Source organism: Clarias gariepinus, chromosome 21 (genome assembly GCF_024256425.1).
Source record: "Clarias gariepinus isolate MV-2021 ecotype Netherlands chromosome 21, CGAR_prim_01v2, whole genome shotgun sequence".
Taxonomy (NCBI): Eukaryota; Metazoa; Chordata; class Actinopteri; order Siluriformes; family Clariidae; genus Clarias; species Clarias gariepinus.
Window position 1 is genome coordinate 21642184 of NC_071120.1, and position 116607 is coordinate 21758790.

General features: G+C 38.0%; 7 protein-coding genes across 9 annotated transcripts; 2 read left to right on the top strand and 5 right to left on the bottom strand.

The window, feature by feature from the left end:
- Window positions 1–3684: 3684 nt before the first annotated feature.
- Window positions 3685–19780, bottom strand: dnajb5 (DnaJ heat shock protein family (Hsp40) member B5). The gene is made up of 4 exons (XM_053480488.1): window positions 19733–19780; window positions 15965–16216; window positions 11589–12226; window positions 3685–5909 (listed from the first exon to the last, which is right to left on the bottom strand). Exons 2-4 carry the CDS (start codon window positions 16173–16175, stop codon window positions 5676–5678), a joined length of 1083 nt encoding a protein of 360 aa, XP_053336463.1. The 5' UTR covers window positions 16176–16216; window positions 19733–19780; the 3' UTR covers window positions 3685–5675.
- Window positions 19781–30256: 10476 nt separating this feature from the next.
- epg5 (ectopic P-granules autophagy protein 5 homolog (C. elegans)) lies at window positions 30257–59542 on the bottom strand. Of its 2 annotated transcripts, XM_053480680.1 has the most exons (45): window positions 59437–59542; window positions 59034–59167; window positions 58065–58928; window positions 56346–56589; window positions 56132–56262; window positions 55619–55726; window positions 55406–55479; window positions 54845–54956; window positions 53326–53440; window positions 52963–53113; window positions 52657–52818; window positions 52187–52344; window positions 51798–51952; window positions 51134–51274; window positions 50550–50711; window positions 49323–49445; window positions 48962–49227; window positions 48691–48831; window positions 48347–48491; window positions 48057–48254; window positions 47860–47970; window positions 47662–47784; window positions 46332–46498; window positions 45970–46203; window positions 45765–45888; window positions 44838–44985; window positions 44467–44638; window positions 43735–43897; window positions 43496–43638; window positions 43180–43336; window positions 42483–42677; window positions 42060–42273; window positions 41843–41973; window positions 40833–41040; window positions 40046–40121; window positions 39836–39939; window positions 38187–38362; window positions 37866–38051; window positions 37128–37337; window positions 36892–37036; window positions 36521–36763; window positions 36184–36403; window positions 35844–36059; window positions 34825–34939; window positions 30257–34479 (listed from the first exon to the last, which is right to left on the bottom strand). In XM_053480680.1, the coding sequence occupies exons 2-45, from the start codon at window positions 59088–59090 to the stop codon at window positions 34297–34299; spliced, it is 7671 nt and encodes a 2556-aa protein (XP_053336655.1). In that variant the 5' UTR covers window positions 59091–59167; window positions 59437–59542; the 3' UTR covers window positions 30257–34296. The 2 variants fall into 2 exon arrangements, with proteins under 2 accessions (XP_053336655.1, XP_053336653.1); XM_053480678.1 differs by having other exon boundaries at window positions 59034–59518.
- Window positions 59543–62024: 2482 nt separating this feature from the next.
- On the bottom strand, window positions 62025–68963 carry riok2 (RIO kinase 2 (yeast)). Its single transcript, XM_053480522.1, has 10 exons — window positions 68771–68963; window positions 68292–68430; window positions 68048–68164; window positions 67378–67553; window positions 66704–66792; window positions 65800–65991; window positions 65039–65131; window positions 64546–64953; window positions 64330–64426; window positions 62025–62472 (listed from the first exon to the last, which is right to left on the bottom strand). Exons 1-10 carry the CDS (start codon window positions 68834–68836, stop codon window positions 62311–62313), a joined length of 1539 nt encoding a protein of 512 aa, XP_053336497.1. The 5' UTR covers window positions 68837–68963; the 3' UTR covers window positions 62025–62310.
- A 1269-nt stretch (window positions 68964–70232) lies between these two features.
- On the bottom strand, window positions 70233–78723 carry LOC128509017 (ras-related protein Rab-14-like). The gene is made up of 8 exons (XM_053480526.1): window positions 78611–78723; window positions 77866–77921; window positions 77711–77764; window positions 74607–74784; window positions 74421–74487; window positions 72680–72767; window positions 72548–72578; window positions 70233–72231 (listed from the first exon to the last, which is right to left on the bottom strand). Exons 2-8 carry the CDS (start codon window positions 77915–77917, stop codon window positions 72054–72056), a joined length of 648 nt encoding a protein of 215 aa, XP_053336501.1. The 5' UTR covers window positions 77918–77921; window positions 78611–78723; the 3' UTR covers window positions 70233–72053.
- Window positions 78724–80596: 1873 nt separating this feature from the next.
- LOC128509015 (gelsolin-like) lies at window positions 80597–86017 on the top strand. The gene is made up of 15 exons (XM_053480523.1): window positions 80597–80789; window positions 80877–81031; window positions 81123–81284; window positions 81387–81536; window positions 82094–82183; window positions 82283–82415; window positions 82599–82903; window positions 83323–83456; window positions 83655–83745; window positions 84380–84550; window positions 84721–84895; window positions 84988–85109; window positions 85203–85280; window positions 85363–85423; window positions 85782–86017. Exons 1-15 carry the CDS (start codon window positions 80597–80599, stop codon window positions 85949–85951), a joined length of 2190 nt encoding a protein of 729 aa, XP_053336498.1. The 3' UTR covers window positions 85952–86017.
- LOC128509016 (transcription termination factor 1-like) lies at window positions 85785–93697 on the bottom strand. Its single transcript, XM_053480524.1, has 10 exons — window positions 93616–93697; window positions 91508–92345; window positions 91229–91414; window positions 89624–89702; window positions 88946–89070; window positions 88652–88856; window positions 88214–88300; window positions 87810–87875; window positions 86942–87027; window positions 85785–86736 (listed from the first exon to the last, which is right to left on the bottom strand). The coding sequence occupies exons 2-10, from the start codon at window positions 92274–92276 to the stop codon at window positions 86561–86563; spliced, it is 1779 nt and encodes a 592-aa protein (XP_053336499.1). The 5' UTR covers window positions 92277–92345; window positions 93616–93697; the 3' UTR covers window positions 85785–86560.
- A 3319-nt stretch (window positions 93698–97016) lies between these two features.
- Window positions 97017–112506, top strand: si:dkey-13n15.2 (protein transport protein Sec24C). Of its 2 annotated transcripts, none has more exons than XM_053480486.1 (21): window positions 97017–97271; window positions 97449–97968; window positions 98440–98510; window positions 99314–99382; window positions 99474–99585; window positions 99746–99873; window positions 100638–100773; window positions 102137–102240; window positions 102677–102789; window positions 102872–103063; window positions 103209–103302; window positions 103668–103772; window positions 103862–104029; window positions 104272–104368; window positions 104532–104680; window positions 107002–107140; window positions 107310–107431; window positions 107633–107812; window positions 109490–109687; window positions 109775–109864; window positions 111927–112506. In XM_053480486.1, the coding sequence occupies exons 2-21, from the start codon at window positions 97485–97487 to the stop codon at window positions 112068–112070; spliced, it is 2895 nt and encodes a 964-aa protein (XP_053336461.1). In that variant the 5' UTR covers window positions 97017–97271; window positions 97449–97484; the 3' UTR covers window positions 112071–112506. The 2 variants fall into 2 exon arrangements, with proteins under 2 accessions (XP_053336461.1, XP_053336462.1); XM_053480487.1 differs by having other exon boundaries at window positions 97453–97968.
- Window positions 112507–116607: the final 4101 nt, after the last annotated feature.

Here is a 116607-nt window from a genome sequence, read left to right on the forward strand (position 1 = left end):
TGTATTAGATCTGAAGTGTAACCGGCATTAACAGTAAAAGATAAAAATCTCCCACAACCTCTTAATGCTGTGCATGAACTTCACACAGGTCCAGTTGAAAGACATTATGGAGACACCGGACTATAACACCCATTTTTTGATGTTTTAGTATAGATTATGCCCAAGACGAGTAGAGCAGAGCAGATTTTAACAGCTAGACGGTATATATTTTAATTAAAAAATGACATGAGCTTTTTTTTTTTTTTAAGGAGACATGATAAATAATTCTGTGAAATAACAGTCCCAAATCTCATATCGTACTGCAATGGCATGGCAATACCATGCCCTCAGCGACATAATGGTGTGATACTGTGAACTGTCCTCAGGTTTTAAATAAGCTGTCTGTTCAGCAGTGGATACCCGCACTGCTCCTTCACCGCATGGTGCGACTTTTCCCAAATGTTAACAGCCATAGAGTGAATAACCTTGAATAATTGGATTATACCCAGAACAGTGCTAGAGAACTCATCATCAGAGGGACATCCAAGGGTCTTGGTCACTACTGAGTTGGTCAAGGTTATTGGCAGTGGTCCTGGTTCAGATTCACCTTCAGTTTTTTTTTTTCAGATGTGGTTACTTATGGAAATGTATTCTTGGAGATTCACATCGGTTTATATTGAAGTTTTACATTAAGTCTGTTATAAGGACTTTAGGTTTCCAAATATGCATTGTTACGAAAAATTACAGGATGCCATAATTCTTTTTTTGTAGTTTAACATTTAATGAGTTATATGTAAATTATACATAACATTAACATTAAAACCACCTGCCTAATATTGTCTACGTCCACTTTGTGCTGCCAAAACCAGATGATGATTCCAGACTTCGACAAGACTTCTAAAGGTGCGCTGTTGTAATCTGGCATCAAGACATTAGCAGAAGATCCTTTAAACTGTGAGGTTGGCCTCCATGGATTGAACTAATTAGACTAAGGTCTGGAGAATTGGGCCAAGTCAGACGAAGAGCTCCTTATCATGTCCTTCAACTCATTCCTGAACAATTTTTGCATTGATACAGGGCTCATTATCATGCCGAAAGAGGCCATTAGTGCCAACAGAGAATACTGTTGCCATAAAGGGTTGTACTTGGGGTCCAACAATGTTTAGGAAGGTGGTACATGTCTAAGTAACACCCACAACAATGGCAGACCCAAGGTTTCCTTTAGAATATTGCCCAAAGCAAGAGATGCACATGCACCTCATCCACATGATGTAAAAGTAAATGTGATTCATCAGACCAGCCCATCTTCTTCTAGTGCTTTAAAAAAATTAGAGATTGAAGGGATGGTGATGAATAGTGATGCTCCAAATGTTAGACTTTATCCTGTATTCAGGAGGGCCTACAGCCTATCCCAGGACACTTAGGGCACATGGCAGAGTATACCATGAATAGGGTGCACACTGTACCCATCCACAAATTTACATTGCTCATTCATACACTTCCCAATTAGCCTAATCTTTGTGTCTTTGGACTGTGGGAGGAAACCAGAGTACCTGGAGAAAACACTCCATGCACACAGACCCGAGGCAGAAATCGAACCCAGACCCTAAATCAGTATATATACCTATTTTGCTCATAAAAACTGAAGTTGTAGTCTTTCATTGTGGTCTGTGGCACATTGTTAAAGATGTTCAGTATGCTTTTGTGCAGTGTCAAATATAGAAGAGCTAATTAGTGTAATGACACTGCTAATTTCTTAGTTATCCTATTAAGCCTAATGAGGGAAATGAAGCATTTACTTGAATTTGTCATGCTCTTCTCTCACTGTGACTGAGATCTAACTGGATTTGTCGAAAGATGCTGTAGGCTTCACCTCCTGTGAAATTTCTGCATGTGTTCTATTATACTCTTCTCCTCCTTCTCCATGAAAGCTCAATATTTTCTGTTATATTATGTGCTGATAGTTTTCTCAATCCAATTCCAACAGTGCTGCAGAGGTTTCTGGGGATGTACCATCGATGTGTTTCTACAAGGAGAACCGGGGGAATGACAAGCAATTGGTCTAATAGGAGGCCATTAACCTCGGAGCTTTAGGATCTCGGCTCCTGAATCATTAATTTCAGCTGAGGCATGACATGCTAGTTAATTTTCTTAGAATGTGAGTCAGATTGTGCTCTGGGTGTACAGTAGGCGTTTGCAAATCGTGAGCTGTTTAGGCTTTTGAGTATAAATGCACCAGTCAGGCATGTATGCGTATGAGGCGAAATGTAAGAAAGAGAGAGTTGGCTGTTTAAGAGTTATAGCAAATGGTATATCTTGCAACTGTGATTTTCGTAAAAAAAAGAAATAAAAAAAAAAGGTATCCAGGTTATTCCTACTGCCCCTGGTGGATAGGAGGGTTTAAGCTGTTTTTGAATTTAGGTAAAATTTTGTTTTTACAAATAAAAATGTAGTTCTAATATTTAAATAATGGATTATATGTTGGATGTTGCAGATGTAAGTATGTGTTAAAATATTTTAAAGAGCTGAAAAGATTCAGCGCTCCTCAATTGTGCTCCATACCTGTATTTATTTATTTATTTATTTATTTATTTATGTTTAATGTCTTATTTAATTTACCCTTCAGGTACAATTTAAATGAGTATTTAATGTTTCATACATTATTAATTGCTTATTTTGTTGATTTAATTATGAAGTTGAGTCAAATGATAACCTTTTCGGTAATGTTTATTAAAAAGAGATGCCCCAAAAATGTTAACAGGGTAGAGGGGGCTGTTGAGAACAATGGGCCATTAGTACATTTGTACTTTTGCAGCCTTTGATTTAACGTGTCTCTTATAATTTATTTCACATTTTCTTAGCTTTTGCTTTCACCCACTATTAGTACTAAAATTTCCCCTCACATTGCACGAAAAATATTCTTAACCAAATCAAACCTGTTAATTATTGAATTCAGATGTTTCAATCAGGCCTCCTATATAGTATACAGTGAAGGGTAACCTTAATGCTTCAGCACACCAAGACATCTTGGACGATGCTATGCGTCCAACTTTGTGGCAACAGTTTGGGGAAGGCCCTTCTTTTTCAACATGACTGACTGAACTCTAAAGACATGACTTGATGAGTTCGGTGTGGAAGAAATTGACTGGCCCCATCGAGCCCTGACCTCAACCCCATTGGACAGCTTTGGAATGAACTAGAACGGAGATTGTGAGCCGGGCCTTCTCGTCCAACATCAGTGCCTGACCTAATAAATGCTCTACAGAATGAATGGGCAGGAATTCCCACAGAAACAATTTTCTTGTGAACAGCCTTCCAAGAAGAGTGGAAGCTGTTATAGCTACAAATGGAGAACCAACTCCATATTGGAGTGTATGTATTTAAAAGCAATGTCATTGCAGATTTGGCCAAATACTTATTTATATGGTGTAAGATTAAGCTTATTTCTAGTCAAATGTTGCTAAAATTGCAAGCGAAAAAAGGTTTTGTTCTATTGGCTGATAATCTCCTTGCAATTTTGATAATATTTAATTAGAAATAAACGTAATAATCTTATAAATGGGTTGGTGTAAAAAAGTAATTTAAGGAAATTATAGATAGGTTAGATTTAAAAAAAATATTGTCTTTTTTTCCAGAGTATACATCTTATAGTATTATAAATTACATACTTCTTTTAGCAAAGAAATATTTTTCATATATCAGACATGCAGTTACTTGCCTGTTTATTATTAGATACTTACAGTACTGTTATACAGTGATGCAAAACAAGTTTAGGTATAAAAAAAATGGCCATAAACTTATGGTATGTGGTTTATTTCTTGCCTTTTAAAACAATATCCTTTAACAACAAAAAGGTACATAATTATAATAGCCGTACTACTAAAAATAAAAACAGCACATTCAGAACAAGCTTCAGCCCTGCCAAAGCATCAGTCCAGTAGACCTTAACAATGTTTAAAATCACAGTACACTAACACACTGGTTCACTCGTATCACTTGCTAAACCCTTTTACAATCCCAGCTAGCAAGCTAGATTTACTTAAAAAAAAACGAGGCCGAATGATAAACGCAACATCGCTATATTAAAGAATACATAAATAACATTGGTGTAAAAATGACATAAAAAAATGATCAAGCAAAAAAATCCTAGTTTCAGACATGATTAGATAAACTCATGCCAGGAACCTTTTTCTAGTGACTGTGCATCCCAAATTTTCTTGGCACCTTTCAAAAGTTTCATGTTTGAGAAGAACATTCGGATTCTCAGAGACAGAGAGAGAGAGAGAGAGAGAGAGAGATGGGTTCGTACTTGATTGTCCAAGAAAAAAAAGACAAATGTTGGCTATATTGCTAAAAGGCAATACATCTCAAGGGATACAAATGTATAGAAATGTGTTTTTTTTTTTTTTTAATTACAAGAGGAAACCGTAACTATAAAGTGTGCACATCTAAAATAGTAAAAGTGTCAGCAGTCATACCTAAACTTCAAAACTCTCTCCATAGTGTGCATATCCTTATTTGCAAACTGAAGGTTTCATACAGCATGTACTGTATATCCACAGTCGTGTGCACGGAACAGTAGACGTATAGTGTGCAATTGAATGTTTACGACCTACCTTCAAACCAAACTTCATCGTCTGACTTCACAGTTTTCTGAAAGTGCTCTTGTGTGTTTTCTTTACGGAAAGCGTGTATATACAGCAACCATGAATCCTTAACGCGTTCCTGTTTACTCTGTACACGGCTTCATTTTCATTCTTTCTACCCTTTTCTTTAAACCCACCATGAAAGACTCATGATTGTCTTACGGATACTGTATAAAAGAAATGATGTACTGTATGGGTCATGGTAATGTGAATAGTGTAAAACAATCCCAAAATGTCTTAAGTAGGGTACATGAAACAAGCACATGCACACATAAAAGAAAAAAAAAAACATGGCTCTAAAAGACTACCAGTGCAGGCTAATCGTGCAATGACATAATAATTGCTTGTTCAGTGGCGTATACAGTACCATAATAGGCCTTGGTTGAAGTGAAAACACTCGTCTTTTTCGTTACATAACCTGACTCTAAAGTCTAGCTAGTCCGAGCCGTATTAAGGCACTCGAGATCCTGTGATCACACCATTAAAGACTTGGGATGAGCGACAGCACCTAATAATCTGGTCACAGAGAACAAAGCACCTTTAGACTGCTGGGTTGATTCTCAGAATAAAAATATATCAAATGGTTTCTATCGAACTTGCTGGTGCTAAAGGCAGCCCATCACTCTAAAGGACCTAAAGTGTAATCTGAATCTGCTTTATCCAAAAATCTCAACTGAACATGGACTAAAGAAGGGCAACATTCAAGAGAGACGAAACGAATAAGCTGTGAAACAAGCAGAGCATCAGTCATCCACGTTAAGCTTCATTTAAATAAAGCAGGGTTCGATTCTTTCCGTTTCGCCTCGAAGTGATGATGTGAAAAAATGAGCAGATCATGAAAAAGGTAATGGATGAAATCCATAGGCTTCAAGGTAACAAACTGCTAAAAAAAATCTTTCCGAAAGAATTTTTTTTCCCCACGTGCTCTCAAAAAGGTTAACAAAATACTGTATGTAGTTGACGTCCGGTCCTTTATACACGATTTGCATTCCTCTGGGTCGTTATTAATGTTTGTGAAAGATAATGTCCATCTTAAAAAAAAAAATGGCTTTAAGACTGGGGTAAGTGCTGTTTGATGATTTCTTTGGACTGAGGCGGTATCCTGTCGGGAAAGCGCACCTGGAATTCCACTATCATGTCCCCGCGCTGGGATGAACTCTTGGGTAAGGGCAAACCCTCACCCCGAAGTCTCTTTATGATTCCTGGTTTAATGATGTCGTTGCAGGGCAGCGTGATAACCTTGTTGTCTATGGTGGGAATGTTCACCGTGCAACCACACAGGGCCTGGAGGAGGAAAAGGAAAAGGAATCATGTTAGACAAAATCATAGCAGTTTGTTCAATAAGTGATCCAAATCATGCTACAATCACTATGAATAATACGAATGTACTATTAAATTCTGTACTGTGATTGGTCAAGAAGTGTTGATTCATTCGTTTATTCATCATCTACAGTATACCGGCTTATCCTGTATACAAGATCCCAGGAGACTTTGTGCAAGAGGCAGGGTACACCCTGGACAGGGTGCCAATCTATAGCAGGGCACACACACCTATTCACACGCTACAGGCGCCAGTTAGCCTAATTTGCATGTCTTTTGATTGTCGGAGAAAACCAGAGTACCTGGAGGAAACCCACCAAACACAGAGAGAACATGCTAACTCCACATACACACAGACTCCAGGCCTCTGATCATGGAGGTGCGAGGCCACAGTGCTAATCACTACGTCAAACGTGGTGCCAGTGTTGATCCAACCTTTTTATGATAAACATCCCATTCTCACTAATATCATAATGCATCCTTTACATAGCCTTGTATAACAGATCGCTACATGATCCATGGTTTATAATAAACCGAGGGTTTGGAAAGATCAGGGCACGGTCCCAGTATCGTTATGAATTTGGATTTGAAACACTAAATTAGCCATTAATAGCTTCCTGTGGCCTCGCACCTCCAGGGTCGAAGGTTCGATTTTCAACTAGGGTGTGTGTGTGTCAGTTTGCATGTTCTCCCCATACTTATTGGTGCACCGCGTTCCTTCCACAGTCCAAAGAAATGCAGATTAAGCTAATTGGTACCCAAATCGCCTGTATTATGTGTGCCGTGCAATGTATTGGCACCCTATCCAGGGTGTACCCCGCCCGCCTCACGCTCAAAGTCTCCTGGGATAGGCTCCAGGCCCCCCATGAGCATGTATACAGGATAAAGCAGTATAGATTCTCAGATGAATAAATGAATGAATGAAAGATAGCTCCTGTCTGTCTTTAGATGCGTGTAATGCTTTGCCCCATGGTAGTGCCATCAATGAGACCTTGTGTTTGATGTAATGCATTGCTTAGCCCCGTAACAGTTTCATTCTCAAGCTACTGATTGGTATTAGACGTCAAATATCATCACGAACATCTGAACCCATGTTCATTTAATGTCTGGCACTGATTTATGAGCTGCTTCTTCATTTGCTTTGTAGATTATCCCTCTATCTCTTCATCTGTCTCTGTATTTATGTTCTCAAAATTCGTTCCCAAGTTTGTAAAAGTGAGGTCATAAACGGCACGTTCTGAGTCAGACATTGAATAAACAACAAAAAAACGCTGAGAGAAAAAACAACTGAGACCATGCGTTATGACTTATTTGTAAAGAATGTATTGTGTTAATCTGTAAAACATTAGGGTTTTTTGTTGTTGTTGTTGCACAAATCTTAATTAGTGACAGTTCGGTATCTGAGTGAGTGTGCCGGATGCTATCGTAGAGGGGGGTCAGCGGTGCAAAGTTAATTTTAGCTGCTGTTCTCATTTTGCAGCCCTAATGGAGCAACTGAAGAATCAGTCGAGGTTGTAAATACTTGGCAGGTTTGTCAGAGGGGTCAAAACGTTCCATGACTACTTCTAGATCAGGGCACCAGCAATTTCCACTGTTCTATGGAAAGCAGATACAAACTAAACGGCTTGTTCTGTTGATTTTTACACGCTTTCGATCCGACACACAGACATGTCGAACGTGTCTAACGTGGGTTCTTATAGTTACATTGATACTTCAATTCAGCTTTCCAGGAATGGACGTTCTCTAAATATCCCTCATCTCAGAGGAGCGACACAGCCTGAATGAACTACAAAGCAGCTGCCACATGAGATAAGGAGCTATGTTAGCAATGACATCAGCTCAATCCTTCAGGCTCGAAGCAAACAGGCCATGGCTGAGGCTCAAGGAAACATTTGGCCTTACCAGAATGCCTTGCATTTTCATGGCTGGCTTAATGCAGAACAATGGATGAGGAGTTACATTTTGAAATAATGTGCAAATACCAAGTATATATGTAGTTTAATTAAGACTAAGCAAATCTAAAATATAATACAAGTTGTGTTGGGTAAGGATCATATTCGGCCTAAAGTTATCTTGGTGATACATGGTCATACATTCGTGCCAAGTTACCAAGGAGGCTTTAAAGTTTACTCAAAACAGAGCTCTAGAGTACATCCAGTTACGCTCCTTAAATGTAGACCAAAGATTTGAACCCCTAAAGCCAAATGTCCTGTCACTGGTTTACTCTCCGAACCCCTAACCCTTTTTAAAGTTCCACTCAAACAATTAATCTCCGCTTTAGAGAGAAAGATATTCCTTATAATTTAGAAGGAAGCCGAAGGAAAATACCTTCATCTTTATTTGCAGATGTGATTATCGCAAACAGGCTGGCGAAGATTTATGGGCAAGTTGGCATGTTCATGAGACACCACAAGACAGATGGCAGACCAATTTATTGCCTCGGTGATATTAGGGCTGTGTTAACTTCTCATCAAGTTTCAACCTGGACCTCTAATGAGCTCGAGGAGGAGCAGCGCCATATCTAATGCCATCCTCCGGAAAAAGATATTTAAACACCATCCCGGGTGAAAACACGCATCCTAAACACATATGGATCAGACGTTTGAACGGCTCGAGACTGGAGGCTGAAAGTAATGCTGTAAAGTCTGGTCTATTTTGAGAAAAAAAAAGTAGGCTGCGTTCTGAAAGGCTTGGGCGCTTGGAGACATTTCCTTGAAATGATCTTGAGTTCGCTGCCACAGTCAGCCTGATGTCATGAGCGGAGCCGAGACGTAACTGTGTGTGTCCCTTGACTGCTGAAATGATTAAGCTTTCAGACAGCCAGGTGAGGGGAGAAAAAAAACACCCACTTCTCTTAGTGATTACAGTGATGCTCTGAAACATTCTGCGGTGACTCAGGACTCCATTAAGGCTATTTTGAAATAATTAAGTGAGAGGCTGAAAGTGTCGGTTAATTTTAGTAAGAATGTATTACTCATGTTCTGATTCTTTTTCATCATTTGATCAATCCGGAGCTGGTGGGAACCTTCAGTTAAGACTGAAGACGTGTCTACATGGCACAAAAAAAATATGATCGCGTCCCTGAGTTACCCATTATGGTGAATATCAAAGCTTCTTTGTAGCATCAAAAGGGCGAAGTGTTTCTTTTCAAAACCCATATTTGAGTCTACCTGCGACCTCTTGCTTTTCACGAATGCTTGCAATTAAACCGGCTACCAAAAATACAATAAAATGCCGGACGACTCGCTTGACGATTATATGCGCCTGGTTTGCTGGCTAGACCTTTTCCCAGTGAGGATAGTGTGCTGTGGTGCATGACACGGCAACACGACATTCTTCCGCCCTCACACTTTAGTGGGAGAGGATAAACCAAGTAAGGGCTCTGAACAGCCAGAAAAGCTGACTCTGCTTAACATCATTCGAAAGCACGAAGCCTTCGAGCCCTCATGGAGCAAATCTGATCGGACAGATATACAGAGATTATATTTGTTCAAACTATACCTTGCTGAATCCTGATAAAAAGAAATATTTCACATTCTGTGCTGTGTTTGGGTAAAACTATGTCTACGGTGTCCTTAGTCTTCACACTTGCGATAAATTTAGTGAGGTCAACAGGGTCAATAGTTAATCTGGACACACCTGGCATGAAGTGAGCTAAGCCTTTCATTTTAACCTCTAAGAGCAGAAAAACGAGGAGACAGTCGCCAGTAATAAGACCACAGTTAATCTGTCTAGTCTATGTCTGGGTCGACAATTTGGAGAACCCAACTGATCAAACAACTGAGCTTGTTGTATCTGACTGCAAAGAAGAGTCATCGAGATTGCAGATTTCTTTTAATACCCCAGTGTAAAACCCATCTAATACTGTATGTTGGAAGGATACTCTTATAAATACCTCCTTTAATAGTACGAAGTTGGAGCAAGTACAGTATAAGATGATGCTTTTGGATGTCCAGATGTGCATCTTGTAATCCATATCCGAATCAGCCAAATAAAAATAAATGAAGCAAGCGTGCGATATCGCATTCAGACAGTAGGGCAAAAAAAAACATTTATGGACTGACTAAATTTAGGATCAACATGCAAAACCGTTCGCTGCACTTTATCTTCAGCCCACAGACCCAAATTGGATATCTATCCATCTATCTAGAAGTCCAATTAGGGACCAAGAGGAAACTGGAGAACCTCAGCAAGCGCATGCAAACTCCATGCACACAGACCGATGTGGGACTCGAACCCAAAACCTGGAGGTGCAAGGCGACAGTTCTAATCACTAAGCCACCGTACCACCTAAATAACAAATATCAAAGAAAATATACTTCATTATATGTGATGGACTGAAAGGAGCATTATATAAGCTAGAAAGCAAGTAGACCCAAAACGGATCAGCATATGGTTTTTACAGATGAATGAATGTCCCAGATAAATAATTTATTATGGGGAAGAACCCAATCTGTTTTTGGGTGTCAGGGTGCTGCTCAAAAGCTTTCTTTTGGCCTTCGCTTACTTATTCATACCATCTTGTTTGCACCTTAAATAGGATGTTAACTATGAGAACAGTTGGCTTATTATAAATTATGAAATAATACATAAATGAGCAAACATTTGGGGAGGTTTTGCATATTGCAGGTTTTACTCATCTGGTCTTAAATGATCTTGGTACCAGCTAAAGCATCCGAGATGCTGGATCGGAACATAAGAGGGTATATTGGTAGAATTGGTAGCAGTTGGGTGTTACTACGTCTTCTAGTGATGTTCAGACAAAAAGTGACTTTAGTTCTGATTGGTATAACAATATACGTTATAATTGAGTGCTAAAGTTGTTATTTGGTTGTACATTATGTTATTGGTGGTTATGGAGCCTTCACCTAAATATGCATAAGCTGTCTCACTGTGCTTGTCTTATTTTCTCAGATTTTCTCACTTGTCAAGCTACAATTTTGGAGAAAAACCAACCGGATTCTTTTCTATCATTTGCAACCGTCATAGTACATTATCAATGTTTGCTACAGCTGGTCATTGATCAACTTGCATACAGCATTTGACAGAGTCAACTCATATTTTAATAACACAGTCTCGCATTATTTAGATCTCACTTGGCATGCTGTCACTTGTGGAAATTCCTCAGAGCCAAAGGATGTGTGATATGATGTCCAACAAGGTTCCTTTCAGGCCTCCTAATGTTCTGCTTTTATAATATCCCTTGGCTGGCTTTCACGCCTCCTACACTGATGATGCACAATTACACTGAGCTTTTCAGTCTCTACTGAGATTATGTGCGATGTACCTCAAGAAATATTTTTAAAACATTCATATATAAATATTTTCCTAATAGAATAACAGAAAAACTTAATTTAACTGCTGTTAGTTACATAGTGCTAAAATTATGTACTGTGTGTAAAATTGTGTACAAATGTGTACTGTATGTGTTGTTGGCCTTTTGACTGCTCCATGCCCATCCTGAAGCAACCCTTCCATTTATCTGGGCTTGGGGGGTTTGGGAAATAGCTGGGAATCAAACCCGGGCCTTCCGCATAGAAGGCGAAACACCTACCACTGAGCCATTAGTGCCCTAGAATATGTGTATATATGTATATGTATGTGAATATATATAATATTTGAAAGAGAAAAATAACCACGTACCTCCTTAAGACTGACTTTGGCAGTGTATACGATGTTCGATCCATCCCTCCTGAAGTGCGGGTGTCCCTTGTCCTTAAGCACAAAAACAATATCGGCCGGAATGTTCTCAGGATTCTCGTCGCCCTCCTTAGGGAAGGTGATCTTGGTCCCTTCTTTCCATCCTCTCTTGATGACGATATTTAGGATCTTGTCTTCCGACCGCGTCGTCCTTCCATCTGGGTTGAGGCGGCGCCGAGTGATGCGCATGCGCTTAGTACATCCATGGAAGATTTCCTCCAGAGATACCCGCAGCTCGTGCACCACAGGAGGGTCCTGTACCTTCTTCCTGGTGTTGCTTCCGCTGTGCAAAGACTCGTTACGAGGTCGGCGACCTACCCCACGATGGAACCCATTGAGACCATTAAAGCCGAAGTGGCTAAAGGAGCTGAATGGATCATCATCCCCATCCATGTCGATGTCCATATCGTGGTCTCCGGCACCGTTGCTGGCGTTCCAATGACGTCCAGAGCCAAAGAACATATCGAAGGGGTTCGAGCCACCGAAGAACGATGCGAATGTGGCATGTGGATCTCCATGGAAGGTGTAGTGATAGGTAGTGCCTGGTCCACTAGATGAGCCAGTTCCTCCACTTTTGAGTCCTGAAAAGAAACAATAATAATATATTTACATGGTTGGAATCAAGTGTTTATGGTTTCTTTGAAATATATAGTAAACATATAATAGCTTTTAGATTTGGTTATACTGTACAATTTCTCATTTCTATTCCACTTGGCCTACCTTAATTGGGGTCATAGGAGCTATGATCCACAAAGAGAACTAGTCAAATATCTTAGGTCTCTTGCTTTCAAGGTATTTTTTCCTCAAACATCTTGCAGAGGGTCAACACAGCGTTATTCTGACAGACCCTTATGATGAAATTATTTTTTCCTGGTGTATTTGGGCTCTACCAGGGTGACTCTGTCCCTATCCACAGGGTGTAAAGTCTCACCCAATGTTTTATTGAGTATAAAAAAAAACCAAAGTAAACCATATACCAATGGTCTTTCGTCAACGAGTAACATGTTAGAAAGTGTTTTCTGCCCTTAAAATCCTTTCTACCTTGTACCTGTTGAACGTGGATTGAAGCACTACAGCTGTTCTAGTGGCTCGTCATTGACTGACACCTTTCATTTGTCACCCATCCATATCTTATGTATATTATTAATCTGTATATATTTAAATACATGAATAAATTGTCATCCATGGAAGGGATCGCACAGGCAATGAGCCAGTAACATTTCATTAAAGATCCACCAATGTTCTTGATTACGTATTACAGCAACCTTTTGAGTCCTGTATAACACCTACACTGCTTCTGAGAACTCGTGTCAGTCAAAGTGAGTTAAAAAAAACAACAACTCAATGTCTCGGCTCTTAAGAAAATGTCTAACCGCAGCAGCGTGTGTGAGACGGCTTCCCCCCTACTGCTGCATAGCCCATGCTGTAACCATGGAGGGCAAAAATGCATTTTACTGGAGTTCTACATCATCTGAGTATTAAGAATACACACCATATTGTAGAACTTCTCACTATGAACACATTACATCTGAGACAGATTAAAAGGTTTGGGTTTGCAGGTTTAGAAATCTTTTTCTTAGCATGAACACATTTATGGTTATATAACACACTTGCGCGTACATCCAGCTTCATGGAACACATCGTTATAGTTGTAGTTTACATAATAATCTTTATAGACAAGCTATTTCAGAGCAGCAATTAGCAAATGTCAGTTAACTCCACCAACTAAATTTGATTTGGTCGCAACTGCTTGTGCTTCTCCAGCGAGATGCTGCCAAGAGTGTGTGTCACTCTCTTTCTATTTTGGATACTGAGAAAGGACAACACACATTTGGAGAGATGGGTACAGTACAGTACGCAGATATTATCTGTCACAAACAGCCTACCTTACGTCTATTCTTATCCGTAAAAAAGCATTTACAGGTCGGAATGTAACTTTGAGGAAACAGGGGAAACGGAAAATGACTACGTCATGTTGGCTTGGAAACTCTCTCTTGACAAAATAGCATTACATGTTTACTTCTTAAAGGTTCACACAGTAAAACCCTGTAACGCTTAAACCTCTAAACCATTGGAACCGAATATAGGCCACTCTGAATATTTAATTCAGTTCAGCCAAATACAAAAAAAAATGCTTTAAAACATGTCTGTTTAGAAATAGAAATAAATTCAATTAAATTAGAAACATTTTGGCTGCTGTTAGAACCTGCAATGCATTTCGCATAGCGTCTCATTTAACATCCCATCAGTTGTAATGATACTCTGAGCTCAAATCAAGTGCTGGTTCCCCAGACGGCGATGTAATATCAAACTGTGGGATGTTTATCTGCAGCTTCATACTAAATACTCGAGGCCTAACGAAAGCCTGGGAAACTTTTGAAGTGTATACTCAAAGGGAAAAAAAGGAACATGCTGTAAATGTCCTACAGCTTTATGTAACGGTATATACCAAACAAGGCCTAGTAGAGCAAACATCATTGTATTCCGGATAGATTCAAAACTCACAGCTCAAGTCTGAAAAAAAAACAAGGTTTTATAGCGCTCTAAAAATAGAAGAATCATTCTGGCAGGAGGTCTAGTATGCATAGTATCAGGGAAAGAAACACCACTGTAAGCTGCAGGACGGAAGCATATACACATACAACATAGAGCTCTTGCCTTTATATGCAAGCCAAAAAGAACACAGATTTGTGTGTGTGATGACTTCGAGCTTCAAACTCTTACAAATAAATACGTACTGCTGAGAGGCCTAAAAGCAATATGTATAACAGTTTTTTGATATATATTACTACTTCTGCTGAGACGTTCAAGAACGGCAGGATAAGAAAATGTCATCATTAACAACCACATACTGTGGGATGCGAAAGTTTGGGGTCAAAAGTTCTGTTAATGTGAACAATTAAGCAAGATGCACTTATACTGTACAATAGTTTAGATGCACTTATTTGCAATATGTGAAGCAATATCAGTGTATTGTTCTTGTTTTCTACAAAAGAATGGAAATCCTAGGAGACTTGAGCTTTCAGATAACTTTGAGGTATCAGACCATAATTAGACCGTTAGGGTGATGGCTTGTTCACAATCATTATAAAAGGCCAGGTGATGCAAATTTCAAAGCTTTCTAAATACCCAGAATCCTCTAACCTTGCCCCATCCACCAGCAGCCATACAGTAGGTTCCTCTAAGCTGTTTACTAGCACTCTGAAAATTAAACTCATTGACACCCACAAAGCAGGTGTAGGCTATTAGAAGATAGCAAAGAAACAGGAACAGTGGAGGTCAAGATAAGGTCTGGAGGACCAAGAAAAATATCAGTGAGAACTGCTCGTAGGATTGCTAGTAGAATAGCAAGTCAGAACCCCCGTTTGACTGGAACAAGATCTTCAGGAGGATTTGGCAGATTCTGTAGTCGTCGGTACACTGTTCAACTGTTCAGCGGCGCCTGCACAAATATGGCCATCATGGAAGAGTAATCAGGAGAAAACCTCTCCTGCGTCCTTAACACAAGCCTGATGCATTTTGGAAAAAAGTCCCGTAGACTGATGAGGTTAAAATAGAACTCTCTGGCCGCAAAACAGGCAGGGTAAGGTATGTTTGGAGAGCAAGGGGTACAGAATTTCATAAAAAAAAGACACCAGTCCAACTGTTAAGCATAGGGATGGATGGATCAAGCTTTGGGGTTGTATTGCAGCCAATGGCATGGGGAATATTGGGAACAATGGGTTCAATTAAAATTAAACATATTCTAGAAGCAAACATAACACCATGTGTAAAAAAGCTCAAGTTAAAAAGAAAATGGCTTCTACAAATGGATAATGATCCCAAACACACCCGAAAATCTATGATGAAATAGCTCAAGGGGAGCAAGCTGGAGGTTTTGCCATGGGCTTCATAGTCTCCTGACCTAACTGGAATACTGGAAATTTTCAAAAGAGCAATGCGTTCAAGACAGCCCAGGAAGACTGGGCGAAGGATGGATAAAAATCCCTCAAACAAGAACTGAAAGACTCTTGGCTGGCTACAAAAAGAGTTTACAAGCCGTGATATTTCCCAAAGGGGGTGCTACTAGATACTAACTATGCAGGGTGCCCAAACTTTTGCTGCAGGCCTTTTTCCTTTTGTTATTTTAAAAATGTAAAAAATTAAAATTAAAAGAAATGATTGTGTTTATAATATAAAGGGAATGTGTCATCTGTACCTTTATCCCTTTTGGATATCTTCCACTTGCTCAACTGTTCACATTAACAGAAAGCTTGACCAGGACTGCCCAAACTTGCGCATGCCACTGTATACCCATAAACAACTCTTGCGCCACTTACCATCCTCGCCGTACTGGTCATAAATGGCTTTCTTCTTTGGGTCACTGAGGACTTCATATGCTTCTGCTATTTCTTTGAATTTTTCCTCTGCGTTAGGATCTTTGTTTTTGTCTGGATGGAACTTGAGGGCCATCCTCCTGTAGGCTTTTTTGATCTCCTCCTCATTGGCCCCAGACTGAATGCCCAGGGTCTTGTAGTAATCCTTTCCCATGGCTTAGTGCGATAAAGTCCTTGAGGAACCAGCCTTTCCTGCTGGGAAACAATCAGAAGCACTATTTAGCTATAAACCAAACAAATTCCACACTGATCATATACATAAATGTAGAAAATGCCATTTATAAAGCGACTATGTTTGGATTAAACATAGCATAAATGATTGTAGCTTACGATATTAGTCTCTTAAGAAGTGACACCTACGTTGACCGAGAGTGGTCATTTTCTGTCAATATTCTGTTAAATTTGAGACCGGTTAGGACAAAATGTCAGACCAGTTACCTAAAACTCATGGCACAACCTTATTAAATGTTAATCCTTGATGATGAAATGGTTTTGTCAGGCATGCGATGTGTCCAAGTTTCTGAACTGTCAGTCTCATTACGAAACCATCAATCCAATACCAAGCCTGAAACTACAGTTTGGAAAGCAGGGCTGGTGTCAGATCAGATTTGACATTCACTGCCCCACTGACATAATCTATGCTCCATGGGTGAGGTGCTGACTGACACACATCTAACACGGCACACATTGTGTTAAAGCCTGCTGTCATCTCTCCTCGATGTTCTGCATAACTTGATAACAAAAGCATGTAGAAACAGTAGACAGCTTGGTTGCTATGAAGATGTCAATATCAGATTGGTATCAAGCACCATGTGTCCTAACATCCCCTAATCGGAGCTGGGTTATTGTGAGATTTGTGCATGCCACAATCTAATAAGAAACTAGCCAGTGGGCTCAGACAGGACTACAGGATACACACTAGAAACTTACTGGGAATGTCTTCAAAATCCATTAAAGCACTACATATATCAACATCCCGGATGTCTTCAGGATTAATTGAAAGACTCATACTAAAGTTGTTTTTACGGTATCTTCATGGACTTATTAGTAATTAGTGACCCAGACCAAGCTGAAGCCAGCACTGATTCCGTCCTAAGGTAGGAAACACAGCTTGCTGGATGTTCTGACTTTAGGAGCATGTTATTTGGACTTTCTCTAATGTTGTAGATATAAAGATGTGTTGGAGAGGACACATGAATGGATGCGATAGATCTGCAGGATAAAGCAATATAGACCATAAGTGAGTGAATGAGTAAGTGTAAATGTGCCTACCAGGGTTGTAAAAATGTGAAAAATGGTCACCACTGGCCTCCATCGTCCCTAGTTGGACTACAGAGGTTCCTAGATACAGAAGTGGATGGATGGAACTACTAATGATATCAACTTATACTGCAGGTTCAATTCCCACCCAATGCCCACATCCCAGCCACTGTATGCAGTGTAGGACCAACAACAACATACTGCTAGCAAGCTGTACATTTGAATGTAGTACTCAAGTGGTCGGTCTAGAGTAGAATATTAAGTATAGTACTTGTTATACCAAACAGAACTACAATCATTTAAAATGTAACATTATGATTCATTTTATGTGATTTTTACATGATGACCCAAATACATCTTAAGGGGTCTTGAATTTCAAATACCTTCTACAGATTTGAGGGGTAGTCCATGTGCCCACTAGGTAGGACAGAACTGCATTCGTATTGTTTATCATGAAAAAAAAATTTGACAAGCATCTTAAGCAAATCTTGACGATGTAATGGAGTGATGGAGGTCAAATCTCTGCATCTTTCTTCTGCAGGTTCTTCTTCTTCTTTGTTGTTTAACGGCGGTTGGAATCCAGTACGTTGGTTACATTACCGCCAACTGTAGGTCTCATTCTCCCTCATCCTCCCGGCATTTCTCTTAATGTCGATTTTCTAGACCAGTCTTCCTTATAGCGTCTAATCCATCCTTCCCTGATCTTGTCTTGAACTCTTTGTCTGTTTTATCCGGTACTTCCAGACACTCTGCCCTCCAGTACCACTCAGCATCTAGTTGGAGTTCTGTAAGTTGCATCACCGCCACTTATAGATCTCTGTCTCTCTCCTCAGCTTCCTTGTCATTTAAAGGCAACTTTCCAGTCCAGTCTTTCTCAAAAACCCTTCCTCGCCTGATCAGTGACTCCCCATTCTAAAAGACTTTAAACACTACTCTGCCTAGTTCTTGAAGGTGTGCCACCATATCCAGGCTCTATTGCTAACTGTATATTTCCTGCACAAGACCAATACATGCTTGAAAGTCTCACTTTCCTAGCATTCCTCACAGCGTCCCATTGGGTGTTTACCTACTGTAAGTAGAGTGCTATTAAGGTTGCTGCATCCAATTCTTAGTCTGCTAATTAACACTTCCTTTTTTTCTTTGTCTTGTATGGAATAAAAATGTCTTGCTTTTCAGTCACAATCCCACTTCTTTTTAAGTTGTCATTGGTGTTTTGCCTTTCACCACACTATACCTTTCTCCTCTAACTTTCATCATTTGATACCGATTTCAACATCCACATTTTTTTTTTGGTGTAATGCGCATGTGAGTGTTGTCCTACCATGGTCGTTAAAACTGGCCTTCACGGTCTCTAGATGGACTACAGAGGTTCCTAGTTGGATGGATGGATGGATACACTTTTTTGGCTGCTCCTTTAGCCAGCTTGACCACTCTCTCATTTTTCCGTATACCCAAACCGAATGGGATCCACAGAAAAGAGACATCCCCACCTCCCCTCCCCCCCTTATCTGATTATTCTTGGGTTAAGCTAATAAAGATTTCATACACATGGTGACTTCTGAGCTTGCTTGTACTAATGATTTGTAAGTTCTCTGACTATATTCAGTTTCATATAGACTTTTTATTTTTTATTTTGGGTGGGAGACCCTTTTCATCACAATGTACAGATGTCCAGTCAGAATAAAATGGACACATTACATTGACTACAGAGACGTTGCTGTATGATGTCACATGGCGACACCGACGGTGATGAAAGCGTTTTTTTTTTAAAGAAAAGAAAACAAAGAAGAAAGAGAAATCAGCAGTTGCCGGATCAAAGTCGCTGACGTCACAAGGCGCATAACAGTCGCGTGTTCTCCCGGTATTCCTCAGTAATTGGAAAATAATGGCAGAGGGCAGCGCAAGAAAAGTGACAGCAAATATGAATAGCTTTAATAAACAGATTAAAACCGATCATTTAAAATAAAACGAAAACATAAAGATAAACATTACAATACATATCCTAGTACTTGAGGTCTGATTTATTTATTTTTTATAAAAAAAAAATATGACGTTATATTAATAGCTTAATTATTGTCTATTTTTGTGTTCTTACTATATTAATTATTCTATTCTAGCCTTTGTCTTCAACAGTGCCTTGTAACACCCTTAAAACGGGATTCCTACAATCCAGTGAGCACCACGACGTCTATTTTCTTTGTTAATAACCGCAATAACCATTTAAAAAAAATCCGTTACAATGTGTCCATTTATTCTAAAAGATAAAAAGGATCTCGGAACAAAAAGGAAAACATCAAACACAAACATCAATCGAATATGCGAGCTTAAATCTTCCCTTTAAACATGCCTGTATAGTCACGACATTCCCTAAAGGTCTGTTTCAAACCCACATTCAATCCAAAAGCTTAGATTTGTTGTTGTTGTTATATATGAATAGTGTTAAACCCTTACCGTGTCCGAGTCTCTCTCTGCAGACTGGCGGCTGCCGCTTGGTTAAAATCTAACTCCATTGGCTTAGCCACGCCCACCGGCACTACAGTGATTCCCTGTGAGCCGCCTCCACAGCACAGCATCATCACATTTCCCATGTGCTGATCAGAAGATCTTATCTCATGCATCATCCGCAAATACTAACCTCCAACATACACCACATGAAGTATGTCTCATGGTGCATGTTACAGACAGACCACACTGGATTTCTAAACTAGGAAATCCTGGAGTGAAAACTGTCAGACATGCTTACTGCATCTTCCTGGGTGTTCTAGCTACTGAATAGTGCAAGGAGAACCCTGGAGAAGAGGAAATAAAGACAAATTTGGTCGGGTTAGACTGTATCTTGCACGTCACCGAGATCTCTGAAGACAGAAAGACAGAGAGAGAGAGATAGAGAGAAGAGGAAGTACAAACTAGAGAGCAGATAAAGAGCATCACACAGATTCACTAGTTTTCCTACCCTTAAAACCCAGAACATTTTAGGCGATTATTTGTTTTGCTGTTTTTTTAATATATATATATATATAGGGTTCAGGATTGTGCAATATACAGTGATATATCCTTTTTTCAGCACAACCGGGGTAATATGGGGAACTGAATTTTATTTTATTTTAACCAACCATACAAATATGACTAAGCTAAAAAAAAAATTTTTTTTTTTTTTATTAAGAAATAATACAGAGACACATAATCATGTGTTTTTATTGTTGTTTTCAGTAGTTTCTATTACCAAAATTATGATAATACTAAAATGCTCGTTTTATGACATTTTACATTTTTTCGATGTCATTCCCATATTCCATTAGTGGTAAAATGATAAATTTGTTCCCCCGTCAACTTCTGTGCTGTGGTCAGATCTGTGCTGCTTTGGTTTTAAGGGTTAGTTTTTTTTTTTTTACAGGACTGTTTTAAGTATAAAATAAAATGATATGGTCTCCATTTAAACCATATACAACTAAGATTTTAGATCTCTAATAAAATAAAATTTTGCAATAAAATAAAATTTTGCAATAAAAATGCATTTTAAGAATTGTGCACGAATTCATACAGAATACATTAGCAGTGTGAGCCTCAGGCTTCCACTTGATGTATGATTTCAAAACTGAAGAATACCACTAAGTCAGCACTGTTTGCATGTTCTCCCCATGGTTGTTGGGTTTTCCTAGAGTACTCCGGTCTCTTCCAACAGTCCAAAGACATGCAAGAAAAATGAGTGTGTGTACTACTGTGCCATGCGATAGATCGGCATCATGTCCACGGTGTACCCCGCTCATGTCCGAAGTCTCCTGGGATAGGCTCCACAGTTCCGGTCATACTGTACAGGATGAGCGGCTTTGTAAATGAATAAAAAATACTACTTAATATGCTACAATACGATACATTGTGATAAAATTCACTTTAGTGGCCTCTGATTGATTTGCACAAACTTTGTTCAAATTCTGGGATAAGGCTATTATTTTACAAATGACAATAAAGAGAGGAAATATGAGAGAAAAAGTCTTTATTTTTGTTTATGCACATTGGAATTCTTTTTTTGTTTATCCCGGCTTGTTAGGAAACTGGGGTCAGAGTGCAGGGTCAGCCAGGATACATGATATGCCCCCGGAGCAGACAGGGTTAAGGGCCTTCTTGAGGGTCCAACAGTTGCAGCTTGGTGACTAAGGGGCTTGAACCGCCAGCCTATTGATCAGTAACCCAAAGCTTAACTATTGAGGCACCAATTTAGTAGTGAAGAAGTATTATATATTATAAGAATTTCAGTGAAATCATTTTGCTAGTCTCTCTTTAGGAATCAGTTTTAAAATAGGAATTGTTTTTATACACCAGTCTTCTTTTTCCCCCCCATAATAATCAATTATAAACCAATAAACCATACTTGAGAATAAATGTTTATTGAGATTCAACTGAATGGTAGATCCAATATCTAACAACTTCAACAACAAATATTAGTGTATACTGTATATGTGTGGGTTTTGATTTTGTGATTACTGTAGGAAACACTGTAGTAGTCCCTCTGACTGTGCTTTACTGACCCCGTTTTAAGAACCTCTGCTCTGGTCATTCGAAATACCAATAATTCTGCTTTATTACTTTAACATTTAGATTTACATTTTAATTAAAGATTAATTTATTATTTTAATTATATATATATAATATGTAATAGGATAAATGACTGAACTAGCAGCGTACGGTATATTAGAATATATGGAGAAAATAAAAGACAATAATAGAAGTGTGTTAGGATCTGGCATCAGATTTACACCAGGCAGCAGGAGTACACACACACACACACACACACACACACATACACACAAACACAAAGGGTATTCCCAATCCTGATATTGTCATAGCAGCTGTTCAAAAACTTTCAACTAGCATTACTAATGAGTGAGACTGGATTTGTGAATCGACCCTGTTGTGTTTTACAAGCTTCTCAAATGTCTAGCAAAGATTATTATTTCATCCCTGTTGTGTTTATTACTGCGTAGAGGAGCGTTTGTTCTGTTATGATTAACCTTGTCACCTAGTAATTCTATGCCTCTTAAGTCACTGGTAATTTCATACATTCCTCTGCAATGACTACACTGTGTGACATCAAGAGTGTTCGTGCTGCTGATGTGTGTATGGTCCGGTTTCTCACACTCACACTCGTCTCCTCAACCTATAATTGAGCCCAATTGTTTTGTCACGCTCTGTAAATGTATTTATTTGCCAGCTCAAGCACCTTAACAATCTGCTTAGGTTAACATTTCTGATAGTATTTTCTGATATTTGCATAATTGTTGGGAAATAATTATAATCAATATATGATTTTTTTATTAACTTTTTATACTTTAAGTCAAATGAGATAAAAGTATCAGTAAAATGTGAAGGATATTTTGGACAAATTCTGGGCAAAACTCTAAGCTGTTACTATATAGGAGATAAACTGTGTACACAATCAAAACACAGTATTGGTGCGAATTTTATTGTTTATTTGTTTTGTGTTATACATACAATACAGAAAATGTGTGGGCCAAAGAAGCTACTTCTGAAGTTTATGCAACATGGAACTGGACAATCTTGCTTCCCTAAATGGGAATTCCAAGTTGCTAACTTCAGCTGTTTTGGGGAGATGATTTTAAATGTTTCCCAAAATTGGCCATTTTTCAGCGTTATACTGTCTCGCCAATACTAACAATAATAATTTAAATAAATTATTAATTAATTCATAAATCTTCGAGGGTTGATACTAAAATTTGTGTACCCTTCTAGAAGAATATGACCTAAAATTGTTGCTTACAGTAAAAAGATGTTTTTTGGTAAAAGCTTAAAGAATCTGTAGTGTCCGTAACCATGCCAAATGTCTTCATTTTAACAATTTTGCGTTATAGGATAATAAATTTTTCAGGTTTATGCCTTTTCATGTGAAATCTAAATTGGCCAAGTCTCATCTGAGTAACAATTAAGATAATTGAAAAAAAAAAGTTACTTTTTTAAAAATTGTTAAATTGTATTTAGCAAATGTTTCTTTATATCTATTACACATATAAATGTGTATGCATATTTACAAAAAAAGGATATTAATTATCTTGTGTCTAAGCTCTATTATTATTAATATTAATATTATTATTATTATTATTATTATTAATAATAATAATAATAATAATAATAATAATAATAATAAAATAAGTGGTAATAATATTAGACAGGTCTATCTAAGAAGAGGCAAAGGATGCTCACTTATCATTTATTTTCTTTCAACCTAATTTAATTATTACCAAAAATGACAAAGTAAACAAATTGTTCCTTCTAGCTGATGGAGGTAATGTCCATCAGCAACGTGAGTGTGCCACTGTCACTGCAGCTGTAATAAAGCAGCATTTTTCCTTTCGCACCGAACGGCTGTTGTGACTCAGCCTAGACTGAAAGAAAAAAGCAAGGAGTGGGAGAGAGTGGTGTGTCAAAGTAGTTATGCGCAGTGTACGCAGTTATAGTTTTCTGATGGGGTACCACCCACTAAAATCCTGTGAATCCTACTTTTAGTGACTCATCTACCTGACTTGCAGTGCATATTTAATTAGCCTACGGGGTAAGTTATTCCAAAATGTTTCTAAAGAGATCTTAAAAACAGGTAGAATACAGTACAGAGAGAAAAAGAGAATACAACTCTATAAACTGTAGACACTGAACTGACCTGTATCGAGTGCCTAGTCCTTATTTTTCAACCTACTGTACAATCAAGTTTCTTTGCGATTAGATGTTATATAATCCACCACAGGCACCCTCTTGTTTATTCTCTGATGCCGTGGCCCTTAGAGCTCATTATCTGACGGAGAGCTTGGACTAAAATTAGGTATTATGGTGCCCACATTATGTCGTTTTAAAAGAACATTTTATGCAGTGTACAGATCTTCATAGAGAGGAAAGTTAAAGGTAGATGTTTGGATTCATTGATTAGTTTTGATAAATGTATGTAGGATAGTAGATGCACTGTATTGGGTCAAACCTCTTAATTATTAAATTTATTATCCTTTTAATCAGGCCTCTTATTTCCATTAATGGACAATCTTAATGCTTCAGCAATACTATGCTTCAACTTTGTGGCAGCAGTTTGGAGAAAGTCTTTTTCTATTCCAACATAACTGTGCCCAGAGTGTTGATGAGTTCAGTGTGGAAGAACTTGACTGGCCCTAACACAGAGCCCTGTGACCTCAACCCCATCGAGCACCTTTCGGATGAACTAGAACGGAGATTGCGAGCCAGACCTTCTTGTCCAACATCGGTGCCTGACCTCATAAATGCTCTACAGAATACATTTCCACAGAAACACTCCAATCTTATCCAATCTTATGGACAGCCTTCCAAGAAGAGTGGAAGCTGTTATAGCTGCAAAAGGGGGAACCAACTCCATGTTGAAGTATATGTATTTGGATCCAATGTCATTGGCCAAATACTTTTGTCCATATACCGTAGTGTAGGTAGTCCACTGTGATCAGCATAGTATGAGAACACAACTAGGACAGTCGGTGTCATTTACATCCAATATTTATTTGATGACCTTATTTGCTGACAGGCTTCAGTGAATTATTTAAGCCTGTATAATGGGTTGTCTATCTGTCTATCTATCCATCGATCCCTGATTGATGTTTTGAATTTGAATTCCTTGGAAAAGTATGAAAAGTAACTTCATTCTAAACTTTCTGCTTTCACTAACTCATTCCTCATGAGTGACCCATTATAAATACGCCTCTGACCTGCATATACACATTAACGCCATAACATTAACACCACTGCCAGGTAAAATTAATAACATTGATTATCAGTTATATATCAGTAAACTGGTGAGGCTCACCCATGACTGCTGGGACTAAAAGCCAGCCTGCCCAGTCTAATCCCACAGAAAAGCCAATGCACAGCAGAAAGGTACTAGAACACCTGATGCACGACAGCTCACCGCACAAGAGGCCCCGCAGACAAAGAGCCCACGATCTCTGACCTGGCCTCCAAACATTGCAAACCGATTGAGGACCTGGCAACCCAAAGATCTAGTGATCAGAGCCTACATGCCTACATGTTTATCAACCCCTTAATTTTTGTCCAATTAAGACTTCATTGATGAACAATGAATTTAATTCTGAGTAAAGACTACATTTATTCTTAAACATAAAACAATTGCACAGTATCATAAACTAGACAATATACAGTGTTTAAGAACAGTCTGGTCTGTGTAGGATTTGAGGGATACTGTCAAGTGCTTTTTTATTTTTTTATTCACCATAAGATATTTTTATGGACAGATAGTGGGTGTACGGTAGGATAGCCAGTGTTTCCTCCATCTCTCCTTTTTCTTTCATCCTCCGCGTCTAACACAGTGACCTGAGTGTTAACAAAATGAACAACATGACTAAGGGAATTTATTTTTTTTGTCCTTGGTGAAAACTTTAGCATTAAGGAAGAAAAACAAGTGAGACTCACTGACTTTAAGCTCAGGCCAGATCAGTTATCACCACTGCACGCACAAAAAGGAGACACAGCAGGTGCAGTTCCGTCATCATAACGTTCCGACATTTCCTAAATGAATAACGGCACTACCCCGTGCTATCTTTAAATTCTGTCTCTTCCCTGTCGCAACTGTCCAAGCTTGCCAGACTTTTGACATTCTGATACATTATGAAAGCTGATCATGAGTTATGAAGTGTATAATAAAAGATACAGTAGGCTTAATTAGGGGAAAACAAAAATCAACTTTTTTTTTTAGTAATGAAAACCTATAAAGTCATTAAGCCATTTGTGAAAGGAACAGTCGCACCGGTATTTTGGATTCCACTTGGTCATACGCTAATTCTACTGGACTGATATTTCCTAGAATATATAAGCCTCTGACATGCTGATGAGGTAAAGTGCAAGTGGAAAGTTTGAGTCCACCTACCAAACAAATACTGCATGAGAATCTTTTACAAGGTAGTTTCCTTCTATTAAAACCAGTCTATGAGTCAGTAACGGTACTTGCATCCACGGTGTCACTCGGCAACCATGAGGACCGTTGCCAAATCTGTGCATATGTCTGCTTTCAGGAGCTTGAATTCATAAAATTGGATGTATCACAAATGAATAGTTTTCATAACAGACCTGATAATGAAACTCTTTATTGCCAGCACATTCCCAAAGATCATTTCATATGTTTTTAGTCTTGGAACAGTTTTAGAGTCCATCATTCAACACTCAAGGTAAGCATGTCATATAACCCATAAATTCACCCAAGTGTCACATTTGAAGTTGAAAATCATCGAACTATATATTATTTTATTGCTCCAGGGCCGAGCACTGCTGCCCCTGCCATGTCTGTGTCTTTTATTAACGCCGCAATAAAGATTAAACCCCCAGAAGTGCAGCACATCAGCGTTATCTATCACATCAGTAGACAAACTGATATCTTTGGCTGCTAGTATGCACTCCATAAAGGATGTTTTAGTGATTCCAAGATTAATGGTGTGGCTTTAGTCAAGTAAACCTTGGAAGATTAGAGTCAATTTATGAAATATGCAATACAGGCTGTTAAACCGTAAAATTAAAGACTTATAGACAGTTAAAATGTAAAACATAAATATTTGGAAAAGCCTGATTTAAATTTAGATTTAATAATCTAAATGTTTTTAAAAAATAATAATTTTACTTGTTCCTTGGGTAGAATTTCCCATTTAAGACTCCTTCTATGTGTTCTAATTGACCAACACTGGTTCAATAATAGGTGGCACAATGCCTTAGTGGTTGCCACTGTTGCCTTGCACCTCCAGGATCCGGGTTCGATTTACAATTGAATCTGTAGTCTTTGTGTATGGAGTTTATGTGTTCTCCCCGTGCTTGGTAGGTTTCCTCCGGGTTCTCTGGTTTCCTCCCACAGTCCAAAGACTTGCACGTTTATTGACATGCTAATTGGCGTCCCTAAACTGTATACAGGATAAAGTGGTTATAGGGGATGTGAGTGATACTGACCCAAAGTTGGTACAATACTTATTGTTAATATAAATAATAATAATAATAATAATAATGTGACTTTTGGCATAACTCTGGCTACATGTGACTAGAATTTAACCAACATTCTTCAATCATTAGGGTGCATGCTATAGGTTTCCTGTAGCCCATTTGTTGTGAAGTACTGTTTGTTAGGCTACTTGAGTGTCAGGCACATGACAAATACACTTGATCCATGCATATTGTGCGATAAGTGTCTTGCAGCACTTAATCAGTGTCAGTTTCTGCCCACTGAGCTGGTGCGAGCTGGGGATTTTTGATTGGTGAGCTACAACCCAAAGGAGGTATTTCTGGTGCTGTGGTTCATCTCACAAATAAGATCTGATCAGCAGCGAGTCTATGGGGGTTCCTTTCCAGTGATGGATTAGACACTATTATAGAAACAGCAAAACAACAGTCAGTGTCTATACCTGCAAAGTATAAAATAGCACTTTAATGCTGAGCGGCATGAATTTCCAGGGTTAAAGTAAGGACAGATCTCAGCATTGCACCACTGCTGCCTCCACACGCCTGTCACTGAGGAGACGTCTGGGAACTGGTGTGTGCATACAAATGAAAAGCTTGTTCACTCAAGCCTGAAGGGAAATCCAATGTATGGGTTGAAGAGCAAACTCCTAGCATCTATTCTTTGGTACAAAATAAAACTGTTGCTTTCACGTCCAAAAAAATAGTGGATTTTCTCTGTGATCAACTATCATGAGTGTTCAAAACAAGCCAGGGTGCAGAATAAAAATGCAGTTGTGAGAGTTAAAAACTACCTTTATTTCTCTATATAATCCACCGTTACACTAATGCACTTATCCCAGTGTTTCACTAGTGCTTGGATACCATCAAGATAAAAAAGTTTTACATTATTGTTATTTCTAAAACACTGGCCTCCCAAGAACTCCTTTAATTGTGCTTTCATTTAACGAAAAAAATGTTTTGCAGGGATACTGCCTTCCACACCACTTGCAAATTACAGGAACTCGGCTGGGAATTATTGCCACGTCCCCTGTACAGTCCTGACCTCAGTCCAAGCCATATCCACATGTTTGGGGTATTTAAGGAGTTCCTGGGAGGCTGGGGTTTCAGAAATGAAGCAGGCAGTCTGATCATGGTTCTGAAGTACTGAGAAACTGCTGTCTTGATGGTATCCAAGCTCAAGTAAAACACTGGGATAAGTGCATTACAGTAGTGTAGTAGGGGATAGGCGCAGTGGTAAAGTGCTCAGTGGTAAAAGCTTGCCCTACCACCTGGAGATGGCTAGTTCGATTCCCGGGTGATGCTAAAGCCTCTCGCAGCAATCACAGCTCTACAGCCAATGGGCGTCTGTGACCTTATTGCGGATGGAGCGGATAGTGCTGTCCTCCAAGTGTGTTACGCCGCCCATGATGGTGTGTGAGCAAGCATTTCAAAAAAGATGCGGTCAGCTGGTGTCATGTGGGTTGGAGAAAACACGTGATAAGTCTTCGGCACCGTCCTAACAGGTAGTAGCCTTAATGTGGTTAAGGGTTATTGGTCATTTTCTTTTAGTACAAAACTGTTTTACTTTTGACCTGGGCTAAACATTGTCAAACACAAAATGGTCAGCACTGTGTTCGTTTCTTTGTCTTGACCCATAGCTCAAGAGAGATTTTCTAAGTTTGTCTTTGGAAAGGAACAGTAAGGCCTGACCCTTTAAAAGGAAAAGCCAACGGTAAGTTAGCTATGCAGAATAAATGCTTTCTTTTGTAGATCGTTGAGAGTCTGTTCGTCTGTAGGATCATTTCAAAAGCAACTTCGGCCCAGAATTAAGCCCTAAAGTACGCATAATGCTTTTGTTTTCCACTCCCAATTCACCTGATTTAACTAATTCATTATCTAGTGAACAGTCTGCTTCATTCTGAGATGAAGCAGAGAAAACACTAAAATGTGCAGAACAAAGGGTACTTTAAACTCTAATGGTCCTAACCTTCGTCTTTAAGTGTTATGTCTCCCCAGCACAACCCAACACTGAGCTTTTGTACCGAGCATCAGACGACCATAATGTCTTTAAATGTTTGGGTCTCGCACGTTACAGGTTGTTAAGGGTGACAGACCGAGCTGTTGACTTGACAGGGGAGCTGAGTCACAAGTGATAATTGAGACAGGGGAAAGAAAAAAAAAAGGATAGACCCTGGACATTCATCACAGTCTCATCTGCTGTCTGCTCATAAAAATGAATTTGAGATAACCATAGCAACAGAGGAGATGGGGGTGCAGTCTGCATCACATAATGTCCCGAAGTGAAAGACGATTATGACTGGTATTTCTGAGTCTATGAGTAAATTGGCAGCTTTAGAGAAATATCCATCTGTTGAATTAGTCTCCAAGGTGTATGGTGTATCAGGTGTCTCTTATCAGCCATTGTACGCTTTCATGAGACATGATTAGGTTACTGTCTGGTGATGTTTTTGTGTTGTTTTTTCGCTAAACATGATGTGGCATTAAGCCACCAAACTACAGGTTTGAGGTACAGATTGAATTTATTAGATGTTAAAGCATCCAGGCTCAGTAGTGATTCAACACGACCAGACAAGTCTAGTCTTTGCTGGACTGCAGCCATTCACATCACCGTAGCAACCACAGCAAGACAGCAAACCTGGCATGGCTACACATTGTTTTTAATTTCCCTTTCCACCAGGGGTTTGGCTTGATATTCATCACTATTGTCTATAATTTCGCTTCATAATTCAGTTCAACTCTCCGACACTCGGTTTCTTTTTCAGACCCTATTAACAGAACATTCAAGCAACACAAATTGATTGCAGATGTCTCACAATACACTGCATACTAATTATACTATTTATCATCCGTACCTAACGGCTTTCTTTTTTCCCCTAGGCATTTCTGTTAAGTTTGGTCTATCAAGATTTTCTGCATATACATTTCAAGTAAACATATATTACTCAGAACTGAGACTAGACCTTCTGTGTGTTTTTATTGTAGACACAGAGAGACACGGGCTAAGGTTATTAATTTTATCATTAGCGTTGTACAACTTGCTCGTGACTTAGTTTCAAGACAAAAACAATGCAAAACACAAAGAAGACATACAATGTGTACCCAGTTTTCTCAAGGTGTCCTACAGAGCCCTGGAGAGGCGACAAAAAGATTATTTTAGTAAACTGACATGGATCATTAAGCCTTTAACCTCCAAATATTATGCAGTATGTGTCATGTTCTGGTACTAAAATTATAAATACACTTAATAAAATTTAAAATCATAAAATATTATTTATACCGATCAGCCACAACATTAACACCTGATTACATTTTATTAGCAATTACATACCAGTAAACTGGTGACAGGATCATGGGCACCCAAAGCTTATCTACACCTGCAGGGACCAAAAGTCAGCCCATCTGGTCTGATCCTACAGAAAAGCCAACGTAGCAAATAACTGCTGGAAAAGGTAAATGCTTCCCAAGGTAGAAAGGTATCAGAACACCCAGCGTACCACAGCCTGCCACACAAGGGGCCAAGCCGGCAAAGAGTCCAAGGTTGTTGACCCGGCCTCTAAATTTTCCAGATCTCAGCCAGATCGAGCATCAATAGACCGTGCCGGAAAAACAAGTCTGATCCATGGAGGCCCCACCCCGCAATTCACAGCACCCAAAGGATCCACCACTTAACTACCCCAATGCCAGACACCACAGCGCCCCCCAGAGGTAGCCGCAAGGGACCAGAGCTGGACAATATGGGGCTTAATGTTATCGCTGATTTATATCGAAAACTATGTGGAGTTTAGGATGTGTATATATAGATTTTAAAATATTAGTGTGCATTTAAAAAAAATTATATCATGAAAGAGTTACTGTTCTTTTGTAATATAATTTAAATAGTTGAAACTCTTATTTTGGAATAAGAGTTATAAAGTTTCAAGAAATTTCACGCTTTTTATTTTTGGCTTTCATTTAGATGATTAAGGCTTATTGCTCATTTAAAATCAAAGATGCAGTATCTCAGAACATATTAGAATTAGAGTTTGAGTAAATCCACTATTGCCACGGTATAAATACAGCGTATCTCTCAGCCTAGCTCAGTATACGGAACGTCTGCCGAGTCGACAAGTCTCCAGATGATCACCACCACCCTCCTCAAGGACTGAAGCATATTCATGGAAAAATTGATAAGATGCACAAACAACAGGGATGACCAAAGCCTTAAGAAGATTGTCAAGAAAAGGCGATTTAAGCTACAACTGTTGCATTCCTAGTTTCAAGCCACTCCTGAACCAAAGACAAAGTCTTACCTGACCTAAGAAGAAAAAGAACTAGACCATTACTTAGTGGTCCAATGTTCTAGATATAATTTTTTTAGATGAAAGTAAATTTTGGATTTCATCTTAAAATCAAGGTCCCAAAGTCTGAAGGAAAAGTGGAAAGGAGCAGAATCCAAGTTGCTTGAAGTCCATTATGAAGGTTCCACAGTCGATGATGATTTGGAGGGAAAATGTCATCTGCTGGTGTTGGTTGGCTGTTTTAAGTCCAAAGACAAAGAAGCCGTCAACCAGCAGTTTCCAGAGCACTTTGTGCTTCTGTCTGCTGACAAGCTTTATGGAGATACCACTTGCTTTACCCAGCAAGACTTAGCACCTGCCCACAACTACCACTAACTGGTATGCTGACAATTACTGTGCTTGATTGGCCAGCCAACACACCTGACCAGATACTTTATGGACTATTGTCAAGAAGGAGATGCGAAACATCCAATCCAACAATATGGACGAGTTGAAAGCTTTTATCAAAGCAACCTGGTCTTCAATAATGTCTCAGGTTGATCGCCTCCTTGCCATGCTGTAATTCGTGTTGAACAGACCGTGACCACGTATTGCATGCATACATTATTATTAATTTTCTGAATTTCTGCATTATAAATCTTTTTTACTTATTTTTTGAAAATATTGCAAGATACTGAATTTTTGATTTTCATGAGCTATAAGCCGTTATCACTGAAATTAAAAAGGCTTGAAATATTTCACTTTACATTTAATGAATCAAATATGTATGAGTTTTCTGAATTAAATTAAAAAAGAAAATTAACTTTTCATGATAATCTAATTTGTCGACATAGATACGACATTTCTGTTTTGTTTTTTTCATTTACTCATTCCTTCCTTGATAATGAACTATAAATTAAACTGACTTAATCCAATTTTGAGTGTTCACACTCAAAAGGTCTTTGTAACTTTAATATCACTACTTTTCTTCAAACAAGGGTTACATATACAGTTCCGGCCCTTCAGCAGGATTGCAATGGACCTGCGGAAAAACACTACGTTCTTTTACAATCTTGTTATTTTCAATGTGTCTCTGGAACACATTTCTATCTCAAGGTTCCCTTCAATCAAAACATATTTATCTAAAACTCTAACATTTAAATAGAACTCCATTGTAACCCATTAAAAAATGTGCACCTTTACTTCAACAGAACAAATTTTCCTAAACGTAATGTCAGAATGTCGAATCTTGAGCTTACTGTAAAAACAGGACCTTAATAGGAGGTCTTCTGATTAATACATCAGGCATACTTTTTACTCTCTCAAGGACTCTGCGGTATTCTGGGTTTTGTGTGAATTGAAAAGCATAAAAGACCTTTTCCATCACTTCAGTTACACAGTCTCCGTATTGAAATTAGTTTTTTTCTCTCAAGCAGGTGGAACATATTAAATGTAAAAGTGCTTCAGGAAAAATATAACCCATCTCCAAATTCCAATTATGAATATTTTAAATATGTTTTTTTAACTAAACAAAAACAAACAAACAAAAAAAACACAAATTACTAAAAGTCCATGACACCTTAATGAACTTCTGACTGCATTCAGCAAACATGCAATGATTCCCAAGACAGACTGTCTTTAAAGTGCATACTAAAATAATCACATGGTTGAAACAAGTACGTTCAAGTGAAGGAATAGAGGATATATTATTTTAGACCTTCTTATATTCTTACAGGCTTCTCTTAACATGTTCACATGAATCAGTCCTGAATGTTAAATTACTGTACCTACTTGTGAAAAAGGTGTACTACAGGGTTGTACTACGGTTTTATGCGACATTGATAATGATAGCGAGGTTAAATCTATACATGGAACAGACATGTTAAGTGGTAAGTTGTTGATCTGGTACTGTAGGTGTTTCAAGCTTTTATTTCAACCACTGACTTCATCGAGACGCCTAATAAACCTGAGCGAGTATAAATCTAGAAAAACGATTTGACAACTGCACAAATATCTCACACTAAAGCTGATTATTTAACACATTCTGAAAGCTGTGTTTCATGGACCTGTAGTTTAATATATTATGTTTCCAGTTTTGGAATTGCCACTAGGCCTTTTTGCATTTATTTGGCCTGTAAATCACAGCATTAGACATTGATTCGAACATGAGTAGGCAATTTCACACACTATAATTCCAGTCGTATAACACGCTACTGTGAAATGTAACTCACACTTCTGACTGACAGAAAATCATGCGCATTTACTTTCTAAACTTTAGCCAACTTTTCCTTTTGACTGCAGGAAAATGGCTGTACTAAATACTGATGGTGTCTTGTAGAACATGTCTGGTTATAGTTTTGCTTCATCATAAGGATCATTCAGATAAAGCTTGAGAACTGTTTTGATGTTGTCTGATTAAAAAAAAAAAAAAGACTGGCAAGATGGCACTAATAAACAATGCAAAATCACCATCTAAAGAAAATGACCGGCAAGCAAAATCAAAAATCATGATGCATATACATAACTACAGCATCAGAGAAAGGCGGGGGGAAAAAGGATGTGTGAAACACCATTATACACATCTGGATTACCTTGACTTTCAAAGCTTCTCTTTGGCACTGCATTCCATACAAACCCAAAATCTTTGTTCCAGACAATGTTTTCAGGTAAAAACCCCATAAAAGCACAAATTACTTAATTTCAGTCTGTTGTGCTCATTCTCCAGTGCCTTGTAACACAACTGGTGTAGCGTCTTTGCTGACAAGTCTGTGATTCAGGCCTTGCTTAGCGCATGATGTCCAGGTAATGAAGATCCGGGTACAGCGAGTTGATGAGCAGGGATAAAAGACGGTTGCTGTCATGGAGGCAGTGACCCGGGTACTTAATGAACTGACAGGCTTGGCTTAAGGTTTGCTGCAGGTCTGAATACTGCTTATTACTTGACATGGCCTCCAGCAAGGTCAAAGCCTGAGGATGCAAAAATAAATAAATAAATAAATAAATACACTATATTGCCAAACGTAATCGCTCGCCTGCCTTCACATGTATATGAACTTCAATAACATCCATTTCTTAATCCATAGGGTTTAAGAAAATGTCGGACAATTGTATTTCCCCAACTTTGTGGGAACAGTTTGGGGATCTTTGCATAAAGCTGTCGAAATGATGTCACAGCAAATGCTCAGCATAATTAAAGCTAAACCCAAAACAATATTAGTGTGTATGGCACTTTTTCGCCCAGGCACTTTTATGCATTAAAATCCACTATGCTTATCCATCATTCTAGCCGTAAGATTTTGCTATAGTTCTTACCTGTTGGGCCTTCAGGGAGAGCTGTAGCTCTGTTCCTGCGTGGATTCGTAACTGGCTTTCTGAAGGCACCTGCACCAGGAGGAACGCTGACATGCTTCGAGCAGCAACCCGAAATCTGTAACAGGCATGAAACCAGTCAAACCATACATTTCCTCCAGGAATTGACCGCCAGATTTATTCAAACCTACATTTTTTTAAACCTCAAAAGTATGCTGTTTACTGGCACATTATTGTTCAACTGTAATAACTCTCACATAATACAAAGCATTCCTCTGACAGTCCAAAGATATGTAGATTAGGCTAATTAGCGTTCCCAAACTGCCCGTTGTGTGTGAATGAGAGTGAGTGTGTGTGTGTGTGTGCGCCTGGGTGCGCCCTGCAATTAAATTGGCAACCTGTTCAGGGTGTACCCCACCTCATGCCCCAAGTCTCCTCGGCCCACTGTGACCCTGTATACAGGATTAAGTGCTGTCGATGAGTGAGAGATGATACAAAGCACCAAATTTTAGATTCTTTAAAATTATTATGCAACAAATTTAAGTTCTTGTTGTGTTTGTCACTTTGTAGGTCTTTGCTTGCACATTCGCACTTTCACTTTGTTGTCTGTTGTTTATTGTTGTCTCTTTTTTGTATAGAAATAGTTTTTGGTTAAATAAAAAAAAAAAAAAAAATGTAAATCTGTCATATCTGAGCTAGTCAGCTAATTACGTCTCTTAGTAAGCTAGCTGGTTCCAGTAGAGTTGTGTTAATTTATGTTGTTGCCTGTATGTAGCACATTGGTCCTGGAGGAACGTTGTTTCATTTTACTGCGTACTGAGCTGTATATGGACAATAAAAGCCTACTGACTTGACTTCTCGTTAGGTTTATTTTTTATGACTTCCAAGTTTTCCCAGAACCCTATTTGAGCCATATAAAAAACGCAAAAATTGACAATTTAAAAACATCAAAGTTTAATATTCCCCCCCTTCTCCCTCCCACAATTTTGCCATCCCACATGACTGTAGTAAACACATCTTGCCTGTTGGAGAGTGGTGACTTGCGCCCGAGACCAATGGCGCCCAAGATGCCAGAGTTGAGCCGCTCCTCTCCCAGCTCAGCCAGGTGGTTCTGAAAGGACATCAGAGCGCGCACCAGAGTGTCCAGGCCGCACGGGTCGCCCAGTTCCACCTGAACCTTTAGGAGCTGCAAGGCTTTGTGCCACCACAGAAACACCTTGGCTTCGTCCGCTGGACCACTGTAGCAATGTATATATACAAATATATACACCGTAAATCATATGTTCAAGTAACGTGCGATATATGTATATGTAACTAGCACATTCCTTAAAAGCTTGCACAGAAAGATGCACATAAAGTTACTTAGGAAAAACTTGATTGATCCAGGAGTTAAGCAGCATCAAGGTCTTCTTCTCATTAAGCAGAGTCTGCTCCAAGTTGAGCTTTTGAAGGATGTAGACGTAGAGTGTGAGGTAGCTCCCGAGAGCAAGACTCTCTTGAATAAAGTCCTCCACGGTGAGTTCAGGAACCTGGAGAGAAACCAGAATAGGCCCCCAGCCAGAGAACTGATCCACACAGCCACCTGGAAAAATAAAAACGATCCAATAAACTAGAGTAAATATAACACTGGCTATGTTGGATTATTTTTTTGGAACTAAAACTTAAGCCAAATGGTTTTTCAGTGTTGGAAGAAAATCACCATCAGTGAAGTAGGACATTATGCAAGCCTCAGTGGTGCGAGTCATATGGCGTACAGAGGCTAGGTATCTGCAGGAAGCAGTGAGTAAAGGCAACACCAGGGGACTTCGAGCCCTTTTCTCTATCCAGGAATGAAGCTTAGTGCCGAGCTGCTCCGCTGTTGACACACTCGCGCCATTCAGCAGAGTCAACATCTCAGCGAACAGACTGCAGGTCGCCATGTGTCTCTGCTGAAGGTCTGTTTCTGAAGGAATACAATACAAAAATGACTCAATCCACTCAACACGCTAAATATTTTAAAATCTCATTAAAGCAAGTACAAAGCAACATTGACTGCGACACTTTTCCAGAAGGAAATTCATATTCTCTTACCAGGTGGGTTGAAAACAACAATGCACTCCAAAAGTTTCTCCATCTCTGTTTCTAGTGAGGGCAAACTGATGTTACCATTCTGATCCAGCAAAGTGAGAAACTGCACCATCAGACGGAGGAATGTTTGGCACTTTGAGGTCATGTCCTAACAGAAAAAGTGAATAGCACAACCAAGTCACAAACAAACAAACAAAAAAATCCTTACAGGTTTATACAACATCGTAAATAATGCTTACCTTGTGATGCCATCCTTCTAAGGTGAAGCCGAAGCCAGCAACCATCTTCAGGAGTTTGACTACTAATTGAGAAGACGTCTCTTGGCTGAGAATTAGAGAAGCTTGGTAGTGTGTGCTTACATAGCGTGTGACACTATCATACGAGGAGACGTCTACTAGGTGCCAGGGTAGAGACGTGGACTGGCCAAGAAGACTTAGAAGAGGGGAATCCTGTGGGCAATATTACAACAACATACAAATAAAAACAAACTGAATTGATGCTTAGCCGCAATTCTGAATGATGGATACTGTGGAAGTTTTGATTTCCTGCATGCTTGAATCTGTTAGATGTTATAATGAATGCTTAAACAATATAAAGCCTCACATTCATCCTTAATCCTTAATCTTTGTGTCTCTGTGTGATGCGAAACAGTAGATTTGCAAGAAAGGAACATTTTTAATTTGATTTATCTAGATAAGAATTTTCACAGAGATGTTATTGTATTATGGTTAATAGATCACTCTAAGAAACATGAATGAATATGATATTTTTAGAATGCGTTTGGATGCTATTGTATAAAAACCAGACATTCTCAGCCAAAGTTATGATAATTTATTTCTCCCCATAAGCAGACAAGATGAAGACACCCCAGAAAAATGTAAGTTTTTTTTTTTTTTTACACTTTGCAATCATGCATTTCAACTAAAACGTATATTTGGAAAGCAACCAAAAACTAGTACATGAACATGAACACTCACAGGTTTGCTAATAAGATGGTCCTCTTTGGCTAAGTAAACCATCAGGTGAAGAAGACAGACCACCATCATGTGGGCACTGGCGCTAGGCTGTGGGCTCATGGCGTCACTTAACGCGCTGATCCAGTTGACTTTACAAAGAACCTCACCCATGAACAGGAAACAGCTCTTCGGACTTCCTCTTTCCACCTGGGTGAGACGAAATAAGAAGGCTTAGAACAAGAATGTATCGCTATAAAAAATTAGGTATATCTCTTTGAGTAGACGTGATACTTTCAACCCCAGAATGCTCTAATGTGTGTGACAATTTAGGAAGCATCTTACATTAAAGAATTGGTTCATGAGGGTCTGGTCTGGATGAAGATCTTTCCAGGGGAGTTGGCTGTACTCTGTGTGATAATTATACAGAAGATATTCTGGCATTTTTGGAGAGGTGCAGGTCTTGCAGTAGTGCATGAGATGAAGCCACAGGGCACCTTTTTGTCCTGGCAACAGGCGATCTGACCAAATAATGAAAGAAGTCACTGATAGTACTACTCTGTATGTGATTTAAAAAATAAAATAAAATACAGTACTGTCCAAAAGTCTTGAGCCACCCCTCATTTCTTCAGATTAAATTAAAATGAAATGATGTGGATTAAATTCAAATAATAGGAACAATTTTATTTTACTGCAACAGGCTGAAAAAAAAGTTCCTACAGACAGATCCTCAGCAGCAACCTCATTTCCCGTCTCACCTGTTTCAACCACTCAGCATTCAGCATCACCAGTACACTAATCACCAGCCTGATCATCTGACATCCTCTGCATCTCTTTCTCATTGGGTCATGCCTTACGTTTTTTATGGTTAAATGAATCATAAGTCATTGTTAAAAAAAAAAAAAAAAGGAACCGGACTGAGCCACTAGATTTAAAATGAGGAAAGACAGGATGGTCTTGTGTTTGCTGTTCCTCGATACACTTACTGGCCACTTCTTGCCAGCTGGGAGAGATCACACACACACATAGCGCTCATGATAATGTCTGAATGTTCTCTCTGGTTTATTAAGACCATAGACTAGGGTATTTTAGTTTTGAGTCGAACACCCTGTGTCACATAAATCTAATATAGGTAGTCCCCGACTTACGAGCATTCTACGAACATGAAGTCCGAAAGTACAGGAGCACGATGATAGAAAATGGCTGTCCTGTAAAGCTGTCCCGATGGTGAATAATCCTAATTTCAAAAAATCCTCAACAAAACAGAGTTCACAGTCCAATACAGTGGAGAACAGCTCTGAGAAAAAATTACGTCCGGGATTATGCTCGCAATTTAGAGGCGCAGAGACAACAAATTTGATGTGTGCAAGATTCATTTTCTTAGACACGGTTACGGTTTTTGGCCACATGATGCCAGTGTGGGAAAAGGGGACAAAGATTTAGTCAAGTAGATTGGTATTCTTTACATTGTATATTTCATGCCAAAGCCGTACAAGATTCACTTTGTTGGACTTAAGAACAAATCTGACTTACAAACGTGCTCCCAGAACAGAACTTGTTTGTAAGTCTGGGACTACCTGTACATCAAAGATCAAAGGTAATTATCATGTTCTGGAATGATCAAAGAGAAATAAAGTTGCATGAAGTTGCATCCATCTGGACAAGGCCTATACGAAGTAATGCAATATAGAGGATGAGGGATTGAAGGGATTTGGCAGTGTCGAGAGACAGACAAAATTACATTGTCTACTGTAGGAGATTTCAGAATAAACCCTAACAGTCTTTGTGTAGCTTATCAAACAAAAAACATTCTTCTAAAAATGGTCAGGTACAGAGACTGGACAAAAAAAAAGTCCCTTAGGAAGCTTGGAGGAATATTCCTCATAACTATATACATAAAAATACAAGAAGGTCGTACTCTTTGGAAGCAAAATCTAAAGAAATTTGGGGGTGGCTAAAAAATTTACTTAGTAGATCCATTCGATTGACCTTACCTTTGAATTTTTCATGCAAGGTGCCAGTTAGTTTTGTGTATAAACTGACCAGACTGACAGCTACTGCCGTATCTGATTCAAGCCAGGGAGAACAGCGAGGGTTGCTATGTTCAAATAAGAAAAGGAAAAAAAACGCATCAAATACAGTCATTGTATTTTTCAGATGCGAACTCTTATGCAACACAATGAGTAAGACAGAGTGGAGCATACCTCGCATCATCTGTGTCGAGAACCAACATCCAGGGGCTAAACAGTTTAGTCATTCTCGTATAGATTTCCCCAAGAGCTGCAATAACACATACAACACAGAGTCCACATTAAAACAGCATGTTACTAGAACAATGAAGGCAGTTCCTTCATTCTGGATATAACAGCTATTGGAAAGAAAGGGAAGAATGAACACCTATATTATAAATACAATCACAGCCCACAGCACTTTCCTCTTCTGCTAACTGAATAACACCAACAATACCACTGCTGAAGTATTAAAGCTGGGTTGTCAGATTTTTTTTATTTTTTATCTTCCGTTCATTTCCCATGACATAACTGTATTCGTGTGAGTAGGAGGAATCCTCTGGATGTCGTGGAGTCGGAACTAGTTATAAGGTGAAGTAGGAAAGTACTCAATATACAGGAATTTATTTTTTTCACCTAATAAAAAAGGTGCAGAATTTCTGTTGAACACTAAACTGCATTCTAACCTTTTAGGTATCTAAGTAATCTATGCAACTGTACTGTAGGTAAATGCATGAAAACTGTCAGAAATTTTACAGCATGTCATTTATGAATAAGGTGTAATTTGCTATTTTAGTCCTTTGTTTTTGTAATTTAATTGCCTAACATTTTTAGAAGCCTTTAGAAATCACAATAAATGTGGAATCAGATTTGCTATTAATTTATAATCTCCAATGAAAAAGCTTTTTACATTTTTACAAAGAATTACAAAAAGCAGCCCAGGACGCACATCAGACTCTTTTTATTTTGGTCATGCTAATACCTTTGACCAGTCCTTCACTCCCCACAGGCTCCTTGCTACAGTTGTTCAGCTCTAGATCAATAAGGTAATTGATCAGATACTCCCAGAACATCCTGACCTCCTCAATATATGGCCTCCATTTGGAGAGGAGACCGAAACTGCGAATGTCTCCTTTGGACAGACGGAGCTTGAGAAAGTATTTTGAGAGCCATTCGATTGTTTCGTTGACCTGCGAGGAAAAACATCACAAGGATTAGGGTGTACAGGCACCAACATACCATGATGAAGAAATGTAAAATAATGATCAACTGTTACTTAAATATACTCTTATTGATACTTTCACAAAATACACACATCCAACCATCAACAGATTCTTGAGAAGGCGATAAAAAAAAGCTTGAAAAGCTCACTGATTTCTTTACCTTTATCCAGCTGCCAGTTCAGTACTGTTAAAACCCTACGATTACCCACTGATACCTAGCTAACAAACTTACTTTCTATTTACTTTTAGGCAGATTCCTTTATCAAGAGCAATTTACATTTTTATCTCATAATCCTCAACTGCACAGATGTATAAAGAGCCTTGCTCAAGGGCCCAACAGTGACAACTTGGTGGTTGTGGGGTTTGAACCTGGGATGTTCCAAACCGTAGTTCCATGCCTTAACCACTGAGCTATCGCTGTTGGTACTACTGAGCTGTTGGTATTCAGACAACATTCGCCCTGTATTATATTTGTCCCTGTAGATGCATATTTCAAAATGCCTCTTCATTATTATTATTCTTCATTTCAGAGTTCAGTGTCCAGGAACTTTTTCTGCTCGTCTGAAAACTGAGTTATTGAGCCGTGTGATTATCACACTTCACAGTCTTAGCCGGGTGTTAAAAGGACGTTCTGTTCTGACTCACACTTTTGTGCAGTCACAGGAAAATGATATAGTAATCATTTTACTGTAATAGAAATTTTTTTTGGTACGAAACAGGAGTTACAACTGTGTGTTTATAAAACAGATGTGAAATGCGATGGATTTACCTGTTGAGGGGAAAGAGAGACCGAATGTGTGGAGGACGTCTTGGACGGTTTATTTTTGCGATTGGCAGAACAACCGAGCACTTTCAGGGAAGCCCTCCAGCAGTCAGCGCTGAGAAGTTGTTCTGAGCTACCTGCCATATGGGAATGTCCGTGTTTCATTTTGACAATCCGTGTAAATAAATGATAGACTTGCGTCTAGAGGGTACGCATTACTCACTCTGTGTGAAAAGTCTGAGGAAGTCGCTGTAGTGGTCAGGAAACTGGTAGACCAGAAGTTCCGTCCAGTGCTTACAGAAAAGGTTAAAGGGCATGAGGACCTCAGGCTCAGGCTCTAGGCCACAAGCCGTGAGCGCCAAATGAATGAGTTCCATCAAACGACTGCGATCAGGGAATGGCGGCTGACTGGCAGAGAGCCATTGTACCAAATCAAACTGCAAAAGAAATACAAAGAAGAATATAAAACTTTTGGTATATGCTTTAACCAAATGAGTGAAATTTTAATTATGGAAGTTCTTGTTGCCCTAATTCCAGAAACGGTGATGCTTTAAGATCCTTCATACTGTTTTCCCTTAAAATATTAGAATAGTGTGTGATAGTCATAGTTATAGTCATGGCAAAGGAATTGTAAAGAATGATGAACCTTGGTGAGGAGCATGAAGATGACATCCCCACTGTCAGCGTGCAGAGCCGTCACCACCTCTTCATACAGAGAGACCAGCTCAGACGGTGAGGCGTTGGGAGTGAAATAGGGAGACAGTAGGTTACACAGACGTCTGTTTTGCAGAATGGTCTTCAGCATGCGCTTGCACTCTGCTCGAACGTCATGAATGAAAACCTGGGACCAGGAAAATCAGGGTAATTACTGTACTACTTAATAAATAAATGACTTTACTTACTAAAAATACTTACTTATTAAATACACTTAAACTAGTCTCTGTATATGCATGCCCTAATAAAAAAAAATTAAAAAGCCACACAGATTTTATTGTGCGAGTATGTGATTATGTGATTTCATGAAAAATGTAAAGGATTTTCACCATGAAATTGCACATCAACCAATGATGTGAATAACATACAAGCATAATGACAAGTGGGAAAAAAAAAACATAAAAAGTATGCTGTAGAACTTTTCTACTTTCTGACTTTTTTATAGAAGCTCATGATATCATAGAAAATAAATGCAAATAAAAATGCATGTGAAAAGTCCACTTATGAATTCCATATGTTTAAAACGTACAGTACATGTGAAGTACACATGGTTATTCTGTAATCGGCAAAACTGAACATTGCCCTAGGAATACCACAAAATGTAATAAATAAGTAATAAATGACTCTACCTGCCCCAAGATCTCTATACAGGAAGTGAAAAACTGCCGTGTGGGCGGGTGTCTCTGTGTGTCCTCACAAATCAAAGACACAATCTGATAGAAGGAGGCGATGCCCACTTTCTGCATGGCGGGGGATGGGTGTAACTTGTACGCATTAACTAGGGTCCTAAAGGAGAGGATGATGGGAAGGATTATTAATGACAAGGAATGTAAAATGAATAATGATGCCAATAATGTGTCACTTAGTATGAGAAATAACAATAATTAAAAAAGTATAATATTAAGACTCTAACAAAACTTTTGTGCAGATGAGCGGGGTACTAACGTTATGAAGTTCTCAGTGTGCACCGCGGCCTCGGCTAGGCTCTGGGGAAGAGGCTTGACAGTGTCGGTCTGAAGCTGCTTAATGTCACTTTTCAGGGATTGGATCTGATTCTGCACTGGTTCTACCTTGTGCATGCCTGCGTACTGGATGACAACAAATCAACATAATCAGCAGATTATATTCTGAATTCTGAAGTGTGAATACAGAACACAGTGAAATCTACTCTATCTATAACACACCTTAACAGTTATATGTGCAGGGCCCTGGCATGGTTGCCCTCCTTTACCAGTGCACTCCAGCTGCATGACGAGCTGCTCCTCGCGGTTGGTATAGAGTTGAGGCAAAACCTCTAGAAGCTCATTGTCTAGCGCCACCTGCTGCGTCTCACGCATTGCTGCTAACCTAAGTAACATACGTATTCTATTAGACTTCTATGGCAGTTGTGATTTTGGACGCTATTATACTATAACGCTAATAGTATACAAAAATATGATAGTTTGGTTATCTTTCATAAAAAAGACAAAAGGTGATTATAGAGAGCATATAAAATAAACAACTTATGCAATGATCATATTTTGATTTTTAAACATATCTCTCCATATTATTCAGGTTAAAATTAAGCAAAAGGTTTTCCTTATTTTTTTAAATTAATTAATTAATTACATTTTGTAACATTTAATGTAATTTTCCAGGGAAACGTTCACTTCTTTGAGTTTCTTTGGTAAGGCATATACATATTTTTTTCCAACTTTTTAGATGTAAATGTTACCTTATTGCTTGTAAAGTTAAATTAACCTATATATGCATTTTAAATTATTCTAAAGTGCACTGTATGGGAAATCTGATTATGTATCATGGTTGGGAGGAATATCAAAGGCGTGACCTAAAATAGCTCTCAAGATTCGGTAACAAATCCCAGTTCCTAAAAAAAGAAATCTTCCTTTACTGGCTTAAAGCTATAATAATCTTACTTGGCCTGGTGCTGTAGCTTGGTGAGGTCTTCCTGGATGAGAACAGTAGATGTGTGCACATCAGACAGGCTGCCAGTAGAGATATCAGGCACTGGGGCCTTCATAGGAACTAAGAATGATGCACACTGGGGGGCATCATGTTTCTTGAGGTTAGTGAGGATACGCTCTCGAGCTGATAAAAGAGAGAAAAAATATGAGAAAGTAACATTGAGAGCAAGTTACAGAGAGCTTTCGAACACATCTGGTAAATCATAACCCAGGGACAATAATATTAATAAATTAATGCACTCTGCTTACACTGGCTAAAATTGTCAGTTTTATGTATTTTAACAAATATTATGAGTTTGGGAATAAAAATAACATGAACAAACCAGCCTGAGGATTGATGAAGTCAGTGAAGATGGAGCTGCTGCTCCTCTGCGAGAAAGAAGGCTCACTTTTGACTTTTATCCACAGGTTAAGAACTTCGTTCAACTCATGCTGAATTCGCTCAATGTCCATATACTCCATCCATGGCTCCTATATCATATGAACAACATGATTAAATTAATGCTCCATCTCTATCACCTATATCTAAACTTTGCAGAACATTTTGATTAAATTAGGCTCAAAAACAGATGTTTCTATCCAGGACTTTCCAGGGTTTCAGCCACCATTCTCGAAGGCCAACCATTGAGCCATTTTAATCCTATCACTTGTTTTATTTTATAGAATTACATATTAAAAGGATAGTTCTATAGAAGCACATTTACAGCAAGCACGTAGGGATGTCGTCCACATAGCTGACTGTCTTCACTTGCATCAGAGAACTGTATAATGAAAACCTAGTATGTAATATTATAGGAAAAATATAATAATAATCACTAGCAATCAAGTACAACCAATAGTCTAGTGGTGTTCTGTTGCCGGAGTTTAATTAAAGTAATTATATTTAGAAAATACTGCTATACAAAATATATATATATATATATATATATATATATATATATATATATATATATATATATATATATATACTGCTATAAAAGTAATTACAAAAATCACAGCATTATTATTCAATATTTTATATACACTGCCTGGGCAGCGTCTCTCCCATCATCAAGATCCTGGAGAAAAATGTATGTGACTCTGAACATTGCATAACCTTTTCAAAAATTATTTTTTTGCCTGGGCAGTGTATAAGTATACATATTTTTATTAATACGAATAAAATAACTGTTTAGATGTATTATGATTAAAGGAATGACAAACTATTTATTGATTATTAAGTAAAAAGAAGGACTATAATAAAGCACTACCTGTTGGCCCTGCATGATTGTAGCTAGCCGATGGGCATCATACTGTTTTGGCAGTGAGGGCAAGTTCAGTTCCTGCTTCTGTATGCTTTCATCATCCATCCAGAGTGCAAAGGCACTGAAAAGCCTTGGGGGGGAGAAAATATGTTTTAGAATTTCTGTGTATTATGACGGTTTATTATGAAGTGTCACCACCACATGGACATACCTAACCAGTTCGACATGCAGCTCAGGCGAAGTCATGGACTGAAATACAGGTGTTCCTGGCATAGCCTCTCCGTCAGTGTGCGCGTCACTAAGTGGACTCTGTACTTTCAGGGCCTTACCAGCTGCATGGTGAAAGTCACACACCTCCACCAGCCGCTGCTTGAGCTCCTTTAGCAGAGTGACGTGAGCTGCGCCGTGGAAATAGCGCTTTCCAATACAACCTTTAGCTTCCAGTCTAAAGAGAAATAAATATATAAAATCACAAAGACATCACAAGATGTCCTTCTCATTGACTTCATGACTTTTAGTACTGAAGTCATCTACAGAAGTAATGTTGTAACAGGTGAAACATGAGAAACCCACCCGAACTCTGGGCCAGGCTGGCGGAGGTAGAGGTGTAGAAATTTCTGCCAGATGAGGGGTAGAAGCGGGTGATCTGCTGATGTAACGAGGGCCTGCTGAGCCCAACGATAGACCATGAGCCTCTGCAGGCAAGGCACCACATGCAGCTTCAGGCGCAGCTGAGCCTTCTAATGAGGAACAATAATGCACAGGACAATTAAAATATTCAATCTACTGTATAGGCAGGTGAGAACCAAGACTGAAAAATCAATACTTCAAAAGCAGCCAACTACAAAACCTGTCAGGATCTAGTTAATGAAGAATATACTTTAAAATGAATATCTTAATAATAAGCTGGAACAACAAAATAAGTGTTAGCGTTTCTGCTGGTCAATTTGACTGTAAAAAAATGACATATTAGCAAGTAAAATATTCTTGAATCTATGCAAACCTATCTATGATTTTTTAAAATAAGTTTAAAAAACAAAACAAATATAAGATTAGGAGACTTATATCGAGTTATATGTTACTAAAAATGTAAGTAAAAAATTCTTGTTTTAATGCTAGAAAATGTATAAATTTTTCAAAAAATAAATTCTTAAAACTAATTTTTTCTTTAAAAAAAAAATCTACCTACAGTATAAAAATGCTTAAAAATAAAATTTAATAGAATTTAGTATATTATTTGTTTCGAAATAAGATTAGTAATATTTAATTTGATTTGTTGCAATTTTATTTTAAGAAAGTGTAGAAAATTTATATTTTCGGCTATTTTTATTTGCTTATATATATATTTTTATGTTTCAGGAGTCAAAGCAACAGATTTTAATGCAAGGCATATTTGATAATTTCCTAAAATTAATTTATAATCTAGTTAATTGTTACTAAAAATGTAAGTGAAACTTTCTTGTTCTATTGCCAGAGAATTTTGCTTCTTTCAAGAAATTTATTCTTAAAACTAAAAAATTTACTACAAATTAAACTTAATTCCTAAAACATATCTACCAACTGAATAAAAAAATGCTTAAATGTAAAATTTAGTAGAATTTAATAAAATTTGATTAGAAATATGATTAATAATCTTATATTTGATTAGTTGCAATTCTACTTTAAAAAAAAGTGCAGATAAATTCAACACTATTTAAGCTGTTTTCACTTCCTATGTTTTAAGAGTCCAAGAAATGCATAGTTGATCATTTACAATAATTCTCCATTCTATGTTTAATAATTAATATTACTTTACCAAGGATACTATAAATGTTTCCCCTTAATAAAGGTTCTCTTTTACCGGGAAAAATTATAATCTGGCACACAGGCTTATCTGAGAGAAGAGAAAGGAATGCGAATGGACCTTGAGCGCTTGGTCCGGGGTGAGAGCGGGGTTGGATACAAGCTCATGCTCCACACAGCGTCGTAGCTGAGAGTCTTCCTCAAAGATGGTCTCCATGTTTAAAACCACCCAAGCAAACCACACCTATAGACAAACAACATGTGTGAGCGTATGGATTACAATTTTACATTTATTATAAATTACACAATACACACATACCTCATCAGTCAGAGCGTTGCCCTCGATAAAGGAAGGAGTGATGTTTCCTGCCATGATCCAACCCATTAGAGATGACAAAAGACCTTTATCGCCGTGGAAACCTAGAGCATTCTGCATGAAAACAAAACACCATCTTTGGTAAATCTATCTTATTGTTTCCTCTTTCGTTATACAAAAATTTTATTGGTGTGTTTTACCTTATGCTGCTGGTAAAGTAGTTTTTGGAGACATTCCTCCTGCTGGTGGAGGAAAGCAGCACGGCACAGATGGTCCAGGAGGTACAGAACAGTTTTGTCTCTGTGCCAGAGGTTCTGCTTAGTCAGAACCTGCAGCCAGAATTCCAGGACAGCAACGGCTCCCACCCTGTCCCCCTTGGAGCTTTCCAGGATGTGAGCCTGAAGCACATTAAAAAGACAAGACATATACATCATTTTAAATCTTTACAAAGATTTTTTTTCCACGTGTAATGCCTAATAGTTATACCTACCTGGATTACGCTATTAAGAAGCTTGATGTTCTCACAACTGGAGGCGCCAATGAGACGCTGGGCCACCTTGAGCGTCACCTGTTGGGTCACGCCCTGGGGTGTCCCACTGTCAAGCTGCAAAAACAGCTGGACACAGTTCAGGAATCTGAAGGCAGAAAATATAGCACTGGAAATAAAGTCCAAACAGACTTACTTTGTCTGACTTAATAAATGGCCAGGCCATTATACCAAAGGCTTATTGCATAGGCATTCTACTGATTCTCTGCACCATCTCTCACTTCTCAGTTACATTTAGCAAAAAACTTAATATAAATATTAATACAATAAGATGAACACTTCTTAACTGTTCATTCTTGAGGAGGTAGAAGGGGCAGTGATAAGCCATGGGTAGAATGTTTTCCAGTACGTGAATCGCAGCTTTGAGGTGGCGAGACTGAACCAAGGTCTTCAGCAAGGGAATGCCTTCACTGCAAAACTTCTCTAAACTGCAGCGAGAGAAACAGCAACTGTAACCAACTAGAACAAGTAACATTTACACACAAAACTCTGAATAAATATCAGATCGCGTAACAGATTTTAATCCGTAACACTGGTTTAGTTAGATGATTTCTAAACCTGTGCCCAAGGGTGCTCATGTCCAGTGCCAGGAAACAGCCAATGGGGATCCCGGCTTTGACGGCTTTAAGCACCGGGTGCATTGTGGGCGAATCCGTGACCTCTGGTACAGTAGGTACATCAGAGGAAGGCAGTGGACACCAGGCACCATGGGGATTCCTTTCACTTGTGTGGAGTTTAAGCCGTAGTGCCAAGTCCCATGCCCACTGGTTAAAGGATGTCTCTGGAGTCTGGCCCAGACGCATTATATTGGCTAAATATGACATCTATGAAAAACGTAAAAAGACAAAACATATAAGACGGCACTATTACTTAACACCTAGTAAGAGCACACTGGCATCTTGGAAGTCTGTACGAGTACCTGTTTGAGACCTTCTGAGATGATGCCAGCATACGGTTTATCTGTGAGGTACTTCTGGTAAGCCTCCACCGCCAGCAGTGCCACTTCACTGTGTAATGCAGCAGGCAGGGCAAGGCAACCATTCTAAAGACAAAATACATAAAAAGACATATTTATATATATATACACAGTGGGGCAAAAAAGTATTTAATTAGCCACCAATTGATCAAGTTCTCCCACTTAAAAAGATTAGAGAGGCCTGTAACTTTCATCATAGGTATGAGACAAAATAAGAAAAAAAAATCCAGAAAATCACATTGTAGGATTTTTAATGAAGTAATTGGTCACCTACAAACAAGCAAGATTTCAGGCTCCTCTGTCCTATACTCATTACCAGTATTAATGGCATCTGCTATCAGCATAAAAGACACCTGCCTACAACCTCAAACAGTCCACTCCAAACTTCACTATGGCCAAGACCAAAGAGCTGTCAAAAAACACCAGAAACTAAATTGTAAACCTGCACCAGGCTGGGGAGACTGAATCTGCAGAAGGTAAGCAGCTTGGTGTGAAGAAATCAACTGTGGGAGCAATTATTAGAAAATGAAGGACATACAAGTCCACTGATCAATATGATCACAAGAACTGTGAACAAAAGTCCCAGAACCACACGGGAGGACCTAGTGAATGACCTGCAGAGAGCTGGGACCAAAGGCTACCATCAGTAACACACGGCACCGCCAGGGACTCAAATCCTGCAGTGTCAGACGTGTCCCCCTGCTTAAGCAAGTACATGTCCAGGCCCGTCTGAAGTTTGCTAGAGAGCATTTGGATGATCCAGAAGAAGATTGGGAGAATGTCATATAGAAACATCATGCTTTGGGGCTGTTTTTCTGCAAAGGGACCAGGATGACTGATCCGTGTAAAGGAAAGAATGAATGGGGTCATGATGGGGGATGAATGGGGATCTCAATCCCATAGAAAATCTTTGGAGGGAGTTAAAAGCCTGTGTTGCCCAGTGACAGTAATATATAAACGCAACATATTATATTTAATTTTAATGCTATTCTGGATGCATTAACATGGTAAGAATATTTTTTCCCTAGCAGAGGACGTGGAATACAATCACTTATAAAGGTTAATAAAGAAACTTTCATTCTTATAGATTTTTTACATTAACATACATTAGTACATATAAACCCTGTTTTCACTACACATAGTAGATGCTGGTAAAGGCTAATCACTCACAGGCTGGAATCCCCAGTTAAGACCCTCCAGGATAATGCAGGCCAGTTTATTCTCCACCGCAGAGAGGCTGTAATCCAGCAGCCAACCCCTAATGGCTCCAACCTCGTCTTCATTGGGGCTCCACAAGTGCAGCGGAAGCTCCTTAAACAGGTATAAGGACACCTGCAGATATTGATATGAGCGCTGGATGAATATAAGAAGTACTAGTTATGTACTTAAAAAAATACCTATTACTATTATGTAAGCCATATTTTCGGTCACATTCTCTGTATATTTAGTACATGCTAAGAATACACTCTATGACCTATAAATTATGAAATTATTTCTGGAAAAAATTATAGTAAATAATGTTGCCAAGGTTTACTTCTCAAAAAGGGTTTCAAGATTTCTTTCTAGACTAAAGAGCAAAAAAAGCATAAGACACAGCACTAATAAACTTTTGGCCAATCCCGGCATAGGAGGCGCCACAGCTGGACCAGCTGGACAGCTGCATCCAGTGGCTGGGGTTTGGGCATTGGCTGGGAATCGAACCCAGGCCTTCCACATGGCATATCTATTATTTCAAATAAACCGAAGTAACGCACCATGCCGACTTTGTCAATCGTCTCCTTCAGCCTCTCGAGCAGAATGGAAATGACGTCTGGGTGAGCTGTGGCTATAGCAGCTAGCAACTCTCTCCCCACTTTAGAGAAGATCTCGCGTGTGGACACACTGACATAAGACACCTGTGTAAGGATAAAGAACAGAGACTAAAGTAAATAACCGAAGGAACTTTCTTGGGATTTTGCAAATATACTTTTCTGACGAAAATTTAAAAAAATGTTTTTTCATGTACATTTTTTGCTATATTTTCTTTTACTCTGTGTCTTTTCCTTATTGTCACAAGTACAGTCAAAGCCTTTATTTGCACATCCCAGCTGGGGTCAAAGTACATGATCAGTCATGCACCACAAAAGCCTACTTGTTTGTGTTGGGGCTTGAACTCATGGCCTACTGACTGACTGATCGTTCTGTGAAGGCCCATCATATTTTTTGTTTTCGATCTTGTGATGGGTTTTCATTCCCATTTCAATAAATTAAACTTTTTAATAATGACACCTACTGACTTGAACACAAATGATGGGGAAGTTGTAACTTTAGTTTTGTAGATAAGCTCTATTTATAGTACTCATCTGAACCATGTTTTTAAAATCAGTACTTTTTAAAAGCCTCTCACGATGTACTGCGTTAGTCTGGGAATGAAATCACCTTGTAGATCTCCAGCACGATGGTCCTGACAAACTGAGGGTCTGCGTCAGTGCGTTTAGGTTGAGCCATGTGAGCAAACGCTGTCAGCAAGCAAATTCCATCTGAACTATTTATCTCTGACAACCAGGCCTCAAACTTCTCCTGGTGACCTGGGTCTGAGCAGATAAACACACAGAACCCACACACCCACAACAAAATGAACTGCATTATTACTATTATTATTTTTCTGAACTTGGTTTTTATGGATTATTTTGTGTGCCGGATAAACTCCAATACTGTCCCAGTAATTTACTGCAATTAGACATGGATTAGTTGGCTATATTTGTTATATATATCGTAATAAACAGATTGTGCTTCTAGCTTTTTTTATGTTAGTAATGCACAGTCACCTTGGAGGCTCTGGATGCAGTTCTCTACGCTCAGACTGCAGCCCAGTTTATCCAAGCCGTCCATCTCGGCACATTGCATGATGTAGAAGATCTTCCACAGCATTGAGCTCGATAGAGTTCCGTAAGGCATCTCCGACATAAAGAGCCAGATACCAAGTCTGACGTAAACAGCACGGTGAAAGAGACACGAGGTGGTTAGTGTTTGAAGAGAAGAAGACGGAGACACATTATGCAGATTTCCCAAACCAGTAAGAACGTGGATGGTAAGGTTATTAAATGTGTGCATTTCTCCACAATCCTTAAAAATTCCAGTAATTGATTGTATTGATTATTTTCCTTTTACTGGGAGGAATATGTCCTATAAGTATCAAGGTTATACTGGTTATACTTGGTGTTTACTGGTTATACTTGGTGTATATAAAAAAAATTAAACTTCTGAAATCATCAATATGACTATAAAGAAATCTCACCTTTTAGCCTTGAGGACATGCAAGACTGCACGCAGAAAGAGATGGTCAAACTCCACCTGCAGTTTCTCCATGGAGAAGGACTGTTCCTGCATGGTGGTTCTGCTCACTCCAGTTAAACTGATGTACTGCGCCCAGTGATCGCTCACGTAGCACAGGGTCATCCTGACCAACACAAGAGAGGACAAGAAGTGTAAAATCACCCCCCTACGATATGACCTCTTCTTGAGTGGAACATATTAGGGAAATGAAAATAGCCGTGATATTACAAATAAAAATGAAATAGGATGGAACAGGCGATCAGCTGACCTGATCATGTGACCAATCCTCTTCACAAACTGTCTGTAACAGGCTCGGTTGTAGGTCTGCAAACCAACAGCCAGCAGTTCAACAAGCGAAGAGGCAAAAGCAAATATCTTCATCATTTTCTGACTTGTGGTGGCCTGGGGTTGGTAATTGCCTGAAGAATGAATAGATGAATCATTTATGCATGTAGATTTGATGATGCACTTAAACAGCTTGGTATATATATATAAAAAAACATAAACAGCATAATCACTACTAACTACTGTGATCCGGCCTAGTTAATTTTTTTATTTATACAAATGCAGCTATAATTTAAAAATTACTTAAAATATAGTAAGTGAAAGTTCAATGAGGTCAATAATTGACCTTTTGATGACATTCCCAGTAGGTGTTTAAAAAGTTCATCAAATGGAAACTGAGAGAGAAGAGTAATAAGGTCATCCTCTGATAACAGCAGCCAGCTCGTCTCCGGGTCTTCATCCTAAAAACAGATAATAAAATACAAGTTTAGTAATTATGGGTTAAAAACCAACTAAACAGGGCTATTAACCTAAGGCAAATAATTACAATAAGTCTTCACCTTAATATCGCCCTATTTACATATTTGTTCAAAAGCTACTTTTTCTTTTCCATGTTTTTATTTGTAATGCATATTTAATAAACATTTTTACCATAATATCGGGAATTATTATTGACACCCATTCTTTCCCCTATAATATTACAGGTGTGGCAGGCCGCAGAACCACTACACAACAGGACATTTTTTTTAAAATCAAATACTGTACAATGTGCACAAATTTGGAAATAATTGGCATGTCTCTGTCAGGTGTCTCTCTCTGTGTCTTCTTCATGCTTCAATCTTATTCGCTTCTTAAAACTAACAAAAATAAAAATAAAAACCTTGGAACAGTGTTGTGCATGAACGTGCTCATTTTTTTGGCACCTGAAAATCATATACAATATCCCGGAAATCATTTTTTGAGAGCAAGTGAGCGAGTGAGTGAGAAAGAGCAAGAGAAAGATAAAGAGAGAAAGAGAGAGAGAGAGAGAGAGAGAGAGAGAGAGAGAGAGGGAGAATGTGCAGACTTGTGCCAAGTGAACCCATCACCGTTCTAAGTGGGCACGGATTTAACCTCGCTATTTCTCTCCATCAGTCCACTTGAGTTTGTTTCTCCTGCCCATAGTGGGTTTAATAGGGTAATAGTGTTAGGAGTTTACATTAGTTCATTAGAATTTAATAGCCAACATTTGAACAAGCTGCTAGTCTGTATTGAGGCCCAGTGTGATAAGATCAGACTTCCTGTTTACTTGGGTAAAGTAATATAATATAAAAACAACCCTATGAGTAAAATTATGCTTAACATATAATATAATATATTTTATTTATATTTTACTTTATATTAAAAAAGTAATACAGAAGCCTAGTTTTGAAAAGGGATACATGAATGAATTTTGGATGCCAATAATATGTTAAATAATATGTCAAAGATGTCTTCTTAGGCTTTAGAAAATTCACTGGTTTTATAAAAGATTAATTATATCTTTTTTATAAATAGAATGTTTATAAATTAATGTTAATAATTATGACATAATGTTAAAAGTTAATATTCTTGCGGCTCCTAAGCGAGGGGAAAAACTGAAACTGTTGAATAATTTATCAAACTCTGCCCTGCTGGAAGTGTTGCGTAACTGAAGGCAGGAAGAAGTCCTTGTGATTATCTTGTGCTGCTATATTTATAGGTCACGCAGTAATGTAGTTCAAAAGAGAACCCGAACTCTGCTGTCCCTTTTAAAAAAACATTCCTGGAAGAAAGAGATAAATCAACACACCAGCACACACACAAAAACACAGTGAGGGGTAAAAGAGACACTATTAGGAACTGACCTCTTCTCCACCTTCATCTACAAGGGTCCAAATACTGGTTGGAGGTCCTGAGTAGCTGTTGTTACTTTTTACATCACTGGGCTTCATATGACACATCAGATCAGCTCGGTCCCTGAAGGTAACAAAAGTAGGAGTGTGCATGACAAACTATTTTTAGGGGGAAAAAACAAACATTTGAATAAACAAAAAAGAATCTTTAAATAAAAACTATGGTCAATAATGAAAACAAAGACTTTACCTAAATTAATATGCTAAATATAAGAAATACTTTACAAATTGATACTCTTTGAGTAAGTAACCCAGAGTAAATAATACTAAAGGTACTTTCTGTATTGCTGCGAGTGGTTTGAATGTGTTTAAAGAGTTTTGGAAGAAAGTTTAATCAACTGAAAGACATGTGGTTAAGCATAAATAGACGTTATACAGCACATATCTGTACTATCGTAGGGAGCCGTCTTCATGTACTGAGGTGAAACTGAAACTGGTAGAGGAGGAGGAAAAAGTACTTACCCCCTAAACCTAACAACTGAGCGGAGCTTTGTTTTGTAAAGAAACCCTTACCTTACTGGAGACATCAGAGTTGCCAGTGCCTGCATAAAGTGATAAACTCCAGAGGGATTATCCAGCACTTTAATCTAAAACAGACAAACATTTTAAAGTGTTAAAATAACAGGAACTGAAAACCATTACATCTTTGCAGGTATTTAATTCCTTTATTTGCCCAACTTGACTAAATAGCTGTTTTAATGTAAATATACCAAAAAAAAATCCTACCTGTAGAAAGGGCACTGCCCATTTCCTGATTCCTGCAGGACAGCACAGCAGATGGTTAAGGATGTACAGATGGTCTCCTGCTGAGCCCACTCGATGAAGAACACACACCTACACACAAGTGACACATGGAAGTAATAAAGTGAGACTAGGATTTATTATTATTATTATTATTACTACAAAGCTTTACTTTACTACTCCATAACTGTCCATCTATTAATAGAGAGCACTTGCAAAAAAAAATTTAAATTAGTAGCTGTACTAATAATAATAATTACTGTATAACAGTAACCTCACATCATACAACTACAGTACTGTGCAAAAGTCTTAGGCACCATATTATATGCTGTACCAATTTTGTTATATATGTTTATCATGTCTGTATAATAATGTACAAATATACAGCCATGTATATATTCTCCTGTAATGTTATTTATTTATTAATTTTTAAGCTATATATGGAAATACTGAATGTTTGCACAGTACTGTATATAAATTCTTCTGTAGCATGTTTACCAATCTCTGCAACCACAGATGAATGTCTTCCTGGAACTGAGAGTCGTCTAGGACCCGACGGGTGAAGCTGAACAGCACGCTGATGCTTTCCTTTAACGGCGTTAAGGAAGATGGCTGTGACTTTGGACCGTCTAAAAAAGCCAAGTGACAGATGTCCGTGTCAGAAAACCTATTTCTCTTAACCGATACTCTATACATGTCAGTATTGTCTTACCCGAGTCAGTCTTGTGCACAGCCACGCTCCTGGTGATGGGATTGGCGTTGAGCAGGTTGTAGAGATAAGACTCGACCTGCAGCCGAGACAGGACGGAGGTGTAGGAGTGGAGGGCTATGGTCTGGTGGAGCAGCTCTGCCTTGGTCTTAAACAGATGCTTCAAGTCGACTACCACCGCCTCGTTCAGGACCACCTGCTGGAAGCGATGGTAGCCGCTCACCTTGGCCTGGTCAGCGCACACACCCTGTTGGGCGGAAGAACCTCTGTTACAAGCATCTGATATGCAACTACTTGAAATGAATTTCTAAGAACTGTCAAGTTTTACGTGCATAGGTTATTATCTCATTTGTCCCTTTGAATAAAAGAAGGAAATTATGACGACATGTTAACAACTAATGTCAAAATATGAAGACAATAATCCAACAGAAATGTAGTTTGAAAAGGATTTTTTTCCCCATGCCCCTTTCTGTCTCCAGAAGAACACACTAAATACTAAAGCAAATCATTGGCTTTGACAGATATGAGAATAAGAAAGACAGAGTATGCATGACATTTTATTTTTTTTTTACAGTGGAGTAATTCTTGACAGAGAAATCTACCCTCTTTCCTTGAAATTCTTTCCATCTAAAAAACAGGACATCTATGTCAATATGCATTCTGTATTGTGCAAAAGTAAAATAAAAGTTGTTTTGGTCATTTGTTTTTGTTAATATTTTAATATTCTGTCAAATATGCTGTGACTTTTGAAGATGTTCATTTTAATGTATTACTAATAAAGACGTTCCAAAACAGGATTAAGCACAAAACACAATGAGCTTGCTTTTATAAAGTCAAAGAGTGGGCATGAAAATAATAAGAGAAAAATTTTAGTAAGGAAGATACCAAATTTTAAACTGGTCACTGCTAGTATCCAAACACACATTTTTTTGCTTGCAATAATTGTCAGCCTGAATGCCTTGATACTAAAAAAAAAAATAAAAAAAAAATAAAACAAAATAAAAATAAAACAACATTTTGTCCTAAGGGGATGCAAATTATTAGACCCACCTATCTGTTTTATATTAGCAGGGTTGATACCACTATAAAGTGCCTTTGATGTCCTCATCAGAATCACCCGGTTATCATTAACATATTGCAAAATAATCAAATTTTGAGGTTTTCTTATAAATAACTACACATTTACACACACATCAGTACCATCGAGTGTCTCCTGAAATGTTTTTCCTCATTTTATACCCTTTTCATGAACTGGGAGAGGGGAATCACCAGAAAACAAAATATTATCATTCTTTTTTAAAAGAATGTCCAGTATGCGCTCATTAAATGCTAACTTTAGCAACAAAAAAACCCACACTCACCCCATCAACAGTTTTTCCATGAAGCTATGACATCTCAAAGACACTTTAAAGTTATATTGATCCCTAGGTAATACATTCCTGATCACTGTACAGGGTTATGAAAGGCTGAAGCCTATCGCAGAAGACTTTAGGCACAAGGCAGGGTACGCCCTGGACAGGGTGCCAATCCATCACAGGATGCGCTCACACATACACACACGAGAAATTTGGAAACACTAATTAGTCTAATCTGCTTGTCTTTGGACTGTAGGGGGAAACTGGGGTACCCGAAAGAAACCCACCAACAACAACATCAGCGGTTTAACTATTTTAGTTTTTTTTAACCTTCTAACATGAAAATAGGAAAAAGTCATATTTCAACCTGCAGCGTGAGCTGTTCATCCTTGAAGCTCCACAGTCGGTTCTGTGCGCTCTTGCAGTCTGAAATGGTCGCCTGCAGCTCAGTCTGCGCCTGCACCAGCTGCTTGCGACATCTCCAGTAATTCAGCAACAGCTCATGCAGCTCGTGGCCTTCCTGATAAACTAAGGCCTGGAACTCTGAAGCATGAAGCTCAACGTTCTCCAGCCAGGATCCTGGCTCCCACATCCTGAGCTGCTCGCTGGTGAACGGCTGGACCACCTGGCATGTCCGAGGCAGCTCCGGATACAACCTTTCTTGGGGTTTCTCAACTTTGTCAAGCTCTACTGGAACCAGGCTGGGAGGTGAGGACTCCTGATCAGCCAGAGTAAGAATGGCTGGAGCTGGACTGATTTGCTCGACGGTGTGTGTGTTTGTGCTTGCACCTTCAACCGGTAAAGGCATAAAAGATGTCTGGGATAGATCAGTAGCAATAGACGACATGTCTATCAAGAACTGAGGATCCACAGCTGAAACAGGGAGTGACGGATAAAGAGAGGGCACTTCAAACGGCTCGATTGTAGCGCTAACGGTTATCGGATCGCACCGGCTCGGCTGGGATGACGCAGAACTCTGGCCCACTTCAATCGTAGGGTCTTGTGATGATGGTATGGATGCAGCGCTAGAGGATGTATCGAACAAATAACCTTTGTCTTGCTCTGTCTCATGTTTTTCATTTTGGTCAGCCGAGGGTCGTGCGTCCTGCAGAGGATCGTGAGCAGAAACGGGCGGCTCAGGGGGAAGACTGAGAGGAACGTCTGTGAATTCAGATGCAGGCGGGTTTGATATCACAGGTTCTGGTGATTTCCTCAGAGTCTGCTTTTTATCCTAGGGGTTTAAAGGAATGCTTGGTTAGATTTAAGACACTTGAGGAAAGTAAACAGGCAATGTACTTAAGCTACTTATCTTTGGGTACAGGTGTTTGTTTGTTACCTGTGACTTGACAGATGATTTCGCTCTTGATTTCTTTGGTCTCACTGCTTCAGCCATATTTACACAGATCTCTTCAGTCCAGTTCAGGCCAATTTAGTTCAGTTTTATGACATCCATGTGAAATAATCAAGCACCTTCAACAACAAACTGCATCATCAAGAGCAATTCTCTTCTGTCCAATATCTACTTAATGATACAGACATTCCTTGCTAGCTAAAATAACGTCTAATGCATTGAACTCCTAAAAAAACACCTGAAATATGACGTTGTCATGTGAACACTCAGTTGTTGTGCAGGATTTATCTTGTTTATCCAATAGATTAATTATCTATTGTAACGTCGCTGCTCACCTTGTTTTTAGATAACACACATATTTCCAAAAAAAACAATATATGACACTCACTTAAACAGAACACCAGATTATTAAGAAGCTCCGTAAGCCCGCACACTCGCTCTGTTTGTTTTGGTCTGTTTTGTTCCCGGAACTCTCGGACAAGCCAAAGAGTCACGTGACTCTCCACCCTCATCACAACGGCACCCGAGGAGGGACAAAAATAAAACGCAATTTTGTTTTGTTTTCCCTCAAAACATGCACACAAGCGACATGTCCGTATTATGACACGTTATAAATGTGCGTAACAAAACACAAAACCAAAGGAGAAAAACGAAAGAAATATATAATTATAATTATATAATTAACTAAAATAATAATTTACATATGTATTACATTACATAATGTATTTTATTATATTTTTTAATTTTATATTTAATATAATTTATTTTTATTTTAATATAATACTTTAATTATGCTATATATAAATGATTATATATATATATATATATATATATATATATATAAATACATTTTTAAGCTAAAAAAAATAATTTACCAACATATGTATTACATACTGTATTTTATTATATTTTAAATTTTGTATAATTTTTTTATTTATTATTATTTATTACTATTATAATTAATATAATATTTTAATTATGCTATGTAGAGAGTCAGGCAAAAAAATTATACAAACTTCAGAAAAGGAGAAAAAAATAGAATGATGTATATTATATTTATATAATAGTATTATCATATTATTATCATATTATATTATATAGCAATATATAACATATAGCAATACATTTATTTTTAAAAGTTTATCTTTTCCTAAATATTTTTTTGGCTGACTGTGTGGCTCTATACATGTAAGACTAATAGCACTAACATGATCTTGTCACGTGATTAATATGAGCTTTAATATTGATTATAAAACACCTACTAAACGTCTATAAAGCTTTAATGTTATATTATAAAACACCTACTAAACGTCTATACAGCATTACCCTGTATTCATGGTCGCAGGGGGCATGGAGACTTAGGGCACAAAGCGGGTTACACCCTGTTTCACATGTTTATTTACTATAAACACTATAGGCAATTTGGTAACGCCAATTAACCTAATCTGCATGTCTTTGGACTGTGGGAGGAAACCAGAGAACCCAGAGGAAACGCACCATGCATAGGGAAAACAAGCAAACTCCATACACACAAATCACGAGGTGGGAATCGGACCTTGGCGGTGTAAGGCGATAGTGCTAACCACTAAGCCACCGTGCCACCTATTTTATATATAAAAAGGTCAGCCTTTCTGGAATAGTTTTTTTTTTTTTTTTTTTTCCAAGAACAGTATTGTGTCAAGTGCATTTGCAAAACCCATCAAGCACCAAGAAAAAACTGGCTCTCATGATGACCTGGAAAGCAAGACCAAAAGAAATCCTCAGTAATCACCAATTAACAAACAGCACCTCGGATTAGAGCCGTTGTGAAGACTTTATAGAGCATAAGTAGCTGATACACCTCAATATCAACTGCTGTCTTTTTGACACCTTCAGAATTGTTTTACAGTGTAAAGTTTGATCCCAAACTTTAGAGCAATAGGGTATAGAATGGGTTATAACCATGTATTGAAATGATGTCTCTGTGCCACTGCTCCACAATTTGAGCCTGACGAATCCTGGGATTGTCTTTTTGGAATATGCCCATGCCATCAGGGGAGAAAAAATCAATTGACTGCGAAACCTGGTCATACTGTACATTCAGGTAGTCAGTTCATCTCATTTTTGGGCACATAACATTGCTGAACCACAACCTGACCAAAAAGTGAGAACACTGTCCCCACAGGCATGTACTGTAGGCACTAGGCAGGATGTGTGCATCGCTTCAGTCTTACCCTTATGCACCAATCACTCATGAGCACTTTTTTTCCCAATGCTTCACAGTTCATTGCTTATGCTTCTAGCAAACTGAAACTTTTTTTTTTTCCAATAAGTTCTATTAAACACAGCCATGAGTTCCACTGTTATTTCATTTTTTTAAAACATTTTCCCCAGGAAGCCCTGGAGTGATTTGCCCATTATGGAACATAACTCTATGCGTTTCCATACAGATTGTCACAATAGGACACTGAACAACCGACCTTGCTGCTCTAAACAAAGTAAAATCAGCAATTTGAATATTTGCTTGAGGGTCTTGGACTTAGCGGACCTGATACGTGAGGATTCAGATCTGTGGTTATATGCGCCCTCATATTTTATCCTCCTAATCCTAGGTTTCAGACTCATAATCTATTTATCCACTAAGTTACAACATTCCTGAGACGTCATGTGCACAAATGCACTCGTGCATGATTTAAAAAAGGAACAAAGGGATCTAAAACAAGGAACATTAAACAAAGAAACATCCCTGATGGGAGGAGTATTTTGTTAAAGATGAATTTATACATCTTTGGCTGGAGATCTCACATGTTTGGCACAAAGATTACATAATCGTTTGTTAATTCTATTAAACCTGAATTCTTTTCTCAACCACGAGTGTTAAAAAGGAGAACCAGCTCAAAATTGTGTCACTCTACAACACGTTTAATCTTAAATCTTTATTCGGTATAGATACATTTTTGAAACCTGATAAATTGCATTATAATATTAATTCAAATATTAAACTTCATTGAACTGTCATCATTCTGTATATAATATGAGAGTCTCCTATTTGTTTCCCTCTTATATAGAGTGCTACTTCAGAGCTGTAAATTTGTACCAAAATCTTTTAATTCTGCTGCAACATTATGGGTCAAAAAACAGCTGAAATGATGACCATGCAGAAGCTCGATATAAACAATTTATTAATGTCTGATGCAGCTTATTATTAAATGCCACTTAAATAAATTTTAAAAGGCAAGTCCAAGTCCAAGCCGCGGCAGTGATAAACCAGTCCCGTACGTCCTCATCCCCAGAACTGTGCTGCTTCCATGCTACTCTTGATGTTGCTCAGGTTTTCTCTCCTCTCTTTAGTCACCAGGTTGGCTTCTCCTTTTTGTAGACGTCTCCTCTGTGCAGCCTTCTGCTGCTGAGTGAGCTGTCGCTTCACCTTCTGTCTGATCACCGACTGTAGGAGAAGATGTTCAACTTAGTGTGATGTACCATAAAGAAGGTTTTTTAGTCAAATAAAAAAAAATATATTACTTTATCTTCACTTTTAATTTCTGACTAGGTAGACAAATAAAGTTGACAGTTAAAATGCTTGTTTATTCCTTGATGAGGATAGTACTTTGCCTCAAATTGAATTTGATGAATGAGGTTAACGGATATGGCAAATATTTAGATCTAATTAAAATAGCTATGCAGATATAGATACATTAGTGTGTACCGAAAATCTGGGAGTGTCCTAGTTAGTTGCTAGGATATAGAATACAGTGCAGTTTTAGTCTTCAGATATTTCGGTGGAAACTAATATCTAATTTTATAAGGGTTATTAATATTTTTAGGGCCCAAGCACTCGGACATCAACACGATAACGACATGACTATGAAGTCATCGCCATCGCTCTGATAATGCCATTTCTTATAATATACGTCATAATGTGCGAAGACCCTCTTGTTCTTCTAAGAATTTTTTTTTTTTTTAGGGCCCAAGCACTATGACACCATCACAATGACAGCATGACAGCAATGACATCATAGTCATGTCGTTGTTTATTGCTTATACAATATAAATAAACAAACTTGCATTAAAGGTTTTTTTTTTTTTAAGGCAATTTTATATTGGGGTATAAATATGCAAAGTATGTTTTTGATATGTTGATTTACAAATAACATCAATGATTACGTGATTAATTGCATCCTTCGAACATTTGGTACAAAAATACGACATTCCCAAATCACATTTTTATAGATACTTGCAGTTTCAGAACTTTGTCGCATTGAATCCTTATAATTTCCCATCATGCCCTGCACTTTCTTTATTAGATTCAATAATTGAATGTAAATCAGTCCAAAAACAAACTACACACAGGATTTATGAATTTCTCAATATGTATGATTCAACACCTTTAGATTTATCTGGCAATAACTGGAGGCAAATTTAAATGAACCAGTTTCAGAGGAAATCTGGCACAAAATAATACAGGGAATTTTCTCATCATCCATTTGCCGTAGACATGCTGTAATACAATTTAAGCTTGTGCATCGTCTACATTGGTCAAAAGTCAGACTTTCTAAGATTAAAGCTGATATAGACACCACATGTGATAGATGCAGGCAGGCTCTATATGTTCTGGACCAATATTTTTTAGATCTTATCTGGAATATTTGGAGAGATAGTAGCGCCATCCCCATTAATTGCATTGTTAGGTGTGCCCCCAGAAAACACTAGTTTTAACCAAAGGCAAAATAAAATATTGGCCTTCTGCTCCGTCTTGGCTAGGAGACTGATATTAACTAAATGAAAAGACCCTGATCCCCCAACATTTAGCCGCTGGATAAGGGAAGTGATGTACTGCCTTAAACTGGCAGAAAATTAGTGTGTTTACAGTTAGAGGCTCGACTGGCACATTTTATAATATTTGGCAGCCTTTCTTAACTTTTGCTGAGGGCATGAACGCAGATAATATTGTACTGTAAAGGAAGGGCGTGGGAAAGATTACTTATGTAATTATTATTATTTTATTAAAAATATTTATGGACATCAGATTTTTATGGCATCCTTGTGTTTGTCTGGTGTTGGGGGGGATGGGGGTTGGTTTTGTGTTCTTTTTTTGTTGTGTTTTTTCTGTATAGTTTGAAAATAAATAAATAAATCTTTTTGATGGTTGATTAAAAGAAATTAATCGTTATTATTTTTTGACCAGACTAAATATAATGTATTTAAAATGATATATAATAAATATATATTTTAATTGATGATACTTAGTAATTGACCTAGTACATTATGGAAATGTTATATATAAAATGCCAGCTTTACTCACTGGAGGAATCGTGGACTGGCTGGTGACGCTTCCGATGGACGTTTCACTGGTCGTTCTTTGTCTGTGCGCATTCACATGAAGTAAGCTGTCTTGATCTCTGTGAAAATCAGAGCAAGTAAAGAGGCTCAGCTACTGTAGTGTGCATAGCAACGTATGAAATTAAAAATCGATCAGCTGTTACTCTCCAACTTGTTTAATCATATTAGCTAACATTACCTGAAAGGTTTAAAGTCTTTGTTGAAAGCTGAAAGATCGACCAATTCTGGGCATTCGTCCTCGTTCTCCTCGTTGCTCTCCAACCTATTGGAACTGTCCGTGACTGAATCATTACCACTCTCGGGACAGATCTCCTTCTCAGCGTGGTCTTCTTCCTCTGACCTTTTCTCATCTGAAGAGGCCTCGTTCCCGATCTTCATGCCCTCGAGTTCCAGAATAGCACGTTTGTACTCCTCCACATCAATCGACTCCTCACAAACAGGCTCTGGAGCTTCGGGAGCATCGTCTTCCTCTTCACTGGGGTTCTCCTCACCCTCTGGGCCGGCTGGGTGGAGAAGCTGGTCATCCTGCTGCAGCTCTTTGGTGTAACCACTGGCCGAGATCTCTACATCGAGAGAGCAGGATTTTCTGAAGGTAGAGAAAATACGAGTAAATAAATTGTATGCCATGATGTACATTTTATTTGTTAACATGCAATAGGGAAAACCATTACCTGATATCTTTAAATGTCGGGTACAGTTCGCTTTCGTAGTTGTACCGTTTGATGAAGAAATCTCGGACACACTTGACATCTCTGTCAAAATACCTGTGGAGAGAATTTGATGCAGTTTTGTGATATTTGATTTAGAGCATTAAAAAAAAAACATAAATAAACGGAAAATATACAGGCTGTTCAAAACAAACCAGGACATTTTTTTGTTCAGTACGACGATGAGACTCTTAACAGTAAAACATTTTAAGGGTACAAACGTTTTAAAGAAGACCGCACATCTGTGACGGATAATCATTCATTTGAGTATTCAACAAGTAGAACGGTTGATTCTTGAAAATTGATGGATAACTTGTGGAGGAGGCGGGATCTGAATGCTCATGAATCATGAATGCTGCTCGCACATTACTTGAACTGCAGGGAGTTATTGCCCTGTACAGTCCTCCAAGCCATTTCCCCATGTTTACGCCATTAAAGGAGTTCCTGGGAGGCCAGCGTTTCAGTCTTGGAGTAGGCAGTCTGATCATGGCTCCGCCTTATCGAGAAAACACTGGGGTACGTGCATTGGTACAGTACGTGTAGCAGGGGGTTACATAGAGAGGAATAAAGGATTTTTTTTTTCATAACTGTGTTCTGCGCAATTAAAAGTCCTGGTTTGATTCAAAAGACCCTTAAACATCACTTAACTCATCTTTTAACATCTTGCTTAAAAATAATTATTACCCCCCTCCCTCCCTAACTATTTTTGTATTTTTTTTAATCACCATTCTGCATTTGGATGTGAAGTGGACACCATCTGCGGAAAATCGATCATTGTTACGTGATCGTTGTCGTCGAGCATCAGATTGAACTCGTTGAAATCTCCATGAATAAGTCCATGATTGGCCAGTTTGACTATCAGCTCCATGATTTCGTTGTACAACGAGGCCGGGTCTTGAATTTCACGCACTTGACACCTAGCGCAGAGAGAGAGAGAGGAATCATTTATTCAAATGTACAATCAAACACAGCGCTATTTATTGTTTTTCCTACTCAGCCTGAAAATTTCTATTAAACAATTTAATCAGAGGTCTCTGAGTTGAAAAATTAAGTTTCTAAAAACAGCAGCTCTGACAGAATTTCCTGCTGTAAAGCAAATCCCAGGATTACACAGATGCTCCTGTTCTTATGTGTTATTTCCATCATGTTCCTTTCATAACTCATTCACAGGAACGTGCATGGTGGCATTAAACCTGACTGTAAAGGTTTACAGGATATGACGTGGTCATGTTTTAATTAATTAATCAATTAACAGTGCTTAATAACTGTTAAATAAGGAACAGAATACCCCGCTGTTTGAAAATGATCAAGTCTAGAGTGTTTGCGATATCATCCACTTTGTCATTGATTCATTTCCTTTAACAGCACACCGTATTGTGTTTGTACTTCATAGATTATGAAGTGTGAGAATAAGAAGCGTATTTGCACAATTAACCAGTACATTGTTAGTTATATTATAATACAATATTGAAGCTCTGAGCATAATAGAAATGTGTGTTAAGACAGGATGTGTCGGTTAATATTGCACTCACATGATACAGAAAACTCTCTTGAGTAATAATCTTCAATAAAGATTGTGCAATATATACTCAAAGGTATTTTTTTTTAAAACATTGATTAGCGACTCACAGAGGATAACCATTGATGAGCTCCATAACGACTGCGTGTCGGTTATAGTCCACTGGTTTTGGAACTGGAAAGCCCCGGTCATACAGGGCCTGTAAAAACAATAAAAGAAAAACAAATTGAATATATAAACATACTGTCTAGACACCACTACACTTACCCAGACCTTGCTCTCTATTATCTCTATCTTCAAGAAATACAGTACTGTGCAAAAGTCTTGAGACTCCCCTCATTTCTTCATATTAAATGAAATAATGTAGGTTAAATTTAACAAATGGGAATAAATGTTTTACTGCCACAGGCTGCAAAGTGCCTAAAGATAAAATTTTAAAATGGGTTGTTGATGCAGCAAGCTCATTTCCCCTTTCATCTGGTTCGACCACTCAGCATCCAGCATCAGCAGTATACTAATCACCAGCCTGATCATGTCATCATCTCTACCTGTTTCTGAGTAGTTCAGGGCTCAAGTCAGATGTTTGTTTGTTTTTATGCCTGAACCACTTGCTCAAAATGCCTGACATATTCTTCAAGAAAGACGACGTCTGGCTCTTTGGTAGCAAAATATGAAGAAATAACAAGGGAGTTGAAGACTTTTGCACACTACTGTAAGTTTTGCACAGAGACTCATATCACATTATAATTAATGATGATTTAAGAAATAGAAGCACGAGATTTACTTTCATGTAGGCATATTCCTTCATGGCGGAGAGCCGGGACAGGTAGAGCCAGGATATGTTGTGTCTGTGTTTATGGTAATCTCGTTTATTCTTCAGGTTCCGGAAAGATGTTCTCCCGAGTCTGTGGAGCTTCAGGGCAAACTGTTCTCCTTCTTCATTAGCTACGATGTAAATATCTAAAATATAGAAAGAAGGGAAAGGGGGGGGGGGGTACAGGACTTGCTTATCATTATCATCCTTAACAAGTTCATTTGTTCTGTTTCATGATTTTAGCAATAAATGATGGAGCAGTCCTCCCCACCCTACTGACATCTGGTGGTGATAAAGTCAATTTAAACTAATAGACTACAGCACGTAGAAATAAAAAAAAAAATCTGTGTCACATTCTGACAAGGGGAAAAAAAAATCACTTAGATAAAAAGTGTCAGATACATGATGGCCAGAGACTGGGCCTTAGGAAAGATTTTTATGAGACGATGTGCATACTTATTACAGTGAAGTGGATAGCTACATGTGTATAATGTAATGTAAATGAGAACATCTTCCCAAACCCAAGGAATTTTAGACCAACCATTTATTTTCCATCACATCTGCAGTAAATTACGCAGTAACACTCAAACCTGTAAACTCTGAATCTGTAGCATAGAACGAAAAAGAAAAAAACGCTGACCTGACTCTTTCCCGACTCCCATTTGGTTTCCCACAGACAAAATGACGTTTCGAGATGACAGCGCCTTCAGAGCCAGATAATCATAACCGCCATAGTTCAGGCGATATCCCTGCACAGCTGGAGAAACCACAAAAACAGAACTGTTAGACAGTGGATTAAACAGGATTCGTCATGAGACAGAAACTCAGAAATGAAGAAATTGAGAGAAAATCAGAGAGAACAAGTGCAGACGGGTGATCTTTACTTTTGGAGCGCTCGTAGGCCAGCAGTTTGTGTTTGACCAGCTCTCGAAGAACTTTATTGCACCCTCCATGTCTCAGACTTGCAATCGATGCGATTAAGCTGACTGGTACGATCTCATGATTCTTCATTCCCATTTCCACCTGGTCAGAGATGCACACACATTCAGAGGTTATGACTATTCAAAAGTTTCAATGTCAGGAAGAATAACATAACATAGCAACTGTTGTCAGGTTCCCAACCCCTGGTCCTGGACATGTGAGTGTTTTCCCTTCCTGAGTTAAAGTGTATGTGTCTGTGTGTGTGTGTGTGTGTGTGTAAACAATTAGGGACAACTTTATCATTGCTGACATGTGTGTGTGTGTGTGTGTTTGTGTGTAAACAATTAAGGACAACTTTATCATTAGCTTTATCATTGCTGACATGTTACACAGTGAGATCACAACCTAACCAAGTCTCATTAACATCTCAAAACATACTCACAGCCGTCAGCACACGGAAATCATCCCGAGACAGGTATCTCAGCACAACCACGTTTAATTTGCCCATTGTGTACACATGGAAAATAAGCCGCTCTGCTCTATAGAAAACGAAACGATTATTATTATTATTTGTGTCGGCAAAACTTGCGCACGAGACACATGGAGGACCCGGAAGAAATAAACAACGCGCTAACTTCCGCGTTGAGGGCGGAGCAAAACAGTTTCTTAGCGTTTTAGCGTCTAGTGCCCCCTAGTGGGCGGGAGGACAATCTGATGATAAATTTCACAAAAAGATGGATCTTTGAAAATATTTAAATATTTTGTGAAACAGCTTGTTGATTTTTATAATCTCTAAGCCATAATTCTTTTAAAAAAAAAAAGCTTGATGCACTGTCTACTGTATACACACATTATATATATATATATATATATATATATATATATATATATATGTGTGTGTGTTTGTGTGTGTGTGTGTATATATATATATATAAAGTAGACAGTGCATCAAGCTTGTTTTAAGGATTATAGATTACAGCCATAATATAAACAGTTTGTTAATTTTTATATGCTGTAAGCCATAATCCTTAAAGTGAACAACCTGGCCTGGAAACTACTGTCATTATTCCCCTTCTGCCATGCCGTTGCCTTGAAGGGGTGTATTTGATCTGCAACAATGTTTAGGTGGGTTTGGGTCAATTTGCCACCCGCCAAAAATATTCCAAATAATGTTTGACTAATGATAACCAAGTTAAGTGTAAGCACTTAACCAATGAAGGAAACTTCAAAGCACTTTTGTAAGTCGCTCTGGATGAGAGCATTTGCTAAATGTCTAAATATAAATATAGGTTGTACATGTCAAACTAACATGTACATGTCAGTTTCCAAGCAGAACACTGACCAGGGCATCACACTGCCTCTGCCAGCTTGCTATTTTTTCTAATAGTGCATCCTGGTCACATCGCTCCCCCAAGTAAGGCTCATGTTGTCTTTTTCATCAATGTGCATTACAGTAGATCTTCTAAGGGAACGGACACATAGGCCAACTTTCATTTCCCACATGCACTATTTAACCTTGGGAAGCCATGACTTTATCAGTTCATTAGCTGTCCTTCCTTGAACTGCTTTATAACTGCTGCGTACTAACAACACCCCACTTTGCACATGCTCTGACCCAGTCATAACAATTTGGCCCTTTGTCAAAGTCACTCAGATCCTTACACTTGCCCATTTTTCCTACTTCTGACACATCACCTTCAAGAACTGTTCACTCACTACCTAACATATCCCACCCCATTACAACTGCCATTGCAATAATACAATATTGTTTATTTTCCCATGTTAAGTTACCTTAAAGTTATGTTTGATCGATGCACAGTGAATATTTTATGTCCTGTACAGTTTTTGTTTTAATTTCTTTTCTCCAGCATGCTGTTGATATAAAACACAACTATGATCCATGATCAAAGACAGTCTACAGCATTGTCTTTATTAACATAATTACAAACGCCACTGATAGAAGACATACCTCAGAGTTTCAGAGCAGAAGGTTATATATATGTCAATGAGACATAAGGGAGAAAAGCAAGAGAATGGGTTTTCATAAAGAAACAAAGGAACTTTAGTTTACAAAACGTTTCACATGTACGCCCTTACAGATGTTGGAAAATGAGTTTCGGGACGCTTCCTTTTGTCTTTTTTGTCCCATCGAAACGTCTGCCAATGAAACTTCGCTAAACAGGTGATGTGAAACAAGTTGGTGTTGCATTTCTTATTTATGGGCAGTATTTTGCGTAGCGTGCCTCCAGTTAAAAATTCAACTGGTGCCTATAAGATCAATTTGAGATGAATCCACCTTTTTACCAAAACACAGTTTAAACTAATGCTGAACCAAGGTTCCACCCATTACACCACAAATCCAGTTTATAACTCCTATATTCAGTGTAAAAAAAAAAAAAAGGTTATATAGTTATATACACAGCAGAGGAATGCTTCTGAATGGGTGCGACAGATTAATATTAGTTCCGGTTTTAGCGTTAAGTTTAAGAGACTGGTTTACGTGATGCATTTTACAGCCCAAACAAGATTTACAGAAAAGAAGATATGAGAACAAACACAAATCATAAGGCAAGATAAACCGGATCATAAAATATACGCTGATATACGGTGTAATTACACTTATGGACTAACTACTTTTCCTGGACAGGGATGGATAGTGCTGGTCTGTTTCTTATATTAATAATGCTGAAGAAAAAAAAAACAAGAAACAACAACAAAAAAAAAAACAGGGATGTTGAACATATCATGGACCAACAAACGCTGAACTCTTTAAGTACACTGGATGCCTCGCATGTTGAACGATGTAAGACTATTCAGATAATAAAACAAGCTCTAAGCCACTGAAAACAATCTACAAAGTGCAAAAATTGTTTTTTTTTTTTTTTTTTACAGACTCAAATGTGTGTCCTGTTTAATATATTACTCTTAATGTTCTAGATCTTAAAACATTTTGTATCTAAAGCAACCCCCCTTCAAAAAAAAAAAATTTTTTTTTTTATTTTTACAATGGCGCTTTCATTAGTTTAACAATATTCATCCTGTATAGTATGTGTATATTGTTATATGTCTTGAGTAGGTACAAACAAGAATAAACATGTGGTGACTGGTTACTTGTGACATTGCATTAATCCTAATTAAAACTGTTTCTTTTTTTAACAAAAATGTACAATAACAGGTTATCATGCATCTTCTCTTAAGCACATTCTAAAATCAGATTCTGTCTAAACATTAACTTCATTTCCACTTAAACGAGAATAACGCATATCAAAATTTCATTTGATTTAAATTAGCCCACTATTTAAACAGCTCCTGTACACAAGATGTCTCATTTACAGTTATGCACATCAACCCGTTTGTTGATAAACTCAGTATTTCGTTTTCCATCTACATTAGTGTTCGCTGCAGGATTCGTCCTCCTGTAAATGTTTGCAGAGTGCACTGGGCCGTGTGAGTTATGAACAGATAAAATGAGTGAGAGTGGAGAGAGGAAAAGAGGGACACAGGGAGGAAGAGAGGGAGGGAGGGATAGGGGGGATGACAGAAGCTGACTAATGTTGCCACCCTCCATCATTCAGAGATACTCAGCCCTAAACTCTACCCTCATGGCCAATCAGAATGGGAGGAGCATACAGATCATACAGAAAAAAAGAGAGAGAGAGAGAGAGATTGTGGTGTGGGTTTGAAGGGGAGATATGGAACGAGAGAGAAAGAAGCCTCTGTGGTCATTAACAGCTGCAGCCCTCTTTCTGAGGCTGTGTGTCGCTTGAGAGCCGGCCGCCTTGTGGCGCGTTGGGCTTGTGCTGGACTCCTGACTCGGCGGCGTTCAGGTCCAGACTACCATCCTGAATGTTCTGGTAGATCTTCTTCGCTGCCTCCAGGAATGCATCTTCAACGTTCTCACCTCTGTTCAACAAAGGATAAATACATGTTTACATGAGATGAGATGTAAATAGGAATAGTGATAAACTATTCATGTTTATGTAACTATGTCACACAAATAACAGCAATTAATTATTATTTTTTATTTGTATTTATTATAGCGCAAGTGACGCTACAGACATATCTTAAGACATAATACATTTTCAAAAACCAATGATTGATAAAAAATATTTCATTAAAGCACTATTGAGTAAAAAAAAAATAAAATAAAATAAAAATCTACAATTAATTTCCAAACACACCCGACTAGATCATTTGCTGATTAAAGAATTCAACTTACGTTTTGGCACTTGCCTCCAGAAACAACAAGCCTATTACAAAACAAGACGACATTTAAAAAAAGTTAAATCGGGACAACCTGAAATCCATGCATGATCAATCAATTGTTTTCTCTAAAAAAAAAAATTCCTACCGTTCTCTTCAGCAAACTGCTTCGCCTCTTCATACGTAACATCTCGCTGGGCTTCAAGGTCAGCTTTGTTACCAATAAGAATAATCACCTGGGCAGCAGAGATTTAACAATTATGTTAAATGCTTTAAATTGCTAAAGCATCACAAAATAGTTTTTGGTCGTGTCCCAATGAGGAAATATTCATAATAGTTTCTATAACAGTTAGGAGTGTGCCAGAGACAAGTACTGGAAAGAGGAAATTAATTTTTTTAAAGAAGAACAAGATGTGATACTTGGCTAGATCAGGTTCATGCTGTAAGGACGTTCAGACATCCTGCACGATCTGAGCAAAACTGGAAGTGAAAACGCTATCGCAAAATAACAGCTATACACTCCCAAAAACATCCAAAAACTCAAAATACCATAATACTAAAAATGGGGAAGACAGAACCAGTTATGTACTGCAATTCTTTTTTTAAGGCAATTTATGTATCCATATTCAGTAAAGTTTTAACTGTGCACTTAACACACAGAGAAGAGTTTAACTGCAGAAAGGAAAATATGCTCAGCGAGCAAAGCTCTCCTGCTCATCTGAACACCCGATATCTGACTCTTACAGATACTCAAATATCAGCCTGAGTATTATCATTTGTACAATAAATTGTAAAAACAGAAAAAAATAAAACCTGATTTGTCTTTAAAGTAGTCATTTTCTTTTAATACAAATATTAATAAAAGGAATCACCAACTCAACATCACAGGAAAGATTATATTAGTGCCTGTATTTATTTAAAAAAATGTGTGGGTGTAATGTTTTCCTAAGTCCAGACACAGAGTTAGACAAAGCTAGACAAACGGTCTGCAGTTGATCTTTGGTATAAACAGAACAGGAAAGAGAACCAAGAATAGAAGCAACTGATAAAATGCCTTGTTATTATATACACTGCCTATCCAATAAAGTTGTCATTTCAAAAGGTTCAAGCGGTTGGGCTTTACTGACTCTCAGGATTGGGACTAACCAACTGTGTGGCCACAAAAAGGCAAATTGAAAGAAAAAGGCTTAATTTCGTTAGAGATCATAAAGATAGGATTTTTTGAGCAATGGAATACATCATGTGGTCTAATGAGTTAATATTGAGCCTATTCCAGAGCACCGATGGGTGCATCAGGGACAGAAGGGAACAACCAATCACAGAAAGTGTCCACTGTACAATCTTCTGGAGGAAGTGTTATGACCTGGGGTTGCTTCATGGGCTCAGGTCTAGACTCAACAACAGTATGTGTCTCAATAAAATGGAGTCAGCTGATGATCTGAATGACCAGGATATGACATGTATGTTTTTAATTTCCTGACTCCCGTATTCCAAGAGGTTTTGGAAGCATGACAAATCATTTTTAAACATGAAGTTGCCACCACATTGTGTGCTGTAATCAAAGCTAAAGATGACTGAACAAAATTACAGGAAGTGGAAGTGCATCATATATGTTATCAAAGCAAAATAATGTAAAGTATATGTAATGCGTACATGTAAATAATGACAAACAAGAATTTGTTATACTCAGCAAAAGACTTCTCTAAGATGATTAGGATCGTCCCAAGTGGCACTCTTATTATTCTGCTTAGTAGCTAATTAATACATTTTCTGTTCTTTTCCGTCCATAACGATAAAAAATAATAATAATAAACTAAAATTTAAATTGAATTACTTATCTAATAAGAATGATTTCTACAGCAAAGTTTCCTTTGATCTCTCAGACTTACTGTATTGGGGTTGGTGAGATTCCGTGCGTCAGTCAGCCAGCTGCTCAAGTGGTTGTACGTGCTTCGCCTGCAGGAAAAGACCGAGTATCTATAACTTGAAGCTTTACTGGATTTCACACTTGTAACAATATTCTTACGTGACATTTAACCTCTGTTAAAGACTTTACAGTGAACAATCCCCTCTACCTGGTGATGTCGTACACCATGAGAGCGCCGGCGGCTCCTCTGTAGTAGCTGCGAGTGACTGCGCGGAATCGCTCCTGCCCCGCCGTGTCCCAGATCTGCAGCTTCACCTTCTGCCCGCTCACCTCGATTATCCGTGTGCCGAACTCCACCCCGATCGTGTGAGGGCAGTCAGCCATGACTGATACAGACAAGAACAAAACAATGCATGATCAATGCATGAGTGGCACTGGAGACTTCTTCCACAGTGTATACTGCATGTTAAAGAAATGATGTGATAAAAAAGCAGACCAACCATGAACCTGTGATCCACCTGGTAGAAAATACTTTATGACCGATTATTATTATTATAAATTCATATAAGTGGGTGCAAATTTTTTTTATAGGTAAGGTTTTTCTAGATGCACCACTGGAAAGCTTCTGTTAGATTTGTGTCATTCAAAGGCTTTTAACGGTGGTTATGATTTTATATACAGTATAAAGTGACATTTTAAACACAAATTGTTTATTTGCTAAACTCAACACTTGCCCTTACACTTTCAAGACAATGGACTATCTGTTCTTTCCTCTGTAGAGAGACACACCTTGGCAAATACAAATAATGTGTTGCAAATGTGACGAACAGAGATTTGGTTGCAAAAAAAAAAAAAAAAAAACACAAACTTTTTTCAAAAGACATTTACATAGGTGATAAATGTGATTATGCCAAATCTGTTCAATCAAATCAAAATGATGTATTTATATATATTTTTAAATATATTTTTATTTTTTTTTAAAGACCAGGGTCCTTTTAAACTGTGAAAAGTCTTTAAATGATATGGGTGTAGGTTGAAAAGCAACAAAATGGTGAAACAAGGTTTCAAGGTGGCCATTAAACAAGTGACATCAAAGGATTAATGCATAAAAATCTAAATCACAATATGGACCTGTGCAATTATTCACTCACAAAAGGCTGCAAGTTCAACATACAAACAATCAAGGAATTTATGTAGACTTCGTCAATTTTGTACATTTAATAGTTTAATATCGCAGTTTAAATCAGTTTAAAAAAAAAATCTCAAATCGTGCAACTTTACAAAACATTATATGGAAAGCGCACTCTACTGTTACGTTGCTAACTCTTTACTGAGTTTACTCAAGGTCTGAACGTCTAAGAGGTTCATTGAAAATCACCACATAGCTCTTCTGACTGATGAACTTTATCCTTAAGTAATATATTTTAACCCTTTTATGAGGTAAGAGCTCACTGCATAATGTGATGAGTATGACCCCCCGCCCATGCTCTGCACACCTCTTTTTTGCATTCTGTGATTTATTTTCTACATTCTCAAACAATACTGGAGATTTCCGGAGATTTACAAATCCCATTAAGCACCATAATGAAACTTGCTCTCATGAAGACCTTCACAGGAACCCAAGACTGCTCTTGCTCTCCTCTGCTGCAGAAAACTTGTTCATTTAGAGTTACCAGCCTCAAAAACCACCAGTTAACAAACAGCACCTCAGATTAGAGCCATTAAAAAGGGTTTACAGACCATAAATAATTTATGCATCTCAATATCAAGTGTTTAAAGGAGATTATTTAATATTTTGGATGGTTTTATAATGTAGAAAAAAAAAATCAGGAAAGACCTTAAAATTGAACAAAAAATTATGCTAATTGGTTATCAGAGATAACGAATATTACATAGAGCATTTAATATTTAATATTAATTTTTTAAGAAGAAGAAGACTGGAACGTCTGCTTAAAGGACAGGGAAATTGATGGAGAGTGGGATCTGCAGTATGGGTGGTGATGATTCAACTTACAGGACTCAACCAAAGGAGCAGAGCAGTACTGAGAGGGAACATGTTGAAAAGATAGTGACTCTGTGTGCGTTAGACGAAGAGTTCGAGACACGAAGAAAGACGAGACAAGATCAAGGAAGGAAGCATTAGAGCCGGGATACTGAATTAAAATTTAAGAAGGTCTGGTCAATAAAATTTCCTTCAAGCTGAGATCCGACTTTCATATTTGTACTAGGTCATTATACATCCATAAAAAAAATAAGCAATTTAAAATTTCCATAGCAATTCAATAATATTGATCGTCAGTTTTTATTAACCATATTAAACATGGACAATTATTGGACAACTTGGTCTATATATATATATATATATATATATATATATATTCCTTTTATTTGTACGAACCACAAGCAATCTAATCTTTAGTAATCATTTGCACGCTGCTGGGCTGTAAATGAATCTAAAATGCTGGTTGCTCCGTCATACTGGGTTCTCAGTTCAGGTATTTTACACGCCCTCACCTCGGACTACTGCAGATATATGTTTGCTCTAACAACCTTTTTTTTATTTATTTATTTTTATCTCATAGTGGTGCTTTACATCATAGCTTTTTTTGTTAGAGCCGCAATTTCAGAACATATGACACAATCTGGTTTTAAAAACTTCCCGCAGGAAGAATAAACACATATCGACCAGTCAGTTCATCTCTAACGGTTTGGTTTTTAAAGCCTATTTTCCTTTTCTCTGAGTAAGAAATGGTCTGTTGCGATTTCGTTTCTGTTCCTTCAGCACACTGTCTATACAGGGCAAACTAATGTGTTGATTGGCACTGTTGAGTGTGTTTAGCCGCGCCCACCTCGAGAGGGGGAAAAAAAAGCACTGGATAACTGGTATCTCTTTATCAGAAACACATCAGGGTCTGGATAGAACCGTCATTCGGTCCGGATACGGACCACGGTCTGCCATTTAGTGATGCCTGCATTAGACTTTTTTTTAAAAGGGAAAGCTGGACTAGAAAATCGGCTTTAAGAGATGAGGGGAAAGAGAAAGCTACAGTCGGCGGTAATGCAGCTTACTAGATTCCAACCGCCGTTAAACAAGTGAGAAGACGATTCATTATATCAGTTGATCAGATTTCCACCAAAACAAATGTCCACATGACAGCTCTCTCCATCACCAGATCTTTTCGGACAACGGTGTTCCTGACTTCCTGAGACTTTACAAAAACGATCCGAAGCTGTTCTAGACACATTCGCCACTTATTTTTTTCTTTCTTTTAAATTCGGTAACTGTGGTTTAAAGGGGGTAGCAATACTTACACTTCTTTTCTGTAAACTGGTGGAGCAAGCAAGACTTTCCAACCCCCATATCACCTGGACGAGAACAAAAAAAAAAACAAAAAAACAGAGGATATCTGAAAAAATTAAATCCACAAGATTTACAAATCTACAAGATTTACAAAATCACGACTTACCAATAATGATATATTTGAAGATATAGGAATAGTTATATGGTGCAGTCGTCATGGTTCTGGAGGAGGAAATAACGATAAATCATAATGACATTAATAAGCACGAACGCTAGCTGGTGTTAAATTAGCCGCTTGCTGATGCTAGTCACCTGACACACTATTGTCTTGGCATTGCCCTGGCTAACGCCTAGCTAGCAAGCTAGCTCAAACATTTCACACAATAATATTCTAAATATTTTGTATATCATTATACCAGGACATATTCATCCCTGAGGCTCTTATAAAAGTTTGTATTATCACATATGCTGAGTAATGACATTTCATTAACCTAGTCGTGCAGGTAAACAAATCACCGTGCTAACCGGCTAACAGAGTGATGCAGGCTAGTTAGCTTAGCATCCCTATCTATCCATCTATCTATTAACAGGAAATTCTCTTTCAGTATACAGATAAATATCATGACAATATCATGACGAGACCTGGATCCGAGAGCAATCCTGCATTTCACGTCAAAACAAGCAAAATATCCGGTTCGCTTGTAAATTATTTCAACGGATATTTTTCGACGTCTTAGCTTAGCTTGATGGCTTGGCTCAGCTTCCTTAGCCTCCTAGCGCTCTAACAAAACAACAAAAAATACAGACATTGCCCTGATATCAAACCCGAACAAATGACCCTAACAGCAGTTTTAAACGCATGTACATCTCTATCAGATATTTCTATACAGCGCCAGGGTGAGAAACTTCACCTAAATTATAATATTAAGCCGGCTCCTGGAGACCTGAGGAGATTCGCACTGACGGCGTCCACCTTCTTCCTATACGTCTATCAAAACAGTGACTGCGCCGCCCTCTAGTGGCCGCACCGTGGCGTGAAAAGGCCAAACGCGGAAGTCAGGCGAAATCGTGATTCGCTCTGCGTCGGACACGACACATGGTGTGAAAAGCATCATTTAGTTCAAGCAATCCATATAGGGATAGTTTTTTTTCTTCCCTAAATGCTTTGCTGCTATTAAATAATAATAATTATTATCATTATAACGTGAAACGTCTGTGGGATAATGGTTAGCCCTTTAAGTCCTGGGTCGAGGGTTCGATTCCTGCCTGTGTGCGTGTTCTCCCCGTGCTTGATGGGTTTCCTCAGGGTTCTCCGGTTTCCTCCCACAGTCCAAAGACATGCAGATTAGGTTAATTGGTGTTCCTAGATTGTCCGAAGTGTGTATGCATGTGTGTGAGACCTGAGATGAATTGTGTTTTATTGTTTTTGTACCACACTGAATGTGTTTTACTGTTTTTAACAAGGACTCACATAAAAAAAACTTGAAAATATCTTTAAATAACGTGAAAATATAATTTTGCATTTTCATGAGAAACATGTTCCATCATGGAAATATTGCATTAAAAAGGCATCTTGTTTTAAGAATAAACATTTGATGCAAAAAAGTGAAATGTTATTATTATTATTATTATTATTATTTATTGTTTATATCGCTAATAGTGTAATACATGGTCATTGGAGCCTATCCCAGGGGACTCACACACACACACACACACACAAAAGGCAATTTGGAAATACCAATTAGCCTAAGAGTGTCTGCCAAATGTAAATATAATTAGCAAGTCTTTGTGGGACAGAAAAGAGTACCTAGAAGAAACCCCTACACACAACTCCACACACACACAGATCCAAGGCAGGAATCAAGCCCTTTACCCTGGAGGTGCGAGTCAATAGTGCGATCTACACCTTATTATTATTATTATTATTATGATTATTATTATGATTATTATTATCATTATAATTATTATATGGCAGCAATGAGATTCTGTCATATTTGTTAGTTCATTATTTTTTTCTTTACAAGCTTTATATTCTATCAGCTTACTATAATTTTTTTTATATCTTTTTTTTTGGTAACATTAATAATTGTATGGTGATTCTACAAAAAAATTACTAAGTATATTTAGAAAATTTGCAAAAACTGCACGAAGATGGTGAAAAAAAACCTTCTGTGAAACATCTGTTTTCACAAAATCAGCTAAAAATGAACCTAACATGGATCCCTAATTAATTAAGTAATCAATCAGTCATTCAAAGAGTAAAAAAAAAGTTCAAGTACAAATCCTGGTCCCAGTGTTAAATAAAATAATTTTAATAATTAAAAACAATTGAGAGTTTAAGCTATGGGTTATTGAATACCTATAACACACACATCAGCTGTTCATTATTTAGAAGTCCTTTAATTTGTTTGTTTGTGAGTACTAAAATAAAATGTACTGGAGGTAAAGTAAAAGTAATAAAAAATCCAGAAGTATCTAATGCTAGGAGATATCTATAACTTACAAGTGGGGAACCTAATACCTGGTGGTGGAGAATGAGTCTGAGGGGTGTGGTCTGTGCTTGATAATAAGGGATAAAGGACACCTGTGCTGGGGAAGAGAGCTTGATGTCTTTTTGTCCTCTGCTTGTCCTGGAGAGCTTTACTTACACCCAGCAACATCCGAGTTCAGCGAGAAGTAAGTTAATCAAGGTGTCATGGCTATTTGTAAAAGAAAGAATTAAATGTATTTTTATAATTGATTGATGAGATTGATGTATTTATGGTTGTATACATTCTGGAACTTCTGGAATTCTATGCCCTTTATGCTTTAAATGGGTCACACATGATTCTTATAGACCACAGATTGCTTTTTCTCGTGACATATTGTCTACAAGTGACGGTTTCTTCTCTTGAAGCATGGTTTATCATTCTGAGTTCAAGAAGGCGGGACAAAAGCCTGGTCTGCAGGTATGGCGGATTGAAAAAATGGACCTGGTGGCAGTTCCTGAGAATCTTTATGGGAGCTTCTACACAGGAGACACCTACATCGTCCTTAATACCATCAAGCAACATTTAGGAAGCCTACAATACGATCTTCATTTTTGGCAAGGTGAGACTGGGACTTAAATAATAATCTGATTCAGTCTTACATTCTGCATGCTCTAGTCAAGGCTATGGCTTTCATCTTGGTATCCAGGTAATGCCTGCAGTGTAGATGAGAGTGCTGCTGCGGCCATTTTTGCTGTCCAGATGGATGACTATCTCGGGGGAACTCCTGTTCAGTATCGAGAGGTCCAGGGTTATGAATCGAAAACGTTTGTAGGTTACTTCAAATTGGGTCTTAAGTACATGGTAAGCTGGAATATGCGAGTCAACATGATGATGAATGATGCATTGAGTGGGATAAACTGAGATTTAATTTATAATTCTTTTAATACCTCAGCAAGGTGGTGTGGCATCAGGCTTTAGACACGTGGCTTCTAACGTGGAAGGAATACCCAGAGTCCTTCATGTTACTGGCAGACGAACAGTGAGGGCTACTGAGGTTCCTGTGAGTTGGGACAGCTTCAACCAGGGAGACTGTTTTATTCTGGACCTTGGAGATGTAAGCAAACAAGCACTCCCTGCAGGCCGACATGGTCAGAATTTATTCATTGTGGGGTGCGCTAATTAACTAGCCCTTTGATTTATTGTTGATGTACACCAGGAAATCTACCAATGGTGCGGCTCAAAGAGTAATCACTTTGAACGGTTGAAAGCCACCAATATTTCTAAGGGTGTCCGTGATAACGAGCGAGCTGGAAGAGCAAAACTGTACACATGTGAAGAGGGATCAGAGCCTAACAAGATGCTGGAGGTATGTGTTTCTAGAGCAAGGGTTTTTCAACTCTAACCATGGAGGGTCAGTCTTCAACACAGAATGGTGGTTCTTCTGCTCAAACACACCCACTGGACCAGGTTTAAGCAGAAGAATCAACAAACTGTGCTGGAAACAGGACTTCCAGGACTAGAGTTAAAGATCCCTGGTCTTGAGTATTTTCTCCATCTACTAGAACAGTGGTTCTCAGCTCTGGGCCGGGAGGACCACCTGCCCTGCACATTCGAGTGTTTTCTCAGCATTCAGCCCACCTGACTTAACTAATCATCTAATTAGCAGTATTTCCTTACTTGAAGTGGGTGTGAAAACACCAAACTGTGCAGATAAGGTGGTCCTTCTGAACCATGGTTGAGAACCACTGTACTGGAAGGATGAATGATTGAATGACTAAACGGATGAAATGTAGTTGTTAATCTTTCAGGTCAATTTCTCAGCCACATAAATGAGTTTGTTTCCATATTTATAGCATTTTGTTTTCATGCTCTGTCCCAAAATTCTCTTTGTAAACAACAAACTCCTATAATGGTATCTTTAAGATTCTTGGACCAAAGCCAGAGCTTCCTGATTCAAACTGTGATGACTCTGAGACTGATTCATCAAATAGAAAAATAGCCACATTATACAAGGTACAACTCAATTAAATTAATTTGATTTTTTCTGACTAGATATTGACTAAAATTCATACACTGAAAATGTATAAATGGTCATTAAATTCCAACACTAAGGTGTCCGATGCCAGTGGAGATATGTTCATCACGTTGGTTGCGGCGGAGAATCCGTTCTCTCGGGGTGCCCTGGAGTCGACTGAATGTTTTATCTTGGACCATGGTTGTAATGGCAAGATCTTTATCTGGAAAGGTTTGGAAAGCACCATCAATTATTTAAACTGTAGAATTTGAGCCTTTTGATGAAACTGTTTATGATGTATGTGTGTACCTTTTTCTGTTTTTTTAGTATTCATCCAGTTAGTAAATATACCTTCCTGATAAAGCATAAATGACTCAATTACAGAATCACTACTTTTTTTACACTGTATTACAGGTAAAGAAGCCAGCCCAGAGGAGAGGAGTGCAGGAATGAAGGCTGCTGAGGAGTTTATTCAGAAAATGGGGTACCCAAAACACACTCAGATTCAGATCCTGCCCGAGAATGGGGAAACCCCTCTCTTCAAACAGTTCTTCAAATCCTGGCATGATGTAAGCCAGACTGATGGGATGGGAAAGGGATATGTCTCCAACAAGATCGCCAAGATTAAGAAAGTACCCTTTGATGCATCTACTCTCCATGTCTCGAGTGCTATGGCTGCTCAGCATGGGATGATCGACATGGGGGACGGAGAGAAAAAGGTGAAAATGTAGGATTTGGCTATTAATGTATCTGAAAAGGTATGATTCATAGCAGAAATTAAGACATCATTCACCAACTACTTCATTGGAAATACTATACACCTGGCTTATTCATGCAATCATGTGGTGGCAGTGCATAGGGTTGGGATACAATAGCAGAAGCCCGGATCAGGTTGCACTCCTGTCAGCCAAATACAGGACCACATTTCTCCTGTTTGTATGTTTGATGTGAATATTAAAGCTCATAACCTTAATCTGCTCGCTTTTATTTATAGTTGCATACCTAAGTGGATAACTGCATGAATGAAGAGGAGTCCTATTAAATTGCCCAGTGAATGTACTAGTACTGTATGTGTAGGGTAAAGATGCCGAAATGAGCTCTACCGATTTTATCTTAATTTCTATCTCTTTGCATAAAGATTTGGCGCATTGAAGGATCGGACAAGGTAGCCGTTGATCCCTCAACTTATGGGCAGTTCTATGGCGGAGACAGTTACATCATCCTGTACAACTACAAGCATGGGGAACGTCGAGGACAGATTATTTACATTTGGTGAGAAATGGACAACCACCACTATCCTCATGATGATCAGGAGCTCATTTTGAATGGGCAGCTTTGGGTGTGGGACAGACGCTTTGTCTGTTCATGTTACAAGTAACCGTATCCTTCAAGGTCAAATAACCACATACAGCATTGTATGCGCACCTTGTATGACTTCAGGTGTTGTCAGTAGATTTTTTTCATACATAGGCAGGGGGAGGATTCAAGCCAGGATGAGAAAGGAGCTTCTTCCATCTTAGCCACTCAGCTAGATGAGGAACTTGGTGGACGAGCAGTGCAGGTGATTGATGCCAATTCAATGATTTATTCTGCTTCCTTTGTGGGCAGTTCATGTATTGCTGCACTAACTCCAACCAGAGTTGTAGTGTATATATACTGCATATATAGTGCCCTTGTGGTGGTTGCCATTCCTCTATAATTATAATACAGGTGGTCCACACTAAACTATTCACACATTGACGGGCAGCACAGCATCATTTAGTGGCAGTTTGTTCAAAATTGTAAGAGAAAAAAATTGTCTATAATTTTTTTTTTTTTTTTTTTTATGAAATCATGATGCAAAGAGAATCATCTCTGCATGTACTATCCTGACTGGTCCTTGGTGATTCCCATCCCTGATACCTACATATATAATCAGTGTTAACTAGAAGCTTGGTTAATTTAAGGCTTTGATGTATAGGATTCATATCGTGATTGTCCTTTATTTTCTTTTGACCAATTTAGAGTGCTTACACTAAAAAAATAAATAAAAAACAACTAAGCATGCTGTAAAGCATCCCTACTTTTGATTATAACATGCAGAAAGCACATATGTACTTCCACAACCACCCATTTTCCATTTAGTCAAGTTATTTAAGCCTTGAAGGAAATTGGTGTAAATTACACATGCTTATTTAGTCACCTCTTTGCATTAGGTCCGGGTGACTCAGGGCAAGGAGCCTGTCCACCTCATGAGTGTTTTTGGATCCCGACCAATGGTGGTTTACAAAGGTGGGACTTCCAGAGAAGGCGGTCAATCAAAAGCATCAGCAATACGCCTTTTTCAAGTTCGATCCAACGTTGCTGGGAATACACGGGCAGTTGAGGTGTGTTGATGAAATGAATGAGGGATATTGTGGGTATGTCTAACTTTTCCTATGAGGGTAAACATATATATATATATATATATATATATATATATATATATATATATATATATATATATATATATATATATATATATATATATATATATTTTTTTTTTACCCTAATAAAGGTAGATCCTGTGGCCTGTAATCTCAATTCCAACGATGTGTTCCTGTTCATGAACCCATCAGACTCAGTGTTGTGGGTGGGTCAAGGTGCCAGTGAGGTTGAGAAGCGTGGAGCTAAAGAGCTTGGTGAGATTTTAGGAGTGCAGGTTTCTGAAGTGACGGAAGGTGAAGAAAGAGGTATTGCAACTGTCGGAACAATTTTTATCCATAATGTTATTGTAAAAAACAAAACAAAACTTTGGTTTCATGCCTGCTTTCTATTTTTGAAGATCACTTCTGGGAAGCTCTTGGAGGGAAAACTGAATATCGCACATCTGAAAGACTGAGGAGCAAAATGGAGACTCACCCGCCTCGTCTGTTTGCTTGCTCTAACAAGACGGGACAGTTCCGCGTGAGTCACTTGTTAACCTTGCACAGCCATCACTCCAGAAATCATTTTTAGTCCATTATTTAAAAATGGCACCTCTCTTCCACTTCCCATCAGATCGAGGAAGTACCAGGAGAAATGACTCAAGACGATCTAGCTCCAGATGATGTCATGATTCTGGACACATGGGATGAGGTAAAGGTTTGAAGACTTGAAAACCATGTGTTGCATATAACTACAGTGTGCCAATCAGGTGTTGCTTTTGTTTACTTCCAAGGTCTTTGTTTGGATTGGAAAAGAGGCCAATGAAGAAGAAAAAAATGAGGCTGTAGCCTCAGGTGAGTCTGTTTCAATTATTTATCTCCCCCAATTAAAGTATGCATTAAGTCTAGGTGACTCAGGGCAAGGAGCCTGTCCACCTCACGAGTGTTTTTGGATCCTGACCAATGTCCACAATGTATTAATGTAAATAATCATATTTGACTTCTTGCTTACAAACGGATGTTTTTGACACTGCTCTCATAATGAATAGAGAATCCTTGCTTTGTAAAATAGGAAAATGCAAACCAGACTAATTCAAAAAGATCTACAAATTAGTGTCATGGCCAGTATAGTGACACAGCTGAGATACCACCACTTAAAATGCTTCTCCACAACTGACTAGAATTACTTTCTTTTTTTTATTTCACCCTTAAGCTGTGCGATACATCGAAAGCCATCCTGCCATCAGAGACAAGAGGACTCCTGTCGTAAAGATAACGCAGGGCTTCGAGCCGCCCACCTTCACAGGGTGGTTCCTGGGATGGGATTATGATTACTGGAGCTTGAACCCATTGCAAAGGGCTATGGCTGCTTTGAAGCACTGAACGTACAAATGTTTACTGTGGTAGGTTGAGTTAAGTGTTCAGAATAAAAAGTTTTAAAAAATTCCACATGAAATAGCAAATTGTTTGAAAACATACAGCACCTTGCCTAATTTGCTGCATTATTGTGTTTTATGAGGGGGTTTGAACCCACTGTATTCTTTAGCCTAAATTTACAATCAATCAAAAACATGAATATTAAAAGTTAATAACTTGACGCATTCTACTATTGGTCAAAGAAATAATGCACTAGTTCACACCATGTCTGTAATCAGCAGTAAAAATATTAAGAATTAGTCAGTACCATTCCAAATGATTGTTCAGACTGCTTCCTTTCAAAAATCTCTTGGGACAAAGTGCGGTACAACATTAAAATGATTAGGTTTGGTCCACACAAATTTCTTATTTAAAATAATCTTTACCAAAATAGAAAATCATAAAAGACCAGTTTCACCTGGAATAACAAGATGCATTCAAATGTGAACAATACGTCATTTTCTCACAAAAATAGTCATTTGTAGAATCCTGTGCTCAATGTTAAAACACAGAGCTCCTAAATTTATAACAAAACAATGCTTTTAGTTTTTTTTTCTGAAACTCCTCTACTGGCTTTCATTTGTCCTCTGCGTCATCGTCCACATTTTCATCCTCGTTAATGTCCGTAAAGATGTCGGAGAGACTGTAGCTCTCCTCATTTTCGTTATGCTGGGTCTCATCCAAATCCTTAAGAGACATCAGCTTCTCCTCGAGGTGCGGTAAAACTTTCTCATATAGAAAGTCAACAATATCTGGTAAAATTTCAATAAAGAAGAATTATAAAAGATTTAACAGGATGTGCTTCTCTACAAAATTAATGCTTTGTAGTTTGGTTCATTTCAAAAACAGTTTGTAGTCCCTGTCCCATCATATCTTGATTAAACATATTACTTGAGCTCATAAAAGAAACAAAATGGAAATCTGAGATAATCCACTAAATAAATGAAAAAAACTTACCTGCAAAACACTTCGACTGCCATACAGGCACATGACACACTTTAAGTTTGTGCCATTTCTTTTGGACGTATGCGGGAGGAACATCCCTAGTGAGAAAGATAACCAGAACCAAAGGTTACACACACGAGGGGAAAAATGCAATTATGATATTAAAATTTAGTGCAAAAACTCACACTGGACTACACATCGTAACTATGTATTTGCTAAAATTTTAAAGATTACTTTATCTATGCAATACAATATTAGGTATAGCGATACAATTACAATTTAAAAGGACAGTTCAGTTTTTTTAAGTGGGTCTTAAATTAAAATTGTTGTACGTATAGGGCCACCAGTTTTTCTTTAAGACATTCCCTTTAAAAATGCAGCGAATAATCTCTAGAACTTATAACTAGACCTCCAAACCATTTTGAAGAGTGAAAACCAGAAAAAGAATATTTAAAAGAAAAATTAAATTAAACTCATTTTAAAATGTTTTTGTCCCCCTATATATTTTCTACTATGCTGTGTGTACATAATGTAGCTATCGTTCACAACATATCCTGTACGTGTTTACCTCTATGGGACTAACTGTAATGCATTTTATAATAGGTGTAGTGCAATAGCTTATTATTGATGTCGTACCATCAAATTTTAGAGTGTTATTGGATCAACACTATCAGATTTTATTTAGTGTATGAGTGAACCAAGAGACATAATACATTAAACCAACCAATCATTTTATAACATCAAGCCTACATACAGCCAATACAAAAGTACCTGCTTAACACATAAAACTATTATAAATGCCAATGATGTATAACAGTGTGGTTTATGTATATTAATTGGTATATAAATTGATATTTATAAGCTTAGCAAGTGCTTTTACCCAATCAGTGCTGTGAGGTCCTCCCAGTCGACATGGGCAGCATCATCTATGTCCAATTCATACATCCTAGGAACAAACAGTGTTAGAAACACAAATTAACAGAGTACTGGGTTTTCACATTATTCTCAGTAAAGTATGGTATTCACATCAAGAAGCACAAGAAGATTCTCAGTTTAGCTTTTTCCTAATGACACCAAAATCAAGGGCAAAATTTCAAATAAAAACTGTCTATTTTGAATCTGGCCGTCATTACATTACCACGAGTTGCCATGTACTGTATGCAGCTGTCTTATTTATTCACTTCAAATCATTAGTGCTCGTGTAGCCGTGCTGTGCATGCACCCGCATATTGATAAATAAGGCCCAAAAAAGGGACCGATATAATCAGTAGGTTTACTACGTACCCTTTTATGAGTTTGACTTGGACATCAAGAGATTTCTTCTCTGTGAACACCGCTCCAAAAGACATTTTTACTGCCAAAATTCCCATCCTACAATACAAAAATATTTATAGTCCAATATGTGTAACAAGTGGGAACAAAGATGATCAAAACTCATTCCATTTTTGTTAATTCCAAAAACTCTGAACATATTAAATAGATGTACTACATTTGGGGAAGGGGCTTTTATCAGGTTAGACAAAGACAGCTCTTTAGTCCTTATACATGACTTCTACTTAAAGTTGTACTAGCATCCTATAATGTTAAATGCAAAGCTCCTTCACAAAATGTGTAAAGGTTACTATGATTTAACAAGAGTAAATGACAAATCTTTATAATCCACATGCACAATTAGAATTTTGGCGTTACGCTTGTGTTGAAAAAAAAAAAAAAAATCCTCACCATTTCTCCCTGCACTGAGACCACGAGCGGGTTTTCACCTTCCTAGCAATCTTCTGCCAGGGGAGCCTTTTATACAAAGTTTCCTTCATCACCCTTATAGACCCGTAACTGTTGGCTCCACCTGGGATCTGGCACATTATGTGATCTCGTACAGCTCTCAACAGTCTCTGTACCTCCTTCTGAGACCAGGGGCCTTCCTTATCACCTGGATGACACAGAACAAACATAAACAATTTAAATTGTGTAGAAATAGGGTTTTAGACATGTACTGTATTTTGCTTTTTAAAAATTTACCTTGCTGGTGGTAGCGTTTCTCAAGTGACAAGGCACTACGACCGGTCAACTCTGAAATCTTCTTCCAGTTATTACCATGTAAAGTGTGCAACTTGTTCAATGTGCAAAGTTCTTCTTTCGTAAACCTCAAAAAAAGGCAAAACAGAATAATGCCATATATAAATACATTGTTTAATGACATTATTTTAAGAAGAACAAATTACAAAGGGTGTTCAAGTCAAACCAGGACTTTTGATAGTTAGAACTATCTAACTAAAAACTAAACTTTTCTCAGTATGCTGAAGCCATGATTGAAACACTGGCCGCCCAGGAACTCCCTTAAAGGCCCAAACATGTGGAAATTGAGGTCAGAACAGTACTAGCAATGTGGAAAAGACTCCCAGATGAGTTCTTGTAATGTGCATGTGGTGCAGAGGGCAGTATAGGGTCGTGTACACCTTTTGTGATCAAACCAGTTTGTTTTGACAATTAAAGGAGTTCCTGGGAGGCCAGCGTTTCAAGGCCATCATGACTCCGGTACACTGAGACATCTTTCTACCTTGATCGCATTTAAGCACTAGTGAAATTCTGGGGTAAGTGTGTTAGTGTAGCAGTGGATTATATAATCCCGGTTGGACTTGAACGCCCCTCGTATTTTAATTCTGCATTTTCTTATACTCTTAATCAATCAGTCCTTACTCTCCCTGGTGGTTTTGCTCATCGAACATTCTTCTTCCACGAGCATAAATGTAATAGCAGGACCTGGGAATTCCTTCCGCTGGTATAAAAGAGATTAAACAAAGTCACAATACAGTATGATTATCATGGATACCAATTCAATTCATAAGGACATACAGTGCACAAAAATAACAAATGAGAACGGATACCAGTTGTAGAGAGAACCAAAGAAAACAGTAATGCATTTTAAATCTATAAGGAATCTTCATTAATATGTAAATTAATAACGCTATATGTTATGGATATTAATGGCAAAATTTGCATTTCAGTACAGTATGTCCACCATGTGTCTTTACAATTGTTGATTTGTATTGTAGATTTTCACTTCATGCATTTAAGCATTTAACATCTTTAGAAGAGGATAAGAGCCACCATAATATATATATAAACTAAAAATTCTGACTTTAATCTCAGATTTTATGAGATTAAAGTCAAAAGTCTGAATTTAAAATCAGTTCTTTAAAAAAACCTTTAGTTAAAAGTCAAAAATCTAAGAATCTTAACTTTTATTCCTGACTCAGTATACAAACTGTTTCCTCAAAATTTTGAGTGAAAAAATAGATAAAAAAAAAAACAAAACTCAATTTTAAGGAGGAAAAAGATTCAGAGACAAACAGTTAGAATTCTGAGGAAAAAAAATTCAGGGTCAACATAAAAATTTTCAGACTTTTTTTGAGTTTGAGGTCAAAATTCTGAGAAAAAGTGAGAATCCTGAGAAAGAAAGAAAAAAAGTCAGAATTCTAAGGGGGGAAGGGGGAGAGTCAGTTTTTTTTTTTTTTTTAGGTTTTATATAAGGTTGAGGTAAGAATTCTGGAGTCTGAGAAAAACAACTCTGACTTTCTGACCTGATCCTTCCATAAACATCTTGCCCAGCTCTGTGGCCAAATTGACCCATTTTCTCATTAAAATAGCAAAAAGAAATCTATGTTAACGTTTATTTAGAATAACATTTAGCATTTTGATTATCTGATTATGATTCGTGCTTATGTGGAAAAAACAAAAAAACTCTAGTTGCCCTTAAACCTACAAAATACTCCATTTTGCACATGTATGCAGAAAATAATGAACAGTCAGCATTTTCGGTTTGAGATACAGCCCGTGATCATAACCACAATTACTGCAAAAAGTTTTAAGAGCGACAGAGCTCTCGGAGTTTAAAAACCTTGTGTATAAAATCACTGAGCGATACAGACGAGAAAAATGTATTTATAATAATGTATAGCTTTATTGTGTGCGTCAATTCACGTATTGACTCATGAATCCAAAATTAATGAATTTTAAATGAGATGTTTGCATTTGCCAGATAGTGCTGTCTTAATGAGTAAACTTTTACAGACGTGCGCGGGAGAGAGTGCACGAGAGAAAGTGTGTGTGTGTGCGAAAGCGTCTGTGTGCGAGACAGGGAAAGAGTTCATGTGACTGTGTGAAAGTGTACACATTGAGACTGAGACTGTACTCTCTCTCTCGCACATGCATACATGCACTATCTCTTGCACACACACACACACTCTTGCTCTCTCTTTCATGCACACATAACTTCGCACACATACTCACACACGCACTCACCTATCCTTTCAAAGAATCTGTATGTCCCTTTAAGTTTCTTTAAGTCCTTTTGCTCGTGCTTAAAGCGGTGTGTGAAAAACAGTTTGCTGGCGCTGTCAATCGCAGTGAGAGCCATGAAGTCTCGCACATTCTGTCTTAGCCTCGCGTTTTCTTCTGCAGTAAATCGTCCCTGATTCAGAGAGATGCCTAGAGGCAAAGTGAGAATAAAACTCAGCTTAATCCAATATAAACACACACACATACCGTACGATTGACTAGAGCAAATGTGTCATGCTTTACCTTTTAGTTTGAATTCCTTAAATCTTGGCAAGTCGTATTTAATCATCTTACTCACGTTCACCGACTCCTTTGACTTAATGTCAGGAATAAATTCTTTCAACTGATTTAAAAGACTTTCATCTATCGGTAAGGACTCTTTTATTTCACCATCCTCTTCTTTTATGTCTGTCTGTGTCTCATGTGTCGAAAACACCGACTCTGCGTTCTTGCTTCGTTTTCCCAAACTGTTACGGCCTTTATCTTTTGATTGTTTGTCTTTTCTCTTCGTTGTTTTCCGTTCTTCAGTGCTTTGTGTTTCTGCTTCTACTGTTAAACCTCCTTCCTCCGTCTCCTTTCTCTTTTCTGCAGTATTCTCCTTTAACATGTCCAGGTTCTTTTTCTTTCTCCTAGTTGGCAGATTGTCACTCTTTTCCTTACTGCTTGGGGTTTTTGAATCATTGGCTTTGTTCACTTCCTTGGTCTTATCTTTTTTCGTCTTTTTTGGGGTGGGTTGTTCCCCTAGTTCTTGACCTTCAGTACTCTGTTCTATGGGACAATCGTTCTCCACTTCTTGTTCAGACAAATGTTTTCTCTTTTGCTTCTTTTTTGTTTTTTTTGGGGAACACTCCAAACTTGATGAAATGTCTGCTATAGTACTTTGTTTATCTTTATTTGTTCGCAGGTGATCTTTTTGTTGAAGATATTCACAGGCAAGAACTGAGGCAGGAGCAGTTTCCAGTTTCCCACCATTTTCCTGCTCTAAAGTCTTAATTTTCCTGTTTTTGCCCATCTTCCTCTTCGCTTTAACTAGACTCCTTATTCAGCTTTCAGCATGTACTTTGCAATGCTTGTCCCTTTTCTAAGGAAAACAAAATATATAAGCAATATTAATTATGCAACAGCCTGCATTCTCAAACCTGCTTAGTTCCATGGTCTTTCCTGACTTTTATTTCTTTCTACTCTGTAAATCAATGCTAAAGGTGTCCAAAATATGCAATAATCTGCTTTGAACATCTGATATTGATATGTATCTTCTACTCATGGTCTGTAAAGCCTTCATAGCGGCTTTAATCTGATCTGCAGTTAATTGGTGTAAGCTTCTAGAAGCATACCTGTAAAATTAAAACAACTAAAAGCAAAACATCTGTAGTGTCCGTAACCATGTCAAATTCATATTGTAATATCTTTACAATTTAGCATTTATTTTTAAAATAATATACTTTTTCAGGTTTATGTCTTTTTATATAAAATCTAAATCAGCCAAGCTTCATCTGAATGACAGTTAAGATGGTTGGGAGATTTGAATTTAAAAAAGTAACAGACGTGACATACACTAGTAAAGCATTTTGAAATTGTATTTGGCAAATGTGTTTCTTTTTATCTGATAAAAATATAAATGTGCATAGAGTATTTACAAAAAAAAAAATTTAATGTTAAAAAAAAAATGAAAAGAGCGGTATATGATCCTATCAGAAAATTTCCTTTTAGCACCAATACCATGTTTTGGCTGTATATGAATCACATCTGTGCACATTAAAACGCGGGTTAATCATAAAACGTTATCATTTGTATTGTTGCAGTATAAACACAACCTTAATAACTGTGTAATAAATTAACAAAGGAAACATGTGTTTGTTTAACTTTTATGGAAGGAGTCTCCAGTTTTAGTGCATTCCAACAGTCTGTACGTATTCAACCCTGGAAAAGAGTCTCTCTTAGGACACAGGGATTAACACTTCCTGGTTTCTGGTTACTTTTTTTTTAACTAGTTTTTTCTTTTGTTTGTTTTTTTGCCTTTGTAGCTTCAAGAGAATGAAAGCAAAACTGAGACTTATGAGGAAATAATTGTTTATAGCTCCTATAATGTAGAGTGATATCAGGAACTGGTCCACAACATTTAATTATACTATAAATAGGCAAAATCTGATGTACTGGTTATTTTAATAAATAAATGTTTACCCTAACACACTGAGATGCCACATTATTAGATACACCCTTCCAAACATGAGTTACATCTAACTCCTTAACTACGTATTAAACCTTAGCAGCCCAAAGCAATATAACCAGTCATAAATTGTATTTATAACTGGTTATTGCAACATTTTATACGCAGCGGGAATATACCTTACCTGCACTATGCCAAATGTTTAAGAATAAAACTTTTGTCATGTTTTGGTTCCTCAACACGAGGGCATGCTGCTCTTCTTCTACACCGGAAATCATTTCAGCAGTGGTAACCAAAACGCATACTGACCTCTAGTGTTCACCCCGAGTACAGCAGCTCCTTACTGTTTGGAATGACTATAACGATCAGATCATAGGCAGGTAGGTGCAACATTATTGTCATTACATAGTACAGGTACTCAGCAACGAAATGCAGTTTAGCATCTAAAGAAGATGCAAATAAAAGTGTATATACATAAGTGCAAAATTAGGCATTGTGCAAATTATAATGTTCAGGTTAAATAAGTAGAGTTATGTATCCATCCATCCATCCATCCATCCATCCATCCAACTAGAAACCTCTGTATTTCAACTTGGGATTATTGAGTTCAATAGTGATCATTGTGTTTTTTCCAATTTTTACGACCATGGTAGGACCTCTGGTCAACATTTGCATGCACATCCACACACTACAGGCAATTTAAGAATGCCTATTAGCATAAATCACATGTTTCTGGACTGTGGGAGAAAAGGGAACCCAACAAGCATGGGGAAAACATGCAAAAACTCCATGCACACAGAGCCAGAGGCGGAAATTGAACCAAGGCCTTTTTAGCTAACCACAAAGCCACTGTGCTGCCAAAGTAATGTGTATATAACAAATGTGTATAGCAGGTACTGTCCATACTTAGCAGGATATATACATGTGTAAGAGAGAGAGCGAGAGATTATACAACTATAAATACGAAAACTATAAATGATGAGGATATTATTAGAATAAAATAATAATTTGACTAAAAATTTTAATTGACAACAAACATTAGATGTGAGAAAAATATTTTAGAAAATTTTAGACAGTGATGTTGATCTTTTTTCTTTTTTTTATACATTCCATCATCAGCATATCATACTGTGTATATATACAGTATGTACAGTGCTGATAATGAAATGATAGAGCTGTCTGCTTTTTCCCGAGAAGAATATTCTCCAATGCACTGGACTGTCTTTACATTTAATAATTGATTTTTGCTGGTTTGATGTGACGTTCTGTACGTAGTGACGACACACGTTACTGAATCGAATCGACTTGAATCTTTTGAACAAGCCCGTAAAATGAACTGAGCTACGCGTGAATCGATTCTTTTGAAAGAAAAGAAAGTGTTGTAAATACTTGTACTCTTTTTTAAATAATGAGAAAGGTATTTACTTATTAATATTGTCCAATAAATTATATGACTGAATGTTTAAACGATGATCAAAGCATTTATTTAGTTAAAACAGTTTGTAAAAAATAAAAAAAATATTATTTTAAATATGCTAAATATTAACAAACATTTTTAAAAGCTATACATAAACATGTAACCAGGAATAATAATATGAATAATACCAATAATAATACCAATAATAATATTTATAAGGGTGAGTCAAAATTTATCCGCACTCCGATTACTGTATATAAAACTTTTGTTGGCCGCACTATCTTGTCAGCGCTACTGTCTCCGTCTTCGTACAGGTGTGAACGTGTTACATATCAGTTCATTTGCAACTGCGGTACAAACAAAAATGGATGCCCCACTTGTGATTTGCAAGAAAAGAAGAGCAGCATGCAGTGATTCCCGATTTGTGTGAGATACAGATACAGCAGTGTTTAGATATCTGCAAACTAAATTTAGGCCGATACAGAAGGTAAAAGTTTCTTAAAGAGAATTATTAGTGATGACGAGACATGGATTCATCACTACTGAGAGTAAACGACCGAGTATGGAATGGAAACATCCTCAATCGCCAACCAAGAAAAAGTTCAAAAGTCAACCAACAGCTGGAAAATTGATGCTTACAGTTTTCTGAGATTCTAAATGTAGAATGTAGAATGAACATATAATACAGGAATAAGACAAGAATTAACATACTATAATACACTATTAATATATTAATCTAATCTAATCTTATCTAATATAATCTATTAAGATAATTAACAATTATCTAGTACATTGCGGTATGTTTTAAACATGATCCCCAGATATTGAACTATTGCATTTCTTCGAATTTACAAACTGCATTTTGTCTTGAAGGTTTAATTGCACATTTTATGTCACAGTTTCCATAATGCAAGATGGTTGTATCATATTTTTTTTACACACCTCACGTAAATTTGTATGAGGGTCATTCTACAAAAAAGGTGAAAGTTGGGTCATAAAAAAAATCTCCTAAAATGTATTTCTTTTCAGAATAGGTTTCTTTCACACCTTGAACTTTTTTAATTGAACTTACTTTTAAACTTTATAAAAAAAAAATTAAAAAAAATTAGAGCTTATTTATTATTTTTTTTATTTTGTTTTATACATTTAATAATTGGTGTTCATTCTCTTCGTGGTAACACCAATGACGTTAACAATGATAACTATTTACTATTTTCAAAATAAATTAATTATTAGATGTTAGTTTTTATGTCCAATTTTTTTGGCAGTTATAATAATCATTCAATGAGTAACACCAATGATTGACTTAAAAGCTTTGCATAAAATTGCAATGTAAAGTATGACATTTCTAAACAATTGAAGTGAGACATCTGACATATCTTCTGCATTTGTGAACAATTTTAAATTGTTAATTTGTATTTTATTTCAAAATAAAACTCTTTTTATATAACAGTAACACCAATCACATAGTGCCCTATATTTATTTATATTATTAATTATTATTAATCTTAGTGTTTAACTTTTATATTTTAATAAGATACAGTATTGATGTTATTGTTAATCAGATTAATTTCAGGAAAAATATCTTTAGATGGGTCACACTTTGATGTATGATGAAAGGGACAAGACATTTTCTTGAACTTGGCCCTTTACATAAATGCTTCAATTAAATATGGAAAATCAAAGTAAGATGAAAGTAAAATGTATTTAATAATTAAAAGTTAATACTACATTTTTTTAACATATACATGTGAAGTGTCTGTCATGTTAATTTAAATAATTTAAGCAATAGCACTTCCCCCATTTTTGTAGAATGAATAAATCTTTGAAATTTAAGTTCTAAAGTCTAATCTTTATAAGTCTGCATTGTATTAGTTTTTCTTTTACAGTCCCACAAATCATTTATGCGACTTATATTATGTATACGCAATAATCCCAAAACAAAAACAAAACATTTTTAATTTTTATACCATTTCTAAACAGAAAAGTCACAGTTTGAAAGATGAATAACGTTACTCTCACGTTGCTTTATCGCTCTCTTTGATCCTGCAGTAAAAAGAAAAAAAAAAGAACAACATGAAAGGTGATTCGAATTTGTTCGGTTGATTTTAAAGAGTCGACTCCTGGGTGATTCACCGTTCCATCCTCCTCTGCGCGTGAGCCTTAGGCGTGGAGTGGAGAGAGCTGGGCACGCGCGCCGGGAAAATGGCTGTCAATTGACTTCCCTCTCTTGTGATGGATCCTAGCCATCACACTGGGACTACAAAGGGCTTCTTTTGAAAATTTATAACGCAGACTGGATTAATAATAATAATAATAATAATAATAATGAAAAAATGTAGTAGTAAGAGCTGAGATGGCGCAGACAGCACGAGTCACCGGCCCACGACACAGAATCAGCTGATGGTGCGACATCCAACCAGGTGAATCCTTAATGTGTCTTATATAACGTCATGCCTTTTTTTTGTTTCCATACTAGTATTTACAAAGCATGATTAATATTAGATCAGATTGCTACATGATCAGTCTTTATGATCCTCTGATCTTGAACCAGCACATCACTAACCTGCAAAAGCTGTAGTAATTCATTTTGCTCTCAGTTAGAGTGTTGCTGTAATGACACCTGTCTGAAGAGGATGGAGTTTCCCGGATCTGACCCCGGGTTTGTGCACCAGCAGCCGACATGGGAGGCCTGGAACGGTTGGGCTGGAAATAGGTCTCCAGCTTGCACCGCTGATGCATTTCTGACTCCTTTTCCTGGATCCGGTTATCACCTCCAACCGAACGGTGCTCCTCAGAACGGACCTACGCCTTCTTCTCCACCTGGTTATCACCTACACCTTAACGGTGCTCCTCAGAACGGACCTACGCCTTCTTCTCCACCTGGTTATCACCTACACCTTAACGGTGCTCCTCAGAACGGACCTACGCCTTCTTCTCCACCTGGTTATCACCTACACCTTAACGGTGCTCCTCAGAATGGACCTCCTCCTTCTTCTCCATCTGGTTATCATCTACACCCAAACAGTGTGTCTCCAATGGGTCCTTCAGTAATGCCAGGCAGTGCAGTGACTTCAGGCTTGGACTCGTACTGGTCTCCCCCTCAGCCACACTGCAATGGTGCGTTTCACAGAATTTCATCTTACAGTTTTCATCTTCAGTGGCACGGTGGCTTAGTGGTTAGCACTGTTGCCTCGCACCTCCAGGATCTGGGTTTGATTCCCGCCTTGGGTCTGTGTGCATGGAGTTTGCATGTTCTCCCTGTGCTTGGTGGGTTTCCTTGAGTTTCCTTCCACAGTCCAAAAACATGCGGATTAGGCTAATTGGCGTTCCCAAATTCGCCCACAGTGTTTGTATGTGTGCGTGCCCTGCGATGGATTGGCACCCCATTCAGGGTGTACCCTGCCTTGTGCCCTAACTGTCCTGGGATAGGCTCCAGGTCCTTTGACCCTGTATACAGGATAAAGCAGTATAGACGATGAATGAATGAGTGAGTGAGAGTGAGTTTTTATCTTCAATGGATGATGCAAAAGTTTGATATTTCCTGGTGTTTTAAATCTTTGTTAAGAGCATGCACTATTCTTGACACAGGTGTGTATAAACCTCTCCCTGACACCAGAAGCCCAGCACAGATGTCACTACAGGATATCAACTCACAACCGGTGAGAACCGAATAAATTAAGCTGTTTTGATTAAGTCCATTCTATCAACATGCATGCATGTCATACTGTATCCTTTATGGAAATCATGGAGCGGCAAAGAAGCAATTGTTTTTTGCATTTGTAATTAAAATTCAGGCATCTTAATAATTCTGGCATGGATAAAAAAAGTGCAAAATGTGTAGTGTTCACTTCCTGTCTCACAAAGCAATAAATACACAATACATGGTACAACATTATAAGGAGTAATTTGAATGATTAAGGCAACAAAAAAAAATGTCATGGTAGATACTAAGAGCTCTATGATTAATGCAGTACCTCATGCATGCACATGGAGAGAATATATAAATGGCATGCAGACATTGCTATTATTAGTCAAAAGAATTTTATATTTAAGTTCTGGATTTTCCTTGTTCCTTAGTATGAGGGGTGTTCAAGTCAAACCAGGACTTTTGATTGTGCAGAATATCAGAACACAGTTATGTGAGTGACTTTGGTGAATGATTGTGTGTACAGATGTGTCTCTTCCACAAATTGATGACTTCCACATGAATGACTTTAGTCGGCCACCTCGGCCTTCTTTTGACCATTCTTTTAACCATTCGAGCGTTTTACCGCGGTTAAGAGTCTCATCACCGTATTGTCCTTGCAGTCTTCTGTAAATGTCAATCAATTTTAAGTCTTCATTCAGGAGACATTTCATCACATGTCCTGATTTGACTTGAACACCCCACATAAGTATTATTTTAATGCCACATACTGTATACACTACAACTGTAATGGTGCTTTCTGTGTCATATACTCAGACCAGTCCTGTATCCAGTCCTAAATCAGAGTCCCGCTATGGTTTGGACCCTCAGCTGCTACCCAGTGTTGTAAGTTACCTAGAATTAAATGATTAGTTTATTCATCTAGGTAGTTAATCTGGTTGGGTTTATTGTTTTTATTTTGTCGTTCTCACTGTAGGTACAGGTGATGAATGAGGACAGGGCTCAGTGGGAGGGGAAAATATTTGCAACCGAGCACAAGTCCACTGTTCCCCCTCTCTCCAGCACTTCCTGCACTCTGGAGGACAGGGGTACCACACATCAATACTAAACACCAAAATGGATCAATATCCTGGATATAGATCAAATATAAGATGGTTTGACAATCAATAAGGGCTGTTTGACCCTTATGTAGTGTATGTAACTGTGTTATATGTTTGACTGATCTTTAAATCTGTTCTGTGTAAATAGGTAATGCAACTGCTCGATTTATCCGCTGCACGTCCTACAACTTTCCTATCGAGGCCCAGTCCGCCCAGCAGAGCCACCTGCCACTGGCGGCCATTTTATGCCCCCTGGCCAGACCTGAGAACAAAGAGGTGTGTGCATGCTTTATGTTTCCAGATATACACTCATTCTACGTTTTAATAGGAACATCTGTACACCTGGTCACATCCTGGTGTACAGATCCATGTTCACATCCAACTATAAGCTGAGCCTAGAGCATGCTACAGTATGTGTGACAATCGTAGGAGCTCAGCACTTTTAAACTGCAAATTACTCCAACCAGCACATCTGGCACCAACATCCATGCCACGTTTAAATTCACAGAGATTGTACCTTTCCACCATTCTGATGCTTGATATGAACATCAACTGAAGCTCTTCACCTGTATCCTGCATGCTTTAATGGATTTTACTGCTGCATGATTGGCTGATTAGATAACTGCATGAATTAGCAGGTGTACAGGTGTTTCTGTTAAAGTGGAACATGATGGAGAAAAGTGCTTGAAGCTCAAATCAAGTCCACAGATATTTAAATGACATGCACGCTAACACCCAAATGTCCTGTAGTAACGTATTACAGTTTCTTGCAATAAACCATAGTTTCTAGTTCACCCTTGACCTGACCTTGTGCTTGCTATCAGTTTCTTATTGAAAGAATTACACATCGATTAAGTCACATGTTTTAAAGTTTATGAAATTGAATTTGGGAATTCAGCTTGGCCTCGTGATCTTTCTCTGATTCTTATATTTCTTCAGTCTAATAAATGTTATTTAAAATAAATAAGAGCCAGAAATTTTTAGCCAGCAATCATTGTGTGCTCTGTGGTCATGTTTTTTGTCCTTTTTCTCTTGTGCAGAGATCAGTGCCAGTGTGTAACGCAGGGGAGTGTGTTAAGGGTTGTGGTGCGTGTGGTGCTTTCATGAGTCCTGCTATGAGCTGGCAGGACTGCGGGCAGCGCTTCTATTGCCCTTTCTGCGGCAAACTCACAGAAGGTCAGATTTCCTGTTTCTTCTACCATGGTTGGTATCTCTGTGTTGCCATATACAGTTTTGTGCAAATGTATATTGTTATACGTGCACTCCTAATTTTTTGTACTCAGTATGATGACAATTAATGCTTCTTTATGGTGGCCAAGAAATGCAAAACAGAATAAAAAAACTGAAAACAAAATAACAAAACTGAAAACAAAATAACAAAACTGAAAACAAAATAACAAAACTGAAAACAAAACAACAAAACTGAAAACAAAACAACAAAACTGAAAACAAAACAAATTCAATAACAAAACTGAAAACAAAATAACAAAACTGAAAAAAAACTGAAAACAAAATGACAAAAGCGAAAACAAAACAAATTCAATAACAAAACTGAAAACAAAATAACAAAACTGAAAAAAAACAACAACTGAAAACAAAATAACAAAAGCGAAAACAAAATAAAACAAGAATGAAAACATAACAAATCAGAAAACAGGGAACAACTAAACAACAGATCTTCATTTCACCAGAAAAGGGAATGAAACATTTCCCATAAGCCATCTCAGTAAAGCGTGATAAAATAAAAAAAAATAAAAAACTAGAGCTCAAAAAGGGCTTAAGTGTATATATTTTAGTATCATTATTATCAAGGATGACATGATATTAATAGGACACAATAACTTCCATTTTTATTTAATCAGGAAATCTGTATTGCCATTTACAGTATGCTAGTAATCTGTTAAATAAAAATCTTTAATTACCTGTAATAATAATAATAATAATAATAATAATTATTATTATTATTATTAACGATAATGTATTTAAAAGATGTACATGTTTCAATAACATATGTTTTATAATGGTATCAGTTTTTGTTTTGATAATTATTCAATAATTCATGTCAGTAGTATGAAATTTCCATAGGTATCAGAGGGGCTTATGTTACCATGGTAACGCACAGAGGAAGTGACGTCTGTGCTGTTGACTTTACAGGGTGTTCCAAATGGTAAAGATGGAAAGAGTTTTGTCAAGGAAAGTTCCTTTCACCGACATTCCCTGCAAATGGAGCGGAGAGTAGGGAGCACCCTGAGAAGTGCACTTCGTTATAGAACGCAGCTCATAATTTTGTGAGGCTGCAGTACTTCTTGTATGTCTGAGTGATGGATGTAATTTCTGCATGTCATCGTTTTTTCTGATTAGTTGGTTTATTATTTTGTTTTAAGTTATGTTATTTTATTTTGCACTTCTCGGTCACTATACTTCTTCTTCTCTGTCAATAAATCAGACTTTTATTTCTTAATTTCTTGAAAATCTTTTTTGAAAGTTTTAGCTGTGTGAGAATGTATAAGCACCATTTGTCCGTCTTTTGCTCTCTCAGTGCCATGGCAATCATATCAGCCTACTAACAACGGGCAGCGAGTTGACCGGGAGAAGAGGCCAGAACTCAGTCTGGGTTCATATGAGATCCTGGAAGCACAAAAGGTATCACTTAATTGTTCCATGTCTATAAGGGTGTCAGATGTCTTCGCTCTGGAATAGGGTCAGTCTCAACTTATCAGACTACATGACCTTTTTCTATTGCTTTAAAATCCAACCTTTATGCTCCCTAACAAATTTAAGTGCTTTTTTATTCGTTTCAATAGCAAATGGTTTTATTATGGACACACAGCTGTTTAATGTTTAATGTTCTTATTTTTTAAAGTTTTTAAAAATATATAAAAAAAATAGTTCGGCTCTATCCGGGTTTTCGTAGTGTGTTAAAGGGGTTTTTAACCTAGCTCCAGTAATTTCAAATCTCTTTAGTTGTTTTCTTGGCTTGATGCAGGCCAATAGTTTAACCCTTCTGCAATGGCGACTTTTATTCTGTGATATTACATATCATCTATCATATTCTCTGTATATTGCGTTCTGTGTGAAGGGAGAGCCTGCTGTGTTGCTCCTGGCAATTGATGTCAACGCCGTTGCAATCCGATCAGGAGAACTTGACTTCATCTGTCAGCAGCTTTGTACTCTACTCCTGTCTTTAAGCGGGTATGGCATTCTCACATAGAAAGAAAGGGGAGGCACTGTGACCGCTGCTGTGTTTTTTGTGACTCTCATAATCTTTTTTCAGAGAAAAAGATGATGCAGAATCAGATCTGCGAGTTGGTTTGATTACTTATGACAGTAGGATCCACCTCTATGATCTGAGTCCGACGTTGTCCCGCCCCCGCATGATGGTCTTGACGGACACAGACGAGCTGGAACTTCCTGTGCATGAGGGGCTTCTGGTGCCACTCAAAGACTGCAGACACACAATAGAGAGGTATTAATGCATGTCGCTTTAAGTTAGTGATCAGATCAAAGAAAAAAAATCATTTTAGTTTTTAATTATTTCATAAATTAAAGTTTATACTAAAAAGAGTTCGGACCGCATGTGCATAGGATTGAATGTGATTATTTGTGTGCAGCATTTTACAGCAAATTCCACTGTTTGATGTTGAGATGCAGGACAGTTCAGGCTCTCAAGATGTTTCCATTCAAGCTGGACTCAAGATCCTACAGGTAGAAAATACCTGATTGGTAATTTTTAAATTTGACAAAAAGTCCCATAAATGAGGCCATGGCTCCATTACTGAGACCCATGGACATGAAGGACACACCTGTTTTTGAGACTGATAGGCACAAAGGCCATGCTTCCTGTACTGAGACTGACAGCACACAGGTCATGCCTAAAGTACTGAGACAGACAGGCATACGGGTCACGCCTCCAGTACTGGGAGCAATAAGCACACAGGCCACACATCTTTCTGAGACTGACGGGCCACAGGTCACACCCTCAGTACTGAGACTGACGAGCACACATTTCACGCTTTTAGTACTGAGCACTTACTAGCTGCATCTTCACCTAGTTTTTTTTACTTCAACAGGCTGCAGGTTGTCCTGGTAAACTGTTGGTCTTCCACTCTTCACCTCTTACTGAGAACTCGGTAAAGCAAAGCTCCCTGGGCTTCTTTTCGTCCAGCAAACCAAAGGTAAAATAAACAGGAATGGAACATCATCTATGTAAATCTAACCCTTTTTTTTAGGTTTATCTTTATATATCTGTATTCTTTTTTTTTAGTCCATCTTCCAGGCACCAGACTCTTCTGCATCACTGGCTAAGGCATGTGTCAGTCAAGGATGCAGCGTCCAGCTTTTTGTGTTTTCCCAGCCGGATGTGGGAGGGGCTTGGCCAGGGCATGTACCTTTTCTTACAGGGGGAAGGCTTACCTGCTACAACAGCCTACAGGTAGTGCACACCGGGGAGCGTTTATTATACAAGGATGAACGTGTCTGGTATAGTCAGAAGTTATCTCTTTTAGGAAAGATTATGCTTGAGTTAATATGCAAAGCAGTTGGGTTAGGGCTCTTTTAATGCAGTATAATAAAATATCATAAATTAAAGAATTGAAAAAATGTGTGCTGTTATGTAATCAACAATATAGTGTGATTTTTATACGTTGTTGTAAGTGCATCTTTTGTTCTTTCTAGTCCCAGCTAGAGAGAGAGCGTTTCCATGGAGATCTCTGGAGGAGCGTGGAAACTGACATGGCCTATCGAGCTCAGCTTCGAGTTTTTGTAAGCAAAGGTAAAATATGTAGCTGTGCTTGAAGGAAAACGCAATGTCCGTGAAAGTAAAATTATTGGCATTTCACTGACACAAATATCAGTCTTTCAGTTATAATCCCATACGAGGTGAAAAAGTTAACCACATGGTTCGACTAATGATAATGGCGCGTCTATTTCTGTAGAATTACATGTTTCTGGTTGCTATGGCGCCGTCCTCGGTGGTCCCGAATCCCACTGTGTTGTGATGGCAGCGCTTGATTGGCACACAGCCTTGGCGTTTGAGTTCACTCACAGCAAATCACTTGATGAAACAAGAGGCGTGGCCATCCAGGTAAGAACAGGACTGACGTCACAGCTCAGTAATGTGAAGGAATTCTGTAGTATCATCTGTGTTTTAAAGATGCTAGGTGTTTATCTAGCACTCCAAATATTCATATCGATATACTCCGATCAGATATAACAATATAACCACCTGCCTAATATTTAGTAGGTCTACTTTCTATCTGAACTAGCATTAATCTTTTTAGAAATTTGAGCTACAGTAGCTCTTCTATTAGTTTGAACTACACAAGCCAGCCTTTGCTCCTGTCCATAATCCTGTCACCCGTTTACCGGTTTTCTTTTCTTGGACCTCTTTTGGTAGGTCCTGACAACTGCAGACTGGGAACATCCCCAGAGATGCAGTTTTGGAGTTGCTCCGACCCTGTCGTCTAGCCATCGCCACTGGGCCCGCCCTTATTAAAGTCTCTCAAATACTTACCTTCCCCCTTTTTTTTTGCTTCCAACACATTACCTTCAGGAAAAAAAATGTTCACTTGCTGCCTAATTCATTCCACCCACTTTCAGGTGCCATTACAGCAACACCAAAACTGCAGCACTTGGGTGATGTTCCCAGTCTGTAGTGGTCAGGACCTACTAATAGTGGAAAGAAAACTGGTAAACGGGTGACATGGTCATGGACGTTCAAGGCTCACTTGTGCACATGGCTGGCTTGTGTAGTCCGATCCAATAGAAGAGCTACTGTAGCTCAAACTGCTGAAAAGATTAATGCTAGTTCCGTTAGAAAGGGAACAGAAGTGTGTGATCGGTGTGTACAGTATGTGGTCAGATTCAAAACTGAAGTTAGGGTGGCCTTAAATGGGGAGTTTTTTCATTATTATTATTATTATTATTATTTTTATTTTTTATTATTATTATTATTTTTTAAATAAATAAATCCAATGCCTTAAGAAAACCCCTTATTCCAGCTCTGATGGTTCCAAAGCCTTAGCTACATAAGTCGAGTTCATAAATCATATCATTTATTGGACAGACATCTTTATTTTATTTTATTTAAATATACTACAATCTGGATCAGGAATTTGAAAAATGACAATGTGTACCTCATAATTTGCTGAAATTGCATGTATTATAATTATTATTTAATTTTTATTTTTTTTATTTAATTTTTGGTCATAGAAATAACCGGTCAGTCATAAAATCACATGATCATATGTTTCTGTGGTATCTCTTTGCCTGTGTGGTGTCCCCCTTATTTTGCTCATGTTTATATAGTTTGTTAAAACAAAATTGTATTTTGCCTAGGTTGTGCTGAAAACAAGGATGTAATGCACTTCATATTCCACAATCCAGAAGTCTGATGTATATTCATTAAAACATGCAACAAAAAAAAGCTTGCTGTAGGCAGAATGCTGTTCTGTCTGCCAGTGTGTGGATAGTTTAGAGAGCACCATCTGTAGGATTATAGAGGAACGGCAGCATTTTTCCACTTCAAATGCAAATACAGAATAGTGTAACCTTGGAATACTAGCATAATTTGTTCCAGAAGCAGGCTCGTATTTCAAAACACTCATAAACCAAATAAAATTTTTCCATAAGAAATAATGGAAACTCAAATCATTCGTTCTACAGCCCAAAAAATAAATACATAAAAAAATTAACAAAAAATATTAAGTAAAAATAAAACAAATTAACCTGCATTTTACTAAAAAAAAAAAATCCTGACAGATAAGTGTGTTTCCGTTTGTGCGTGCAGGCGCTGTGTGTGTATGCAACTAAAGTAAGTAGCCCCTCCCCTTTCCCCCTTCTCGTCTTACATAGTTATCCTTCCTCCACTCTTTTAACACACTCGCGCACACAACGAAAACACTGTTTTATCAGAAAAATAAACAAGAAATCTTGTTTATATATATATATATATATATATATATATATAGCATTAGAGAGATTTCTTGTTTATTTTTCTGATAAAACAGTATTTCCGTTGTGTGCGCGAGTGTGTTAAAAGAGTATACTGTATATATCTATATGTATATGTGTGTGTGTATATGTGTATATATATATATATATATATATATATATATATATATACATTTTTAAATAATGTAAAATAATTTGAGTTTGCAGTCAGTGTGCTGATAAATTAATTGCCATACAAAAGAATCACCATATGTAACAACTGGATCAATTTATTTTCCCTATTTGTAGTTCTAGAGTTGTCTCCTGAAAGCATAAAAGTAAAACACTCTTTCTTTGGGTTTTTTTCGTTTGCATCCGGTAGAATCAAATTCCTCTTCAGAATCCACGCCTCTCATCTGAAGCAGAAGCTCTGTAAAGATTTCTCTAGTGTGTATATGATGTGTGTTCTTGTAGGCTGTCCTGTCCTACAGTGGATCCAGAGGAGAGAGGAGGACGCGCGTACACACTGTCAGTCTGGCCTGCTCTCAGAGCCTGATAGACACATTCAGGACCAGCCAGGCTGAGACCCTGCTCACGTTCTATTGCAAAAAGAGTATGCACTAACTTTACACTAACTATGCTAAGTCTGCTTTGTAGTTATATTTACCGGCCAATTAGTGTTGCACATTAATTTTTATATATATATTGAGATATGTAAAATACAGTCTTTAACCACATATTAACAAAATATTTCGCCTACAAACTTGTATTGTGTGTGTTAGTGTATTGTGCGGCATTGGACACACCTTTGCAGTGTCTTCGTGAGGAGCTGCAGACTGAGATCACAGAAGCTTTAGCTTGCTACAGAAAACACTGCTGCACTACTTCTGTTTCCCCTGGACAGGTCAGCTCATGGAGGAAAACACACACACACAAACACACACACACAAGTACACAATATACAAATATATAAATGGTCAGATGCTCTAATATACCTCTGTCTAAATACTAAATGCATTGATATAATTAAGAAAAAAACATCATAAGAAGCTCTACATTTATCTTGAATGTAGTCTGACCTCTTCTTTCACTTCTCATCTTTTAGCTGGTGATGCCGCATTTTCTGAAGATTCTCCCCGTCTACATTAACAGTTTAAGGAAGAGTGAAGTTCTTCTCCCGGGTCTGCGCAGTTCGGTTCATCAGCGCCTGCAGCTGCGCAGCATCACCGTCTCCATGGATACGTGCAGCACCGTTGCTCAGCTGTACCCACTCGTCCTGCCCCTGGTAAGGTTCTGGACCAAAAATGTTCTATCATGGTTAATCAGAACAGCGCTCTTTCTCTCTTTTCCTTTGTCTCAAGTAATAAATGGAATCACATGATGCTGCTTATGAGGTTCATGATCAAGAGATGTTAAAGAAGTAGCTGCTGCCAGTCGCTAATCCTGATAAGACAGCTCTGCCATACTGAGTTCGCTCTCTGGTGGTTGAGTAAAAACCCTAAGCCACATTTTAGTCTAGAGGAGGTCTAGAAAGAGCTGATTGGCCGAGCTCTCTCAGGGAGGAGGGATAAAATCACGGCTCTACAGCAAATCAGGGGCGTCTGTTAGCTCACGCAAGCGGAAGGAGCGGATAGCGCTGTCCTCCGAGTGTGTTACGCCGCCCCGACGATGTGTGAACGAGCAGTTTGAAAAGATGTGCTCTTCTAATTATTTTCACTTCTCTTCCATACACGTTGTATAGAACAGCTAAGCTGAGCAGCAAGCTGAGGAAGGTTACGTTTTTAAATGAGGTCACAATAGGGGGAAATTGGATTGGCTTGTTTGGGCTGATACATAATGGAAAAAAAGACCAAAAAAAAGGAATGTATTTTCCTCACATTTCTTTTGTACATGTGTACTGGAGGCTCATCTGAATGACTAAAAAGTGGATTATGCATAATAGGTGCCCTTTAACAACAAAGAAAACAAGAGTGCAAGAACAAACTATAATGTATTTATCCAAGTTGGTCGTTATAGAAACAGTGCAGTGTGAGAACCTGAACGCGGTGGTGTATAATAACTATGATTAGGTGAAGAGCATAGTCTTTTTCTTTGACCTGCAATCATGCTGTTGTTCGTCTTGGATCCTCTGTGTTTATTACAACAAGAACATGAGTAATGGACCATCTGCTTACTGTATATGTAGTCGTTAATCACATGTTACAGATTAATCTCAAGCTGTCTGTTATTGTTGTCTTGGATAAATTGATTAATTCATGAGTACGAATAGGTTGACGGTGCAAAAATGATCGACATTGACATCATTCACTCCCTTTCCAGTGAAGATCCTTAAGTATGTCAAGATGCAGCAGTTCACTATTTGAATAGGAAAAGAGAATTGTTTTAGCACATGAACAATATTTATTATCCTAATGAACACCGATTAAAGGGATAGTTTGGATTTTTTTTCAAGTCTGACTTAAATTGAAATTCAAGTGAATAAAAGTATCTTACTTGTCTTGGATGGAAGTTTTTTAGGAAAAAAACAAATTCCATTACTTTTGGTAAATTTGGCCCTAAATTGTAATCGCATATTAGGTGACAATCTTTGGAAAAGTTTGGAAATTTATTATAGAAGGAAAATGTATTATTCCCAAGACCTAAGACAGACTTAAAAGATCCTGAACTATCCCTTAAACTCTTGTTTTTCACCATTGCAGAGTGAAAATATCCATTTTTGCATGGCATTAAAAGTTGTCTGTATGCACTTTTAATACTTCGAATTCAACATGAATTAATTCCATATTTAAGATGCTAGACCGCCGGCTGAAGCATAATATGATGCATTGACTGACTGACTGACAGTGTGTCTGCCTCTTTTTGTCACACCAACTAATTCTTAAGGCTGCGACACAAGATGTGTAAAAAAACGTTTAAAAAAAATTATACAAACAATATTTTACTGATCTGTTTTCTACTGTAGCTGGCGAACATCGACGGAGACTCTGTGTCGTCCGTGGATGCGGTGTTGCGCTGCTCTTCGTCCAGCCTCCAGTCTGACGGTCTCTACCTCCTCTATTCCCCGCTGACGCTGATTCTCTGGGTGGGCAGCCAGGTTTCGGCTCAGGCCTTAACGCAGCTCTTCAACACATCCTCCTTCTTATCGCTGACATCCGGAGAGGTAAAACAGACCTGCAGTTCAAGAATCTGAGAGTATTACGTTGTCTTGTAATCAGCGTCTGGGACGTTCACGTCTTTTGTTCTGCAGATGAAACCACCTGTGCTGGATAATCCTATGTCTGTCAGTCTTCACAAACTCATCAGCACCTTACAGTCCTATGCAGCCGTGACTCTTAAGGTGGGTCTGCTTATCACTCCGGATCTGAAACTGATACGTATTAGATTGAAAGTCTCTTTAATTATTTAAATGTTGGATGAAACTATTGATGTGATTGTTATTGATGGAAACAGATTTGAGATTTTTTTATCTATTATATTTTGTCCTGCCAACGAAGAACAAAAAAAAAAAATCAATCTATGCCAATTTCTTAACCTCCCGGCAGAGGCAACTGTTTACCCCCTAACTGCATAAGTTAAGAGATGCCTATGTAGAGGTGACCACCTGCTATCACAGGTTCCAGCGTAGTATCACCAGCACAGTAGGGGAGACGGCATTGCGTTTCTTGTAAAGGTTCGAGTTGTACTTAGGCCTCTTTAGTGTCCTTTGAGCATCAAAAATTTAAATAATTAGACTTTTCCTAGAGTGATTTTGAAGTAGGCAATGATGCACTGCTTTTTCTTGGGAAAATGTATGGGGGTAGAGGAGTCGTGACTTGGGCAACATGCTGCAGCCACAATTTCCCCTTACACTTGAATCCCACAGGCACAAAGAACATAACGAGCTTTAACTTCAAAGCCGAAGGCACTCCTGTGCTATTTTTACTTGTATCAAAGGACCCATATGTGCTGGAGCTTCGATTCCTGGATTGTTTGATTGTTTGCGGCTTTTAGCTTGTGGGATGTTAAGTTTCATGGGTGTACTGTATTTTAAAAATTGTGCTCAGGACGGAGGTTTTTTCAAAATGATACGGAGGTGTTTTTCACTGAGTCGTCCATTTTAAAAACCCCATTATGATGCTTTAGGGCCATTTTAAAAGGGATGAATTCTTTTGAATAGACATGATTTAGTAGAGTTTTTCATGCTCTTTGACTTACTGTGTTTCTCTTTCCGGTTGAAAATTGTAATTTGAACTTGTAATTTGAAAACGGTGTGTTTTGCGCCGAGGCGCTTGCCTGTTCCTCCCAAGCACAAGAAAGGCAATTTAGATTAATAGCAACCCGGAATCGGAAAAACAGGATTTTTGTAAAAAACGTCATTCGGAGCGCATCATAATCTCCAGCGGTACATAATAGCAGACCATTTACTCCACCTGTACAACCCACATTATTACTTACTCACTCATCTTCTATACCACTTTATCCTGTATTTAGGGTCATGGGGACCTGGAGCTTATCCCAGAAGGTTTAGGGCACGAGGCAGGGTGGACAGGGTGCCAATCCATCGCAAGGCACACACATTCACACACACACACTATGGGCAATTTGGGAATGCCAATTAGCCTAACCTGCAGGTCTGGGAGAACATACAAACTCCATGCCAAAGAGACGGGAATCGAGTCTTGCCGGGAATCGAACCCGGACTCTGGAGGTGCAAGGCGACAGTGCTAACCACTACACCACCATGCCGCCTCCCACATTAACACAAATTGCTCTTTTGTTTTGTGCTTTAAAAATAACAATAGCAATACACGCCAATCTTAAAAACACATTGGATGAAAAGGGACATTCAAGTCAAACCAGGATGAAATTGGTTTGATGAAATTTCTTATAAATAAAGGGATAAAACAAATTGATATTTACAAAAGACTTTAAGCACAGTACGATTATGAGCCTCAGTTTAAATGATTTGGTGCAAATGTTTTAAAAAAGGCGGTAAGTCTGTGATTGATGATGATCCCGGCTGAGGTGACTCGAAGCACACTGCAGTCATTCCTGTGGGTGTTCAGAAAATCTAAACATTTACAACCCTTATTTTTTGTGTTTGGACCAGTAAAGGAGTTCTTGGGAGGCCAGAGTTTTAGGTAGAAACGTAGATGGTATCAAAGCACTAGTGAAACACTGGGTTAGGTGTATTTATGTGTCAGGGAATTGAATAGAGAAATAAAGGGAATTTTTACTCTTAGAAATGTGTTCTGTTATTCTGCATAGAAAATATTATTTATTTAAATTCTCCTATAAAGGTATAAAATATGACTCTCAGAGTCCCTTAAGCGTTCTTTGAGAAACGATCCTGTAAATAATGTTTTTTGGATTACCATATATCAGATTCGTGAAATGTTCTAATAACCCTGTGTGCTCAGTTGAAGGTGGCGAAGGAAGGCGACAGTTGTGACGAGTGCGTGCAGCGACTCCTGGTGGAGGACAGGAGTCCTAACGGAGGCGCGTCCTACGCCGACTTTCTGTTCCACCTCCACGTCAACTCCCTGCGTCGTGTTGTGGGATGACGGCTGCGTTTTTGTATCGTCTTGACATCTTGTGTCTTTCTTCAGGGACAGCGTGTCTTATATTATCGGTTTTGTTCTTTATGTCCATCACAGAGTGGTATGGCTCGGCCGAACGGCACTCTGGCTGTGGCTGGATGTACAGTACGATGTAGGCCGAGCTTGAAGACGAGCCCAGTTTTGCATCAAACTCATTTTTAAATCATCTTTGCACTTGTATTACTCAAGTGTGCAAATCACAACTAGCATGTGAATATTTTAAGCAATAAGATATTCAGATTTATACATATTTTCTGCTTATTGCATTACTTTCTTTTTTTCTCAGTAGTGTATGTTAAACATTTGTGTGTGTGTGTGTGTGTGTATGTGTGTTTGTTGTATTTATTCCATATTTATCTTTTAGATTTTGAAATGCTCCAATAAACCGATGTGTGTGTCATGAGAATTTGCTCCTGAATCATCACTCTGTCTCGCCTGCTCCACTGGCATAATGTACTAAGGAGTAATGACGAAGGTTTTGAATGTGTTTAAAGAGAAGAAAGCAAACTGTGCAGGAATAAACAGTGTTCTTGCTTTTGTTACAGATGCAGCCGCGTCTCCAAAATACAAAGGGTCCCAATTGGGTTTCATCATAATCATCATAATTTGGGTTAAATGTTGTTGAATTTGGATTGAACGTGAAATTTCAGAAAGAGCGCGACCATCGATCCAGGATCAGATCAGGTAACGGTCACATATATATGGGTGTGAGTCAAAAATGATCCGCACTCTAGTTATATTAACACATATCACTTTCTGTTCAAGGCTACTGTCTCCCCAGTCACTGCTGTGCAGGTGTGAACGGGTCGCATCGGTTTATTTGTAACTGCGGAAGAAGTGCAACGCGCAGTAATTAGGTTTGAGGGTGCACCTGGTGCCAAAATACCTCACAGAAATTTGGGCCGATACTCTTAGGAAGGTAAAAGTTTCTTAAAGAGAATCATTACTGGTGATGAGACATGGATTCATCACTACGAGTCTGAGAGTAAACATGAGAATGAAAACATCCTCAATCGCCCATTGAGAAAAAGGTAAAAAGGTCAACCATCAGCTGGAAAATTGATGCTTAAAGTTTACTGGAATTCTCAAGAACCATTATCAGAAAAAAGGGTTGGTGATATGCTTATGAAAGAGCTGAAGCATAAACTTCGGATTAAACACAGAAGACGGCTATCCAAGGGCGTTGCATGACGATGCACCTCCTCACACTTCTGCTCACTCTTAATTTAATTAAAAAAGCTTCCTTCCTATAGACATATTTTGCACTTCATTATGCACCACATTATCAGTTGGGGCAGGTAGGCCAGTTTAGCACCCACATTCCGTGTTTATCAGCCATGCGTGTGTAATCTGAGCAGAATGCTGTTCGACATTGTCCTGCTGGAAAATACAGGGATGTCTCTGAAAAAAGATTGTGTTTAAATAGCAGCATATTTTGCTGCCATATTAATGCATTAATGTTGCCCACACAGATATACTGTATAAATTACCCATGTCAGAACATGACAGCTTTTGTTTCCCAAAACTATATTGAAATGTTGACTGGTAGGACCACAAAACACATTTCTAGTGTGTTAGTGTGACACATTTTCGCTGTCCATCCCAGATGAAACTGAGCTCAGAGAAGTATTTGATGTGTTTGGACAGTATTGATCCACGGCTTCCTTACGCCTTTGTAAATGCAGTGACAAGTGGTGTTAATAGACAAAGTTTAATGTCTGACATCACAGGTATTCAGAAGTGGCACCGCCCTTTATGCATTGAGATTTGACCAAGATTTGATTTCCCCCAATTTCTTGATTCTTTTAAATCTTACATTTAATATCCTGACTACTTTGTTGTTGGGGCTTTGTATTATAAGCATTCCTCTGACATTTTATACGTCATATCCTGTCTGATATCCTTGTTATGCAGCAATAAAATTAAAATCTGTCATTTTCAAACACAAGAATACTGTATATCCCATTCCTTAGGAGGGTGCCAATATTTCTCGAGGAATACTACTGCCCATATTGTAGGCTGTACATATTTGTGCAAATATTAACATATTCAAAGTGTGTGATTATTCTGATGTTTTTACATGCTTACATAACACATCTTCCGCCGAACACAAAATGGCCCTCATGGTTCTGTCCCTATTTGGTATTACAGTAGAGACGCATCCGGAGAGAGGAGCGCGCTAACGCTGCCCACGCCTGCAGTTACGCATATCGGCCTACGGGTGGCGACAGAGAGCCAAACGTTCAGCTGTGCGTTTCGCAGTGTTATTTAGAGTCAATATTTATTCTCCTACCTGTTTTCCGTCAAATCCCGCCTCCTGTTTTATGATTGGCTAGCAGTTTGCTTTCTGATAAAAAAAAAAATATTAATAAATAACAAATAATTTATTAAAGAATGGATTTTGAAAAAAATCAACAATTATTACATATATTACAGTAAATTGTATTTTTATTATATAAATGCTATATATTTAAATGTTTTTTTATCTAAATTTTAATCTAAATTGTCTAATTATTAATTTGTCCAGTATCAATATTATCAAAAAAATGAAAGAAAAAACTTGAATCTTTAAAACGGCAGATTTGTTTTCTGTAAAATATTAAAACTTGAATCATTATGTATCCAGGATTATATGTATCTGATTCCTTTTTTGTTAAATATTAATGTCCATAATATTGCTTTTATTTTAATTTTAATTTGGCTTAGTTTTTGCCAGTCACCTACTCAATCTTGTTATTAGAAAGAATAAAATTTAAGACAAACATAAAACACAATAAACTGCACAAATTTTATGGTTCACTAATATTCATTACTAATTAATTTATTAATTAATCAGTTAATTATGCATTTTTTGTTTCTCATCAAACTCCACTTGCATTTTTCCTTTTGAGTTTGCTATATTTTATTAAAACTAAACCAACAAATTATTGATGCTAAACTGCATATTTCCATCCATCCATCCATCCATCCATGTAGGAACCTCGAATTAACATTATGGGCAATTTGGTAATGCTACTTAACCTAAACTGCATATCTGTGGACTGTGGGACGAAACTGGAGTACCCAGAGGAAACCCACCAAGCAAGGGGAGAACATGCAAACTCCATGAATACAGACCTGAGAGGGTAATTAAATTCGGTTCCTGGAGGTGCAAGGCGACAGTGCTAACCACTAAGCCACTGTACCACCTAAACTGTATATTTGCAATAACCACAAACACAGGTGCAAGCTAATTTATTAATTGTGGGAAAAATTGATGTATTTATAGTATAAATACTGCAAAAAAATATGCAAAATACTGTGGGGAAAAAATTATATGACCAAAACATTTTTTATCTAATATTTAGACATTTTTGCTCTTTTTGGTCAGAATCATGTGACTTAAGGAAACGTTGTCCAAAATATTACCTAGCAGTTTGTACCGCTTTTTTATTCTTTTGCATCATATGGGCATTTTATTTTGCAATGAAACTCTGAAATGCTGAACGCCCATTATAAATAAAACATTAGGGAAACAATCTTTGCACCTGTGAGAACAGATGAAATGTAATAATATTATATTATATTATAATACAAATAATAAAGGAATGGCATCCCTGTTTGTTTGTGTGTGTGTGTGTGTGTGTGTGTGTGTGTGTGTTTTCATGGTGGTGGTGACTAGGCTGCACGGTAGTGCGCTACAAATCTGATGAGAATTACACCAATATTACATGTTCACAAAGTCTGCTGCTTCAGTGTTTTTAGATCTTTTTTTCAGACTTTAATATGGTATACCCAAGTATTTTGTGTTTCATGCTTTTCCAGCATGATGGAGCACCTTGCCAGAAGGCAAAAGTGATAATGAAGTGGCTTGGGGAACAAAACATTGAAATTTTGGGTCCATGGCCAAGAAACTCTTCAGACCTAAATCCCATTATCAAACAAACTGTGGTCAAACAAAAGCCACAAAGTGTGACAAACTCCAAGTATTGATTATGCACGAATGGGCTGCCATCAAGGTGGAATGGTAGCTTAGTGGTTAGCACTGTTGCCTTGCACCTCCAGGGTCTGAGTTAAATTCACGAACTGTTTTGAACTGAACTTGCATGTTCTTCCTGTGCTTGGTGGGTTGGTAGTTTTTTTCTTCCAGTTTCCTCCCTTAGTGGGTTTTCTTTTCCAGTTTTCTCCCACGGACCAAAGATATGCAGATTAGGCTAACTGGCATTTCCAAATTGCCAAAGTGTGTGAATGAGTGTGTATATGCGTGCCCTGTGATAGATTGGCATCCTGTCCTGGGTGTACCCCACCTCCCATCTCCTGGGATAGGCTCCAGGCCCCCCGCGACACTGTATACAGGATAAAGTGTTATAGACGGTGAGTGAGGCAGTGAATGGGCTGCCATCAGTCAACGGTTGATTGGCTCAGATGTTAATCGACAGCATGCCAGGGTGAATTGCAGAGGTCTTGTAAAAGAAAGATAAACACTGCAAATATTGACACTGCAACGTAATTGTCAAAAAAA

Coding starts and splice junctions, on each gene's coding strand:
- si:dkey-13n15.2 (XM_053480486.1), top strand. CDS start 97,485: ATGGAGTTTCCCGGATCTGACCCCGGGTTTGTGCACCAGCAGCCGACA. Junction 102,790..102,871: donor CTACTCCTGTCTTTAAGCGG/GTATGGCATTCT, acceptor ATCTTTTTTCAG/AGAAAAAGATGATGCAGAAT. Junction 103,064..103,208: donor TGCAGACACACAATAGAGAG/GTATTAATGCAT, acceptor ATTTGTGTGCAG/CATTTTACAGCAAATTCCAC.
- LOC128509015 (XM_053480523.1), top strand. CDS start 80,597: ATGGTTTATCATTCTGAGTTCAAGAAGGCGGGACAAAAGCCTGGTCTG. Junction 82,904..83,322: donor TGGGGGACGGAGAGAAAAAG/GTGAAAATGTAG, acceptor CTTTGCATAAAG/ATTTGGCGCATTGAAGGATC. Junction 84,551..84,720: donor GGAATACACGGGCAGTTGAG/GTGTGTTGATGA, acceptor ACCCTAATAAAG/GTAGATCCTGTGGCCTGTAA.
- epg5 (XM_053480680.1), bottom strand. CDS start 59,090: ATGGCTGAAGCAGTGAGACCAAAGAAATCAAGAGCGAAATCATCTGTC. Junction 48,492..48,690: donor TACCTCCTCAAGAATGAACA/GTTAAGAAGTGT, acceptor TTCTGCCTTCAG/ATTCCTGAACTGTGTCCAGC. Junction 36,764..36,891: donor TGTTGTTTTCAACCCACCTG/GTAAGAGAATAT, acceptor GTATTCCTTCAG/AAACAGACCTTCAGCAGAGA.
- riok2 (XM_053480522.1), bottom strand. CDS start 68,836: ATGGGCAAATTAAACGTGGTTGTGCTGAGATACCTGTCTCGGGATGAT. Junction 68,165..68,291: donor GGCCTACGAGCGCTCCAAAA/GTAAAGATCACC, acceptor TGGTTTCTCCAG/CTGTGCAGGGATATCGCCTG. Junction 64,427..64,545: donor AAAGACTTTAAACCTTTCAG/GTAATGTTAGCT, acceptor TGATTTTCACAG/AGATCAAGACAGCTTACTTC.
- dnajb5 (XM_053480488.1), bottom strand. CDS start 16,175: ATGGGAAAGGATTACTACAAGACCCTGGGCATTCAGTCTGGGGCCAAT. Junction 12,227..15,964: donor TGACCAGTACGGCGAGGATG/GTAAGTGGCGCA, acceptor GTTTCTTTTCAG/GACTCAAAAGTGGAGGAACT. Junction 5,910..11,588: donor CCAAAGTCAGTCTTAAGGAG/GTACGTGGTTAT, acceptor TTCCTCCTCCAG/GCCCTGTGTGGTTGCACGGT.
- LOC128509016 (XM_053480524.1), bottom strand. CDS start 92,276: ATGGGCAAAAACAGGAAAATTAAGACTTTAGAGCAGGAAAATGGTGGG. Junction 88,301..88,651: donor TCTCAGTGCAGGGAGAAATG/GTGAGGATTTTT, acceptor TTTGTATTGTAG/GATGGGAATTTTGGCAGTAA. Junction 87,876..88,213: donor CAAGTCAAACTCATAAAAGG/GTACGTAGTAAA, acceptor GTTTGTTCCTAG/GATGTATGAATTGGACATAG.
- LOC128509017 (XM_053480526.1), bottom strand. CDS start 77,917: ATGACGACTGCACCATATAACTATTCCTATATCTTCAAATATATCATT. Junction 74,488..74,606: donor ATGGTGTACGACATCACCAG/GTAGAGGGGATT, acceptor CTTTTCCTGCAG/GCGAAGCACGTACAACCACT. Junction 72,768..74,420: donor ATCTCACCAACCCCAATACA/GTAAGTCTGAGA, acceptor TCTGCTGCCCAG/GTGATTATTCTTATTGGTAA.